The sequence below is a fragment of the Saccoglossus kowalevskii genome, chromosome 12, assembly GCF_978046115.1.
Source record: "Saccoglossus kowalevskii chromosome 12, keSacKowa6.1, whole genome shotgun sequence".
NCBI classification, from domain to species: domain Eukaryota; kingdom Metazoa; phylum Hemichordata; class Enteropneusta; family Harrimaniidae; genus Saccoglossus; species Saccoglossus kowalevskii.
Genome location: NC_140652.1, coordinates 22,636,770 through 22,780,948, shown reverse-complemented (window position 1 = coordinate 22,780,948; position 144,179 = coordinate 22,636,770). Strand labels below are relative to the sequence as shown.

Genomic DNA, 144,179 nt, shown 5'->3' with positions numbered 1-144,179 from the left:
CAGATTGTTCATGGTAAGTATAACTCTACACATAATAAATACATTGGTGGTAAACTTTAAAAACTTTTTTTATAAATTTCAAACATGCAGATGGTGTGTTAGAATTACACATCAATTTGTTCTCAAACACACAAAAACTGTATGATTAAAACTATATATATATAGTGTAGATTAATATATATCGAAAGTCGATTATTCCAAAACAAAAGTGCTAAATACAAAGTATATGTAGAGCGGATAAATACGGTAATAGAGAAATTAATACACAACTACATGAATATTGAAACTCGACAGCACTGTTTCGTAAGGTACAAGTTCCTCACTCATCAGGAGCTTTGTGTTTATATATATATGCACTAAAGAAAACAAAAATCTGCACATAATATTAACAAAGTTAGCACAAGAAATAATGAGCTAAGCTTGCCAGTCTGCCTAAAAAAAATCAAGGTCGAGCACAAGAAATTGTTACATACTTGACCTAAAGTATTCAATCCATCATTACCTCCACTCGGCATGAACCATGGCAGGTAATTGTTGTATGCTTCACAACAAAAGCATGTAATCGATTTGATATGTGTTCATTGCTAATCTCTAGCCCAATTGTTAGATATGTTATCACTATGACAAGTTTATTGTTATGTACTTCCAGGTCTTTTTAATCACTCTCTAAATATTGCCAGCATGTGTTTAAATCAAAGAAAAAGATATACAAATGTGAAATATAAACAAATAAAATATTGTTTGATTTTCTATGATGTTATACACTGCAATACAAAAGTTGCATATTGTTTTCATCTAATATATGTTTGTTTAAAGGCTGCTGAAATCTTGCGACTTGTGACAGTATATGCAGTGTTTCTTTGACCATTGTGGTATTCGGAACAGTGGATGCGATGACGAGAGAGAAAGGTACGCTGTTTGGGGTCAAAATCAAGTCACGTGGCTTTCATTCTCAATGAGATCGTGACAGCCATTTGCGAAAAATGAAGTGTATTATCATGTTTTCATTACACATGTATTTTTGATTAAGCTTAGAGAACGACAAAGTATGGAGACACATAGTGGTGAGAAATATAAACCGAGTTTAGGATTCAAGATGCATGTTTGAAACCCAATCATGTTGTACAAATCGTCATAACATTCGACAAACACAAAATAATTCATATCAAAAGTTAAATCTGTCAAAAGCTTAGCAAAAAACACATAGTGAAAACAACTTTTTGGGTGTCACGAAATATCACTCTATTCACAAAACACACAACTAATTTAAAAAAAATAATATTACACCATATCTCATGATGCATTTCCAGTTTTAAAATTTTAAATTCAGAGAACAATAAATGATGAGAATTCAACAGCTAATTACACAATTTGTACTAAACTAAATTTTGAAACACATCAATGCATATTCAACTGTTGGGAACACACACACCAGAATCAAGCTATAAATGAATAATTTGTTATCCTCTAACAACAGTGACAAAGTGAAATACAAGATTCACTTGACCAAAATATAGAAAAAAAAATTCTATTATCAAACATGTAGACAATTTGCACGAAATTGTAGGTATGTACTACAAATACATAAATTATCCACCAGTAATTATGTTTCAGATATGTTATGTACACAATTACTGATTGGTTTTAAATTACGAAAAATAGCTTATAAAAAAAATTGTGACTCTTTTGGTTCAAATATTCATTCCAACATTATTGGCTGGTCTTGAAAGTTGTATAAAATATTGAAGGTGTAGAAAATCATTACTATATATATAGATAGAAATCTTCAGCACTCCCTGTGAATCATTCAAACATAAGGTAAATTATATTGTTAGTTATCATGCTTAATGATTTTACTCAAACCAAGCTGAACACAATCTTTGAATTATCTTATGCAGAACAGTGTAGTGTAGTGTAGTGTTATACAGTTCTATTTTATGTCATTACATGTAGAATTTGTTTGCATGACACAAGTGCTTCTAAAACATAATCTAATCTAATTCACTGTAGGAGCTTGAAGTGGATGAACTGCTTGACTTGCGTCTTTTCGAATATTGAGTATCTCCTTTTTTCAAACTCTTTTCCATTATTGCATCACTCCCAGCAAGAGCTTTGTCAATGCTGCTTTGTTCAATTGATGAGCTTATTTGCAATTCTAGATTTACATCATCAGATACAATCGTACTATCTAAGTATTTAGCCTCCGTTTTCGGACCATGAACTTCAGTGACTGGATTAACTTCATGTTCAATGGACTTATTGTTTTTTTCACCAGCTACATCTTGTTCTTCAAGAGATTCTTTTTGCGCATTTGATTTTCCAGAATTCCTTTCACCATCTACTGATTCCACATCACTATTTGGTGAATTTGAACGGCAAGATTTAAAACTGTCTAAGGAACTGCTAGAAGAACTGTTTTTTCTGCAAAATCTTTCATTTGCTCTTTCCTCATCCATGCTTGTACCTGAGTCAGATTCTTTGCCCAAATGAGGTGTTGCAGCTAATATTATGTCGCTATCAACAACAATTACTTCTTCAGTTGATGTGGTTTCATCACCTCCACCAGTTTCTTGTTCTGGTGCTTCAGTAATAGTTTTTTCTTCAACAATTGTTTCTGTAGGTTCAGGTTCAACCACTTCAGCATTATCACTGGGATCATCTTCTTCCAGTTCTGGTTTCACTTCTTCAGTGTCACTGAGTTTACCTGAGACATCACCCTCACTTCCATCATCTGGTTTAACCTTATCTTCAGTTGTGTCACTGGTTTTATCATCTGGTTTAACCTCATCTTCAACGGACTCACTGGCGTTATCATCTGGTTTATCCTCATCTTCAACAGTCTCACTGGTCTTTTCATCAGCTACTTCTTGTTCTTCGGGTGTTTCCATTTCTTTAGTTGGTTTTCTTGAATCCTTATCATCATCTGTTGACTCCTCATCACTGCTTGATGAGCTGGAATGAGAAAATTTGGAACTTTTTAAAGATGAGCTTGATGAACTTTTTTTTCTGAAAAATCTTTTAAGAGGCGATTTTGACTCGCTGCCTTCTTCAGTTTCCTTTGCTTTTTCCTCATCACTGCTTGTACCAGAGTCACTTTTTGTGCTAAACTTTGGTGATGCAGATGAAATAATTTCCTTTTCAACAACAAATTCCTCTTCAGTTGGTGTGGTTTTATCACCTACTTCAATTACTTTTTCGGTTGGTGTTGTTTCATCACCTGCATCAGTTTTCTTATCTGGTGCTTCAGCGGTAGTTTGTTCGTCAACAATTGTGTCTGTAGGTTCAGGTACAACCACTTCAGCATTATCCATAGGCTGATCTTCTTCCGGTTCTGGTTTTACTTCTTCAGTGTCACTGATTTTACCTGAGATATCACTCTCACTTCCATCATCTGGTTTAACCTTATCTTCAATTGTGTCACGAGCTTTATCATCTGGCTTAACCTCATCTTCAACGGACTCACTGGTGTTATCATCTGGTTTAACCTCATCTTCAACAGTCTCACTGGGCTTTTCATCAGCTATATCTTGTTCTTCGGGCGTTTCTATTTGTTTAGTTGGTTTTCTTGAATCCTTATCATCATTTGTTGACTCCTCGTCACTGCTTGATGAGCTTGAATGAGAAGATTTAGAACTCTCTGAAGAAGAGCTTGATGAACTTTGTTTTCTGAAAAACCTTTTAACAGGCGATTTTGACTCGCTGTCTTCTTCACTTTCTTTTGCCTTTTCCTCACCACTGCTTGTACCAGAATCACTTTTTGTGCTAAATGTTGGTGATGCAGATGATATAATTTCCTTTTCAACAACAATTACCTCTTCAGTTGGTGTGGTTTTATCACCTGCATCAGTTTCTTTTTCTGGTGTTTCAGTAATAATTTGTTCTTCAACAATTGTTTCTGTAGGTTCAGGTACAACCACTTCAGCATTATCTATAGGCTGATCTTCTTCCAGTTCTGGTTTCACTTCTTCAGTGTCACTGATTTTACCTGAGACATCACCCTCACTTCCATCATCTGGTTTAATCTTATCTTCAATTGTGTCACTAGCTTTATCATCTGATTTAACCTCATCTTCAACAGTCTCACTAGTCTTTTCATAAGCTATTTCTTGTTCTTCGGGTGTTTCTGGTTCTTTAGTTGGTTTTCTTGAATCCTTATCATCATCTGTTGACTCCTCATCACTGCTTGATGAGCTGGAATGAGAAGATTTGGAACTTTTTGAAGACGAGCTTGATGAACTTTTTTTTCTGAAAAATCTTTTAAGAGGCGATTTTGACTCGCTGCCTTCTTCAGTTTTCTTTGTTTTTTCATCATCACTGCTTGTACTGGAGTCACTTTTTGTGCTAAATTTTGGTGATGCAGATGAAATAATTTCTTTTTCAACAACAATTACCTCTTCAGTTGGTGTGGTTTTCTCACCTGCTTCAATTACTTTTTCGGTTGGTGTGGTTTCATCACCTGCATCAGTTTCCTTGTCTGGTGCTTCAGTGATAATTTGTTCTTCAACTATTGTGTCTGTAAGTTCAGGTACAACCACTTCAGCATTAACAGTGGGCTTATCTTCTTCCAGTTCTGGTTTCACTTCTTCAGTGTCACTGATTTTACCTGAGACATCACCCTCACTTCCATCCTCTGGTTGAACCTTATCTTCAGTTGTGTCACTTTTTTTATCATCTGGTTTAACCTCATATTCAACTGACTCACTGGCGTTATCATCTGATTTAACCTCATCTTCAACAGTCTCACTAGTCTTTTCATAAGCTATTTCTTGTTCTTCGGGTGCTTCTGGTTCTTTAGTTGGTTTTCTTGAATCCTTATCATCATCTGTTGACTCCTCATCACTGCTTGATGAGCTGGAATGAGAAGATTTAGAACTCTCTGAAGAAGAGCTTGATGAACTTTTTTTTCTGAAAAACCTTTTAACAGGCGATTTTGACTCGCTGTCTTCTTCACTTTCTTTTGCCTTTTCCTCATCACTGCTTGTACCAGAATCACTTTTTGTGCTAAATGTTGGTGATGCAGATGAAATAATTTCCTTTTCAACAACAATTACCTCTTCAGTTGGTGTGGTTTTATCACCTGCATCAGTTTCTTTTTCTGGTGTTTCAGTAATAATTTGTTCTTCAACAATTGTTTCTGTAGGTTCAGGTACAACCACTTCAGCATTATTTATATGCTGATCTTCTTCCAGGTCTGGTTTCACTTCTTCAGTGTCACTGATTTTACCTGAGACATCACGCTCACTACCATCATCTGGTTTAACCTTATCTTCAATTGTGTCACTAGCTTTATCATCTGGTTTAACCTCATCTTCAACAGTCTCACTGGTCTTTTCATCAGCTACATCTTGTTCTTTGGGTGTTTCTATTTCTTTTGTCGGTTTTCTTGAATCCTTATCATCATCTGATAACTCCTCGTCACTGCTTGATGAGCTTGAATGAGAAGATTTTGAACTTTTTGAAGACGAGCTTGATGAACTTTTCTTTCTAAAAATCCTTTTAAGAGGCGATTTTGACTCGCTGCCTTTTTCGGTTTCCTTTGCTTTTTCCTCATCACTGCTTGTACCAGAGTCACTTTTTGTGCTAAATTTTGGTGATGCAGATGAAGTAATTTCCTTTTCAACAACAATTAATTCTTCAGTTGGTGTGGTTTTATCATCTGCATCAATTACTTTTTCGGTTGGTGTGGTTTCATCACCTGCATCAGTTTGCTTGTCTGGTGCTTCAGTGATAATTTGTTCTTCAACTATTGTGTCTGTAGGTTCAGGTACAACCACTTCAGCATTAACACTGGGCTTATATTCTTCCAGTTCTGGTTTCACTTCTTCAGTGTCACTGATTTTACCTGAGACATCACCCTCACTTCCATCACCTGGTTGAACCGTATCTTCAGTTGTGTCACTGGTTTTATCATCTGGTTTAACCTCATATTCAACTGACTCACTGGCGTTATCATCTGATTTAACCTCATCTTCAACAGTCTCACTAGTCTTTTCATAAGCTATTTCTTGTTCTTCGGGTGTTTCTGGTTCTTTAGTTGATTTCCTTGAATCCTTATCATCATCTGTTGACTCCTTATCACTGCTTGATGAGCTGGAATGAGAAGATTTGGAACTTTTTGAAGACGAGCTTGATGAACTTTTTTTTCTGAAAAATCTTTTAAGAGGCGATTTTGACTCGCTGCCCTCTTCAGTTTTCTTTGTTTTTTCATCATCACTGCTTGTACTGGAGTCACTTTCCGTGCCAAATTTTGGTGATGCAGATGAAATAATTTCCTTTTCAACAACAATTACTTCTTCAGTTAGTGTGGTTTTATCACCTGCATCAGTTTCTTTTTCTGGTGTTTGAGTAATAGTTTGTTCTTCAACAATTGTTTCTGTAGGTTCAGGTACAACCACTTCAGCATTATCTATATGCTGATCTTCTTCCAGGTCTGGTTTCACTTCTTCAGTGTCACTGATTTTACCTGAGACATCACCCTCACTACCATCATCTGGTTTAACCTTATCTTCAATTGTGTCACTAGCTTTATCATCTTGTTTAACCTCATCTTCAACAGTCTCACTGGTCTTTTCATCAGCTACATCTTGTTCTTTGGGTGTTTCTATTTCTTTTGTTGGTTTTCTTGAATCCTTATCATCATCTGTTGACTCCTCGTCACTGCTTGATGAGCTTGAATGAGAAGATTTTGAACTTTTTGAAGACGAGCTTGATGAACATTTCTTTCTAAAAATCCTTTTAAGAGGCGATTTTGACTCGCTGTCTTCTTCAGTTTCCTTTGCTTTTTCTTCATCACTGCTTGTTCCAGAGTCGCTTTTTGTGCTAAATTTTGGTGATGCAGATGAAGTAATTTCCTTTTCAACAACAATTAACTCTTCAGTTGGTGTGGTTTTATCACCTGCATCAATTACTTTTTCGGTTGGTGTGGTTTCATCACCTGCATCAGTTTGCTTGTCTGGTGCTTCAGTGATAATTTGTTCTTCAACTATTGTGTCTGTAGGTTCAGGTACAACCACTTCAGCATTGTCACCGGGCTTATCTTCTTCCAGTTCTGGTTTCACTTCTTCAGTGTCACTGATTTTACCTGAGACATCACCCTCACTTCCATCATCTGGTTGAACCTTATCTTCAGTTGTGTCACTGGTTTTTTCATCTGGTTTAACCTCATCTTCAACAGTCTCACTAGTCTTTTCATCAGCTATTTCTTGTTCTTCGGGTGTTTCTGGTTCTTTAGTTGGTTTTCTTGAATCCTTATCATCATCTGTTGACTCCTCGTCACTGCTTGATGAGCTTGAATGAGAAGATTTAGAACTCTCTGAAGAAGAGCTTGATGAACTTTTTTTTCTGAAAAACATTTTAACAGGCGATTTTGACTCGCTGTCTTCTTCACTTTCTTTTGCCTTTTCCTCATCACTGCTTGTACCATCCTTTTCAACAACAATTACCTCTTCAGTTGGTGTGGTTTTATCACCTGCATCAGTTTCTTTTTCTGGTGTTTCAGTAATAATTTGTTCTTCAACAATTGTTTCTGTAGGTTCAGGTACAACCACTTCAGATTTATCTATATGCTGATCTTCTTCCAGGTCTGGTTTCACTTCTTCAGTGTCACTGATTTTACCTGAGACATCACCCTCACTACCATCATCTGGTTTAACCTTATCTTCAATTGTGTCACTAGCTTTATCATCTGGTTTAACCTCATCTTCAACAGTCTCACTGGTCTTTTCATCAGCTACATCTTGTTCTTTGGGTGTTTCTATTTCTTTTGTCAGTTTTCTTGAATCCTTATCATCATCTGATAACTCCTCGTCACTGCTTGATGAGCTTGAATGAGAAGATTTTGAACTTTTTGAAGACAAGCTTGATGAACTTTTCTTTCTAAAAATCCTTTTAAGAGGCGATTTTGACTCGCTGCCTTTTTCGGTTTCCTTTGCTTTTTCCTCATCACTGCTTGTACCAGAGTCACTTTTTGTGCTAAATTTTGGTGATGCAGATGAAGTAATTTCCTTTTCAACAACAATTAATTCTTCAGTTGGTGTGGTTTTATCATCTGCATCAATTACTTTTTCGGTTGGTGAGGTTTCATCACCTGCATCAGTTTGCTTGTCTGGTGCTTCAGTGATAATTTGTTCTTCAACTATTGTGTCTGTAGGTTCAGGTACAACCACTTCAGCATTGTCACTGGGCTTATCTTCTTCCAGTTCTGGTTTCACTTCTTCAGTGTCACTGATTTTACCTGAGACATCACCCTCACTTCCATCATCTGGTTGAACCGTATCTTCAGTTGTGTCACTGGTTTTATCATCTGGTTTAACCTCATATTCAACTGACTCACTGGCGTTATCATCTGATTTAACCTCATCTTCAACAGTCTCACTAGTCTTTTCATAAGCTATTTCTTGTTCTTCGGGTGTTTCTGGTTCTTTAGTTGGTTTTCTTGAATCCTTATCATCATCTGTTGACTCCTTGTCACTGCTTGATGAGCTGGAATGAGAAGATTTGGAACTTTTTGAAGACGAGCTTGATGAACTTTTTTTTCTGAAAAATCTTTTAAGAGGCGATTTTGACTCGCTGCCCTCTTCAGTTTTCTTTGTTTTTTCATCATCACTGCTTGTACTGGAGTCACTTTTCGTGCTAAATTTTGGTGATGCAGATGAAATAATTTCCTTTTCAACAACAATTACTTCTTCAGTTAGTGTGGTTTTATCACCTGCATCAGTTTCTTTTTCTGGTGTTTGAGTAATAGTTTGTTCTTCAACAATTGTTTCTGTAGGTTCAGGTACAACCACTTCAGCATTATCTATATGCTGATCTTCTTCCAGGTCTGGTTTCACTTCTTCAGTGTCACTGATTTTACCTGAGACATCACCCTCACTACCATCATCTGGTTTAACCTTATCTTCAATTGTGTCACTAGCTTTATCATCTTGTTTAACCTCATCTTCAACAGTCTCACTGGACTTTTCATCAGCTACATCTTGTTCTTTGGGTGTTTCTATTTCTTTTGTTGGTTTTCTTGAATCCTTATCATCATCTGTTGACTCCTCGTCACTGCTTGATGAGCTTGAATGAGAAGATTTTGAACTTTTTGAAGACGAGCTTGATGAACATTTCTTTCTAAAAATCCTTTTAAGAGGCGATTTTGACTCGCTGTCTTCTTCAGTTTCCTTTGCTTTTTCTTCATCACTGCTTGTTCCAGAGTCGCTTTTTGTGCTAAATTTTGGTGATGCAGATGAAGTAATTTCCTTTTCAACAACAATTAACTCTTCAGTTGGTGTGGTTTTATCACCTGCATCAATTACTTTTTCGGTTGGTGTGGTTTCATCACCTGCATCAGTTTGCTTGTCTGGTGCTTCAGTGATAATTTGTTCTTCAACTATTGTGTCTGTAGGTTCAGGTACAACCACTTCAGCATTGTCACCGGGCTTATCTTCTTCCAGTTCTGGTTTCACTTCTTCAGTGTCACTGATTTTACCTGAGACATCACCCTCACTTCCATCATCTGGTTGAACCGTATCTTCAGTTGTGTCACTGGTTTTATCATCTGGTTTAACCTCATATTCAACTGACTCACTGGCGTTATCATCTGATTTAACCTCATCTTCAACAGTCTCACTAGTCTTTTCATAAGCTATTTCTTGTTCTTCGGGTGTTTCTGGTTCTTTAGTTGGTTTTCTTGAATCCTTATCATCATCTGTTGACTCCTTGTCACTGCTTGATGAGCTGGAATGAGAAGATTTGGAACTTTTTGAAGACGAGCTTGATGAACTTTTTTTTCTGAAAAATCTTTTAAGAGGCGATTTTGACTCGCTGCCCTCTTCAGTTTTCTTTGTTTTTTCATCATCACTGCTTGTACTGGAGTCACTTTTCGTGCTAAATTTTGGTGATGCAGATGAAATAATTTCCTTTTCAACAACAATTACTTCTTCAGTTAGTGTGGTTTTATCACCTGCATCAGTTTCTTTTTCTGGTGTTTGAGTAATAGTTTGTTCTTCAACAATTGTTTCTGTAGGTTCAGGTACAACCACTTCAGCATTATCTATATGCTGATCTTCTTCCAGGTCTGGTTTCACTTCTTCAGTGTCACTGATTTTACCTGAGACATCACCCTCACTACCATCATCTGGTTTAACCTTATCTTCAATTGTGTCACTAGCTTTATCATCTTGTTTAACCTCATCTTCAACAGTCTCACTGGTCTTTTCATCAGCTACATCTTGTTCTTTGGGTGTTTCTATTTCTTTTGTTGGTTTTCTTGAATCCTTATCATCATCTGTTGACTCCTCGTCACTGCTTGATGAGCTTGAATGAGAAGATTTTGAACTTTTTGAAGACGAGCTTGATGAACATTTCTTTCTAAAAATCCTTTTAAGAGGCGATTTTGACTCGCTGTCTTCTTCAGTTTCCTTTGCTTTTTCTTCATCACTGCTTGTTCCAGAGTCGCTTTTTGTGCTAAATTTTGGTGATGCAGATGAAGTAATTTCCTTTTCAACAACAATTAACTCTTCAGTTGGTGTGGTTTTATCACCTGCATCAATTACTTTTTCGGTTGGTGTGGTTTCATCACCTGCATCAGTTTGCTTGTCTGGTGCTTCAGTGATAATTTGTTCTTCAACTATTGTGTCTGTAGGTTCAGGTACAACCACTTCAGCATTGTCACCGGGCTTATCTTCTTCCAGTTCTGGTTTCACTTCTTCAGTGTCACTGATTTTACCTGAGACATCACCCTCACTTCCATCATCTGGTTGAACCTTATCTTCAGTTGTGTCACTGGTTTTTTCATCTGGTTTAACCTCATCTTCAACAGTCTCACTAGTCTTTTCATCAGCTATTTCTTGTTCTTCGGGTGTTTCTGGTTCTTTAGTTGGTTTTCTTGAATCCTTATCATCATCTGTTGACTCCTCGTCACTGCTTGATGAGCTTGAATGAGAAGATTTAGAACTCTCTGAAGAAGAGCTTGATGAACTTTTTTTTCTGAAAAAAATTTTAACAGGCGATTTTGACTCGCTGTCTTCTTCACTTTCTTTTGCCTTTTCCTCATCACTGCTTGTACCATCCTTTTCAACAACAATTACCTCTTCAGTTGGTGTGGTTTTATCACCTGCATCAGTTTCTTTTTCTGGTGTTTCAGTAATAATTTGTTCTTCAACAATTGTTTCTGTAGGTTCAGGTACAACCACTTCAGATTTATCTATATGCTGATCTTCTTCCAGGTCTGGTTTCACTTCTTCAGTGTCACTGATTTTACCTGAGACATCACCCTCACTACCATCATCTGGTTTAACCTTATCTTCAATTGTGTCACTAGCTTTATCATCTGGTTTAACCTCATCTTCAACAGTCTCACTGGTCTTTTCATCAGCTACATCTTGTTCTTTGGGTGTTTCTATTTCTTTTGTCAGTTTTCTTGAATCCTTATCATCATCTGATAACTCCTCGTCACTGCTTGATGAGCTTGAATGAGAAGATTTTGAACTTTTTGAAGACAAGCTTGATGAACTTTTCTTTCTAAAAATCCTTTTAAGAGGCGATTTTGACTCGCTGCCTTTTTCGGTTTCCTTTGCTTTTTCCTCATCACTGCTTGTACCAGAGTCACTTTTTGTGCTAAATTTTGGTGATGCAGATGAAGTAATTTCCTTTTCAACAACAATTAATTCTTCAGTTGGTGTGGTTTTATCATCTGCATCAATTACTTTTTCGGTTGGTGAGGTTTCATCACCTGCATCAGTTTGCTTGTCTGGTGCTTCAGTGATAATTTGTTCTTCAACTATTGTGTCTGTAGGTTCAGGTACAACCACTTCAGCATTGTCACTGGGCTTATCTTCTTCCAGTTCTGGTTTCACTTCTTCAGTGTCACTGATTTTACCTGAGACATCACCCTCACTTCCATCATCTGGTTGAACCGTATCTTCAGTTGTGTCACTGGTTTTATCATCTGGTTTAACCTCATATTCAACTGACTCACTGGCGTTATCATCTGATTTAACCTCATCTTCAACAGTCTCACTAGTCTTTTCATAAGCTATTTCTTGTTCTTCGGGTGTTTCTGGTTCTTTAGTTGGTTTTCTTGAATCCTTATCATCATCTGTTGACTCCTTGTCACTGCTTGATGAGCTGGAATGAGAAGATTTGGAACTTTTTGAAGACGAGCTTGATGAACTTTTTTTTCTGAAAAATCTTTTAAGAGGCGATTTTGACTCGCTGCCCTCTTCAGTTTTCTTTGTTTTTTCATCATCACTGCTTGTACTGGAGTCACTTTTCGTGCTAAATTTTGGTGATGCAGATGAAATAATTTCCTTTTCAACAACAATTACTTCTTCAGTTAGTGTGGTTTTATCACCTGCATCAGTTTCTTTTTCTGGTGTTTGAGTAATAGTTTGTTCTTCAACAATTGTTTCTGTAGGTTCAGGTACAACCACTTCAGCATTATCTATATGCTGATCTTCTTCCAGGTCTGGTTTCACTTCTTCAGTGTCACTGATTTTACCTGAGACATCACCCTCACTACCATCATCTGGTTTAACCTTATCTTCAATTGTGTCACTAGCTTTATCATCTGGTTTAACCTCATCTTCAACAGTCTCACTGGTCTTTTCATCAGCTACATCTTGTTCTTTGGGTGTTTCTATTTCTTTTGTTGGTTTTCTTGAATCCTTATCATCATCTGTTGACTCCTCGTCACTGCTTGATGAGCTTGAATGAGAAGATTTTGAACTTTTTGAAGACGAGCTTGATGAACATTTCTTTCTAAAAATCCTTTTAAGAGGCGATTTTGGCTCGCTGTCTTCTTCAGTTTCCTTTGCTTTTTCTTCATCACTGCTTGTTCCAGAGTCGCTTTTTGTGCTAAATTTTGGTGATGCAGATGAAGTAATTTCCTTTTCAACAACAATTAACTCTTCAGTTGGTGTGGTTTTATCACCTGCATCAATTACTTTTTCGGTTGGTGTGGTTTCATCACCTGCATCAGTTTGCTTGTCTGGTGCTTCAGTGATAATTTGTTCTTCAACTATTGTGTCTGTAGGTTCAGGTACAACCACTTCAGCATTGTCACCGGGCTTATCTTCTTCCAGTTCTGGTTTCACTTCTTCAGTGTCACTGATTTTACCTGAGACATCACCCTCACTTCCATCATCTGGTTGAACCTTATCTTCAGTTGTGTCACTGGTTTTTTCATCTGATTTAACCTCATCTTCAACAGTCTCACTAGTCTTTTCATCAGCTATTTCTTGTTCTTCGGGTGTTTCTGGTTCTTTAGTTGGTTTTCTTGAATCCTTATCATCATCTGTTGACTCCTCGTCACTGCTTGATGAGCTTGAATGAGAAGATTTAGAACTCTCTGAAGAAGAGCTTGATGAACTTTTTTTTCTGAAAAACCTTTTAACAGGCGATTTTGACTCGCTGTCTTCTTCACTTTCTTTTGCCTTTTCCTCATCACTGCTTGTACCAGAATCACTTTTTGTGCTAAATGTTGGTGATGCAGATGAAATAATTTCCTTTTCAACAACAATTACCTCTTCAGTTGGTGTGGTTTTATCACCTGCATCAGTTTCTTTTTCTGGTGTTTCAGTAATAATTTGTTCTTCAACAATTGTTTCTGTAGGTTCAGGTACAACCACTTCAGATTTATCTATATGCTGATCTTCTTCCAGGTCTGGTTTCACTTCTTCAGTGTCACTGATTTTACCTGAGACATCACCCTCACTACCATCATCTGGTTTAACCTTATCTTCAATTGTGTCACTAGCTTTATCATCTGGTTTAACCTCATCTTCAACAGTCTCACTGGTCTTTTCATCAGCTACATCTTGTTCTTTGGGTGTTTCTATTACTTTTGTCAGTTTTCTTGAATCCTTATCATCATCTGATAACTCCTCGTCACTGCTTGATGAGCTTGAATGAGAAGATTTTGAACTTTTTGAAGACGAGCTTGATGAACTTTTCTTTCTAAAAATCCTTTTAAGAGGCGATTTTGACTCGCTGCCTTTTTCGGTTTCCTTTGCTTTTTCCTCATCACTGCTTGTACCAGAGTCACTTTTTGTGCTAAATTTTGGTGATGCAGATGAAGTAATTTCCTTTTCAACAACAATTAATTCTTCAGTTGGTGTGGTTTTATCATCTGCATCAATTACTTTTTCGGTTGGTGAGGTTTCATCACCTGCATCAGTTTGCTTGTCTGGTGCTTCAGTGATAATTTGTTCTTCAACTATTGTGTCTGTAGGTTCAGGTACAACCACTTCAGCATTAACACTGGGCTTATATTCTTCCAGTTCTGGTTTCACTTCTTCAGTGTCACTGATTTTACCTGAGACATCACCCTCACTTCCATCATCTGGTTGAACCTTATCTTCAGTTGTGTCACTGGTTTTATCATCTGATTTAACCTCATCTTCAACAGTCTCACTAGTCTTTTCATCAGCTATTTCTTGTTCTTCGGGTGTTTCTGGTTCTTTAGTTGGTTTTCTTGAATCCTTATCATCATCTGTTGACTCCTCGTCACTGCTTGATGAGCTGGAATGAGAAGATTTGGAACTTTTTGAAGACGAGCTTGATGAACTTTTTTTTCTGAAAAATCTTTTAAGAGGCGATTTTGACTCGCTGCCTTCTTCAGTTTTCTTTGTTTTTACATCATCACTGCTTGTACTGGAGTCACTTTTTGTGCTAAATTTTGGTGTTGCAGATGAAATAATTTCCTTTTCAACAACAATTACTTCTTCAGTTGGTGTGGTTTTATCACCTGCATCAGTTTCTTTTTCTGGTGTTTGAGTAATAGTTTGTTCTTCAACAATTGTTTCTGTAGGTTCAGGTACATCCACTTCAGCATTATCTATATGCTGATCTTCTTCCAGGTCTGGTTTCACTTCTTCAGTGTCACTGATTTTACCTGAGACATCACCCTCACTACCATCATCTGGTTTAACCTTATCTTCAATTGTGTCCCTAGCTTTATCATCTGGTTTAACCTCATCTTCAACAGTCTCGCTGGTCTTTTCATCAGCTACATCTTGTTCTTTGGGTGTTTCTATTGCTTTTGTTGGTTTTCTTGAATCCTTATCATCATCTGTTGACTTCTCGTCACTGCTTGATGAGCTTGAATGAGAAGATTTTGAACTTTTTGAAGACGAGCTTGATGAACTTTTCTTTCTAAAAATCCTTTTAAGAGGCGATTTTGACTCGCTGCCTTCTTCAGTTTCCTTTGCTTTTTCTTCATCACTGCTTGTACCAGAGTCACTTTTTGTGCTAAATTTTGGTGATGCAGATGAAGTAATTTCCTTTTCAACAACAATTAACTCTTCAGTTGGTGTGGTTTTATCACCTGCATCAGTTTGCTTGTCTGGTGCTTCAGTGATAATTTGTTCTTCAACTATTGTGTCTGTAGGTTCAGGTACAACCACTTCAGCATTATCACTGGGCTTATCTTCTTCCAGTTCTGGTTTCACTTCTTCAGTGTCACTGATTTTACCTGAGACATCACCCTCACTTCCATCATCTGGTTGAACCGTATCTTCAGTTGTGTCACTGGTTTTATCATCTGGTTTAACCTCATATTCAACTGACTCACTGGCGTTATCATCTGATTTAACCTCATCTTCAACAGTCTCACTAGTCTTTTCATAAGCTATTTCTTGTTCTTCGGGTGTTTCTGGTTCTTTAGTTGGTTTTCTTGAATCCTTATCATCATCTGTTGACTCCTTGTCACTGCTTGATGAGCTGGAATGAGAAGATTTGGAACTTTTTGAAGACGAGCTTGATGAACTTTTTTTTCTGAAAAATCTTTTAAGAGGCGATTTTGACTCGCTGCCCTCTTCAGTTTTCTTTGTTTTTTCATCATCACTGCTTGTACTGGAGTCACTTTTCGTGCTAAATTTTGGTGATGCAGATGAAATAATTTCCTTTTCAACAACAATTACTTCTTCAGTTAGTGTGGTTTTATCACCTGCATCAGTTTCTTTTTCTGGTGTTTGAGTAATAGTTTGTTCTTCAACAATTGTTTCTGTAGGTTCAGGTACAACCACTTCAGCATTATCTATATGCTGATCTTCTTCCAGGTCTGGTTTCACTTCTTCAGTGTCACTGATTTTACCTGAGACATCACCCTCACTACCATCATCTGGTTTAACCTTATCTTCAATTGTGTCACTAGCTTTATCATCTGGTTTAACCTCATCTTCAACAGTCTCACTGGTCTTTTCATCAGCTACATCTTGTTCTTTGGGTGTTTCTATTTCTTTTGTTGGTTTTCTTGAATCCTTATCATCATCTGTTGACTCCTCGTCACTGCTTGATGAGTTTGAATGAGAAGATTTTGAACTTTTTGAAGACGAGCTTGATGAACTTTTCTTTCTAAAAATCCTTTTAAGAGGCGATTTTGACTCGCTGCCTTCTTCAGTTTCCTTTGCTTTTTCTTCATCACTGCTTGTACCAGAGTCACTTTTTGTGCTAAATTTTGGTGATGCAGATGAAGTAATTTCCTTTTCAACAACAATTAACTCTTCAGTTGGTGTGGTTTTATCACCTGCATCAATTACTTTTTCGGTTGGTGTGGTTTCATCACCTGCATCAGTTTGCTTGTCTGGTGCTTCAGTGATAATTTGTTCTTCAACTATTGTGTCTGTAGGTTCAGGTACAACCACTTCAGCATTATCACTGGGCTTATCTTCTTCCAGTTCTGGTTTCACTTCTTCAGTGTCACTGATTTTACCTGAGATATCACCCTCACTTCCATCATCTGATTGAACCTTATCTTCAGTTGTGTCACTGGTTTTATCATCTGGTTTAACCTCATATTCAACTGACTCACTGGCGTTATCATCTGATTTAACCTCATCTTCAACAGTCTCACTAGTCTTTTCATCAGCTATTTCTTGTTCTTCAGGTGTTTCTGGTTCTTTAGTCGGTTTTCTTGAATCCTTATCATCATCTGTTGACTCCTCGTCACTGCTTGATGAGCTGGAATGAGAAGATTTGGAACTTTTTGAAGACGAGCTTGATGAACTTTTTTTTCTGAAAATTTTTTTAAGAGGCGATTTTGACTCGCTGCCCTCTTCAGTTTTCTTTGTTTTTTCATCATCACTGCTTGTACTGGAGTCACTTTTTGTGCTAAATTTTGGTGTTGCAGATGAAATAATTTCCTTTTCAACAACAATTACTTCTTCAGTTGGTGTGGTTTTATCACCTGCATCAGTTTCTTTTTCTGGTGTTTGAGTAATAGTTTGTTCTTCAACAATTGTTTCTGTAGGTTCAGGTACATCCACTTCAGCATTATCTATATGCTGATCTTCTTCCAGGTCTGGTTTCACTTCTTCAGTGTCACTGATTTTACCTGAGACATCACCCTCACTACCATCATCTGGTTTAACCTTATCTTCAATTGTGTCCCTAGCTTTATCATCTTGTTTAACCTCATCTTCAACAGTCTCACTGGTCTTTTCATCAGCTACATCTTGTTCTTTGGGTGTTTCTATTTCTTTTGTTGGTTTTCTTGAATCCTTATCATCATCTGTTGACTCCTCGTCACTGCTTGATGAGTTTGAATGAGAAGATTTTGAACTTTTTGAAGACGAGCTTGATGAACTTTTCTTTCTAAAAATCCTTTTAAGAGGCGATTTTGAATCGCTGCCTTCTTCAGTTTCCTTTGCTTTTTCTTCATCACTGCTTGTACCAGAGTCACTTTTTGTGCTAAATTTTGGTGATGCAGATGAAGTAATTTCCTTTTCAACAACAATTAACTCTTCAGTTGGTGTGGTTTTATCACCTGCATCAGTTTGCTTGTCTGGTGCTTCAGTGATAATTTGTTCTTCAACTATTGTGTCTGTAGGTTCAGGTACAACCACTTCAGCATTATCACTGGGCTTATCTTCTTCCAGTTCTGGTTTCACTTCTTCAGTGTCACTGATTTTACCTGAGACATCACCCTCACTTCCATCATCTGGTTGAACCGTATCTTCAGTTGTGTCACTGGTTTTATCATCTGGTTTAACCTCATATTCAACTGACTCACTGGCGTTATCATCTGATTTAACCTCATCTTCAACAGTCTCACTAGTCTTTTCATAAGCTATTTCTTGTTCTTCGGGTGTTTCTGGTTCTTTAGTTGGTTTTCTTGAATCCTTATCATCATCTGTTGACTCCTTGTCACTGCTTGATGAGCTGGAATGAGAAGATTTGGAACTTTTTGAAGACGAGCTTGATGAACTTTTTTTTCTGAAAAATCTTTTAAGAGGCGATTTTGACTCGCTGCCCTCTTCAGTTTTCTTTGTTTTTTCATCATCACTGCTTGTACTGGAGTCACTTTTCGTGCTAAATTTTGGTGATGCAGATGAAATAATTTCCTTTTCAACAACAATTACTTCTTCAGTTAGTGTGGTTTTATCACCTGCATCAGTTTCTTTTTCTGGTGTTTGAGTAATAGTTTGTTCTTCAACAATTGTTTCTGTAGGTTCAGGTACAACCACTTCAGCATTATCTATATGCTGATCTTCTTCCAGGTCTGGTTTCACTTCTTCAGTGTCACTGATTTTACCTGAGACATCACCCTCACTACCATCATCTGGTTTAACCTTATCTTCAATTGTGTCACTAGCTTTATCATCTGGTTTAACCTCATCTTCAACAGTCTCACTGGTCTTTTCATCAGCTACATCTTGTTCTTTGGGTGTTTCTATTTCTTTTGTTGGTTTTCTTGAATCCTTATCATCATCTGTTGACTCCTCGTCACTGCTTGATGAGTTTGAATGAGAAGATTTTGAACTTTTTGAAGACGAGCTTGATGAACTTTTCTTTCTAAAAATCCTTTTAAGAGGCGATTTTGACTCGCTGCCTTCTTCAGTTTCCTTTGCTTTTTCTTCATCACTGCTTGTACCAGAGTCACTTTTTGTGCTAAATTTTGGTGATGCAGATGAAGTAATTTCCTTTTCAACAACAATTAACTCTTCAGTTGGTGTGGTTTTATCACCTGCATCAATTACTTTTTCGGTTGGTGTGGTTTCATCACCTGCATCAGTTTGCTTGTCTGGTGCTTCAGTGATAATTTGTTCTTCAACTATTGTGTCTGTAGGTTCAGGTACAACCACTTCAGCATTATCACTGGGCTTATCTTCTTCCAGTTCTGGTTTCACTTCTTCAGTGTCACTGATTTTACCTGAGATATCACCCTCACTTCCATCATCTGATTGAACCTTATCTTCAGTTGTGTCACTGGTTTTATCATCTGGTTTAACCTCATATTCAACTGACTCACTGGCGTTATCATCTGATTTAACCTCATCTTCAACAGTCTCACTAGTCTTTTCATCAGCTATTTCTTGTTCTTCAGGTGTTTCTGGTTCTTTAGTCGGTTTTCTTGAATCCTTATCATCATCTGTTGACTCCTCGTCACTGCTTGATGAGCTGGAATGAGAAGATTTGGAACTTTTTGAAGACGAGCTTGATGAACTTTTTTTTCTGAAAAATTTTTTAAGAGGCGATTTTGACTCGCTGCCCTCTTCAGTTTTCTTTGTTTTTTCATCATCACTGCTTGTACTGGAGTCACTTTTCGTGCTAAATTTTGGTGATGCAGATGAAATAATTTCCTTTTCAACAACAATTACTTCTTCAGTTGGTGTGGTTTTATCACCTGCATCAGTTTCTTTTTCTGGTGTTTGAGTAATAGTTTGTTCTTCAACAATTGTTTCTGTAGGTTCAGGTACAACCACTTCAGCATTATCTATATGCTGATCTTCTTCCAGGTCTGGTTTCACTTCTTCAGTGTCACTGATTTTACCTGAGACATCACCCTCACTACCATCATCTGGTTTAACCTTATCTTCAATTGTGTCCCTAGCTTTATCATCTTGTTTAACCTCATCTTCAACAGTCTCACTGGTCTTTTCATCAGCTACATCTTGTTCTTTGGGTGTTTCTATTTCTTTTGTTGGTTTTCTTGAATCCTTATCATCATCTGTTGACTCCTCGTCACTGCTTGATGAGTTTGAATGAGAAGATTTTGAACTTTTTGAAGACGAGCTTGATGAACTTTTCTTTCTAAAAATCCTTTTAAGAGGCGATTTTGACTCGCTGCCTTCTTCAGTTTCCTTTGCTTTTTCTTCATCACTGCTTGTACCAGAGTCACTTTTTGTGCTAAATTTTGGTGATGCAGATGAAGTAATTTCCTTTTCAACAACAATTAACTCTTCAGTTGGTGTGGTTTTATCACCTGCATCAATTACTTTTTCGGTTGGTGTGGTTTCATCACCTGCATCAGTTTGCTTGTCTGGTGCTTCAGTGATAATTTGTTCTTCAACTATTGTGTCTGTAGGTTCAGGTACAACCACTTCAGCATTATCACTGGGCTTATCTTCTTCCAGTTCTGGTTTCACTTCTTCAGTGTCACTGATTTTACCTGAGATATCACCCTCACTTCCATCATCTGATTGAACCTTATCTTCAGTTGTGTCACTGGTTTTATCATCTGGTTTAACCTCATATTCAACTGACTCACTGGCGTTATCATCTGATTTAACCTCATCTTCAACAGTCTCACTAGTCTTTTCATCAGCTATTTCTTGTTCTTCAGGTGTTTCTGGTTCTTTAGTTGGTTTTCTTGAATCCTTATCATCATCTGTTGACTCCTCGTCACTGCTTGATGAGCTGGAATGAGAAGATTTGGAACTTTTTGAAGACGAGCTTGATGAACTTTTTTTTCTGAAAAATCTTTTAAGAGGCGATTTTGACTCGCTGCCCTCTTCAGTTTTCTTTGTTTTTTCATCATCACTGCTTGTACTGGAGTCATTTTTCGTGCTAAATTTTGGTGATGCAGATGAAATAATTTCCTTTTCAACAACAATTACTTCTTCAGTTGGTGTGGTTTTATCACCTGCATCAGTTTCTTTTTCTGGTGTTTGAGTAATAGTTTGTTCTTCAACAATTGTTTCTGTAGGTTCAGGTACAACCACTTCAGCATTATCTATATGCTGATCTTCTTCCAGGTCTGTTTTCACTTCTTCAGTGTCACTGATTTTACCTGAGACATCACCCTCACTACCATCATCTGGTTTAACCTTATCTTCAATTGTGTCACTAGCTTTATCATCTTGTTTAACCTCATCTTCAACAGTCTCACTGGTCTTTTCATCAGCTACATCTTGTTCTTTGGGTGTTTCTATTTCTTTTGTTGGTTTTCTTGAATCCTTATCATCATCTGATAACTCCTCGTCACTGCTTGATGAGCTTGAATGAGAAGATTTTGAACTTTTTGAAGACGAGCTTGATGAACTTTTCTTTCTAAAAATCCTTTTAAGAGGCGATTTTGACTCACTGCGTTTTTCGGTTTCCTTTGCTTTTTCCTCATCACTGCTTGTGCCAGAGTCACTTTTTGTGCTAAATTTTGGTGATGCAGATGAAGTAATTTCCTTTTCAACAACAATTAATTCTTCAGTTGGTGTGGTTTTATCGCCTGCATCAATTACTTTTTCGGTTGGTGTGGTTTCATCACCTGCATGAGTTTGCTTGTCTGGTGCTTCAGTGATAATTTGTTCTTCAACTATTGTGTCTGTAGGTTCAGGTACAACCACTTCAGCATTATCACCGGGCTTATCTTCTTCCAGTTCTGGTTTCACTTCTTCAGTGTCACTGATTTTACCTGAGACATCACCCTCACTTCCATCATCTGATTTAACCTCATCTTCAACAGTCTCACTAGTCTTTTCATCAGCTATTTCTTGTTCTTCGGGTGTTTCTGGTTCTTTAGTTGGTTTTCTTGAATCCTTATCATCATCTGTTGACTCCTCGTCACTGCTTGATGAGCTGGAATGAGAAGATTTGGAACTTTTTGAAGACGAGCTTGATGAACTTTTTTTTCTGAAAAATCTTTTAAGAGGCGATTTTGACTCGCTGCCTTCTTCAGTTTTCTTTGTTTTTTCATCATCACTGCTTGTACTGGAGTCACTTTTTGTGCTAAATTTTGGTGATGCAGATGAAATAATTTCCTTTTCAACAACAATTACTTCTTCAGTTGGTGTGGTTTTATCACCTGCATCAGTTTCTTTTTCTGGTGTTTGAGTAATAGTTTGTTCTTCAACAATTGTTTCTGTAGGTTCAGGTACATCCACTTCAGCATTATCTATATGCTGATCTTCTTCCAGGTCTGGTTTCACTTCTTCAGTGTCACTGATTTTACCTGAGACATCACCCTCACTACCATCATCTGGTTTAACCTTATCTTCAATTGTGTCACTAGCTTTATCATCTTGTTTAACCTCATCTTCAACAGTCTCACTGGTCTTTTCATCAGCTACATCTTGTTCTTTGGGTGTTTCTATTTCTTTTGTTGGTTTTCTTGAATCCTTATCATCATCTGATAACTCCTCGTCACTGCTTGATGAGCTTGAATGAGAAGATTTTGAACTTTTTGAAGACGAGCTTGATGAACTTTTCTTTCTAAAAATCCTTTTAAGAGGCGATTTTGACTCACTGCGTTTTTCGGTTTCCTTTGCTTTTTCCTCATCACTGCTTGTGCCAGAGTCACTTTTTGTGCTAAATTTTGGTGATGCAGATGAAGTAATTTCCTTTTCAACAACAATTAATTCTTCAGTTGGTGTGGTTTTATCGCCTGCATCAATTACTTTTTCGGTTGGTGTGGTTTCATCACCTGCATGAGTTTGCTTGTCTGGTGCTTCAGTGATAATTTGTTCTTCAACTATTGTGTCTGTAGCTTCAGGTACAACCACTTCAGCATTATCACCGGGCTTATCTTCTTCCAGTTCTGGTTTCACTTCTTCAGTGTCACTGGTTTTACCTGAGATATCACCCTCACTTCCATCATCTGATTGAACCTTATCTTCAGTTGTGTCACTGGTTTTATCATCTGGTTTAACCTCATATTCAACTGACTCACTGGCGTTATCATCTGATTTAACCTCATCTTCAACAGTCTCACTAGTCTTTTCATCAGCTATTTCTTGTTCTTCAGGTGTTTCTGGTTCTTTAGTTGGTTTTCTTGAATCCTTATCACCATCTGTTGACTCCTCGTCACTGCTTGATGAGCTGGAATGAGAAGATTTGGAACTTTTTGAAGACGAGCTTGATGAACTTTTTTTTCTGAAAAATCTTTTAAGAGGCGATTTTGACTCGCTGCCCTCTTCAGTTTTCTTTGTTTTTTCATCATCACTGCTTGTACTGGAGTCACTTTTCGTGCTAAATTTTGGTGATGCAGATGAAATAATTTCCTTTTCAACAACAATTACTTCTTCAGTTGGTGTGGTTTTATCACCTGCATCAGTTTCTTTTTCTGGTGTTTGAGTAATAGTTTGTTCTTCAACAATTGTTTCTGTAGGTTCGGGTACAACCACTTCAGCATTATCTATATGCTGATCTTCTTCCAGGTCTGGTTTCACTTCTTCAGTGTCACTGATTTTACCTGAGACATCACCCTCACTACCATCATCTGGTTTAACCTTATCTTCAATTGCGTCCCTAGCTTTATCATTTGGTTTAACCTCATCTTCAACAGTCTCACTGGTCTTTTCATCAGCTACATCTTGTTCTTTGGGTGTTTCTATTTCTTTTGTTGGTTTTCTTGAATCCTTATCATCATCTGATAACTCCTCGTCACTGCTTGATGAGCTTGAATGAGAAGATTTTGAACTTTTTGAAGACGAGCTTGATGAACTTTTCTTTCTAAAAATCCTTTTAAGAGGCGATTTTGACTCACTGCGTTTTTCGGTTTCCTTTGCTTTTTCCTCATCACTGCTTGTGCCAGAGTCACTTTTTGTGCTAAATTTTGGTGATGCAGATGAAGTAATTTCCTTTTCAACAACAATTAATTCTTCAGTTGGTGTGGTTTTATCGCCTGCATCAATTACTTTTTCGGTTGGTGTGGTTTCATCACCTGCATGAGTTTGCTTGTCTGGTGCTTCAGTGATAATTTGTTCTTCAACTATTGTGTCTGTAGGTTCAGGTACAACCACTTCAGCATTATCACCGGGCTTATCTTCTTCCAGTTCTGGTTTCACTTCTTCAGTGTCACTGGTTTTACCTGAGATATCACCCTCACTTCCATCATCTGATTGAACCTTATCTTCAGTTGTGTCACTGGTTTTATCATCTGGTTTAACCTCATATTCAACTGACTCACTGGCGTTATCATCTGATTTAACCTCATCTTCAACAGTCTCACTAGTCTTTTCATCAGCTATTTCTTGTTCTTCAGGTGTTTCTGGTTCTTTAGTTGGTTTTCTTGAATCCTTATCACCATCTGTTGACTCCTCGTCACTGCTTGATGAGCTGGAATGAGAAGATTTGGAACTTTTTGAAGACGAGCTTGATGAACTTTTTTTTCTGAAAAATCTTTTAAGAGGCGATTTTGACTCGCTGCCCTCTTCAGTTTTCTTTGTTTTTTCATCATCACTGCTTGTACTGGAGTCACTTTTCGTGCTAAATTTTGGTGATGCAGATGAAATAATTTCCTTTTCAACAACAATTACTTCTTCAGTTGGTGTGGTTTTATCACCTGCATCAGTTTCTTTTTCTGGTGTTTGAGTAATAGTTTGTTCTTCAACAATTGTTTCTGTAGGTTCGGGTACAACCACTTCAGCATTATCTATATGCTGATCTTCTTCCAGGTCTGGTTTCACTTCTTCAGTGTCACTGATTTTACCTGAGACATCACCCTCACTACCATCATCTGGTTTAACCTTATCTTCAATTGCGTCCCTAGCTTTATCATTTGGTTTAACCTCATCTTCAACAGTCTCACTGGTCTTTTCATCAGCTACATCTTGTTCTTTGGGTGTTTCTATTTCTTTTGTTGGTTTTCTTGAATCCTTATCATCATCTGATAACTCCTCGTCACTGCTTGATGAGCTTGAATGAGAAGATTTTGAACTTTTTGAAGACGAGCTTGATGAACTTTTCTTTCTAAAAATCCTTTTAAGAGGCGATTTTGACTCACTGCCTTTTTCGGTTTCCTTTGCTTTTTCCTCATCACTGCTTGTGCCAGAGTCACTTTTTGTGCTAAATTTTGGTGATGCAGATGAAGTAATTTCCTTTTCAACAACAATTAATTCTTCAGTTGGTGTGGTTTTATCGCCTGCATCAATTACTTTTTCGGTTGGTGTGGTTTCATCACCTGCATGAGTTTCTTTTTCTGGTGTTTGAGTAATAGTTTGTTCTTCAACAATTGTTTCTGTAGGTTCAGGTACATCCACTTCAGCATTATCACTGGGCTTATCTTCTTCCAGTTCTGGTTTCACTTCTTCAGTGTCACTGATTTTACCTGAGACATCACCCTCACTTCCATCATCTGGTTGAACCGTATCTTCAGTTGTGTCACTGGTTTTATCATCTGGTTTAACCTCATATTCAACTGACTCACTGGCGTTATCATCTGATTTAACCTCATCTTCAACAGTCTCACTAGTCTTTTCATAAGCTATTTCTTGTTCTTCGGGTGTTTCTGGTTCTTTAGTTGGTTTTCTTGAATCCTTATCATCATCTGTTGACTCCTTGTCACTGCTTGATGAGCTGGAATGAGAAGATTTGGAACTTTTTGAAGACGAGCTTGATGAACTTTTTTTTCTGAAAAATCTTTTAAGAGGCGATTTTGACTCGCTGCCCTCTTCAGTTTTCTTTGTTTTTTCATCATCACTGCTTGTACTGGAGTCACTTTTCGTGATAAATTTTGGTGATGCTGATGAAATAATTTCCTTTTCAACAACAATTACTTCTTCAGTTGGTGTGGTTTTATCACCTGCATCAGTTTCTTTTTCTGGTGTTTGAGTAATAGTTTGTTCTTCAACAATTGTTTCTGTAGGTTCAGGTACAACCACTTCAGCATTATCTATATGCTGATCTTCTTCCAGGTCTGGTTTCACTTCTTCAGTGTCACTGATTTTACCTGAGACATCACCCTCACTACCATCATCTGGTTTAACCTTATCTTCAATTGCGTCCCGAGCTTTATCATCTGGTTTAACCTCATCTTCAACAGTCTCACTGGTCTTTTCATCAGCTACATCTTGTTCTTTGGGTGTTTCTATTTCTTTTGTTGGTTTTCTTGAATCCTTATCATCATCTGATAACTCCTCGTCACTGCTTGATGAGCTTGAATGAGAAGATTTTGAACTTTTTGAAGACGAGCTTGATGAACTTTTCTTTCTAAAAATCCTTTTAAGAGGCGATTTTGACTCACTGCCTTTTTCGGTTTCCTTTGCTTTTTCCTCATCACTGCTTGTGCCAGAGTCACTTTTTGTGCTAAATTTTGGTGATGCAGATGAAATAAGTTCCTTTTCAACAACAATTACCTCTGCAGTTGGTGTGGTTTTATCACCTGCATCAATTACTTTTTCGGTTGGTGTGGTTTCCTGTTCTGGTACTTCAGTGATAGTTTGTTCGTCAACAATTTTGTCTGTAGGTTCAGCTACAACCACTTCAGCATTATCACTGGGTTGATCTTCTTCAAGTTCTTGTTTCACTTCTTCAGTGTCACTGATTTTACCTGAGACATCACCATTGCTTCCATCGTCTGGTTGAACCTTATCTTCAGTTGTGTCACTGGTTTTATCATCTGGTTTAACCTCATCCTCCATGGACTCACTGGCGTTATTATCTGGTTTGACCTCATCTTCAACAGTCTCACTGGTCTTTTCATCAGCTACATCTTGTTCTTTGGGTGTTTCTGGTTCTTTAGTTGGTTTTCTTGAATCCTTATCATCGTCTGTTAACTCCTCATCACTGCTGGATAAGCCTGAATGAGAAGATTTAGTTTCTTCATTGGCAGCTGTTTTTGTAGGTTTAGCTACAACCACTTCAGCATCATCACTGGGCAGATCTTCTTCCAGATCTGGTTTCACTTCTTCCACATAACTGGTCTCACTTAAGACATCACTTTTACTTCCATCATCTGGTTTGTCCTTAGTATTAACACTAGACTGATCCTCTCCTAGTTCCGGTGTTACATTTGCTGGCTCGATGACTGGGATCTGTTTATTATTGTCCTGTGTTCCTTTGTCATCTTGTTCTGTTAATCGTTGGGGTGGGATGACATCCTCTGTCTCATCCACACTTGCTTTATCTGAAGACATAGATTTGGAGCCATCTGATGATCTGCTAGATGCACTTAGTTTTCTTTGTGATCTGTCACCAACTGCCCAAGGAGTTACTGTTGTTTCCTTGTCACCTTTCTGTTGTGCATTTTCTGCATATTTATTGCTAATGACTTCCCTGTCATTCACACCATTTACAGTGCCTTGAATATTCTTTGCCTCACCATTTTCGGATATTAATAATTGCTTGGCTTCAGTAGGAATATCGCCGTGTTCTTTAACAGGTATATTCGCATTTGTTGGTTTGTTGATTGCTTGATTATCCGCCCTTTGTTCATTGTCATTGTCAATGTTGATTTGGGTATCTACACTAGACTTTGAATCTGTGTGACTGCTTCCATTGTCAGTTGCATCACTTGATGAACTAGAGATACTTTCATTTGATCTTTTGTGTTTATCTCTATTCTGACTTACAGCATCCGTCTTTTCGTCTGCTGTTGAGACTAACTTGTTCTCACTTGTAAGGCGTTCACTTGATTTCTTTTTGTTTTTAGATCGTTTGAACTTAAGTTTTCTCTTTTTCTTGAAAGGTTTCTTAACTTCATTATCTTCATCACGTCTCTTGCGAGTTGACAAGCAGTTACCCATGGCACTATTTTATCAAGAAAAAATATATATACGTTAAAAGAATATATAATTTCACTTTTTGAGACATGTAAAGCCTTCTTATACATATTGGATCATGCATTTTAATTAATTAATTAATTAGTTTGTTTAGTTATGTGTTTCTTTTTATTCGGTTTTTATTGGACTCTCTAAAATAAAATAAAGTAGCCTTGAGTGATTACTACAATAACAGTTACATTTGAGTTGCTGATTACACACCATGATCCTTTTCAGTGTAGTGTTAGCTTCAGTTCTTCAGTATTTCTGGACTTGTTGCTATACAAACAGTTTTTATCATTGTTCATGAACATCGCAATAATTAAGAGTGTTCTAATACGAGGTAAAAATGCTACTTTATAGATTGAAGATATTTAGATCGACTGAAGCAGTGTTGTTCATATTTTTATAACCAGAAGATAAAAACGTGCTTGAATGAATGTGTATATTTGGGAAAAGACCGCGTGTGTGTATATTATGTTAACATAATTTGCTACAGTTCTATTTAAGACTGCTTACTACTACAATTATCATTGCATTTTGCTTCATAGGAAAAGACAGTTTTAAGAATAGGAATATTTATAATCTGACAAGTTTCAGTTTGAGGGGTATATATATAGTATAGGGTAAATGTGTGTACGAGTTTAAATGATTTTTCTTTATAATATCTTTGAATTGAAAGTAATAGTTTATGTAAAAGTCTAAGTTACCTAAAATGGTTGGTGGGTTGTAACCTATGCTGTACCCTATCTGTTAACTTATAATATAAAGTGTGTTAACTTTTAAAGTAGAAATCTACTTAAAGATAAAGATACAATTTCAGTCTATACAATAGGTACATGGTCATGGTGTGAGATATCATCAAGATAAGTTTGACACCTTCTGTATGTCGATTGATTTACTCAAACGTTGTGTTGTGATTGATTTACTTACGTAGCCATTCGACACTCAACATGGCAGAAATATGTGTGTGTGTGAATGAGATAATCCTACGCTGTACATAGGTTGAAGTTAAAAACAAACATACATAGGTCAAATCGCTCACATAGATTTAAATATGTAGACGCAGTATTTCTGCTGTGAAACTCGTGTGGAATGAATGCATAGTCTTTCATAGAGTACGAATTTTCGACTGTAAGACATCGGTATGTATGACCCAACCTTAACTATAAAGATAAGAAGACAACAATCTCGAGTTTACCATTAAACAAACAATATGACCGTAATTGACCCATATATATCATGAATGATCAGTAGGCCAACATACCCATCCCACATACACGTGATCAAAGTCTATCATTTACTAGTTCGAGTCGTACCATCTACCGCTTGTTTTTTTTAAATGTCGAAGTGATGACGTCATTGATTCCGTGCATTCAAGAACTGTTGTTATAATAGTTTTTTTCAAAGGTCAGACAGAGGTGTCTACGAAAGATGTTCGATTTAGCAGAAGATTTGACAAAAGTCAATATGCACATAAATGGGTTTATATTCTCGTAAAATAAAATATACGACCGTGTTTGATAATTTACGATGTATTGTCTGAATACGAGTGTGGCTACATTGTAATGCGTACAATGACACACCCTTTATTTTACGATTATAGTAGCTCAGTCGTTTGCATCAAGTTTTAGTACGTAATTCGACAGAAAACTAATTAGCAAGTTGTGAACTGGCGTGTTCTAAACGATTTAATTAGTATAAAGAATATTGTAGTAGTCATTGCAAGAAAAGAAATTTAACAAGTAAACTCACCTGCCTGTAATACCTGCCGCTCAGTATTGTCGTCTGCTCGTTTGGATGAAATTTACGTAAATGCACCAAAAAAAACCTCCTTGAGTTAGTATATCAGACGTTCTGTGGACGAATTTATCATTCTGACTATCCAATGCTGCAGGATCGAGACAGTCCACCGGTGTCTGGGTTAGCGAACGCAGGCGTATATGTGACTGGAATAAGCCGACAGTATCAAGTGTGTGGTGCACTTGTTGACGCCTGTTTGTTTGCGTCAGGTCATTCCCCGATGATGCGCCCACTACAGTTGTGACGTCAACGTGCGAGTTACGCTTCTCGTGTAGGGGAGAAGAGTAAATGGAATTGAGCAAATTTCTCGTAGCAAAATTTTGCAAATCATCAATATTTTGCTCCCCAAATCAAATAAGACATTCTTGTCGTAACTTTAAATTAAATGCGAGTGGGTGGGTGTGTGGGTAAGAAAATTGAGTTCTTTAAAATGTGATATTGGAATACATAAAAGATAAACAAAAACGTTCTGGATACGTACGGCTTAGTCTTTTCCACGAAACGAAATGAAACAAAATAAAACGAAACGAAACGAAACGAAACCCTAACCCTAACCTTAGATTTTGAACGACCTCAAACATCGTCACGTCCGTATTTCACAGTGTGAAATTTTCTCAGATATTATTGGGCCAATGAAAACAAAAATGCGAGTTAGGGTGAGGGTTAGGGTTAGGGTTTGGGTTTGGGTTTGGGTTTCGTTTCGTTTCGTTTCGTTTCGTTTCGTGGAAAAGACTAAGCCGATACGTACGTATAAATATGTCTCCACAATTCAAAATGGCCAACTCTTATTCTGTCCCAAGGGAATTTATTTCTCGCCGTTCACAGTCTGTAAGACAAGCATGCATCTCTTATCTGATCTTGTGAACAATATTTTGCTGACTTGCAAAATTTTGCTCACTGAATTGTGTTCATCCAAATTGTGTTCACGAAATTTTGCTTACCACTTAGGGAGGTGATCAAAATCAAATTAGCGATATGCAAATTTATTCATCAGCTGAAAATTCAGTGCGGCGCCTCGTTTTAGCCAGCAGACAAATTAAAAACCCATTGCTTAACGGGCGGTGGTCGTCGCGCAGCGTCCTGTTCGATATGGGACTCATAGCGAAGCATACAACGCGTGTGAAATAAATTGTTTATTTACATGAAAATCGACGACCACCGCCCTTTAACTCCAAAAAACATCAATTGCTGTATAAAAATATGACAACTTAAACGTAAACACATTTAAACGTTTGCAAATTTGCGGGACATTGTAGCTAGGTTTCTGTTGGCCTATTTCTTAGCGTCGTATAAATAGTCGTATAAATTGCTGGCCGTAAATATTTGGTGTATCACGTTGCTTTGGCGGTGTCACATAAGACGACTTGCGTTATATCTAGCACTGGTTTTAATATAAACAATTATTTCCAAATATTGAAAAATAATTATAGTAGACCGCACTGAAATAAAAACTCGTGCCTTGCCGACAAACTGGGTCTGAAATTCAAATACGTCACGGTCACAGCGACTTTCTCCAAGTTACGTAACAATACTGTCTCCATGCTAAAATGACGGGCCGTAAATATTTGCTGTATCGCGTTGCGTTGTTGACTTAACACGTCGGATGACTTGTGTCATAATGCAGTATCTTGCTCTGATTGAAATAAAAAAAAAATTCCAATAAAAACGAACTTTAGTGTATCGCACTGACAAAAAAACTCATACGCCGTAGTTCATAACATCGTGACAGTGCAACTTTAATAAAACGATGGACCGGCGATACACAGTTTCCAAAGTAAAATACCATTACGTCCGCATTCTACAAATATTAACAACTAGAATTTCAGTAACAATGGGATTATATAACGCCGTAATTCATAACTTCGTGACTACTCAACTTTGATAAACCTCAGTACAGAGTTTCTAAAGTAAAATACCATTCGTCAAACCACCAAGATCAAACTGCGCGAATACTATAATTGAGACGCTTTCCGGCGTTGACTTGGACGCACTGGCACTAAATACACATCTCTAACAGGACAGGAATAGATGATTTTCCGTACAATTGCGAGATCTCGCGAGATGCATGTAAGACGCGCGTCGAACGTCTGCCGCAAAAATCGAACGATTTGATTTTGAAATTCGAGTTTCTTTATTTCGTAGCTCACATCGACCAGCCGATCTTCGACAGAGGAATATTGCTTTCGAATACCCTTACTTAATCGAAATTGCCTATCATCAAATGTGTACAGCACATTACTAAGCATGGAAATGTCCCCAAAATATTTTCGCGTTTGTCGAATCCCACGCGATGTTTGACGACAGAACGACGCTATGACTTTTGTTTGTCCTGTTTATACGTTCGATTTCACGCATAACGCGTGATTCTCGCAGTGAACGGAAAATGGTCAATTTTGGCTCCCTGAACTTTGAACCAATATCCATTAATTCTTCAAACACCGGACAGCTACCCTTTTCACTTGACTAGTTAAACCTGTTCGTATTTGGACAGGAAAAAGCCCGTTTCTGGGTGACCTCATTAATTAGTGAAATCGGCGGGGCTCCCTGGAGCTTCGCCGAGCTCCTCGGAAGACATGGTAGTTACCCGGAGCTCCGCGTATACCGGGCCGGAAACCGCTTGTCTGACTGTGATCATCTCCCTTAATCAACTTCAAAATGGAGTGCCCTACGAATTGGAAAATTGGATTATTAGAAAATATCGTTTTGTGTACATAAGTTCATTGTTCTTATCACGGAGCGCGTGTTGGTGAACTCGCCTGAACTTTGTTTACAATTATTTTTTAAGTATGGGCCATTATTTATCTGCGATGGGATTAGCTTTCAATTGTTTACACGATGAATCTTCGCGACAAATATTGATAACAAATAATAAACGAGAAATAAAGGCGAAAATAAATCATTTTGTATTTACCCGTGATCAGAAATGTTTGTCGAAGAACAAGAGAGCGGTATAATTTGACATCCCCCACCCCATCCCTAGTGTTGTACTTGTATATGACATATCTCTGTTATAGAAACCAATGGTTTGCCAAAATGGCCGCTATACTCTAGAATACAAATAAAGTTCATGAAGCCTTTCTTCAGGGAGTTCTAAATCTTCTCATTCAAGCTCATCAACGGTCCGAAAACAAACTCTCAGAAAATCGTACTCTGTTGCATTAGGAGTTATATGTGTTGACCGGTTCTCTGCCACTATGTAAGAATTTGAACACAAACCCACAACTTTTGTACATTGTCAAGAACAAGTACTAAAACTTGGAATAATATACAATAAAATGAAAACCCCGTTTACCAAAAACACGATTAGGTGACTCAATGCAGGAAAATATACACCCTATTCTAGAGCAAATTACCAATCTTCGCCATGGAAGTCTGTATATCACGCCCCTTGGGAAACCCGTGGTGACACACTCTGGTGAAACACGAGTGGCTGTGTGGCAACGTTGTATTTTCATTTTTTTTTAATAATAAAGGCACAGATATTTCTTAAATGTGTAAAAGTTTATGAATGTTGTGGTCTGAAACTTGAATGCTTTCGAGGTGAATAATAATTATTACTTGTACTAACAAAATCGTTTAGTATAGCGCCACCAGTAGTCCAGTGTTTCCCTGCTTAGGTTTGGACTCGTCCATTCAATTTAGGAGGTAGACTATCAAATGCAGCAAATGTCAAACTTATAAGAACGGGTTTCCATTTTTATTATTTCATTCACATTCAATATTACAGCGTTAGTTGATTATTGTTTGTTATTTACAACAGGGAACACCGATTTCCGAGTTCATGAAAAACTGTTTGTATATCTGTCCAGTATCCCATGGCAACAGGACCATACGAGTAGGCAGGTCCGCCATATTGGATTTTTGTGTTTACAAGTACTGTAAGAGAGACTGGGTCGTTGCCGGGATTTCGCTGACATTATACGCTTTACGAAAAAACACAATCCGATCGGAGAGAGGATAATTACAGGTAATGTTTTCTACATGCTCTGGTGTATTTTTATGCTACATATGTCTAAATGTCGTGTGATTTTGTGAGTTCGTCTTCATCGTTGAGTTCCAGTGTACAGTGTAGTCGTTTTCCTGCCAGGTGTCTTATTACTTAAATTTGTCATGACACGTTCGTTTGATTAGCTCTTGTGTATGAATAACCCACCAATAGTTACTATTCGTAATGAAATGAACTTGGTGTATAGTTTCTTCTGTTTTAGAAGATCTGATTTGGTCCCATGTTGCACTTAGCCGTAACATGGTGTACGTTATTAGGCCAATCCACAACTGCATCAAGAACTACATGGTTCCACACAAGCTATCATGAAATGTTCTGACAATTGAAACAAATAAAATAACTAAAACACATATATCATTCCTCAAATTTACCCCGATGGTTTCTTGACAAAATCACAAGTGACAGTGAGAGTTAATAATAATAATATTATTGGTAGCTCAATTGTCTACATGGCCAATTTAGTCCAGCTGCTGATCCACCTTGAGATATACAGACATGAAAGCAGACGTAACCAGTATTTCCAAACATTTCTTCTCTTTGATTTTTGACTTATCAGACTGAAACTAAAAAGAAATCAAAAGACTCATAATTTTGTTTTCAAAAATGGCACGTGTACAATCCAGCAGTAACATGATTAATTGAGTTACAAACAATAGGGTATTGTTATATATACTGTCATTGTCTATGATTTGTCTGTCTGTCTGTCAGGTAAACTTATTTTTACAATTTTTAAGTCATAATAAATAGACCATGAAATAATTTTCCCATTGCTGGATCCATAGCATGATCTAATAGCAACTATGGCCACTAGAAAATGCTGAAGTGGTTAGGATTATGGTAAGGTGTGAATAGTCCCTTGTAACCCTTCTGCAGAGGGTATTTCACTCTTAAAGGCCCAATTAACTTGCCTCGGGCAAGTGTGAATTGAAGGTGTGACTATACTAATGAGTGTTGTTAATCACTTGCATAGCCTATGACGCATCCTGTTTCAGTGGTCCAACATCACGTGACTTTGATTGACAGTAGTTAATTATTCAAGATTAGTAGCGTGTCCCTTTCCCCGGTTCGAGTTTTTGACTTTTATCCGCCAAAATCTTAGCTCGTACACTATTTATTGTCATAAATACTACATACAGTCACTGCTGTGATATTCATAGTCACATGCATCCACTTTGGCATGACATAATCGACCAGTAAGTTTGAGAAAATGTGCTATTACCGGGGCTTGGCTGGAGCTGTTTACTACAGCGTGACAAGCAAGGAAATAATCCCTATTGTTTAGGACCGTATTTATAGTATACCTGGGCCTTTAACTTTGACCAACAAAAATGTTGTAAATGAAAGGACGCAGAAAACCACTAAATTTTGAAAATCATTTGGAAAGAAGGTAAATTTATCAATTGCAGTACATAATTTACCTTTGCTTGTTTCTGTGTACAAGTACTCTCATTATCGGTATATAAATCGAAGGAAATAGAAACCCCCCTCCCACACACACACACACTCTAAAATGCTGAACATGTACACGACCAGCAGGGTAGGATTAGTGTAATGATGGTGCATTTGATTTTTTTGTCAAAAAATTTTTCTATAAAAGCATCTTAAAATATATCATGACATCTAATAATCTTTTTTTTTTACTTAGTTCGAGAAAATGAATTCCAGGGTGTCTACCTCGGGTAGCAGACCACGTGGAAGCGCTGGTTGGCGTTTCTCATCAAACAGAACACCTGGAGGAACACCGAAACAAAATGGAGATGGTCCCCGCTATCCAGAAATCAGGCAACGAGGATATTACTCTGATATATTGGACAGAGATGCACAACGTGAACTTGGGGTGAGTTTTAATTACATGTTTGTCTGCACTTTTAGCTATGGTTACAATATCGCAAACATTAAATTTTTTTCAATGGAGCAGCAACAAATGACTAACCATAATAACTATTGCAATTGACTTGTATGAAATTGTAACATATTTTCTTTTGGTGAAATATTTACATCTACATGTAATGTTTTTAATCATTTTGCTCATCAGATCAGATAAAAATGAGTATGTCACAGATTTGTTTGTTTTATTTTAAGATTGAATTTTAGAAAAAGTCATAGAAAAAGTTTTATAATAATTTTATAATTGATATAAAATTATTTTCGAAAACATATTCAGTCATCTTCACACAAGCAGTGGAGAAATATCCTCTGCATTTGGGAGAATTATAAATGGCATGTTACAATTTGCAATTTTCGCTTTCATGTTTAATACACTGTGTATTAAACATGAAAGCGAAAATTGCAAATTGTCTAATCACCGAACAGCGTATGATATCATAGTCTGTGATATCACAATCTCTAATTGCGAGCAAGGACCAATCAGATTAGTCGATCAGGGGGTATTATTTTAAACAAATAGTTACCGAAGAGAATGTCAATCAGTATTCAGTTTTAAATGTAAGGGGTAATTATTGACGAAGGTTCAGTCTAGGTCAGTAATTTTCGAGGATAATTAAAACTGCATATTGACCGATACTGAGGTAACTATATGTTTTATTATATTGAATAAATTAGCGCAACATAAAAATCAAACGTTGGAGTTGCATGCATAAATAGCTGGGGATGCTCAAGGTCACTGAGTTTTCATTATTGACTCTGAGTGAATGATGAGTTTTATTGTGTCTCACATGAGATATACCGGTAATAAGACAAAATATGACATGGCTTTATATCACTCTGACTGCTAAAAAGATTTTAAATTATTAATAAATTATGTTTTGTCTGTCCTAACTTCTCAGAACGTTCTGGCCGGACCAGAAACTGAGCAAGACACATCCTGGGTAGTTGCCACTGAAGACCACACTCCGCTGGTCTCCACATTTCAAGTACCAGAAAATATACAAGACCACATGGAAGAACAAGTCTATGGTCCCACTTCAGAGATACTCACAAAATCAGTAAGTTATTATGTTCATTTTTTAATTTCCTCAAGTCAAACTTATTAGTCAACTTTCAATCAACTCAAATAACTTTGTTTTTCGGAACAAATATTACCAGTACATGTACATCAAATGTATAAGTTGGTGATCGATAAAAAAAAAAATCCACTTTCTATATAAAGACCATTTTAGAAGTTCCTTGTCATTGTACATAGGTTTGACTGCAACATTATAAAAAAAATAGAAATACAATGTTTTTTAAATTATTCCATCTAAAGGTGAGAGTGTATAATTATCTAATGAAACACTTTGTTTGTATTCCAGGATTTTCCACTCAAATCATACGAACCCAAAGTGCAGCTGCCCTTTTTTGTCCCACCTGGTCACACACCAAGAAAAATTGAAATAGAGCGACAAAAGAGACATTTTTCAAAACAAGATTTAGTGGATTTATTACGAAAAGAAGGAATTGAAATGGCTAATTTGATGCCGAAATCTGACGCTATACATCAGCAAGTACGTTTGAATTCGTCATCAGAGGATCCAGCACCGTTCCCGCCGTTTCTTCCTCTACACATTTTTGATGATGTGGAGTTTGATTGCAGAACTCCTGAGGAATGGGTTAAAATGGGACAGGATAATGGAGTGCGAAGACCTGTGCCGGGTAAAGCTTTACTACCGACATGGGATTCAACAGAACCTAGTAAGTAATATAGGTCATATACTGTAAAATACTTTATTTTAACTGAAATTAATTTCGCTGAAATACTTTAATGGGTGTTTTGTTTGGAATTTATTTTCTCTGATTTTCGACAAGTTGAATGCAAAATATAGGAAAAAAAGGTATATTCACTGGATCATTCCTCCAGTGAAAATAATGAATATAAATTCCAAGCGAAAATAAAGTATTTTACAGTAGTACACATGGTGTACCAATGTCTGATTGATATAATGTTGAAAGATCTTTGTCCTTATATGTGTAATTTCGTAGAAAATAGATTAAACATGTGCGAAGTTTGTTTTACATCAGATGGAACAAAATTTGCTGTGATATCAATTATCAATATATTGTCAAAGATTGTATGTCAATAAATACACTACACTTGTAATCTACATGTTAGAAAACAGCTATCCTTGGGGGCGGAGCTACGTCACAAGACGTTCCACGTTGCTAAGACGCGCACCACTGTACATGCATTTCTATGGGCTCTGTGCGCGCTGCTGTGGAACGCCGGTCAAAGAGCCGGTGAAAATTCGAGAAAACGACACAAACTCAACTTTGAAGTAATCCTGAACAACCAAATTTATATATGTTACACACGTAGGGCTAATCTTATTACATTGTTCAGGGGGATCTCAACAACCATCCCAAAGTATCGTTTTCTGCGAGTTTTTAGCCTTTGTTTTCACCGCGAGGGTTGCCAAGCGGTGAAAAACGCCCGGATGTCCGCCCCCGAGGATAGGCTAATTAGCCATTTACTATAATTGTTCTTATTGTTTCATACTACAATTAAACTCTCTATGACAATGAAAAAACTTAAAAGTAACTTAAATTTCAAAAAATGTGATTGAGTCATTTGTCTAACTTTTATAAACAAATAATAGTAAACATCATCATCACAGATGTTAATTCAACTACGCTGGTACTAGTATTGGTAATATTATCAAAGTTGATCCAGCTGACTGCTCTCTCAGTATATCATCTCAGACTAGCTAGGTATCGCTAAAATTCCACTCACAAACCAAACTGAAAGGCTTAGATATTCTGGTTTCATATTAAATCAAACCATTTGATATAAAAGTACTGTAATATGACTAATTTTCACTGGGTTTAAATTTTGCTGATTTACCATTTCAGGCATATTCAGTGAGTTTTAAATTCACTATTTTATCATTTAGATAATGTGTTCTATGCTCAATTTTACATATTCACTGGGTTTTAATTTAGCGCATTTTCTAGTAAGCGAAATAAGCAAAATTAAAACCCAGTGAATAATTAATTAACCCTTTTACAGTATGCTACTTTTTGTTATGAAAATGTTGTTTTCAAAATTTAGAGAATTACACCTTTTATATTTTAGTGTGGAACCTTATGACTTTTTCGTTACTTACTTTCCTATTGTGTGTATGTCTACTTCCATGGTTGAGCCATGGACAATTCTGTATACAACTCTATAATGTCACAATTTTCCACTTACTGTATAAAATAAGTACTGAGCATAGTATTTAAGCAGCTCTTTAACCTATCTACCTATCATTTTAGACAGGTACTCTACATCTTAGACTAGTACAAAATTCCCTTTGGCAGCCAAAATCTTTACAAACCTGTCCAATTTTCATTGTAAATTACCTTTAACAAAAAATAAACTATAACCTTATAGCTACAGATGAGCAACTGATATTTTTGGTGATAACATTTTTAGACAGCCACTTTTTTTATTTTCTGGTTATATAACCCTGGTTCTAACTGTGTTTGTATCTTTAGTGGATCCAAAAGACCCATCCATAGAGTATGAGTGGTTTGATGTCGGTATGTTGGATTACGATAAAGAAGAACAGTTGTTTCTAGTACAGAAAGTTGATATGGAAGGTAGAATTGTAGATCAGAACGGTGAACCTATCATCAATGGTGGACTCAATGAGAATGGTAAGTCACACATGCATTCATTACACAATCAGACTGACATACAGACAGATAGATCCATGACATTGGCTCCCTGTCAAGCATTGTTACTAGTGTGTTACTGTTGGTGCAACATCTCTGACTACCCCTATATTAGACATTCTGTCAGCAAATTTGCCTTGCTAGTTGGCAACATTGCTTTTTATGGCCATGTTATAGACTCACATGCACCAAACTATTCAGTGAAGTGCTGGCCATGTTGCAAACCAGCCAGACAATCAGCTGACTGCTTGGCTGATTAGGAGTACTCAGATTTATTGCACCCAGAGTAAATGTAACTTGATATAATATAATCATAATTATTTTATAATCATAATAAGGTGATACATGGGGAATAGAACATTACATATCTATTTTCTCATGTTATCATTAATATGGGTTTTATGCCACTGGTATACCATCTTCGTCAACCAACGTCTGTTTGCTAGGCCATCACCTCACCACTTTACCTTGGCACATTCTGTTCAGTGAGTGTGTATTCCAATACACCCTCTTTGGCAATTCAACATTCCATCAGTTCATGTTATATGCTAAAGCATGGTTGATTATATGCATGTTTTAGATGCACTTCCTATCAGATTTATGTGTCTTACCAAGGTCAAATACACATTCAACTTCTCACTAGAATCATACACATGTTTATATATTATATGTATGGGAGTATTTTAAATTACGGTCACAAAACAGAGTGATTTGGACAATGCTCTTCTTCTGTGGTGCTGGACAAGTTTCTCCTCTTGTCTTGTTTAGTGACATGAACTAAAAAAATGATAATGGTATTGATGTAATTCTAATATTGGTAAAAATGTTCAAAATACTGTAGTTTCCAACATAATGATATTTTATGGAATCTATGGAAATTGTTTTCCCTTAATTCATTGCACATATAATCAGTAATATACTCAGTAGTTGCAATAATTGAAAGAGTTACCATGCTCTTCAAATGGACATCCATTAATAAAATGAATTCTTTATTGTAGGAGAGAGAGTGATGCTAACAAGTCAGTACTGGATTCCACGTATACGCCTCATGTTCTCAGCTGAAGACCCAGCAAACCTTGCATGTCGAGTAGCCAAGGCATTCCGAGACAGAAAACACACCGAAGCATTGCTACGTTACAATCTGTATATAGATTGTATGCCGATGGAAGGAGTTGGAGAGCTTGACACAGAGTGTTTAAAGCGCATGTCAGACTGGGCAAAAGGTGCGCCTGCATTAGCAAAGGATAAAAGGTGGGTTTGATAGTCAATAATTCCATTTACAATCCTGTTCTTTCAAATGTCATGGATTCTATGTAATGTATATAACATGTGTATATAAATATATTGTTTGTTTATGAAATTTGAACCCATGATACATTGCAACTTATATTTCAAAGTAGTTGTACCTTTTATGACCATCTCAGTTTCAATATGAAAAATATTTTGCCATTGATGTTGTGAAAAGTCCAGAAAGTTCATACCAGAAATTTAGAGAGTGGCCCTCATCTCCAAAAAAGATACACAGGGTATATTGCAATTTAACTCTATATTTTCTTCAGGCAAGAAAATGAAATCCAATGAATTATGTATTTGAATATGTTTCCCACTCGGAACTTGGAGTACATGTAGTCGCAGATTGCTTTTCAGTTTACATGTTTTACTATGTTGGACATTTATTGAATGTCACTGGAATGTGACCATGAAAGACAGGTCTCTAGTTAGCACTTACTCACTGTGGGTTGTGGCTTTGTATATTTGTATGATCTGCAGTTAAATCATCACACAGCAGTTTGAATTTTAATGTATATTTACAAGTTTTGTATACTGAATTCGTACTGAATATGATGGACACATAACAACTACTGGTTTTTCTGATCATTTGCGATGCAAATTAATTTTCAAACAAATGTGGAATGTAGTAGATGAATGCCACATGCTTGAAATAATACTATATTACTGATGTGTTTTTTGTTTTTTCATCTATAGTTTGGATGACAATATTCATACCTTGGAGAAGGAGGTTAACACTGACTATTGCCGTGCTATGAATCGTATAACCTTTGACAAGACAGTGACTGAGAACCCCTCAACTTTTGCATATGTTACTATACCTGAACAGGCAGTGGAAGTAGTACCCGAAAGAGGTGAGATAACGTCTCAGATATTTTCACAACTTTAATAATTTTTTGCAAATTGGCTATTTAATGTCTGAAGATGACATAAAATGTATATCGATCACCAATTTGTGAAATAATACAGGACTGATCTAATTTCCCATAGTTTTGCGCTGTTTGGCTTAAATTTTTACAAAACTGTGGGAAGATTCTGTTCTTCCACATCTAACAATCGTTGGAATGACTTTAAGCTATCTGCCAATGAAATTTGACCACGTTTGCATATGCACACCTGATTGGGCACAGAACCTGGAACACTTTCTTGGAAATATAAAACTGATATCGTCATCCAACTCAGGAGCCAATCAGCGATGGCCTTAGAGTTGAATGATTATTTTGGTTTCAAATACCTCCAAACAAGTTTTGTATAAATCCAAGCACCAGGCGATGATTAATGCAACTCTAGTGGTAATCACAAGAAAATATTGTGGGATCATATAATTATTATAATATGCATATATTCAAAATCCAAAAAAGGGAAATGACAGAGTGCTGAAAGTGGAACTATTGGTGAAATGACACTAAATGTGTATTATATTATTGCACAGGGATAGTACATGTATGCTAATTTTATTGATGCAACGGTGTTCAATTACATGCGAATACACATCTAGTATATTTCCTATGACTCATTATTGTATTTTCTTCAAAGGCTATTACATGGATGTACCAGACTACCCATTTGATGAAATCTACGACAGTTTTGCCTTCAATTCATTGCTGACGAGAGAGGAAGCCATCGTGGCTATGATGAAAGTACGCACCGAGTGCAACAGAGTGTGTGGCATGTCATTATTCCATGTTCCTATGATGAAATACATGAGATTAGAGGAATTTGAACAGACGCAGAGTCAAGCAAGTTCACAGGTGAGTTACGGTACTCAGTGTATCCTGATTTTTAAATTTTGGTATTCTAAATTAAATTATGTATCAGTTTAGTGTTTTGTCATATGACTCATAAATTACACTCTGAAATGATGCAATTAGCCTTTAAAATATTGGTGGAACATTTTAAACACTTTAATATGTATTTTGCTGAAATTTATTAATTAAATTTGTAACAATTGGACCTCTTATCTCATTTGTTAAAGGTCTAATTGAAATTTAAAAAAATATAAAACAATTTAGTCTGCAGGTTTTTAAAAATTAAAAAACTTATCATATGTATCCAAAGAAGTTTTTAGCTTTACTACACTAGCAGTGTTTGAAGTGGAAGGGTCGTCACTTGAGTTAATTCCGAAGCAATGCACGCTAAAAACGCAAAACTCATAGGTAGATGCTCGTTTGTAAACAACGGCACGCTATGGCCATCTGTCGTATTCGGAAGTGACGACTCCCCAAGTTTAACTACATTTAAGTACTAGTAGACCAGCCTCTGGTTCCTTGATCTTTTGTATTTAAAACAGTGAACACATTAGCAGGAGATAATAAAACACTATTGGCTGTGTAAAAACAAGTGTTGTGTCTCTCTCTCAACAACATCTCGGCAGCTATTTGCATCTGAGGTTTAATGATAGAAATTTTATAAATTTTTTTTTTGCTGTTATTTACTTTTATTTTTATAGCATTTTGGCAGAAACTCGTAAAAAAAGTCATAAGTGTCCACTCACTCAATAAATAATTATAAATTGATTGCAGGTTCAGTTATTCTTAAAGGACAGTTGGATATCAACTCTACGTGCTGCAATCAGGACAAGTTTACGTGATGTAGGAAAAGGATGGTTCAATCTACATGAGACAAATTGGGAAGTCTATCAAATCTCCAAACTCAAGAAGTTTATGGAAATGGTCAAGTTCTCTATGCAGGTATTTAATCTTTTTCCATGTTCGTCACAAACAAAAACAATAACCTTTTCAGTCAAACAAATTTGCGAAGATTTGTTAAGATGAATATCCTGTCTTACTTTGATCAACCAATGAAACAAAATCAAAATAGCGCTGTTTATATTACCGACATGATGTCTGTTTTTTTTAAACTCTTAGAATATTCAAATTGCTTTCATATTCTTCCATATATTGTATTGACCTAATTTTTTCCTTTTGTTAATTTCCTAATTTTGCGGATAGCTGATTGCAGTAAATTAGTTAAAATTCAGTAATTATTCAAAGTTAACAATAGAATGTATTGTTTTCTTCACAAATCAATGAATTTAAACTCAGTGAATTTTTTTATTTCTAGAGTATATTATCTTTAGTACCGTACTTCCTTTATAGACCATATTAAAATTCAAAATTATAGTGAATTGTAGGATTTGACCGAATCAAACCATAGTCAAACGAAAGTCCACCAATCACAAATGCACCCTGACAAAACTATCCCACAATGCACTAAAATTTGAAATTGCGATGTAGTCTGATATACATGTATTGTGCAACTTATCTGATGACATCTATTTCTTTCTATAGGACTCCTTGAGATATCTGGTACAAGATTCTCTAGTTAATTTTACACAGATGATCCTGGACGCATGTCACATGATTCTCAATCTAGAGGAAGATATGCAGTGGGAAGGTGATGTCATGACAAGTCGATACAGGTAAACGCTTTTAACTCATCAGCAACACTCTATCAGATACTATTTTCTTCATCCATGCGATATTTACTGTTGTCTTTTTTATCATCAGTCTTCCCATTGGACAAACGGTTTTCATGTGGTTTGAGGCAATTTTTGATGTCTTCCTGATCTCGATGCCATTGCTGCTTCAAGTGAACACGTTATAATTTTAATATGTAAACAAATATGGCAGCCGCTGTCATTTCTGATTAAATTCTGCTCGATTTGACAAATTAGGCCGTACAGATGCCTAAAAAATTGTTGACAAGTGTGGTAAACATGAATGGCTGTAAATATCATGTGTTCGTTTCATGTTAAATGTAACTGGTAGGCTACATTATTCGTTTGTGAATTTATTGTCTACAGAACTGCACTGCAAGAGTTTTGACCAAGTTCACAGCATTGAAGAACGAAATGTAAAGCTGTTTACTAAGCAAACTACATTGCATAGCTAGTGTAATATTCTGAACCTTTTGAAGGAAACTATATGGACATTGGCACAACAAAATCTTTCTGCGGTTGCAATAATTGTTATTCAAAAGAATTATGACTTTCTCTTCTCTGAATATTGTGTTCATGTTTATTTTTGATCTACATTTGAGTTAAAGAGATGACAAAATAAATCTTAGCCGCAATCTTTGAGGACATCATTATTCGTCTTCCCAAGTTGCAATTATTCACCTCATCTATGCCTCAATGAATAATTGGCACATCAGGGGGACATATGTAAATTGTCTCAAAGATTGTCCCATCAGATGTGGCTAATACTTTTATAATAGTCTTCACAATGAGGTAAAAATACTGGTGAATCATTAGTCTTTGCAAAAAATTTGCTTTTTATGTCATTTAATAATAATCTTTCGGAGTTGCCAAAATGTTTGTGTCTCGAATGAAACGTTATAAAAATTGTAATGATCAATACCTGTATATAGATGGTCCCAGAATTAAACAAATACAAGATTCTAAACTTTGTTTTTGTATGTAAACAAGATTGATCTATAGTTTTTTTCTGAACTAAATGCATATTCAACTACCATGGGGTAATCCTCTATATCAAACACTATATTTTATATGCATTTTATACAGTACAGTTTGGCATCAGCTTCGCGTCATTGAAAATTGAAGCTGTGTTCGCCTCGCTTATTTTGTGGCATCTCCGTGGCCTCAGCATCGCAGTCTCATGGCATCACCTTCAAAGTATTGTGAAGTATTTTTGCACGGTCAAAAATAAAGCGGAAATTGTCCGATCAAATTCAACAAGCTGGCGCAAAAGCGAGCAATTGAAAAGTGGAAGCGAGCGAGAGGTTGGGCGAAATGAGTACTGTACTTCTTTGTTTGATGAAGCAATGCTGATGCCACACTGTCGCCATACTGAGGCCACAATGAAGCGAAGCTATAACCGCCGATTTTTTTAATGTCGCGACATTCATGCAACAATGCCATAATGATGCGATGCTGAAGCGAAGCTGACGCTAAAGTGAAGCCAAAGCTTTCGCGTGAACTGTACTGTACATTGCATGGGACCTGTTTCGAACAGAACACAGTGAGACTAATAGGGAACTTTAAACAAATGTTTCGCGGTAATTTTGTTTTGGGAAATCTATTTAATGTGATTATCTCCATTTTTCGCTTGCACTTTACAAATTATACAGCACTGGGATGACTGATTTGGTCTTTGATAAAAAGACCAAGAAAATGAGGTGACAATTATTACCTTCTTTGTGCCCCCTCCCCTCTTACCTTACTGCACCTCCATGATGGCACTTCCAGTTTGTCATCAATCACTACTGGTCCAAGTTTTACTTGCATTAATGTGTGGATTTTATCTAACTTATGATTATGCTTGCATTTGATCCCTCAATTTTCCCCCAAGACAGTTTTGTGCTGTGATTTGTTTATGCATATTTATGTGTTGTGTGGTGTGTTTTTTCTGTCTTGTTGAAATATGGCTGATGAAATAAAAAAATTTCCATCCCTAGCTTATTGTGAGTAAGATGTTGATCTTAAATATTATCTTTGAAAAGAACTCTCACATAAATTATAGACAACTAAGGTCATGGATTATTATTATGGACATTTATATAGCACACTAAACTGTAAAGCTGGTTAAAAATAATTAATATGTAAAGAGCAAAACATAGATTAAAAAAAAAAATCACTAACTTTGTTGTTAACTCATCAGGCAGTTTACAATATTAAGATTGAAACTTCAGTATTTTTGAGAAAAAAAAAGATACCTTTTTGACTTCTTGAATATTAACTAATTCTGGGGGAAATTACCATATTTCAAGAAATAAAATTAAAAATAGTTTTTTAAACAAATTCCAAGACTGATTGTATTGTTACAACCACTGTGACTACACTGCCCAAGGTGCACTGTCAGCCTAGTTTGTGAATCCTATTATAAAATTACAGTTATTATAGACTAGCCCATACAAGAATTGATTTTATTTCTTGTCACTCAACAAGAAACTAACATACAAGTAATATTTACAGTATTATTGATATGACATTGCAGTTGGAAGTTGTTAATTTCAATAAATCATGTTCATTTACTTATCTATCACAGGCCCAAGAAGAATCCATTATTCCTGGTAGATCTTGTTCTGGACATGGCCGGATCTCATTACAGTACAAATCTCAATAACTTTGAGACCATGCTGATCAACCTATTTGATAATGCTATTAGTAAAACACAAACTGTACCACAGCTTGAGAAGGTAAGCAATTATGGTCAATGGCTTCAGGCTAAACTGTGGTTATCGTATCCACCAAATGTCAGAAAGATTGTAGATTTGACTCTCATGGTCAGCTGTCAATTTTTTTGATTGTTAAATCTCATGCACATTGGATGATGGATGATGGATGATGATGATGACGACGACGACGACGGCAACGATGACGCCACTACGATGCTGTGACCTTTGTTTGTCCTGTAATTATGTTTGACTTGACGCATAACAATGGAATTTTCTTTGAGCAGAAAATGGTTTATTTTGCTCACCACTTTTAAAATACAATGTAATGCAGCAGAAGGAAACCCATAGTATTGTGTAATATATTGCTAAAAATATTTAGGAGTCACGTGACTTGAAATTAGCCAATCATAATACTCATATGATTTATGTGTCTTCTACTTTCCCAGTACGTATTAGAAGACATATTTTGGGCTGATACTCCACTACTAGAGTCAGTAGGGGAGCATGAGCCTCCTGTTGAAGATCTACGAGATGCCATACGTAACGCTATCAAGAAATCCATGAATCCCATGAAAGCTTATGCCAGAGCTTATGAGAAACATCTAGAACTCATGAACCTGGATGTCAATCAGTATACTAAGTAAGTATTTCAGAGCCTGCCAGATTTATAAGGTTAATTTGTTATTTGCTATTGGTTTGGAGATTATATGTCATCTTCCTCATATCTTTATTATCATGGGTTAATGATGACATCAAGATACTGCCAAAAACGATAGGGTCTCAATCGGCTGATTTTATGAGAAATAATACCCCGAAATGTCATGGAAATTGGTCTAAATATGCAGATTTTCACCCTAGTTTCTATAGTGAAAATATTTCTTTATGTTGGTATTTTGAAAATTTTGCTCAGCAGCATGGGATGGAAAAATTTTAGATGTTTTTAAAAGTCAGTAAAAAAATGGACTTTTAAATTTTTTACATTTTGTCATTATTTTATCATTATAAAAATATTTCAAAATTAATATATCAGAAATGGCGTCGATTAATTTACCTTTTTGTTTGGTGATATGTTTTCTTTTATATATTTGTCATTGTTTACACTGAACTACTTCCCTTGGTAACGTTATCTGCTTGCATGACTAAAGAACATTCCACTCCAACTGTGTTATTGAGTACATACTTAGGGGGTCAGTGATGTAGTTGTGATAATCAGATATTAGCTAGGGGGTCAGTGATCACAGGTTGAGTAAATCATACACCAGTGTTTGCTAAAGTAATCATAAGATCAAAGGCAAACTTACTTTTGAATATTTTACTGTATTGAATTTTAGCAGATTTGATTTTGCAGAGATATTCACTATAAGGTTTTAAATTAACTAAAAAGAACAGAATACATTGTATCAATAGTTGTTCATCATCCTTTTACCTTTTCACCACCAGACTTTCCTGCCCAATATTTCCATATTTCTGGAAATGAACCCTAATTTTTGAAACCAACAGACACAATTTGAGTAAAGTTTTTACTCAAAAAATTGGGTTATTCTTGTCCAAATCTTCTGGAGAAAAGCACAGGCAATAAACAGATCTAATCATAAAAATAAAACCCATTGAATTATTTGCAATTTATTTAACTTTGATTTAACTAGGAGGCCAAATAGAAAAAAAATAATTTCTAGCTCTTATATTTGTAGTAAATGCCTCTTAGATGATATACATGACTTCTCAAAAATAATCACTTACATTAACAAAAATCCAATAAAATTTTTAAGAGCACTTTTTTGTGTAGCAGCGATCTGTACAAGTGTCAATCCACACTTCATTGTGGTTGTTAAATACCAGTGATGTTCTTACTCCATGTACTGTGGAATACTTTATTTTCGCTTGGAATTTATTTTCGCTATTTTCGCTTGGAATTTATTTTCGCTATTTTCGCTGGAGGGATGATTCCGTGAAAATAAAATCCAGTGAATATACTTTTTTTCCTATATTTCACATTACACTCATCAAAAATCAGTGAAAATAAATTTCATACAAAACGCCCAAAAAGCCTTTTCAGCGAAAATTAATTCCAGCGAAAATAAATTATTCCACAGTATCAAATTTAATAAATATTATCACATGCCATATGACACATATTATAACATGCTGTACAACATATATTTTATTTACCTCTTCTACATAGGGATTACGATTCTAAAGAACACACTGCTGCCGAGGTCAAGAAGGAAATAGAGGACCACTTGTCAGCTAAAGAGAAACTAGAGAACAGTATACCGTCTAGTATCGTCATGGGACCATTTCACATAAACACGGAGAATGTTCGACAGGGACTCAGCAAAAAGCGTAAAAGCCTTGCTAATGCCCTCCTTGAACTACTCGCTAAGAAACTACGTAAACAGGCAGATGATGTGAGTCATCTCTCCAGCATCCGTGTTTCCCCCTGTATTCATCCATCATACAGAAATAATCCTTGCGGGGGTCGCAACCATATCTATCAACACAAAATACAGTTCACTTTAATACTCCCTAGTTATGGTAATCTTGCACTATCTGTTATTTTTTTTCCCAGCAAATTCAAATCTGTTAAAAAATTTATTTATTAACTTTCTCTTAGTTCAGATAAAAACAAGAGTAGTTTAGTGCATGGAAGTTTGAGGGCGCTCTCTGATAAACTACTAACAATGCACAGCATTTACTAGTATTTTCTTCAGTTCTTTTCAATTCAATGATAGTAATTTTATGAATCGCACAAAAGACGTAGTTGCACGGAATCAAGCATAAAGCTTTAGTAGATGCCAACACATTCACCTGATAGTTTGGTTGCAACCCCAACAAGGAACATTTCTGTATGATGGATTGTTTTTTTATCACTAACCTTATTAACCCTATTTGATCACTAACTATATTAATTTAATTTTATTCCAAACCATATTAATCCAATTTGAATACTAACCATATTGATTTCTTCACCATATTAATAAATGTACAATGTAAAATTATAGCAGTAATGCACGTAAATATTTTAAAATGTTTTAATATTTTAAAGTTTTGTCTGCAAAATTTTGTTCAAAGATCTTGATGTGTTAAGTAATAAATGTACTGTAATAATATCTATGGTATTCCGAAGACACGCTTAAAAAACTTCTTGCAAATCACGCGTCAACTAGCAAATTTGTGGATTCAGTTCTAATTTTTCAGCATCTTAGGGTGTCACCAAGTCACCTAAATTGAATGCAGGTGTTATCACTGTGTCTGAGCCTAAGGAATATTACATACTCCCTAGGTTGTGTATATTGCACAACCAAAGCAAAATTCAGACAGCAATGCATGATGGGATTGATTGTAGTAAAAACAAATAATAACTTGAACAGGGAATACCATCAGTGTAATTTGTGAATGCTGTAACTTTCAGATTTGATTTTTGGCCAAGTTACTTAACACTGAGAGACCTTTCAAATAAATTTTGCTGACAATGCAACTTTAAAACTTTCTCATCAACTATAAAAAAACTATTAAAAAATAACACTGATTTCTTTGATTTTACTACCAAGGAATAACAATATTATAAAAATTAATTTTGCTGATAATATTCAAATATGCTTTTCTATCTATTTTTAAATACTTTAAAGACTAAAATATAGTATAACTGTAACTAACTGTAAATTATCTTGATTCTATACATAAACATACGTATAGTCGCGCTCGCATTGTAACATTATCTAAAACATGTTATAAAACAGTAACCTCTGAATTGTAGATTTTTACTAACAAAGTAGCACTGCGTTGCAAACTTTTGTGTATCGAATCTAGGCATGTGAAGAATTCAAATCCATCTCTCGTCGCTTGTACGAGAAACCCAACTGTATTGAAGACCTTTCTGAGATGAAAACGTGGATGGAATCAATCCCGGACAGACTCAAGGAACATCAAGAAATCATTGATAAAGCCATGTCAGATTACGATCTGATTGAGGAGTTCTATTATAACTTATCCACTGATGACTTCAATTCCAAGTAAGCCTGTTATAAGTGTCTTGTCTGCAATTTTGAAAACCTGTTCAGTTTTACCATCTACTATAAAATGCTAGGCAACATGGATATTAAATTGATGAGGGTAACTATGGAAATCTTGTTTAATGATGGATGCAAGTTGCAAACTTTTTTTTTTTTTTTTTTTTTTGATGCAGGAATGAGCTGCACTTTTGTTACATTATTCTCTGGCTGTTTGAAAGCCTGGGTAACAAATTTAGGAAACTCAGATTATAGTATATTTTGAGACATGGATTTATTTTTAAATTTCTACCAAAGTTGGCTTTAAATCTTTTGGAGGAAATCACTGGAAGTCATTGTTTTCATGGAAACAATTTTACCTACCTACCCCCCCTCCACTACTTATTATTTTCTATTTGTAATTTTAGACTGAACTTTTTAAATATCAAGTTTTCTGAATTATTACTAGTTTGTTGCTTCAATCTTCAAGTTTGACTTGGCAACATGAATTAAAATATAAAAATAATGTTACAAATTAATTTAAATCAGTCTGTCTTGATTTATGTTTGCTTGACCATAGAACAATTGTGTTGTATGATCAGTTATTATCAGTAATGGCTATAAACATGTTACTATAATTTTTCACTTCTGGGAATCTTCACGATTTTTAATGATTTCATGACTCCAGAGAAATTTTCATAAAAATTCACCTCACAAAATTATACCGCTTTGTATTTGTGTATTTTCTTTGAGCTCATTATAAGAAAAAGACAGCAGATAACATTTTTACCAGTTATTAAAAAGTCTGAAGTATATTCGTTCTGTTCTTAAATTCTGCAATCTATTCTACTAACATTTCACTGTTTTACCCTGTCCTTATTTAGATGGACAGCAGTGGCATGGCCACACAAGATTGACATACAGATGGAACAAGTCAACAAACAGTTAGAAGAGGATCAAGAGCGCTTCCAAAAGATCCAAATAACGGATCAGAACAACTTCCAAGACCGTCTGGATACTTTACAGGTCCATGCAATGAAATCTCTTTTTTATATCGGCGATAATGCATCACATTTAGCACAACAAAAAAGCACATTTGTTTTTATCGTTGTTTTAATAATAAGTGTTTGTTTATTTCACCAATTGTTTGTAGAAGTGTTAATATCACAAAGTCTCACTCACAAATATGTATTGTTTTAATCAAAATGTCATCAAACTCCATGTACCATCAGTCGTGATATACTCCATCCTGTTAACTTAACTTGGCTGCATTTTGTCACGAAAATTTCACAGATCTAATAGATGCCAAAAGAAATAATGTCCCAAACAATTATTTAAAAGCAATGACTTTGTTTTAGACTACTGTGAAATACTTTATTTTCGCTGGAATTAATTTTCGCTGAAAAGGCTTTTTGATTGTTTTGTATGGAATTTATTTTTACTGAATTTTGATTAGTTTAATGTGAAATATAGGAAAAAAATATATTCACTGGATTTTATTTTCACGGAATCATCCCTTCAGCGAAAATAGCGAAAATAAATTCCAAGCGAAAATAAAGTATTCTACAGTAATACAACACTGTATATGAGGACTATCCTTACATTCAGTACAGTACTGCTTCAAATATAATCATAGTGCCTCGATTGTGGACCAATATTACACTGACTGTGCACTCAGATTTGGTGTATTCCTGTTATGCACTAAAACTATGCTGGCCAACAATGAGGAAACTGTGTAGTACTAAAATAAAACAAAAAAACAAGAGAATAAAACACACAGGAAAGCAAATATTAATTGACGTTGTCCTGTGAATCATCATCAGCCACTTATATCTGTGGTTTCATTGCATGGAGTTGTCTTAGAAGCATCCGTTCCTGGTTGCTATGTGTTGTGTTATTGGGATTATATCATTATCATAATCAAATCATTTCATAATCATTATCATTAATCTTTTTATCTCCATTCACATGATAATCGATAATTAAATGCACTTGATTTTTGTTATAACACTTCACATATAAGAAGCTGTTTCTGCTCTTGTTATCACTCCCTTCAATTTTATGTAATGGTTTAATGTGATGCCATGCTGGTTTAAGGTTATATGGGGAGGGGCTGCCAGCTTTTGTTGTAAAAACTCAATGTTTCAATTCTTTCCACGTTTGTACTTCAGCTAGTTGTTGTAGTTCCACTTGTACCTCTCTCAATGTTTGTTTGGACATATTTACATCCCAAATACCATTACAATTCCTCAAACAATTATGCAGCATTTAAAACGTTTATGATATGCAAATTACTTAATTAATATGCACATATTGTACATACTATTTTGTGAATTTGAGAAAAGTTTATTTTGGCATTAATTAAAGTTATTGATACAAAATTGTTTTTTTTTACAGTGGAATAAAATGCTACCAACTAAGTATAGAAAATTAAATGACCTGCTTACTGATTCCACTTCATCCCTTCCTAAAATCCGTGGAAAGTGTTTACAATCAATTGAGTTTTCAAAACAAAATTCTCTGCAGCTCATGACTCTTCTGTTTTATGATGCCTAAGGTATAGCATCATGCATGGTTATAATTTATTCATAAAATGTAGCATGCTGTAAATACATTGTATGCATGATAAATTTATAACTCACACCTGCCACCCCTTGGTATGTAATGGTAATGGTATCAACCCCCTTTTTTGATAATGGTATGAGCCATCTCATGGTTGCTATATTTGCTGTATTCAAAAAGCACTTCTTGTCATATATCAGTAAAATGACCGTTGACCTTCACATTTGACTTAATCTCCCTGCTATAATAATGGTATCACCCACTAGAAGTTGATCCTTCCCATCATTCCATGCATGTCGCAAATGCATCGTAAACTATTTTATTTTCGCTGGTAGAAATATTCTCAATTTGAAAATTTGTGCGTATATCTGTGAGGACGTAATTTCCCAGACCTCTGTTACTCTTTAAGACCCCAGTAAAATTTGCTGTCACTTTTTGTCATTAAGAACCACCAAAAGAATTGTTCACTGCTACAATATTTCGTTATTTTTCCAGACACTAGAAAGTCAAAAAATTTCAACTTTTGTAAAATCAAATCGATTCAACTTCTCTGACTAGCAAACATGAATGAGGGACTCGCATTTGGGGGCAGGGAGGATCCTATTTATATTGTGATACATGTATATAACTGTTCAAATTTTTGAAAATGTTTGCAGAGTATCATAATAAAATAATTATTTGAATCTACCAACACTGATAAAAAAATTGTACCTAAATTTGTGTTGCTCTGGTAACAGTGTGATAACTGCACACACTCTTTGCTACTATAGTAGAACATGACTTTAATTTTGGATCATGTTAATCTGATGACATCTATGTACCCGTATTTTTATAACGGCATGAACACCTCCCCTCCCCAATACAACTAATACATGACGTTGTTATAGATTTAAAGAAGGTCAATTGTGTAACGTTTGATGTCATTGTGCAACTAATATCCATGGTTCACACAAACTAAGATTTGGAATGTAGATTTATTCATTGAACTGTCTTTACCATCCTGTAATTTGTGTTATTATACTAACGTTATTACCACCAATACACACAGATGGTTGTCGCTGGTTTTGCTGCTCACACGGATATCAATAAAGCTCATGAAGTCGCGAATGAAGTACGTCGTGTTAATAAACAACTGAAGGAGTGTCAGACCTTGGCGAGTATGTACAACAACAGAGAGAGACTGTTTGACTTACCAATTACAAACGTAAGTATCCAATAAAAAAAATAAACACCACGCTGATGAGGAAAAATACGAATGCTAGAGTATCTATCACCAGGGAAAAATACTAACCTATTCAATATTATACTTTTGGTTTTCAGTATGATAAACTAGCTAGATTGGTCAAAGACTTTGAGCCATTCAAGAATCTCTGGTTGACCACCTCTGATTGGCTGAAATGGCATGAGAGTTGGATGAACGATCCGCTGACGTCAATTGATGCCGAGCAGTGTGAACGAACTGTTATGGATTCGTACAAAACAATGCATAAATGTGTCAAGTTCTTCAAGGACATTCCCGGTATGTTATCACAAACAAACCAGTTTTCAGTTTGATGTTGCTTCCATTCTGATTTTCATATATGACTTCATGCATTTCAAAATTAATTATAATTATGGCTTTTATTCTGGATGCATACTTTATGCCGTCGTGACAAGGTGCCCTTGAGTTGTTTTGCAGTCACAAATTAATTAAAGTTGAAATACTAATCATCGACTTTATTCCTAGGGAACACATTCATGTATTACTTTCTAACCAAATCTTTATTCTGAATTCTCTCTCTGCTATCTCTTTACACTAATCATGGATGCACCGTTTCACAAATCTTTGGGTTCTGATCTCATTTTTTTGCATTCCACCTTAACGTGGCATGGCTTTTGATTGGGTCTGTGCATTCTGTAATGATCTGTTACATTGTCACTTTCCTGATTTTTATTGATCCTGTGTGGTGTTGTTATGAATATTTTGTGGGTTTGCTTATTATCTCATTGTACCTGATTGTGTATTATCATTTTATCAAACTATATTTGTATGTTGTATCTCTTACTCCACTGTAAATTGAATATTGCCACCATAAATACTATATTCTTTTCTTTATACTGTCCTTACATTTCAATATTGCTCTTTTGTGGGTTGTTAATTTGATATTGTCCTTCAATACTATAATGCCCTCTGTTTTATTATTTTTTACCTATTGTGCTTTTTTTGATTGAAAATTGATTATGAAATTGTCATTTTTGATTGATTGCTACCTTATCATCTGATATTGCCCTACATGAATGCGTATTGCCCTTGGGATCAAATAATGCCCTGACATCATACTATAACAGCCAGTCATCCTGCCTATCCCTGTACAGGTGTTCAGAATGTAGCCACTGAAATCAAACAGTGGGTAGAAGACTTCAAACCGTACATCCCGCTCATCCAGGGTCTGCGTAACCCAGGTATGAGAGAGCGTCATTGGTTGACGTTGTCACAGGACTTGGGATTCACTGTGCGTCCCAAGCAGTCATTGACTTTCAGTAAATGTCTGGAGATGAAGTTACAGGATCATATCGATAAAATCGCTAAGGTGGCAGAGGTTGCTGGTAAAGAGTATTCCATAGAACAGGTTAGTGTAAATACGTTGTTATCGTAACATAGAACGTGCACTGTTTGTAGCGAAGTCATATGAGATAGTACTGTGTCTTGTTTCTTTCTGTCAGTCTTTGAATATTTTCTATTTTAATTATGTGTCATCGTAAAGAGCAATGCATAACAGAATTGTCCAGACCAAAATCACTGTAAATAGTCATTGAATGCCAATCAAGATATGACTTTCATAACCTGTGAATGCTAAAATTTCTGATTTTTATTCATGCCACAATTTTCTTCAAACATTAAAGACTTACATTTAATTTTAATTTCAATTCAACACTCATCATCATGGAACGTTGGTATACCTGATGGACTTACGCTTTTGGTCAAGTGATTTTCATATTTGCATATATTACAGAGTGGTAAAAAGACCTATACTTTGTTCCTTTCCAAATTTATATTCAAACTTATCATCTTGAAACTTGGTATGTGGGATAGTCTTACAGTTCTGCTGAAGACAAGATGCGTAAATTTCACGCTAATTTCCTAACCCTAACCCTACATGTGTACTTTTGTTAGCTACTGTAAAAGGATTAATTATTCACTGGGTTTTAATTTTGCTTATTTCGCTGACTGAAATATGCGCTAAATTAAAACCCAGTGAATATGTAAAATTTAGCATAGAACACATTTTCTAAATGATAAAACCATGAATTTAAAACCCACTGAATATGCCTGAAATGGTAAATCAGCGAAATTTAAACCCAGTGAAAATTAACCATTTTACAGTATATGCAGTTGCAGTTGCACCACAGTTCTCCAACAAAACAAATGATCTCTACTGACTCCTAGCAAAACAAGGCCAAGAAATCTGCCATGTCTGATGAATTTTTGTACAACTTATACTTACTATATCCATCTTTAATGTACAGGCTTTGGATAAGATGGAGAATGAATGGAAACCTGTGGTATTTGAAATTATGCCATATAAGGACACAGGTACATTTATCATGAAAGGCTCAGATGAGTGTACGCAACTTTTAGATGACCATATCGTCATGACGCAGAGCATGTCCTTCTCACCGTTTAAGAAACCATTCGAAGAGAGGATATCAACGTGGGAAGGAAAACTAAGAATGACTCAGGTTTGTAATAAGGACAGAATAGTGTGACCATTTCTTGTGCTGATTGAATGAACATGTACATGTATGTGTGTTATTTCCTGTACATGCTAACTGTAGGAGTGTATGTTAAGGATACAATATTGTTTTTTTTTTTCATTTGTTGTATACTATATTACCCGATACTTATTTTGACCATAGAGACATCTCAGTAATTTACATAAATGGGTGTGCTACTAATAGAGTGAATACAGTAACAGTGGTTGATGACTTGATTAGTAATTTCTATGAAGTGCATGGAATTAGAAAGCAATGCCACTAAAATGAGACATGGTGATACAAACATAATATGGAAACTGTACATGTAACCTGCAGCATACAGTACATACATTGAACACACATTTCTGTCCTTAATTTAGTCAGTATACAAATTACGTGTAATGAATTAAGTGTACACTCATTTGTTTCTGAATAGTACAATGTAAGTATTGTTGATGTGCAAACAATCATACAAATTATTGTCTATCGTTGTTTTGTTACTGTCAATACAAGTGATGTTACAAACCCATATCACATGTAAGATTTATAAGGCCATGGAAAAAAATAATTGTATTTTTTATAATCCTACATGAAATAATTTGCAATTTGGTCACATAAAATGATTTTTAATATTTATTTAGTTCCTTCGATGTAGTGGATTGGCAGAACATAATTCTCAGTAAATCCGCTATAATGACTAACAGCAATTGGTAGTTGTTCTTAAGTCTGTAGTGAATGCATGATTGTGATAGAAATAACTTGTTAAAGGTGGTCAAACAGGGAAAAAACATTTTTTTAGAAATCCTACCTGCCTATACAGTATCTTGTTAGAGAAAACACGTTTTTTGTTATTTCCTTGGCAATAGAGATTAGTTTCTTTCAAGTTTAGCTCCTTTTGAGTTTAAGTGAAATGTTTGCAATATTTGCTAGCAGTCTAAGACTACCGTAGAGGGTGCTGTTTAAAGCTTGGTTAATTTCTAGCTATGAGGAGAGATGTCTTAATATGGAGTGTTACATTATTCACATTTAAATATTGTTTTCAGGATGTATTGGATGAGTGGTTGAATTGTCAGCGTGCATGGCTTTATCTAGAACCCATCTTCAGCTCTGATGACATCAACAGACAACTCCCTGTAGAAAGTAAACGATACCAAACTATGGATAGAATGTGGCGAAGAATCATGAAAAATGCCAAAGAAAATCCACAGGTACGTGTAATACAGTCCGGTAAAGCTTGCTTATGATAATACTAGGATAGAAACCATAGTGTGTTGACAATATCTCATTGTCTGTATGCTCATTGGATCACAGCAAATGTAACATTGAACTGTATCTATGCATACTATTCTACAATTCACTACCTTTTCATTCTTTCTATATTAATAATAACGCTTTGAAGCACGTGGGAATATGATCCCTCATGGTAGCCATGGATTACTCTTTGATAACATCGCAAACAAATATTTCTTCCTCTACATTACTCCAAGATCTTCCGAAAAATTAACATTGAAACACAAATATTTCATCAAAGCCAGTAATGTTTGACCCTTTGACCTCTAACCTTTTTCATGCCAAACTTTTGTCACCTTTCACAGAACAAAACCGGGCAAATTTTTACCATTGTAAATACGTCTTTTAGAGATTTAGTAAAAATCAGTTGTCGCTTTGAATGAGATTGCTTTCCCGAATCTCCATATACAACACTTTGACATCACATTAGAAAAAGTCTGATTAGTAGTGATTTGTTCTCACTGAAATATATCGTTTTATACACAAGCAGAGTTTCTCACACCTGTCTTGCTTATACATTTCTCTTGTTATACTACGCTGCATACTCTCTGTACTTCTGATTTCACATACTAATAGTATTCTATATTTTATCTCTATATTTACACACAGCTTGTAAGTTAATACTGCTTTCCATGTGTAGTGTGTTTGTGTGCATTTCAAAGTCCTAATTTTTATTTATCAAATGTGTGATCACGCCATAGAAAAGGAATTCATATGTGATATTTGTTGTTACGATATCATTATTGGTTTTCAACTGATTTAAGTTTTCGAGTTTAATTCTTTCTTTGGTGGGTGTGTTTTCATATTTCTTTCCATATACTGTAAAAGGGTTAATTATTCACTGGGTTTTAATTTTGCTTATTTTGCTGACTGGGAAATGCACTAAATTAAAACCCAGCGAATATGTAAAATTTAGCATAGAACACATTATCTAAATGATAAAATTATGAATTTAAAACCCACTGAATATGCCAGAAATGGTAAATCAGCGAAATTTAAACCCAGTGAAAATTAGTCAATTTACAGTATGTCATAGTGCATACTATGCATGTGAAGCATTTCCAACCAATAATATGATGAGAAAATGTTTGAACGAGTACAGATACATTTTGAAATGAGTACAGCTTGTTACGAAACAGTTTATTGTCTATTGTTTTTTGGTGCTAGATGTGCAATGTATAATTTTTCATCATCACTAAACTTGACTGTATTTCCGGTTGTAGGTTATTTCCTTGTGTCCTGATGCTAGACTTTTAGATAACCTTAAAGAGTGTAATAAACTATTAGAACAAGTCCAGAAAGGTTTGAGTGAATACTTGGAGACAAAACGTGCAGCATTCCCCAGATTCTATTTCTTGTCTGACGATGAGTTGTTGGAGATCTTATCTCAGACTAAAGATCCTACCGCTGTACAGCCGCATTTGAGGAAATGCTTTGAGAATATTGCTAAGGTAAGCGTTTATTGTTGATGAGATACAAGATTACGACAGAATATAACACAATTTCTCATTTTTACTTACAGTCAAATCAGTGTACATGAGTCATTAACCGACAAGGGTATTCAAAGAAATTGGTTCTTATATGAAAAAATAAATGACAGGATTTTTTCTATTTAACCTTTTTACTACCAAACTTCCTTGTCCAAATTTTTCTGCACTTTTTTCTTAAAATTTTTCAATATTTCTGAAAATGAACCCTAATATTGGAGCAGGTAAGATTTGAGTCAATTTTCAGTTTTTACTAAACAGATGTGGATATTTTTGTCCCAATCTTCTGAAAGAAAGTGAAGGATATAAACGGGACTATTTTGTGAATTTGTGATGAAAAGAGAGAACAGGGGGTGAAAAGGTTAAGGGGAAATTTGTCAGCCAATCAAATTATAAATAGAAAAAAATATAAATCTGTTTGTCACAATTGCATTGAAAATCTCAGTGTTGAGACAAGTGAAAAACACTGATATGTAATTGTCTTCCAATATTTTCGGCTCTGGACATGTTCGTTTGATCAAAATGGTACCAAGAGTGAAGTTACAATTCATATTTGACAGGTTTTATATTTGACAGAACTTTCATACACAGGTCACCTAATACTCTATGGATAGATGGTGTTTATTACATTTGATTGTTGTACAAGAGTATTATTTTATAACTGATCGACTCATCTGATTTCAGTTAACATTTGAGCAAGACTTGAAGATAACTGAGATGTTCTCCGGGGAAGGTGAGAAAGTGGCGTTCAGTGAGACACTGTACCCTACAGGCAATGTAGAAGATTGGATGGGAGAGATTGAGAGAGTCATGAAGGAGAGTCTTAGAAGTATACTTGGTAATGCTGTCAAGAAATACACAGAAGTAAGCACAACATTATATAATAGATCTAGGCAGACACCCAACAATCACTGCATTATCATAGACCAATTTCCAGGATGACAAATATACAGCCTTTTGCATGTGCACGCATATTACTGTAAAATACTTTATTTTCACTTAGAATTAATTTTCGCTATTTTCGCTGAAGGAATGATTCAATGAAAATAAAATCCTGTGAATATACCGGTACCTTTTTTTCTATATTTTACATTCAACTCGTCAAAAATCAGTGAAAATAAATTCCATACAAAACACCCAAGAAGTCTTTTCAGTGAAAATTAATTCTAGCTAAAATAAAGTGTTTTACAGTATTTGGCCAGTGGCCGGTGGTAACATAAACTTGAACACATGATATTATGCTTCTGGGTGTACCAATCTGTGTCCCTTCTATCGACTGTCAACAAACTGACAAGTTTGTATTTTCTGCCATGAAAAGGCAGGAGTATGTCTGCACTCCAGTCACACTACTTCCTGGAAATTGGTCTATGCATGTTTCTTGGGTGGTGAGAAGCACTGTTAAGAACAGTGTGCCCTCTACGCTGATATAATGCGAAACTGACTCACAAGGATTCTTTGTTTGTTAACTACCGGTAGTTGTAGTTATGACACAACAGAAAATCGTACAGTGATCTTCAGAAACACCTTGCTATGGTTGGAAGTTTGGTGAAATTACAAACAAAAAATATGATTATTATGTACAAACAAAAGAAATCATGTTTCACAACAGTTTAATTTGTGCCTAAAGTTAACTACAGCAACATATAATCTAGATTTCTTCTTGAAGACAACTCACCCTAATACTGTGGAATACTTTACTTTCGCTGGAATTTATTGTCGCTGAAAAGGCTTTTTGGGCGTTTTGCTTGGAATTTTTTTTCACTGATTTTTGATGAGATTAATGTAAAATATAGGAAAAAATGTATATTCATCGGATTTTATTTTCACGGAATCATCCCTTCAGCGAAAATAGCGAAAATAAATTCCAAGCGAAAATAAAGTATTCTACAGTAGTCAACAAACTGACTCTACTTGATTTTAGGGACTCATCAGTTCTATTAGAGGATGCATTGTGTAACATTTGATGATCTGATTTAGAGTTTCCAATACACTATTAAACCACAGTGCCTAATATATACCCAGTACTAAGGCAGTCGTAAAAAAAAAATTGAATGCACGATACACAATGATTTTTGCCACTTTTATATTGGGTGGTTTTATTTTGGCATTTTGTATAAATGTTTTTACATTTAATTTCAGATGCCACGTACTGAATGGGTCTTACTGTGGCCAGGTCAGGTGGTCATTGCTGTATGTCAGGTCTTCTGGACTAAGATGGTAGAAGATGCATTGAAGGCTGATCAGTTGGCAGAGTTGTATGAAACACTCAAAGACCAGGTACACTGATTTATATTTTATAATTAATATTAACAATGTCCAATGTTTACTGCATGTTAGATGTATCGGTTGTTTTCCGCAGTTGTTCTAATCAATTTGTTTTTTCCATAGTTGCATGATCTGGTTGCGTTGGTACGTGGTAATCTCAGTAAGTTACACCGTATGATAATGTCGGCGTTGATCGTTGTTGAGGTCCACGCACGTGATGTGGTTGCCAATATGGTGAAAGAGAATGTGAAAAACATCAATGACTTTGAATGGATTAGTCAGTTGAGGTACGTAGAGCATGTGCTACCTCAGGTTTTTAAATTTAACAGACCTTCTGTCAAAAAACAACTCATCAATAATTATTTTGAAAATGCGAAATGATGTGCATAGATCTTTGTAAAAAATCTTTGTCTATGATTAAGGATATTTATTGAAATGCTGTTAATCTGCCTGGTGTTTTGAAAATGGCCTGAGACCTAAAAATGGTTCTTCTGAACAAAGTAAGACGAGTGATTAAGAGATAAAATCGCTTCAAAATTGTCTGAATTGAGACATTAATAATTAGCTTTCCGGGTCTTGATTTGTGATACTGGTAGGCGACATGTGGAGTGATCTCTCTTCTCAGATAGCATGCCCTGAATGATCTGTCTTTATCACTGACTGGTATTTTGGGATGCCATCATACACACACAAAATACTTTAAAAGTATTAATTATTCACTGGGTTTTATTTTTGCTTATTTCACTGACTGGAAAATGCGCTAAATTAAAACCCAGTGAATATGTAAAATTTAGCATAGAACACATTATCTAAATGATAAAACAGTGAATAACACTGAATATGCATGAAATGGTAAATCAGTGAAATTTAAACCCAGTGAAAATTAGTCATTTTACAGTGTTACATACTTTAAGGCAGATATTTTCATACCATTTTCCTGCAGGTATTATTGGGTCGATGATGGTCTATACATCCGTGCTGTAAACGCTGAGTTTCCATATGGGTATGAATACCTCGGTAACACAGGACGTCTTGTCATCACGCCGCTAACTGACAGATGTTATCTAACACTGACTGGTGCTTTGCATCTGAAATTTGGTGGCGCTCCCGCTGGTCCTGCTGGAACTGGAAAGACCGAAACTACTAAGGTGAGAATGATTTCCTCATCTGAATATTGGCAACATGATTACTGTCTTTGAATCTTGTCAGTATTGCCCTTTCAAAACATTTGCATGGCTAATAATAGAGATAAACCGAGCATTGATCCACTGTAGATTTATCTGACTGACCAAGGAAAGTGAATAAATTTTAGGCTAGAAACTATGGGATATTAGTTTTAATGATTGACCTGTAGCTTTGTGCTCCTCCTCTAACCATACTATTCACTTCCAGGATCTTGGTAAAGCCTTAGCCATCCAGACAGTGGTGTTCAATTGCTCTGATCAGTTGGATTTCATGGCTATGGGGAAATTCTTCAAAGGTTTGGCCAGTGCTGGTGCCTGGGCATGTTTTGATGAGTTCAACCGTATTGATATAGAAGTATTGTCTGTAGTGGCACAACAGATTACTACTATACAGAAAGCACAACAACAGAGGGTAAGTATGTAGAAGTTGATGATGTAATAATGATACACTGTATGTAGAAGTTGATGATGTAATAATGATACACTGTATGTAGAAGTTGATGATGTAATAATGATACACTGTATGTAGAAGTTGATGATGTAATAATGATACACTGTATGTAGAAGTTGATGATGTAATAATGATACACTGTATGTAGAAGTTGATGATGTAATAATGATACACTGTATGTAGAAGTTGATGATTTAATAATGATACACTGTATGTAGAAGTTGATGATGTAATAATGATACACTGTATGTAGAAGTTGATGATGTAATAATGATACACTGTATGTAGAAGTTGATGATGTAATAATGATACACTGTAGGTAGAAGTTGATGATGTAATAATGATACACTGTATGTAGAAGTTGATGATGTAATAATGATACACTGTATGTAGAAGTTGATGATGTAATAATGATACACTGTAGGTAGAAGTTGATGATGTAATAATGATACACTGTATGTAGACGTTGATGATGTAATAATGATACACTGTATGGCAAAATGTGACATTGCATTAGGTTTTGATGAAAAAATTTGAAATTTTCGCAACATTTTATGTGGGAAAAAAAGCAGATTATAAATGTAACTATTTTGTGGATGGTGCCTGAAGTTGACTTTGGGGCTCAAAGGTCGTATCCTATGGTAACCATGGTAATATATACAATTTATATGTTTTTCATTATAGGTTGACAGGTTTATGTTTGAAGGTGTTGAGATTGCACTGAAGGCAGCGTGTGCTGTGTTCATCACCATGAATCCTGGTTATGCTGGTAGAACTGAATTGCCTGATAATCTCAAGGTAAAATACTCTTCAATATTCTCTTTAGCAGCTGAAGTGTTTGTTTTACCTTGCCCATATCATAGAATAAAGTGAAAGGTGTATGAGAAGAAAAGTATGTTCTCGTTATTTTGTTGTTGTTGATGTTGTTCAGAATCAACATTCATCCATGTGTTCACAATAAGTAACAATATTATCATCATACTTCGGTATAAAATGTTGACAGATTTTGTACAAATATTCAATTATTTGTTATTGGACAATGTTATTCACAACAGGCAAGGTTGTAATAGTTGTGCTATGTTTGTTGTTTGGTTTTTTTTAATGTATATTTAAAAATACAGCATTTAAAAAGGTAACAGGTAATCATGAGTTTACAGAACTATTGGTGATGTTAATTCCCGGTCAAAATAGGGAAAGTATTTGTACCTCATCAACGTATGTCCAGAAGTTGATTTAAAAATCTGATGTGTAATCACAACTATTTTGTTTGCAGGCTTTATTCCGTCCAGTTGCTATGATGGTGCCCGACTACGCTATGATTGCCGAGATCTCACTGTACTCATTTGGGTTTGGTGATGCTAGGTCCCTGTCAAAGAAGATAGTGACAACATTCAAGCTGTCATCTGAACAGCTCAGCTCACAGGTAAACCATGTCATCAACTTTGAAATAAGTCTAGTTATGGCGTAATGTACAGATGCTTTATTCCCTGAAGCAAAAATGCTGCAAGTCATGCACATAATTCACTTGTTCAAAGACTGCTGTTGATGGAAGCTATTGGTTAACTGACTACATATCTTCATCATCTGTCATATTTAATAATGTTTTAAATTTAAACCGCATGATGTCAAATAGTACTTTGTACTTAAGACTCCGGATCCTGTCAAAACAATTCAGATTTGGAGCCAATAACTTGTAAACTGGAGTCATGGAAATATATTCCAAGTTACAGTTCTCACATAACTTGGTGTTCAGTATGTGTCCCAGGCAAAGAATATACAAAATTCAAACAAATGCAACTACTATTCGTTAAGTTTTCGAAAACTATTAGCCCATTTATTATCTACCTAATTGTCATTAATTTAACTCCTCTCTCAACTCACAATTAAACTTGCTTGGTCTCTCACCTAGTAGAGAAATCACCGCTTGTCTTATACTGTTGATATAAATGTGTTTTCATGTTGATTTTAGGACCATTATGATTTTGGTATGAGAGCTGTTAAGACCGTAATCTCAGCTGCTGGTAATCTGAAGAGAGAAAATCCTGATATGAATGAAGAACTGATTTGTTTGCGAGCTATCCGTGATGTCAATGTACCTAAGTTCTTACAGGATGATTTGAAACTATTCAACGGTATTGTGTCTGATTTATTCCCTAGAATAAAGTAAGTTGGAGAATTATTTTGTGATGCGAGCCCCAAAATGGGTGATATCTTTATATACTGTGAAATACTTTATTTTCGCTGGAATTAATTTTCGCTGAAAAAGCTTTTTGGGCGTTTTGTATGAAATTAATTTTCACTGATTTTTTATGAGTTTAATGTGAAATATAGGAAAAAAAGTATATTCGCTGGATTTTATTTTCACGGAATCATCCCTTCAGCGAAAATAAAGTATTCTACAGTAGTTTGAGATGTGGTGGGAAACAATTACAAAGTGAAGAAATTGCCTACAATAGAAAGAGACTAGTCCACACTATTGCCAGAATTAACCAGCAACCTGGTTAGAAAGGCACACTGTGTAAACATTTAATTGTCAGTGACAGTTTGAATTTCAACTAATCTAAGCCGGCCTGTCATTAGCATCAGCAAGAATTAATTATAAGAAATGTGGTGTAAATTTGTGGGAACCATCTTTTATTTCAATCCTTTTATGGGCTTTTTTCTATTCTTGAGAGTGGAGCTATATGTCACAGAACATTCTACATTGCTAAGCTCACACCACTGTACCATGTATTTCTATGGACTCTGCGCGAGCTGCTGTGGAACGTCGGTCGAAGAGCCGGTGAAGATAGCTAAAATCAAGAAAACGACACAAACTCAAATTTGGAGTAATCCTGAGCAACCAAATTTATATATGTTGGAAATATAGGGATAATCTTATTATGCAGTTCAGGAGAGTCTCAACAACCATGCCAAAGTACTGTTTTCGGCCTTTGTTTTCACCATGATGGTTGCAAGGAAGTGAAAATCTCTTGATGTCGGTTCTCGAGAAAAGACATCTCAGTAACATAACTTCTTCCTTTATGACATGGTACATGCGCCTGGACATAGTTGTTATCGTTACTTTCATCATTTCTATCTATCAAATGATTGTGCATTCATTCATACTTTTAATGATCAATAATAAATTATATGTGCTTCATCATCATTATTATTATCTGTTTCTCATCATGATTACACTGTCTTCTATCACTCATTATTTCTCATCTATCACTGGTACCAGAATGTAAGTTTCTTATCTGTCTCCCTGCAGACATCTCTACATTCCTCACTATGTCTTGCACATTTTAGTTTACATCTTCACATCACTCATCTGGTTTTGCATGCTAGTTGCAATTTTTTGAAATATTTCTAGGAATTTTTGCATGGTGTTTCCTTTTCTCATTTTGTTTTTACTTTCTGGATATATTTTTGTGTTATAATCTGAAAGTAATATAGCCACCAGTTTGGTGTTATGAATCACACTCATTACTTTCAAGATATAGTATAGTTTATAATAGAACGTATTGTATTGACCCACTGAAAGATATTAACCTGCTATTATCAACTGCGACTGCATAATGACCTGGAATAATCAGTATTAACCTAAATTACCTGATATTAACCTGTAACTGCATATTGACCTGCAATTATCAATATTGACCCACAACTGCATAATGACCTGGAATAATCAGTATTGACTTAAATTACCTGATATTGACCTGCAACTGCATATTGACCTGCAATTGTCAATATTGACTACAATATCTGATGATATTGATCTACAATACAGAATGATATAGACTTGCAACTGCATTATATTTACCTACAACTTCATGATATTTACCTACAACTGCATGATATTGACCTACAACTGCATGATATTGACCTGCCTTACTGTTGTATTTCACAGAGAGGAGCCAATAGACTATGGTGAGCTTGAATCTTCTATCAGAAAACAATGTAATAAACTGAGTCTAAAAGATGTTGACGGGTTCGTCACTAAATGCATTCAGTTGTATGAAACCACAGTTGTGAGGCATGGTCTTATGATGGTTGGACCAGCTGGCTCTGGCAAGACTAGGGTAAGTAACTCTGTTCCTATAATGTTATACAACATACATGTATGTACCGTACTCGACCGCGTTAGTGCCCAGGGGCCTCAACTCAGAAAATCACAATTCTTTAGGGCTGGGCGCTGACCTGAGCATCCTCCTCGAAAAAGACTGCAAATGAAAAATTTGATTCATCAAGTGACAGATTACGTCTTTGAGGGAACTCGAATTACGAAATTAGTTGAGTCGTCATTGATTTTCACAATGAAGAAACAGAAATGATCACAAAAAATATGCACATTTTATTAAAATATTAATTACGTACCACCAGAATTTACGAAATTAAAAACATTTGTGTCTGTTGGAACTCAGTCAAAGTCAAAATTGTCATATCTCCACTGACAAAGGTGTTGGATCGTACGCAAACTCTCGATGAAAATCACTTTCCGCCATGATGCATTTGCAGATTTCACCTGCAGCGGCGTCCTTTGACCTAATGGGTCAAGTTGGTTATTAACCAATCACAATTATGCTGTGTTGTACTGACGCAATTCTTCGGAAATTACCGACGACTTTCCGGTAACGCAATGCGGAAGTGAATTATCTATGTCGTAGTACGATTTGTTGGAATTGATTTCAGCGAATAAACGACATAGTTTTTTCAAAAAACTAGTAACTAGCCATTTTTGAGAAGTAAACTGTATATGGCATGAAATATGTACCGCATTTTACTTGTATTAACAGGTCATTGTCGAAGCGTAGTTTACGCACGGTTACCATGTTCTACGCATTCACAACATGTTCACAACAGTCGATATCCACGCTGTATCATATAAAAAACGATTACCAAGATTGGTTACGCAAGATCAAGTTTTAAATTAGTTGCATTTTGAAGGGGTGGGCGCTTTGCCTAATGTGACCCCAAATATAAAAATTGCGCAAAAGTGGGGGGTGGGCGCTCACCCGGGCATGGGCGCTAACACGGTCGAGTACGGTATATATCCAATATGTGTATCCATTTAGCTGTGTGTCAATGACAATGATAGAAACTGATCATTTGTTCATTCAATATAACTAGTACAAGTTTCACATGTATATTTCAGTACTCCATATGCTCTATTATAAAATGCTTCTCCAATAAAAATGCACACAAAACCAAAATAGCATTCATTGTATACTTGATCATACAAATATAACTTTAAAGGATGGTAGTCGTCACGCCACGCATGCGCGAAATACATGGGTCTCATATAAACAAAGATTGCGACTTTGACTGTTGCGCAGATCAACGAGTACAAACTGAGACGTTACCAAGCTTTAATTAGGTATTTTATTAGGTGTTTAGAAGGTATCGAAGAAGTCATGAGCAGTAATTAGTGCTAGTCGCACAAAGGTCGAACCTCATACAATTTCCATTAGAAGAGCGCATTGGATTATGGGAAAATCCATGTTTATCAACACAAATGTCGCACATGTGCAGTGCGACGACTACCGCCCTTTAATATTTTGATCATAGCCACACCTCTGTCATTTACAGAATGTCAGATATTTGCTAATATTGTAAAATAATTGTTTTGATTTTTGAATACTGATAGATTTGTAGCTAGATATGATCCGATGTGTTAGAAAATTAATCTATAAACTTGTTATATTTTTCTCTATTTTAGTGTAAACCATAGAAAATATATGTATTACCATTTCCATTGTTCAGTGCCTTATTTATTGTCTATATTGATTTCTTTTTCAGAGTTATGAGGTCTTAAAGAAGGCATTATCTGCATTGAAAGGTAGACCCGCTGTAGGCGGTGGTACGTACGAAACTGTTCATACGTACGTACTCAATCCCAAGTCTATCACTATGGGACAGTTGTACGGTGAATTTGATTTGCTCACTCATGAATGGTAAGTTCCTTATTAATTCTTATCTCTAAATAAGACAACTTTTGTTTCTTTATTTTATAATTTGTTGCTGTATTGTGTTGGTGTGAAGAATACACAGCCACGAATGGATGCATCACAAGTTGTAGGTGATGGTGCCTCATGTAGTGTTTCAAAGAAAACTTTTGTTTATCTGCATCAGTTTGTTTAGTGCTCATGGCAACTGTATAATTACTTGACATCACTTGTGTTAATATTTCTACATAACTGTAGATGAAATGCCACCAATTTGTTATGAAGTTGTAGTCCTAAAACTTTACCAGACTCACCAACACCAACATCTAGGTGAAATATAAAATATATAATAATGTAAAATACTGTAAAATCTGTATTAGAAACCACGACTTCTAATAAAATGGTACAATGCAACAGAGGGGATGTGGCTTCTATTAGAGCATCTACACATATGAGAAATGGTGAATTTTTAGGTCTCAATTGTTCAAAAAGAATGGGTGCAGCTTCTATTAGGAATGCGGCTTCTAATACAGATTTTACGGTACTTTGCTGAAATGATATTTTGGGTGTTTTGTATGAAATTTATTTTCACTGATTTTCGGCAAGATGAATGTAAAACATTATTTTATTTTCACTGAATCATCCCTTCATTCCTAACAAAAATAAAATATTTTAAAGTATTAACATATACCGTATATATATTGTTTCTTTACTTGGCAGAAAATATAGAATCTATAAGATCTGAAATTCACAAATAAATTTATAAACTAGATTTCATTAGTAACTGAATATATTTGTCTTTGCTATAAACTAAAACTGTCTACTAGACCCAATCTTAGGCTGTTCATCCACCATTTTTCCATTGTTCTATGATATTGTTATTTAGACATCTTGGTTAGCTAACATTAATAATATAATAATATCTTATCTTGTCACATTGCAGGACCGACGGTATCCTGTCATCGTTGATTCGTGTTGGCGCGTCTTCCCAGGATGAAGACAGTCGTTGGTATATATTTGATGGCCCAGTGGACGCTGTCTGGATTGAAAACATGAACACAGTACTGGACGACAATAAGAAACTGTGTTTGAGTAGCGGAGAAATTATCAAACTGACTGACGTATGTATACAAATGTATATATATATATATATATATATATAGTTATCTATGGAAATATAAAAGCATTAAAAAATGTTGATATTTCATTTACTGAACGGAGGGGGTCCAAACTCGTTTGACAATGACTTCATAACTTCTTCATTTTGTTAAATTGGGAAAAATACATAATTCAAAAACTAGTTTTCTTTCAATAGTTTTGGAAATTCATGTGTATAGTCATATTTCTATGTATCTAAAAAATGTGCATGACTTCATTTTTTTTTTTTATCAGACCAGTTTCTATCAGAAAACATGATATGAATAAGATCTTTTTGATCTTATACAACACCAGATATCCTCTATGAGTGTACTTTAAGTTTAATTAATACACACAGCCATGGCTAATCGCAGTTGATTTCACATGACTGTATGAAATATGATTAGCCATACAGAAGAATAAAATCAATCCCCATTGCAGAGTGGCAGACTTCTATAGAAGAATGATTATTCTTTTCTTCCATATTGATAATAAATAACTAAATAATAAATTTTATATAAAACATAATGTTGATTGTTTTTTGTACACAGTGGATGCGAATGATGTTTGAGGTAGCTGATTTAGCAGTGGCGTCTCCCGCCACTGTTAGTCGATGTGGTATGGTTTACTTAGAGCCGAGTATTCTGGGACTACATCCATTTGTTGAATGCTGGCTTAAGAAGTTACCTGACAATATCTACCCACATAAAGACGCACTCAAGGATCTTTTTGATAGATATATGGAGGTAAGTACTCATAGATACCCTAAAGGTAGTGTTCAATACCACTGTGCCCTCTAAGTCGATATGACGCACCATTGACACACAAAGATTTTCTGTGGTGTAACTAGTTGTGATAATTTACTGTCAGATGTTGTGATGCGTTTTTGTGTGAAATCGCAAAATTACATATTTATGTCAGTCAAGCTATAGTGTGATATAAGATGGCATAGTCTATTGATTCAGATTTGAAATTGATGGAATTTGTCATTCCAGCTCATTGAATCATTCAATTTAACTGAGTTTGTTTTGTGTTCTCATAGGATTCAATCAATTATGTCCGAGGTAGTCTGAAAGAAATTGTTCCGACGATGGACAGTCAGTTGTGTCTGAGTTTACTCAAACTGCTGGATTGTTTCTTTACACCATTCATTCCCAGAGAGGTAAACACTTTATTTTTATATAATACATGTCATCTCTTTTACGAAAGTTTGATTACCTCTATGCCACTTAATACAGCAAGCAGGCAGTGATTCAACAAGGTGGCAATTGACCTTTGACACTGATTTTCTCTTTCAGAGTTTGCATTTCTGCATATCAAAATCTTGGCACAACAATTTTCTAGGAATTTTTCCAAATGCAATATCACTTTTTTTGAACCATGGTCAGAAGACATTGATTACAAATTTTGAGAACAAAAAATTTTAACAGGATTATTTTGTGCAGGGTTGCAGAAATCAACAATGTCGGTAAAAGGGCTAACTCATTTGCATATTATGTAAATCAAATTTTGAACAGGATTATTTTGTGCAGGGTTGCAGAAATCAACAATGTCGGTAAAAGGGCTAACTCATTTGCATATTTTGTAAATCAAATTGTTAACAGGATTATTTTGCACAAGGTTACAGAAATACATAATGGTGGTAAAAGGGCTAACTCTGTTGCATATTTTGTAAATCAAATTGTTAACAGGATTATTTTGCACAAGGTTACAGAAATACATAATGGTGGTAAAAGGGCTAACTCATTTGCATATTTTGTAAATCAAATTTTGAACAGGATTATTTTGCGCAGAGTTACAGAAATCAACAATGGTGGTAAAAGGGCTAACTCATTTGCATATTATGTAAATCAAATTGTTAACAGGATTAGTTTGCACAAGGTTACAGAAATACATAATGGTGGTAAAAGGGCTAACTCATTTGCATATTTTGTAAATCAAATTGTTAACAGGATTATTTTGCACAAGGTTACAGAAATACATAATGGTGGTAAAAGGGCTAACTCATTTGCATATTTTGTAAATCAAATTGTTAACAGGATTATTTTGCACAAGGTTACAGAAATACATAATGATGGTAAAAGGGCTAACTCTGTTGCATATTTTGTAAATCAAATTGTTAACAGGATTATTTTGCACAAGGTTACAGAAATACATAATGGTGGTAAAAGGGCTAACTCATTTGCATATTTTGTAAATCAAATTGTCAACAGGATTATTTTGCACAAGGTTACAGAAATACATAATGGTGGTAAAAGGGCTAATTCATTTGCATATTTTGTAAATCAAATTGTTAACAGGATTATTTTGCACAAGGTTACAGAAATACATAATGGTGGTAAAAGGGCTAACTCATTTGCATATTTTGTAAATCAAATTGTTAACAGGATTATTTTGCACAAGGTTACAGAAATACATAATGATGGTAAAAGGGCTAACTCTGTTGCATATTTTGTAAATCAAATTGTTAACAGGATTATTTTGCACAAGGTTACAGAAATACATAATGGTGGTAAAAGGGCTAACTCATTTGCATATTTTGTAAATCAAATTGTCAACAGGATTATTTTGCACAAGGTTACAGAAATACATAATGGTGGTAAAAGGGCTAATTCATTTGCATATTTTGTAAATCAAATTGTTAACAGGATTATTTTGCACAAGGTTACAGAAATACATAATGATGGTAAAAGGGCTAACTCTGTTGCATATTATGTAAATCAAATTTTGAACAGGATTATTTTGCGCAGGGTTACAGAAATACACAATGGTGGTTAGAAGATTGATTGTCTCATATGCATATTATGTAAATCATGCTTATTGTGTCTATGTTCTGTTTTTTTTTTTGTGTCGCATTGTAAGGATTTTAGTATGATCAAATTTGCCCCAAAATCTAAATCTCCTATCCCATCCACAACTGAGGAGATAAAAAACATTGATGATATTGATGATGATAATGATGTAAGTTGAAATGTGCCCCACTTGTGATATGCTGATCTTCCTCCACCCTGGAATGGAACCATCCTAGAGTGTATATTGTTTATGGAAAACGTGTGGATTGTGCGATAATTTTTAGGGGTGTTTTTTCAACATGTGAGGATGCACAAAACAAACCCCCTCACTATTTATGCATGTGTATTGGCATGTGTTGCTTCTGCTTTTTGAGTTCAAGTTCATATGGTTTCGAATTTGACTAATTTATGCATACCTTGTTTTGACATTCATTGTATCAATTTGTGACATTTTTACTATACAAACTTTTATATTGTAATTTATTTATATGCTGTAATGTTTGTTTTTTTGTATATTCCTTTTTTTTATTTATTTTTATTTGATTTATCACACTCACTGCAGTCCATTGGGGGTACCTTGCCTGTAAGTCACAACAACCTCCTACTACTGCCCCTCCCCCTTCAAATAAACTTCAACTCTCATTCACCCTCAATCTCATATTTGCTGTGATATAAGTTTCAGTTTTGTTGTTTTCTGAGTTACAATCAGTGTTTCCTGTAGAGCCTTGTTTTCAAACAAATTTTTCAGTGAAATAGAACAAGCTTAGAAATCGCAATACATGTATTCATCAGGTTACAGGGAACACTGGTTACAACTACTGTAAAGGGATTAATTATTCACTGGGTTTTAATTTTGCTTAATTCGCTGACTGGAAAATTCGCTAAATTAAAACCCAGTGAATATGTGAAAATTGGCATAGAAAACATTATCTAAATGATAAAACTGTGAATTTAAAATCCGCTGAATATGCCTGAAATGCTAGATCTGCGAAATTCAAACCCAGTGAAAATTAGTCATTTTACAGTATGATCTATTGTAGCTGCATGAACCCAGAATGGAGTGGTCCACTAATTCCCACTGATTAGAATTAAAAAAACAGTGTTATTTCCAATTGTTATATTCACATATTTGATTTGAAATTCCCAGTGTTGATGCCACGTAAAGACATGTCCAATACCGCACTACTAACATTACCTTAATCCCACATTCTTTCTTTATCCCATCATGCACCATTATCAGGCTGTATCTAGGGTAAGATACTGTATGTCCGTCATTCACTGAGTACATTTGTAGTCATTGTCAGTGTCAGTGTTCTCCCGAGGAGGGTTCACAGGGAGGGGTAAATTTAACAAACATTACAAATTTTAGAAATAGCTAGTACTCAGAAAGTAAAAAAATCCTGTTTTTGTACAAATTTATTTCATTTCTAAACATTGAGTTGTGTGGTTTCAAAAAGAAAAGAAAAAACAATATGTAACATGAGGGCGCTGTTTCCAGTTGAGGGAGAACACTGAGTCTATTTATAGTAACAATAGAAATACATTGCACCCCATTGACATTCTATGTAAAGGTGAATATAGCCAACTTAAAATAATATAAAAACAGATTTAAGAATGAAAAATAAAAATATTACTGATATGTATAGATATAATAAATGTCAAACAAATTGAATTGGGATCTAATCCTGATATTTTAAATTATATTTAAATTAAAATGTCTATCCGGATAGAAACGTAAATCATAAAGTAACGTACATTATCATTATATCATAGAAAATCTGTCATATTTAATTGAAAACATTTTAATTAAAATTTTAAATTAATAACATCTGTAGTTACTAGTAGATCTTTCATTGCTTTTCTATCTTGGAATTCATATTCTACATGTTTTTGTTGCCAGGGTGACAAGCCAATATCTGAAGAGAAGCTGGGACGTATCGAAGAACTGATAGAACCGTGGTTCTTCTTTTGCTTGGTGTGGAGCGTTGGTGCGACTGTCGATATTGACGGCCGGATTAAGTTTAGTGAGTGGCTACGTGGAAGAATGCAGAAAGAAGGGGTGAGTGAATAGATGAGATGGGTTTAGAACCAATGTACGTGACAACTCTACCTATCTTGCAGTGAGTGTTTCATTGTATCATCTCAACTACTTGATGTCTGTTCTCATAGCCAGATCTATAAGACCTGCTTTAATACAGATTTGATGAGTAAAATGGATTTGATATTGACTAATGCTATTCAAAAAAAAAAATTGTTGGTCAAAATGTCCATGATTTTCGTATCAGTCACAGTACTGTGTTTCATAATATTCACTGCAACTCCCTATTTAAAGAACTCCAGTGAAATTCTCAGCACTATAAGATGTACAGGGTTTTCCTGTCTCTTACAAATGAAAATATGTTATACCCGGTAGTATCTCTTAATTCAAATGTTAATCACAGGAATGAACCTATTAAATTATCGAAAATACAGATTATAACATGCTAGCAACATATTTCACAGCACACTAGACTGGAATTATGTTTCTATTCACAGGTAAAGTTGGCCTTCCCAGCACACGGGACTGTATATGACTACGTACTAGATGATGCAGGTATAAGCCAGACCAGAAACAAAGAAGACGATGATGAAGATGAGGGCTCCAAGAAGGAGGTATAATGAATTAATTAAGTATACATGACACCACTGCAGTTAATTTTTAAATTTTAGTAAACATGGTAAAATTGAACACTATCTAATCTGTGAATATTTAGCAGTCCTTGCTTCATAGACTTGCTTGTAAAAATAGCTATATTAACAAACATGTACATATATGTTATACGAGTGTGTGCTGTGACTGGTTGGGATCAAACAGTTATTCAGATTCTACAACATGCATGCATGCAACTCAACTTTGCGCTTTGTCTGTGAATCCAGGAAACAGACTAGTTGTACGCATTACAAGAAAAAATGACAATGTTGTTTGCTGCTGTTGTTAAGATTCTATATATGTGTTCCTGTTAATAAAACAGTTTATGGGCAGTGGCTGTCATAGTTGATTGTGAGATAGTTCTGATCAGTGAGCAATATTTGTTATAAGATGTTTACATACTGGTTAGTAAAAAAATTAAATAAATTAGCTCACAATGTGATGACCCATAAATTACAGATTTTAGTTTCAGGACAGGTTTCACTGTATATAGGAAGACATATTCACCGCGACCACGATATGTGATGATATGCAAATCTACAGATTTCAAGCATTGAGAATATATTCCACTTTAGTAGTGCGATATTAATAAACATATTATCATTTCTTAGATTGTACCAGAAGAGTCAGGCAGTGATCCAGCAGTAGCCAAGAAAAAGCTAGGCAAGGTAGCGAACACAGTAGATAGGGAAATAATGATTGTAGTTATTACAGGGTCAGATAGGTATATGCATGTAAAGTTTTGTAGCACCATTTCTGTGTAAAAGTAGTCTCCAGATTCATTCACACATATCTAGGTAAAGTATTATTGGTTTTTATCTGTAAGACTGAATAAATTGTACACACCAGAATTTTATCATCTGAGAGTAGTGATTTAGTGTTAAACACTACCTATTGGCTGGTTTCAATGAGTGAACTTTGACACTATCAACGACTTAGTGTTAAATACTATTTATTCACTGTTGCAGGTGAAATGGTCAGGATGGATGACTGGTAAACCTGAATTTAAAATCACACCGGAGATGAAATTCTCTGATATCATTGTACCCACGGCTGACACAGTAAGGTCTGCGTACATGTTGGAAACACTACTCACTAACAAAAAAACGGTAAGTATGGTTTAAGATTGATCAATGCGATTCACAAACATAGATGGGTTTGATGTGATCGCACAGAATTTTTTGAATGAGAGCATGTTCTATTGCCCATGTATTAGCATAGGACAAACTATTTTCATGTATCTGTATGTATCCCCCATTTTATTTTATTTAATTATAGTTCCAGATATAAATATTATTTTAATAAATTCTCGTTATGATACAGTTACAGTATTGAACTGCATTCGAAATAGTTTCAGAACTTTTAGTAAGAAAAAACTAAACTGTGAGAGCCTCATGTCATTCTAAACTTTTTTTTTATTTATAATATTTTTTTTATTTTCCACACAATATTAACATAATAATTTACAGAAACAAAAGCGTACACACACACAGAAAAACTGTCATTCTTGTCTTGATCTACCGCTACACGACATGTGCTCAGTGTAATAACCATGTATGTATGTTATCTGTTACTAGGTACTTTGCGTTGGTAACACTGGTACTGGTAAGACTCTCACAATTGCTGACAAACTGCTGAGAAATATGCCCAAGGAATATGTACCAAACTTTATGTCATTCTCAGCACGTACCAGTGCTAATCAGACTCAAGATCTAATTGATGGAAAACTAGATAAACGGTACGTGTACATGTAACATTTTTATACAAATTTGGGTATGAAATTTAATACCTTCAAGTTCAAGATCTGGATTATGACTTTGATATTGTGTTAATGCAGTGGAGTCAAATTCAAATTCTGTTCTACTGAGCGTGTTACTGCACATATCTGCAATGCATTATGGGAGAGAACCTCCTATTGTATATAATGGAAAACTATTATCACAAAATTATATGTAAATTTTTTGAAATTCACAGTATTAGAATTCATATCAATAATAATATATAAGTTCCTCATGCCATGTCAAGCAAAAGTTTGAGATTTGACTAAATAATCTCACCAAAGAAACCAATGTAAACATTTTTACCATTTTCCTTGATATTTAAGACTTGTATCTAGAAAAATTCCCTGGTGACCCCATATTTTGTTTTCATTTTCGTTATCCTGATGGTATGATCTCATAACGATGAAAGTGTAGCAAACATGACATACATTTGTATAATCTTTAATTCGGCCCAAACCTCCATATTGATACATATTGATTTCTCATTCATTTTCGTCATATATCGAAGCTTTCAGCGGGCAATGCGTTAACCATAAAATTAGTGTTTCCTATTATATTGCAGTCGGAAAGGCGTATTTGGTCCTCCTCTTGGGAAATACTTTGTCTTCTTTGTGGACGACTTAAACATGCCGGCATTAGAAGTGTACGGAGCACAGCCGCCAATCGAGCTGGTCAGACAATGGGTGGACCATAAGGGATGGTATGATAGAAAGCAGATTGGTAAGTAATTAGCATTGTTAACATTTTTCCAATATGTTATTTTTATTTTAAATTGGGTAGCGAAAACAATAGAATTCATTTGTATGCATACGTTTGAAAATGTTATAAATGCGTATGAATGCATTATGGACGTCTTTCATTTGGAAAATGTGTCAAACTGACGTCACACTTAAACTCTTTTCATTGTTTACATTGGATGCAACAACTGTGTATGTGATAGAAATGGAATATAAACGGCCGTGCAGGAACAAACCTCGTAAAATACTTCCCAGTCTGTAATGATTTACCACAAATAGTAATAAAATATATAATAATACACAAATGTACAATTATCATAAGAATTCTGAAAATTCTGCGCTCAGCAAGTATCTCTGCTATGCTTTGGTTGATCTGATCACCGCACAACTTCTCTTCGTACTACATGGTATTTTCATTATAGCCTTGTGCCACCAGTATCATGATTATGGTGGTAAAACTGTTGTTGTTGTTGTCGTCTTCAGTGTTAGCATATTATCCATTGTTCACAAAACATAGCGAAACTGTAGACACCTTGTCTATGTCTTCACACTGTAACTTGTTTCATTGTAGGTGCCTTCCGTGAGTTGGTGGATATTAATTTCCTCTGCGCCATGGGTCCACCTGGTGGTGGTAGGAATCCACTGACAGCTCGGTTAGCCAGACATTTCAATTTCCTATCATTCTGCGAGATGGAAGACTCCAGTAAATTCACTATCTTCTCCACTATTCTCAGTAGCTGGCTAGGTAAGAATATCAGATGTTGCACAATTTGTTTTTTGTAATAAGTAACACATGTTCTTTGTTTTACATTCAAGCAAAAAATATGGTACAGTGATAACCATTTTTATGAGCTATTATTATGCAATTGTCTGATGAATAGATTCCAAACAGTACTATGTAATTAACATTATAAAAGAATCTAAAGGTCATACATCCTGGTACTATTGGGGGAATATATCTTTCACATACCCCCAAATGCAAGCAGCTGTCAATGAATTTCAAAAATAGTTCATTATGCCAAAAATTATGGTGTAATATTAGAAAGTATTGGCACTGTAGAACTAGAAAAAAGCCCCTCAGAAAAAAACAGGATATGTGATCTTAGGCCTATTATCATCACAACTCTTTTACCTCCAGTTCTAATACTACAATTATTTTATTATTGTGTAAAACTACCAAGTTAAACCTTTAACATTTGGTCTTTGATCTATAACCTTTGACCCAGGGCTTTTTATTTTAGATTTATATGTATCTTACTGTTAAAATTAATATAGTAGTTATTGTTCCATTTTTTTATTTATTTGTAATTGTTATTATTATTTTTTAAATGTTACTGCTCTTTTTTCCTTCCTACAGTGCAGCATTTCGGTCCAACGTTGGCGATCTCAACAAGTGACAAAGGTTACTTGATTTAAGTCTGATTCCTATTGTGTGTGTGTCAAACCACATCATTTAAATCATGTTATAAATATAAAATCTATAATTGGACTCTTCCAAGCCTAAGTGGGTTGCATGGCATCCTAACAAATCTGGGCCTGCAAGGAATATATGTCACCAAACTCCCTCCTATATTGTCAAAATCTGCATGTCAATTTTATTTTCACTTTTCCCTATTCCGTTCATTAAGTATAGTCGTTAACAGGAATTCATCATTCTTTTGATTTCACGAATGGGTGTCTAAAGTTGTGTTAAAGGTTGCATGACTTGAGCAATCATGGGGTCTTTCATGCGTATAGGCTAGATTGACCTTAAGGTCATACATCCTGGTATTTTAATCAGTGCATGTGATATGAATTATTGGAATTACTCTTTTTTTTTTAAAGAGAGCATGTTTAACTTATTAAGATTATTGATGGTTAAAATACCAGGATGCAGGATGTGTGATCTTCACAAGGTCATGGAGGTAGCCTCATCTATTGCGTTTCGTCATTCCTTGCTGTGTGGTAATTCCTACCTACAACTGTCTATGTAAAACCTTCTTTCTGTTCCTTTCCCTGCATAATACATCATAACGGGCATGTCAAATCAAAGGGTCAATTAATTTTCTCATTCTGTGCATTTTAGGCATGTGCAGCAATTAGGGGGAAATTACTAGGCTAATGGGTATTACATCACATTTGTATTGTGCCACATTTGTTAGGCTAGGGGGTACCATGCCACATTTGTTAAGCTAGGGAGTATCGTGCCACATTTTTTGTTCGATCTATACACTAAGTTACTTGTTTTTCATTGATACTAAAAAAAAGAATATTTTTAAAAAGTTGAGGACATTGATGACATACATTATTTAATAGTTAAGTTTCCTAAATCTGAAAATAAAAGACCTGGGGAGCATTATGTTTCTTAGTTCAGTGATCTAGACTATGCCTAGTAAGTTGTCCCCACTGTGTTAAATTCAATTTTCTTTGCTAACTTTTAATTTGCGTTTCTTTATTTAGAATCTTCGGCATCTGTTAAGGAGTTTGGAGAAAAAATGGTGAATGCCTCAATATTAGTGTACAACACAATTACAACACAGCTATTACCGACCCCAGCTAAAAGTCATTACACTTTCAATCTAAGGTTTGTTTTATTTCACTTTCCATGAATTGGGGTTACTATGGTAATACTTGCAAATGAACATGATTAATTCTTAATATGTGTGACGACCAATAAACAACAGGCAAAAATAGCTGTCTTTCGTGATCGTTCGTAAATTAAAGCGAGAGGGTCATCACCTGCGCATACGCGGGAATTAAGTCCCAAGTGACGATAACAACACACGCTAAAAATGCAAAGGGTAGACACTTATTTTTTAAACAATGACACGCTATGGCCATTTGACACATGTGCAGGTGACGACTCCCTCGCTTTAAATTTATGAAAAAGTGGCATAAGTTTACAAGGTTCCTAGGGAACTTGTTTGGGGCGTGGACAATTTTCTAAGAGACATAGGGAGTATTTGTACTATCTGGTATTTATTTTCAAATTGTTCTACTGCCCTAGACTATTTTGATACATCTTTTGAATGCCAACTTTTTTAACTTTAAGTAAAACAAGCAAATATTTTCCTAATTTTTGATCAAGATTTGTAGTCTATAGGAAATTATGTTCATTCTGTCTATAATTTTCCACAAAACAAAACATAACCAAAAAATACATTAAAATTGGCAAAATACTGTGCTAAAATTATGGTGAAAAAATAACAGCTCCCAACCAAATACTTGTAGATCTAAACTTTTTCGTGTTTACATAACAAGGCCTCTAGCATGAGTTGTTTCACATACAATGTCTACAAGGCTATGCCTCCATAACAATGGCTGCAGTATCTAAGCAACAGTATTCAAAATTAAGGCTGTCCCATTTATTACTTTTCAGGGATCTCTCCAAAGTATTCCAGGGTATGCTGATGGCAGATGCTAGTAAACTGGAATCAATAAATCAGTTACTACGATTATGGTACCACGAGAGTGCCCGTGTTTTCTGTGATCGTCTCATCAATAACGAAGACAGACAGTGGTTTGAAGAGCTCTTGACACAGAGAATGAGTGATGACTTCAATACAAAATTTGAAGATGTAGTCGTGCGAAGTCCGTTACTGTACGGTGATTTTATGGTTCCAAACTCAGAAAATAAAAACTACCAAGAAATTGATGACATTCCTAAGGTAAGAGAAAAGCTGTTGTATTTTTCATTTTTTTGGGTCACACAGTACTCGTTCAAATTTCTGATGTTGATGCTTAGTCAAGCAATCAAATGAAAATTTTTGTATTGCCAATGGGAGGCAATTTCCTCCATAATTTTTTTCTGCATGATTTGACCTACAATAATGTCTTTTGATCTGAAAGGTCTGTGGTCAATGATTTTGATGAAAAAGCATCAAGATTTTATTTTTAAAAAATCAGTGAAGGAAGAAGTATTTAACATCTTTTACGGTTGTCAACAGGTCATGTCAAAACATAGTTTACCCATTCATGTCTTTATCTTATTTAAGTTAGTCATAATTGACACTAATTATTCGAAAAAGTAAAACAATGTTCAATAACTGGGTTTCATATTTTCACACTCCAATTTGGGGTGTTTCAGGGGAGGGAGGGTGTTAAGTTGATCTTGATAAAAATTCCTCATGCTGACTAAGCTGGGCAGTACCGTAAAATCTGTATTAGAAGCCGCATCTCTAATAGAAGTCGCACCCAATCTTTTTGAATAATTGAGAATCAAAAATTCATTATTTCTCATAAGTGTAGATGCTCTAATAGAAGCCGCATCCTCTCTGTTGCATTCTACCATTGTAATAGAAGTCGCGGCTTCTAATACAGATTTTACAGTACTGTAAAATACTTTATTTTCACTTGCAATTAATTTTCGCTATTTTCTCTGAAGGAATGATTTAGTGAAAATAAAATACCTTTTTCTTATATTTTACATTAAATTCATCAAAAATCAGTGAAAATAAATTCCGTACAAAACACTGAAAAAGTCTTTTCAGCGAAAATTAATTCCAGCTAAAATAAAGGATTTTACAGTAGTCTGTTGAGTACAGTAAATACATGTACATACACATTTTCTTAATACTTGATCCAGTATGGCCATTTTAGTGCCCAAAATGTGTTATTCGAATGTATCATGAAATGTTTATTATACATTTTGTTTGAAAATACAATACATCCTTGTAATATTGTTCCATCATTTGATTATAAATGGCTGACGAGTGACCATCTTGTTTTAAATATTACATCATAATGTTATTTGTATTTCATAGATGACAAGAATCTTAGAAGAATACTTAGAAGACTACAACCAGATCACAACAGCTCCGATGAAACTGGTATTATTCGAAGACGCTACCAGACATGTGACTCGTATTTCTAGAATTATTCGGCAGCCGCTAGGAAATGCCTTACTGCTAGGTGTAGGAGGTAGTGGAAGGCAGAGTTTAACCAGACTGGCTACTCATATGTAAGTTTAACATTGTACCGAGATATATGACCAGTCTTACTGATAGTCTATGCAAGGTTTTAAAGTCTTGCCTCTTGACTTGGCTGATATTATAATAATAATTGTTTTTCTCATACCAGGGCTGAGTACGATTGTTTCCAAATTGAACTGTCAAAGAATTATGGAGTGCCTGAATGGAGAGAAGATCTGAAGAATATTATGTTGAAAGCTGGCTTAGAAAACAAACAGATTGTTTTCCTTTTCTGTGACACTCAGGTGAGTACAGTACATTCAGGATGCATGCAAATGAGCTCATTAGTATGCATCATATTCAAACTGAATTCCCACAGCTATATCAGATGAAGAGTTTTTTTAGCGACTAATATATGAACTGTGAATAACACTCTATTGGTCATTACGCTTTATGCAAGCACAGTGATTGGTTGGTGAGAACCAGTTCTTAGCACACTTAGGGGTGATCTCATATTCAAACATGCGGGTCAAACCTATGAAAACCCAAACCGCCCTAAATCGCCCGAACAAAACCCAGTTTTTCGGTTTGGAAGTTTAAACAATAGACAGTGCGGTTCAGGACGACCGCACGAATTTGCATAAAACTGCGGTTCGAACCGATCTCATTCACACCTCATTCAAGCTGTTGTTTATTTTTAGGATTGTCAGAGTTTACATTGCTTTTTGAAGACTAGATAGTTGTCTCTAAAATGTGTCGATTTATTGGTGTACAGTAGTCATTTTACCGTGTGTCTTGCCTAAAAAAAACATGCTTTCATACATCAGTGAACAGCGTGCTGAATAAATTGTTTTGTTTTGATAAACTGTTATGCTCGAGTCGCAAATTGAGCAGAGGATGTGAATCAGACTTTTCATTGGGCTGGACTTTTGATATGTGTTTCTGACAGCTAATAAGTATCAGAAGACGAACATTTGTTGATACAAAGTTGCACTTGAGACTTACGCTACAGCCTTTGCTACTGTTGCGCGTTAAATTTTCAAACAATTCTTTCAGGAGTGCGTCATCGCAAAATCCGGAAAAATAAATGCAGCGTACGCCATGAAAATTTATTTTGATTTGCTGCATATCGGTTATTTGCAGTTTTTCTTATTCAATTGCCAGTGACACGAAGTATCAAAACAGAAAATTAAATTAAATGGACTCACGCTGATTATTTAAGGCTATTCATCTGCAGACGAGACTGCTTATAAAAAACGAACTCTGACCTCTGAAAATACCTTATTCATAGAGTGCCTTGTACCTAAGACCGTCGCCCAGGGCGACACAGTGCACGTTGCAATATCGCAATCGATGCATGCTGGGTGACAAGGAGAAATTCTGATTGAGGTAACCAAGATGGCTGCGTTGAGTGCGTGATTTTCTGCGGTGAATTTAAAAACAACACCTCGCTGCCTACTTCGCCCACAGTCCCTCAAAGCACTGTACTTCGATGTATTTTCTAAAATAATCGTTTATTTTTAATTAACCGGGGGTTCGAAATGTGTGCATTTTGTCACAGAAAAGTAAGATATCGACAGCGGTAAATACCTGTAATTTCCCCGCAATGCCGTCAGCTGACAATGTTACAGTGGTCGTAGCGCCGGAGTCGTAGCGTTAGCCCCGACTTTAGTTTTCACACAGTGATAGAGGGACTGTGGTTTTCAGATGCCTTCGTAAAAAACAATGTTGCCATTATCGATTTAATATCATATCATCATATTTTGATAACTCGCAGTCTCACAGACTTTACAAACTTAACCAAAAAATGTGTTCTATGAATATATGAACTGACATGGGCACAAAACTGACCGTACTTATTGCGGACAAAATGTACCAGTTCACTTAATGGATAAACATATTTTACTGACTATGCCAAATATATATAACGTAAGTAATTTATCCTAAGAAGCTGCTCATTAAAATTCTAGTGCATTTTTTCCCTGTTCTGTTTCAAACATTAATTCACGATATATATCACAATAGAGAGGGTCTATGGTATCACTTGATTCACATTCAATGACAAAATATAACAAACCATCACGTCTGTAATTAATTCCAGATAAATTGAATAACAATTGTATTTGGTACAAACCAAAATGTAAGTTGTGGGAAACTGATTATTATTACCAATCACAGAAATAAATAAATATACTTTTCATCACACTTATAAATGACATGATGTAAATAGATTTGTGAAACAAATGCAAGTTTGTTATTATTAGCATTTACATGTACAAGACTTGCAAAGAAAAAAAATCGCTGCTGTAATTCTTAACACTTCAAAATATAACACTCAGTATGAACATGGAAGTCCATAGTATACATCTTATTTTTTTCCCAACTGAAACCAGGCTGAAACAGTATTGTAAGAAAAACGTACGTTTCCCTGCTTTCAGCGGGGGAGTTAATGGGCAGTTAATCCGGAGGTTAGGTTCAAACCTACTACTAATTTGCATATTGTAGGTCTAGTAGGTCTGATTAGGGCTAGCAAGGGCAGACTGGGTTAACCCAAGTTTGACCCAGGTGTTTGAATATGAGATCACCCCTTATACATTTGTCACCGTAACGCCATAAGTTACAGTGTGCCGTAATCTGCAGTATTTTACAAGGTGTTTTCATCCTACCATATAAGGAAATGCAAATTCCAAATATAGAATGTTTACGTGCATAAGCGTCCTCTAATAATAAAAACACACTCAGACAGTATGCCACGCATTGACCTCCACTGTGCGTCAGTCTTTACTCCTGCTGTTTTCATGCATACTTTGAGGTATTCTCATAATAACCTCACATTATGGGCAACCATGTCCACAGCAGATCACGAGCTAGTGCTGATCAGTGAAGAATATTCATTATCAGATATTCACACACTGGTTGGCGAAAATGTAAATAAACGACGTCACATTGCGACATTCTATGGAGCATACCTGTGGAATCATCTTTATTTAATGGTTGTATTTTGCGCAGTTTACGCGTATGACAAACAAAACATTGCTTAAGGTAGAAGCCTAGTCATAATTTTTGACAAAATTGGACATAAATCACATGACAATGTTTATTAGTTTATTATGTACAATCATGAAGCTAATGTCTCATGGTACAATGAAATAGCATTATTTTGTGTGTTACAGTTAATCTTTTTGAGAAATATGTCTTAAAATATCTTGAAAATTGCTATTTTTAGAACATTTCCATAAAACACAACTTTAAAGAAAAATTGCATTTTTTAACACTTTTTAAAACCCAGATTTTTTAAATAATTCAGAACAACAAAAAGTACTCCATCATTAACAATATATGATGTCACCAGGTTAGATTTTGAGATATTGCATGATATCTCTGCCATAGAAACCTGTGGTAAAAGTGTTATAATAGTGTCAAAATGGCTACTTTCTACTAAAATACAACCATCAGTTTCTCGACAAAAAGGCTGGTGTGACCCAACATTCTTATGTAGCCTTGGAGTACAGTTTATTGCAAAATGAATAAATTCTAGGTGTTTTAATTCATGAGTAGGCTTCTATCTTAACTTCGATTTGGTTGAATTAGCAGTGATCATACATTTTCATCAGTATACAATTTCAATATTTTTACATTTTTTTTTTCAGATCAAAGCTGAATCTTTCCTGGAAGACATCAACAATATATTGAACGCTGGTGATGTTCCTAATATTTATAGTTTTGATGAGTTAGATCAGATTTATAACGGTATGAAACCAGTGGTAGTTGACGCTGGTCAACAACCGACCAAAGCTAACCTCTACTCAGCATACACCAAGAGAGTCAAAATGAACATCCATACTGTGCTATGTATGAGGTAAGTGATCAATAACTATTACTGTAAATTGACAAGTTTGGGAAATTTAATTTTCTTTCATATTCTTTTTATTTTATGTTTTTTTGGCAAGTACTACGTCACTTCTATTACTGTGGGTCCTTTATGTATGGTAGAAATGTGAAAAAAAGATAAAAAAAGACTACAGTCAAACCTGTGCATAGTATGGATGGTCTTTTTATGGAGATTTGATTTTTTTTTTATGGATTGCCTTTAACATAATTTTTGTCCGGAAAATAATGAAATGGTACTGCTGCAACAAAAAACACATTTATTTGAGTTGACCAAAAACGAATTAATTTGACTTGAGAAGATTTTATAGAATTCTAATTGTGGTCAAAATTGAATCTGATAACATTATACAAGGTTGCTCATACATATTTCATCAGGTTCAGTTTGACAAAGGTGTGGGTTCTGTCCATGTGTCTGTCTATTTTTTATGGGTACTCATTACTAGCTTGATTTTCTCTGCATGACAATTAGTGTGCTATCGTAAGTTGAATTTATTATAATTATGGATACTGTGGTCATGTTGCAAGAAACTCAGCCCGAAGAGAATTATAATGTTAATCTTCATAACATCAGAGATATAATTTTTCTCTTTTCTTATTTCTAGTCCAATTGGTGAGATATTCCGTGCCCGTCTACGTCAGTTTCCGTCTCTTGTTAATTGTTGCACCATTGATTGGTTCAGTGAGTGGCCGGATGAGGCATTGCAATCCGTGGCTAAGACATTCCTCTCTGAGATTGTGGACTTGGAACAAGGTGATGATGATGAAGCTACAGCTAAGCTGATAAATGGATTGGTGAGTACAGTGTACCTTAGTTGTCTTTCCTTAGTATGATGTGATGAACCCACAAAAAATGCAAAAAAAAAAACATTTACTGTATTAACCCGTTGGGTACCAAATTAAAGTCAACTTTTGCCATCTTTCACATAATAAAACCCAATTTTTGATCAAAAATTGTAAACAATAGGAAATTATCTCCGTTTGGTCCAAAATTATCAAAATAATAGATATCAAGCGGCAAAATATTTCACCAAAATTTGAGACAACTGAATTATGACTTGCAGGAGAAAATTTTCATAAATTTCACAAACCTTGGTGTTTAGTATCGTTTTAGTGAAGATTTTATCGGAATATATATATCTTTTTCAGCATTAGACTTTCTCGCGCAAATTTTTCTGCACTTTTTTCTTATATTCTTCAATTGTTCTGGAAATGAACCGAAGTTTTGGAGCTAACAGACAAAATTTGAGTCAATATTCAGTTTTTACTCAAAAGATTTGGGCTATTTTTGTCCCAATCTTCTGAAGGAAAGTGGAGACTATAAACAGAGCTATTTTGTGAATTTGTAATGAAAAGAGGGAACTGGTGGTGAAGAGGTTAAGAGAGAGAGTTGCAGTCACAACATTTTGACCCCCCAATGATGTTGACAACCCATCATATCATGAAAAAATTAAACAAGATTACATTGTTATTAAAATCAACCTACAGTGGAACACTTGCAATTCATTTTTGCTGTTTTCATTGAAGAAATAAATCAGTGCAAATAAAATAAATGAAGATGTGTTGTTCCATATTTTTTGTATGCAATACAATGAGAGTACCGGTATGTGAAAATAAACGCCACTCAACACATGTTAATAGTTTGTTGTATTTCATTACAGGTACACATGTGTGTAGAGGTTCATCAATCCGTGACAAAGAAAGCGAAACTATTCCTCGCTGAGTTATCCCGTCATGTGTACATCACACCAACTGCTTATTTAGAACTACTCGGGATCTTCTCGAAGCTGATCGGTATGAAGAAGACTGAGCTGAAAACTGCTAAGAACAGAATGAAGACTGGTCTGGACAAGGTACGTTTTCATTTCTATGGTTTTCAGTTTCTACCTTCTTGGAGATTTTTGAAAGCTGGATATAGAATTAGATATCTGTAATGCAGTAGAATATCTTCAAGCTCGCTATTCATCAACAGCCAATCTGAAAACAGATGTATGCATGAAACTGGGAAAGAATTTGTAAGGCATTCTCTGATTGGCTGAGGCTTATCTATTTAATACTGTCTCAGTTTAGACTGACTTTTACATTTAAATATTAATAGTTTTTTGGGGTGCTTTTATGATTCGATCAAATTCATGCTGAATCATCTGAAAACTATTAGTTCAACTCAACTTGATTATTTGTATTTTGTTTGTGTAGTTGTTAAATACAGCTGAGGAAGTTGACAAACTTCAAAAAGAACTGGAGACTATGAAACCTATGTTAGAAGAGGCTGCTAGAGAGACTGAACTCACCATAGAAAAGATTGCTAAGGACACAGTAAGTATGAATATTCACTAACCTAAAGGTTCCATACAACTTTTTGAGTATGATAGGGATTCCGCTATGATTTAGGCTCACTTAGGCTGCTCAGTGAGTGGACAGCTGCCACAGACAGTGACACAAATAACTGATTATACTGTAAAACCATTCATTTTCACTGGGGTTCAAGTTTTTGCCAGAGAAACAATGCTTTCTATTGTAATTTGACATGTTCGTAAGAATTCAACTTAGCGAAATTAAAACCCAGTGAATAATTAATGCATTTACAGTATTTTACTACATTAAAGCACTAAGTATCGCTTCACTATATAAAATGAACGTCTATCACCTTTGTAAATCTTAATAATTTAGGCTTTTTATATTAAAATGGTGTAAACATTTGAACATGATGGAAGTCTGAATACAGAGAATAAATTTATTACTACTGCATAGCCATGAAAAGTTGATAGAAAGTTTGCAAGGACCGTTTGAGATGATAATTGTTCTTAGCCTTGGTGTGTATAGTTTTGATGTATTATTAACATCATTACAATATTTTACAAAAAACAATGTATCAAATACGATCTGGTCCAATGTATCATCATGGTACCCCAGTCACCGTCTTTCTGTTGAAGTTGAAATTGAGAAATTTCATCACAACTTTTACCTATGTCAATATGGCGTATTAACGTGCATGTTTCATAAAAATTAATAAGCTACGGGGTTACAATTTATAATATCAAGGTGGTGAGAATGCGAATTTGATGTAATTACTGAATGTCATAATTTCAAAATTCAAATTTAAAATCAAACAACTACAGAAAGACAAGATGTGGGTCATCATTTTGAAAATATGATATATAAAATTGTGAAATAATGAACAACAACTTGTGCTGTCATTGTAGATTGTGGCTGAGGAAACAAAGAACGTTGTCGAGAAAGAAGAACACGAAGCAGCTGGTAAAGCCAGAGAAACCAAAGCCATTGCTGATGATGCACAGAGGGATTTGGATGAAGCACTTCCAGCACTGGATGCTGCATTGGCCAGTCTCAAGTCATTGAATAAGAATGATGTTATTGAGGTAAGTCATTGAATGAATTGCCTGTACTAGGTGATACATTGATCAGTCATGATCAGTCATTGAAAACGAATTATCTCACTTAAGTCATTGAATGAATTGCCTGTACTAGGTGATACATTGATCAGTCATGATCAGTCATTGAAAACGAATTATCTCACTTAAGTCATTGAATGAATTGCCTGTACTAGGTGATACATTGATCAGTCATGATCAGTCATTGAAAACGAATTATCTCACTTAAGTCATTGAATGAATTGCCTGTACTAGGTGATACATTGATCAGTCATGATCAGTCATTGAAAACGAATTATCTCACTTAAGTCATTGAATGAAAAAGATGTCCCATTACTATTTGATATGTTTTCTTTCTTATGTCATTGAATAAGAATGTCATTGAGGTAAACCATTGAATGAAATACCTAATACTGGCTGGCTTCACTTGCCAGTCCTGATTAGTCATTGAATAATTTTGTAAGTCAATAAATGAAACAGCTGTTATGCTAACTATCTGTATGTTGCCAGCTCATTGATGTAAGTCATTGAATGAACATGCAATTACATTACAAGTCAATGAATAATATGATTTGATTATGACATTGGTTCCATCAGATACATGTATATAAAATTCAAGTTGGTTGGGTTTGTTAATTGGTACCTCGTGTACAAAACTGGAAATACATTTACAAAATTAACTACAGTAGTAGAAGTATTTGTGGGACACTTAATTTCAAGACCATTATATCAATGCAGCAAACTGCTTTGTAAAATATGAGTTGCTTGGTTATTAATTTTGAAGTGGAATTGATAGTATGTCTACTGTTAATGTAGCATTCTACCATGCATTACAATTGTACTATACATTTATCTTGTTGCATGTGTATAGGTACGTGCCATGCAGAGGCCACCCAACGGTGTACGTATGGTCATAGAAGCTGTCTGTATCATGAAAGGTGTCAAACCAAAAAGAGTACCTGGAGACAAGCCTGGTGAAAAGAAAGATGATTATTGGGATCCTGGTAAAAGTTTGCTACAAGATCCAGGAAAATTCTTGGAAAGTTTGTTCAAATATGATAAGGTATGTGTTTGTTTCTTACAATTGGAGTTATTGCTGTTATTGCACTGACAGCATTGCTGACTGTAATACCAGAAAGACCAGTTACGTGGATTAGTTACATTAAAACAAATTTCAATCAATGCCTACATACCAGTAATCAGATTTCCTCCAAATGCCGACTAATCAAATGCCTACCTGACTTGCTGGCATATTTGTTGCACTTATGTAAATGACAGCTGTGTGTCTAATTGTCAAAATAAGTTTTAAAGACAATTCAAATTCCTGACAAATGCCCACTACTCAAATTTTCCCCATATGCTTACTATTCAAATTTCCAACAAATTACTAGCAGTAATTAAAGTTCCACCAAATGCCTACTACCTGTAATCAAGTTTCCACAAAATACATATTACCAGTAATCAAATTGCCACCTTATGTCTACTACCTGTAATCAAATTTCTAACATATACCTACTACCTGTAATCAAATTTCTACCATATACCTACCACCTGTAATCAAATTTCTACCATATACCTACCACCTGTAATCAAATTTCTACCATATACCTACCACCTGTAATCAAATTTCTACCATATACCTACCACCTGTAATCAAATTTCTACCATATACCTACTACCTGTAATCAAATTTCTACCATATACCTAGGCTACTACCTGTAATCAAATTTCTACCATATACCTACTGCCTGTAATCAAGTTTCTACCATATACCTACCACCTGTAATCAAATTTCTACTATATACCTACTACCTGTAATCAAATTTCTACCATATACCTACTACCTGTAATCAAATTTCTACCATATACCTACCACCTGTAATCAAATTTCTACTATATACCTACCACCTGTAATCAAATTTCTACCATATACCTACCACCTGTAATCAAATTTCTACCATATACCTACCACCTGTAATCAAATTTCTACCATATACCTACTACCTGTAATCAAGTTTCTACCATATACCTACCACCTGTAATCAAATTTCTACCATATACCTACCACCTGTAATCAAATTTCTACCATATACCTACTACCTGTAATCAAATTTCTACCATATACCTACCACCTGTAATCAAATTTCTACCATATACCTACTACCAGTAATCAAATTTCTACCATATACCTACTACCTGTAATCAAATTTCTACCATATACCTACTACCTGTAATCAAATTTCTACCATATACCTACTACCTGTAATCAAATTTCTACCATATACCTACCAGCTGTAATCAAATTTCTACCATATACCTACCAGCTGTAATCAAATTTCTACTATATACCTACCACCTGTAATCAAATTTCTACCATATACCTACCACCTGTAATCAAATTTCTACCATATACCTACCACCTGTAATCAAATTTCTACTATATACCTACCACCTGTAATCAAATTTCTACCATATACCTACCACCTGTAATCAAATTTCTACCATATACCTACTACCTGTAATCAAATTTCTACTATATACCTACCAGCTGTAATCAAATTTCTACCATATACCTACCACCTGTAATCAAATTTCTACCATATACCTACCACCTGTAATCAAATTTCTACCATATACCTACCACCTGTAATCAAATTTCTACTATATACCTGCTACCAGTAATACAATTGCCACTAAATTTCCACCAAAAACATATTACAAGTAATCAAATTGCCACCTTATGCCTACTACCTGTAATCAAATTTCCACAAAATAACTAATACCAGAAATCATATTTCCACCATGTACTGAACAAAATTGTATATCTGATATCTGACTTTGTTAACTCCTTTTCTCCGACAGGACAACATCCCTGATTCTAACATTGCCAAGATTCAACCGTACATTGACAGTGAAGATTTCCAACCTGCAGCTATTGCCAAAGTATCCAAGGCTTGTACCTCCATCTGTCAGTGGGTCAGAGCTATGCACAAATATCACTTTGTTGCCAAAGGTGTGGCTCCCAAAAGGGTAAGTTTTCACTGGGAATCTTTCAGGACATTTCCAAGTGTTTGTAGAATGCTGACTTTGTAGTGTTGCGCCCTCTGTGGTAGAAATGAGAATCATCAAAGGGGAGCACTTTACATGAACACTTGGAAAAGCTATGAAGGTTTAATTGTTTGTGGTTTTGAAAACTGTTTTGGATTGTATGCATTCATTCAAAGCTAATCATTTCTCAGACAATCCCGAACTTATGTTGATGACATAATAGTGTACATGTTACTTTTTAGTTTAATCAGTTTTTACTCACTGGATATTATTTCCTTCATTTTGTTAGGAGAAACTTAGGATCGCTCAAGAAGAGTTGGCTGAGACTCAGAAGATTCTTGCTGAGGCCAAGGCTCGCCTCCAGGAAGTACAGGACGGTATCGCAACCTTACAAGCCAAGTACGAAGATTGTGTTGCCAAGAAACAAGAACTAGAAGCCAAGTGTGAAGAGTGTGAACAGAGACTAGTCCGTGCAGATAAGGTAGGTTGGGATAATGTCAAAATAAAATATTTATCATTTATGATCATTTACCGGTAGTCATCATAAAATAGATGGCTATTCAGTTCTTTCCCATAATAAGGTGATCAATAAACTTTCTGCTATCTGAGTGTATCACTAATTAATTATTCATTTTGGCTTAACAGTTGATTGGAGGACTGGCAGACGAGAAAGACCGCTGGGCTGAGTCCGTCAAGGAGCTGACGTTCATCATTGACAATATTGTTGGTAATGTTATCGTAGCTGCATCGTACGTCGCTTACCTTGGACCTTTCACAGTGAGTAGATTATGAAGTTTGATGGTTCAAATCGGCGCAGTTGTCAAGAATATTCAAATTGTGGTGAACCATATGTTAATCTGTCACATGTATCCTTTCTGATTTTAACTGGATGCAAAACATTTACTGAAATGTACTCTTTTTCACTATTTTTGCTGAAGGGATGAATCATAAAATCATACCTTTTTTCCTATATTTTACATTCAACACATTAAAAAATTAAACTTCATACAAAACAGCCAAAAAGTCTTTTCAGCAAAATTAGTTCCTGCTAAAATAAATTTGTTTCAGCTAACTTATTATTTTCTACTCTACAGGGTGAATATAGAGCTTCATTATTGGAAGAGTGGTCAGACAAGTTTGAATCATTCAACGTACCGCACACTAAAGATAACAGTCTGGTGTCCACCTTGGGAAACCCTGTTAAGATTCGTAGTTGGCAGATTGCTGGTCTGCCGAGAGACACACTCTCTGTGGAGAACAGCGTAATAGTACAGTATTCGCAAAGATGGCCACTGTTTATAGATCCACAAGGACAGGCCAACAGATGGATTAAAACTATGGTACGTGGTAATATTATTATTATTAATATAAATATTATTATTATTATTTAATTTACAGCTCGTATTGAAATAATTCATTACAAAAAGAATACTGTAAAACATGCGTTTTTTGCAAGCATGTCTTTTTAGCGAGAGAACTGATTCGCTAATTCAAGATGTCGCTAATGACTATTATAAATTCAAAATGGCCAAGGCTTGGTGATTTGTATGCAGTAATCCAGGACATAAAAATCTGTGGCACTTCCTAATCACACTTTGTTTTTATGAAGGTGATAACTGCACATTTGTTTTGACACGTGACAGACAAGTATTGTGAAAACAGGAAATCAACAATGACAAGAGAGATTCGCTAAATCAACATTTCGCTATTACGTCATTTTACCACAATTTACTAAAATTGTATGTCGCTTTTTCAACATGTTTTACAGTATGTAGAACTACTAAAAACCATTTTTTTGAGTTGTATGGACAGTCCATGGAAGCAACAATTTGCTTATAGAGTATGGGTTATACATAGATCAATTTGACTGGAATAAAAAATGATGTAGCTATGGCTGGATGGAAGAAAGGGAGGAAAATAATATTAAATTACACAACTGAGGAAAATTCATTAAAATGAAGATTATAAAGTACAACATTGGTCAGTGATTCACACTGTCAATATAATTTATTAATTCAATAGGAAATTGTTTTAAATGCATTTAATTTTTAAATAAAAACAAATATATACAATTACAAACTCTTAATATTCAGTGAGTTCTGTCTACAGAGTGATTTAGTTTGTAGAGAAAGCTATGAGAATATCTATGAAAGAAGAACCAGTCATATTGTAGACTGACTTTACTGTATTTATTGTTATTAAAATAAAACAGTTAATGATAGTAAATATTTCTAATGCAAAAATGTTTATGTTAACTTCAATCACTAAATATAAATCTGTATAATATTTAATTTTTTTTATTCTCCTATGGTTTGGTTTTCAGGAGAAAGACAATGGTCTTGATATTATCAAGTTAACTGACCGTGATTTCCTGAGGAGTCTCGAGAATGCTGTGAGATTTGGAAAACCATGTTTGTTGGAGAATGTAGCCGAGGAGTTAGATCCAGCATTGGAACCTATTCTTTTGAGACAGGTAAAGTCAACAACCACACATTGTTTTATAAATCTTTATTTTCCCATAGTGTCTATGTTTATTTTGGGATGTTTATAAAAATAAATCAGACCTATTAAAAGTCAAGTTCACTGATGGTTTAGTTGTACTACTGATTGTTATGCATATCAGCACTGAGTTTATACCAGTCATATTAAAGTGGGGGAGTCGTCACCTGTGTTTGCATCAGATGGCCATAGCGTGTCATTGTTTATAAACAAGTGTCTACTTTTTGCATTTTTAGCGCATGTTGTTATTGTTGCAGGGACTCAATTCCCGCACATGCACAGGTGACAACCCTCTCGCTTAAATGCTAAGTTTCTGCATACATATATACCGGTATAACCATGCTCATTTGTATGTAGTTGAATTGTCATCGTTGTTGTTGTCGTCATCGTTGTTGTTGTTAATTTATCTTGTGGTCACAAAAACCCAAACATGTCATTGTTCTTTGTCCTTTCATTCAGCTTCTCATTTGTTTTATTTTTTTTTTAGATGATTTTGAACTTTAATCTTATAATTTGAATGTTGATAATTAGGACTATCGCATATATTCTGAAACTTATATAAATATTTGTTATTGTTCACAGACATTTAAACAGCAAGGTAGTTTAGTGATAAAACTTGGAGATGCAGTCATCCCGTATCACGATGATTTCAAGTTTTATATCACAACCAAACTACCCAATCCTCACTACACGCCAGAAGTATCTACTAAAGTCACTGTCGTCAATTTTACACTCTCTCCAAGGTAAGTATATAGAGCTATGAAGTAACAGCCATCAATTCAAGATAACTTTTTTTTAGCTCCACTGTCATCTGGCAGAAAACAACAGCCATACTAAGTAACCCTCCATCATTAGTTGGGCCACACCCATGATAAATCCTATCTGGCTTTGACCTCCTTCTCTGGGTGACTGTGCCACAGACTCAATAGGGAATCCAAAGCCACAGACTAAGACTCATTCAGTAACAGGTACGACATTGGTGAAACGTTAATGTAATGTCTGTGGAGATGATTGTATTTGACCGATTAACACCAGGATAGCACATTAAATCAACATAATGCCATTATGATAGGAAGATGGTTACAAAGCTGTGTCATGTATCAGTATCAACATGAAATATGGTTTCTGCAGAAAAACGCTGATGTTTGTTGTTGTTTAATATTTCAGTGGCCTGGAAGATCAGGTGTTGTCCCGTGTTGTTGCTGAAGAGAGACCGGATTTGGAAGAAGCCAAGAACCAGTTGATCATCAGTAACGCCAAGATGAAGCAAGAGTTAAAAGAGATCGAGGACAAGATTTTAGAACGTTTGAGTTCATCAGAAGGAAGTCCAGTAGATGATGTGGATCTCATCGCTACATTAGAAGCTTCTAAAATCAAATCACTGGAGATTAAGGTGAGCTGGCCTATTTTGATCTCATCTTCATCCTCTCTTTTCATGTAACCATGGAGATAAAATGTCACACTTGTCTGTATGTTTTTCAAGGATTATGCTCAGTATTTTGGGACAATAGATAATGTAGATTGATTTTTATATTGTCCGACATTGACGTTTTTTAAATGTGTGTTTAGTGTGATTACATCATTTGTATCATTCAGTTAACCTTTGAATATGTCATTTCTATCTTTCGTAAATCATAACATTCATCGTTCTTTTGATCATGTCATTTCTATTTTCGTAAATCATAAAACAATTGTAACAAACGCTAAAATTAATGTATTTGTTGTGATAGGCTAAAGTGGCAGTAGCTGAAGAGACAGAGAAGGAAATTGACGTCACCCGTAGTCTGTACATCCCAGTGGCTGTGCGAACATCTCTGCTGTTCTTCTGTACAACTGACTTAGCTAATGTAGACCCTATGTATCAGTATTCATTGGAGTGGTTCACGGGATTGTTTATGGCTGGTATTGCAAACTCTGAGAGGGCTGGTAAGATGATTCAACTATCCTCATTGTGAACGCCAGTATAAACAATAGTAACAGTAACGGTTCTGATGTCTTTGTAGTTTTAGGAGTTGAGATCGTTCAATTCAATTTGTTTTGTCCTCAGTAAAATTTATAGTATGATTATGCGTCAGCATAGCCTGCGTTAATGCTCGGCAACGACGCCTCAGTTTTAATCCCTAACACATGACTTACGCAACACACGCCAGTCGTAATCCCCCTGCACATGACATCAACGTGTGCCCCTATTCATAGGCACGCGACCTTCCATCTCAGGCATGCCTCGCCCGTGCTATTTCCATTCACACGCATATTGTAAGCTCATACTTTCGTGACGGTCATTTGCCTAATCCTACTTGCCATACAATTGTCAAGCTTTCCTGTATCCCGCTTCGCCTTAGCATAGTCATTCTACATTCAGCAAGCGACCTGAACCCGTCTCCAAACTACCCCACCCATCCACTACCTCATAATTTAAGCATTCAACTCCTGCATCAACCTGTATTATTTCTACATTGTTTCAATAAAGTTAAGGGGGGTTGTCATCGCAGTGCATGCGGACACCACTCGATTAACACGCTGCCATTCTTCGTGAATAGAGTCAAACATGCGACTCTGTGCACGGAAATGGTATCTGCAACAACGGTCGGGTTTTGATCCCTGCGTTGACTGGCCTCGATCAAGTACTATGCTAATCTCTCCGTGATGTAAATCAAATCTGCAACTCACATCACGAAACAGGTTTCGGCGACGACGCTTGGCCGTGGCTCACACCCCTTCTGCTCTCAGCCAAGACTTGGTCTCTAGTGTCGTTTCTTAGCATTAATTTCCTGTGTTTTTTTTTCTGATTGCAGAGAAAGTGTCGGAGCGTATTATACACATCAATGACTACTTCACGTTCAGTCTTTATAGTAATGTATGCAGGAGTTTATTTGAGAAGCATAAACTGATGTTCTCGTTCTTGGTGGCGATACGAATACTGATGAATGAAGGCAAAATTAACATGGTGAGTCAATGCATTGTTATCTTACCGAGGTCAATATCCCAGCTAACTAGTAAAAAAATATATAAAAAAAAAAACATTAAAACACTGCTTATTTATAATATTTTACTGAGCAAAATGTTATCTAAAATATAAGAAGAGGAGATATCCAAACTTTTTTCCACGAAAACCATGCTTGTGATTTTTCCAAAATGTTAAGTTGTCCTCAGTCAAAGTACATACAAGTATAAGATAAAGCTAAGTCCTGATTTAGAGATAAATCTCCAATTGGGGAAAAAGGGAAAATTTCTTGCTGTTATTTCTACTATATATGTAATATTTAACCTGCTGTGTATATTTATGCAGGATGAATGGAGATTTCTATTGGGCGGAGGTACCAGTACACCTGAAGAATTACCCAATCCTGCATCAGATTGGTTATCAGAAAGATCTTGGATTGACATTCTTATTATGTCTGGCCTGGTATGTGACCACTCTCATTTACTTTATATGTTTGTGATTTGATAGTTATATTATGAACTTGAACAATAATAACAGTGACTGTGATCTGAGGTCAAAATTGCTTGTTTCTTATTTGAATGACGTACCAAAGCCAGGTTTATAAGATTAAGTTCCAGCCATATATCATAAAAATTGTGATTAAGTATTCAACACTGTACCTGGCACTATGAGCTACAATAAAAACTGCTGAATGTCTGCTGTGTGTATGTTGCTTCATACACACATGCATACATATTTATTCCTGATAGAACTGGTAGAAATATTTCCTAAGATGCAATACAATGTTACTACCGTACTACTATTACACAAGCAGAAACAAAAGTATGTGTATATCACATACAGAGATGAACTGTGAATCCCACATAGAGCGATGAACCACCAATTGTTTCTAACCAAACATATTTCTTGCAGCTTTGACATAGCAGCTGAGCATAGATTCATGGGAGATATCTCCTGTGAAAATGATGGGTTTTATTTAATTAGTTACTTGTGTGTATTTGTTTGTCATTTTTGTTTACTTACCTTTTACCAGCGAGAGCCTTTGAAGAAAGGTCATGAAGCACAAGAACCAAAAATAGTGAGTTTTACGGCATGGCTAACAAATCACTTATCATCCTGCACAGTCAGTGAGTGGATATGGTTTGTGAGTTGTATTGAGTTCATGTCAAGTAATGAGTACATATGTCATTCATACATTGAGTTGGTAGTGAGCATTAAAGGGAGTACATTTGTCATTGAGCTGGCAACCAGTTAACACTGAGTTAGTAGTGAGTGCATAAATATTAGAGACCACATATGTCATTGATTCATTGAGCTGGTAGTAAGTGTAGAGAGTGTAGAGATATAAGAGAGTACACATGTCATTGATTCATTGACTTGATGTTGAGGGCATAAATGTGAAAGTGCATGTGTCATTGATTCATTGAGCTGGTAGTGAGTGTAGAGATATAAAAGAGTACACATGTCATTGATTCATTGACTTGATGGTGAGGCCATAAATGTGAGAGTGCACATGTCATTGATTCATTGAGCTGGTAGTGAGTGTAGAGATATAAGAGATTACACATGTCAATGATTCATTGACTTGATGTTGAGGCCATAAATGTGAGAGTGCATATGTCATTGATTCAGTGGGTTGGTTGTGTGTTTATACATGTGAGGGAGAGTAAGTGAGTGAGTGTGTAAAGATGAGAGAGCTGGCAGTGAGCTGAAAACACGTGAATGGCCAATGATTCATTGATTTGGTAGTGAGTGTAAATGTGAGAGTGAATCTACCATTTATTCATCTATCATTGAGTTGGCAGTGAGTGTGGAGACATGAGTACATATGTTATTGATTCATTGAGTTGGTAGTGATTGTAAATGTGAGAGTGAATCTACCATTTATTCATCTATCATTGAGTTGGCAGTGAGTGTGGAGACATGAGTACATATGTTATTGATTCATTGAGTTGGTAGTGAGTGTAAATGTGAGAGTGAATCTACCATTTATTCATCTATCATTGAGTTGGCAGTGAGTGTGGAGACATGAGTACATATGTTATTGATTCATTGAGTTGGTAGTGATTGTAAATGTGAGAGTGAAGCTACCATTTATTCATCTATCATTGAGTTGGCATTGAGTGTGGAGACATGAGTACATATGTTATTGATTCATTGAGTTGGTAGTGAGTGTAAATGTGAGAGTGAAGCTACCATTTATTCATCTATCATTGAGTTGGCAGTGAGTGTGGAGACATGAGTACATATGTTATTGATTCATTGAGTTGGTAGTGAGTGTAAATGTGAGAGTGAAGCTACCATTTATTCATCTATCATTGAGTTGGCAGTGAGTGTGGAGACATGAGTACATATGTTATTGATTCATTGAGTTGGTAGTGAGTGTTTGAGTAATGAGTAATATTGAATAATGATTGAGTGTGTTAATGAGTAAATGAAGTGACATGTAGTACACTGATGAATTTTGTCATAAATAATGAGTATGTGAGTGTTAAAGTGGGAGAAACGACTCATCACTTTCAGTTTAAAATAATAATAATATGCACAATTATCCAGATAAAAATACATTGCACTATTTTAACATTCATTCTCTTCTCCATTTAGCATGGTTAACTCTTCATGCACAAGAATATGATTTAACTTAACATCATTCATTCATTCAACTTTTGTTTCAGAAACACATCAAACCATTGTAAATCATAAATATAACTTCTGCACCACATCAGTAACGTGTCCCTCTCTGTCAACAAGTCTCCCAATGGTTCCTGGTTTCTCTCTGCAAGTTAGAATCTAGCCCTCTCTAGTGGTAATGAATCCTCCTCTACAGTTGAGGAACCCTCTACTTTGGTCACATTTCACAAAATTAGTCTTTATAATTTTGTCTCTGTTTTTTTTCATAATTTTGATCAAGGTCTTTGGCCAATGGAAAATTATTTCCATATGCTCTAAAATTAACACAAAATTTACAGAAATATATGTAAAAATGTGGGACCAATATTTTGGCGGGAAAAATTATGGTGTTCAGAGGCCGACAGTTGAGATACTCAATTTAACACTATGGCGCCCTCTGGTGTTTTATAATCTCCCTCTACAGTTGAGAAACTCAATTTAACTCTACAGCGCTCTCTGGTGTTTTATAATCTCTCTCTACAGTTGAGAAACTCAATTTAACTATACAGCGCCTTCTGGTGTTTTATAATCTCCTTCTACAATTGAGAAACTCAATTTTACCACAGACTATAGAGAGAAAATCCACGAATCAGACTTGTTCATTTACAACTATAAACTTCATTTCCATCCATCACTATACTGATCTGTCATCTTCATTAACATAACCCAGTAACCAACGGTAACTACTAAAGGTATAAGGTAGTTCTTGATTACAGAACATTGGTATTACAATAAAACTATTTAATGATTCCCACCTTGTCCACTTTATCCTCCCTTTCCGTAAAAGTACCCTTCTCATATCCTTAAATAATGTAAGTATTTCCTTTTCAGCCATCTGTGTAATAAATGTCTCACAATGGATCCGTATATGCTCCATAATGATGGGTAGCACCCATACATTGCTTATTTGCTTATTATCGCTGATGCATTTATGACCAACTACCAATTATTTAATTGTCTTTAATCACAACAGACATTGCTCTAAACTAATTTTAGAAAATGCATTGATATTCAAAAAGTTATTATCTATTACAACATTTGTATGGGCCAAAAGTAGTCAGTTAACATTTTCACCACCAGTTCTTTCTTTTCTTCACAAATTCACAAAATAGTCCCTTTTATAGTCTGCACTTTTCTTCGGAAGATCAGGACAAAAACAGCCAAATTTTTTAGTAAAAACTGGAAATCGATTCAAATTCGGTCTGTTGGCTCCAAAATTAGGTTCATTTTAAGAAATATTGAAGAATATAAAAAAATGTGCAAACAAATTTGGGCAAGAAAGTCTTGTGATGAAAGTCATATATGTATTCGGGCACATTTTTGCAGTAAATATAACTGCCAAATTTGTTGACAGAAAATGATGAAAAAAAGAATCGGCAAAAATTTACTTCTATATACTGCTGTATATCAATACTGTGTACTTTCAAAGACAAATTAATACTGTAGGTTATTATAATGATTTTAATGGCGGTGATTGTTGTCCTATTTAACACATATTGAAGTCGCCTCCAATATAACGATCATCGTCTTTTATATGACTGTTTCTAAACTGATTTTCGGTAATTTCTGTAAACCGTTTTAATTTTACGAGAGATAATTTTAAGATTGTGATCGGTCACAAATGGATCAACGAGTCGCTGCTTGCATCCTTTCTTACCCGATTCACTGTACATGCTCGTAATATATCAATAATTCCAACCCATGCTAGCGCACATTGTTTAAACAAACCATGCTTAATAAGTCAAACAATTGAAATTGTTGTACATGTCTATGACTCAGAGATGACATCACAGATTGGGTGAGAGTGGTGGCATTTTTGAATCATGGACACAACAGAACAAATGGTGGATGTCTTTGAGAGAAAAAATGTGAGAAAGCGTCAAAATTTATTCACGCTTGCAATCTGGAAAGTTTCAGTTTTGTCATTTCCAGCCAACTCTGTCATATGATGTGATCTGGTTGTTGTAGATATTCTTTTCCTGAAATTAAAAGTTAAAATAATCTCTCACTTGTTCCCCCACATTTGTTCTGGTGTTTGCGGCTTGCCTTCACAACTCACTGTGTTTGTATTTAACATTTGCAGCAAAGACTTCATAATTTTGCGAGAGAGTTTGGAGATCACTTGGACTCTTTCAAGCATTACTTTGATAGCATCGATCCTCACCGTGAAGAATTACCAGGTCACTGGAATGAAGATCTAGATGATTTTCAGAAGATAGTCGTACTGAGGTGTATACGAGCTGACAAAGTCACCAACGCAATGCAGGTGAGTATCGCACACCATGTGGTCTCGAACATAGCGTATAGTTTATGTGGACATTCCATGAAGGGTAGTTTGTGCTTTGAATTTGCACACCAGTTTAAGTCGGGAGAGACAGTAGTAGCATTAGGTAGCTGAGCATTATCACCTTTATATACAAACATTCAGGCATTTTAACTGCCTAGTTAGTAAAAACAATGGTCGAAAACCTTTAGAGCCGTACATCGGGCTACATATATCAATTTTGTTATCCAGGATTGCCTAAAATTGAGTTAATGCTGTTTTCACCGGTTCTTTGACCATCCTTCCATGGCAGGTTGCACAGAGCCCATAGAAATACATGGTATAGTAATGCACGTTTAAGCAACATAGAACGTATCGTGAAGTAGCTCTGCCCCAAGAATATACAACGATCGCAATGTGTCTGCTTTAGCCTTATCATCGCTTTTACATTCGTAACCTTTCACAAAGTTTTATTCAATGCATAAGAAAAATTGATGAAACTTTCAAAACAACCACAGTAATTTCAACTCCTCTTTATTTGGGCCTATGCCCATGGTAACTAAAATGTTTCATAAAAGTTTGCTGTGTGTCTCATAGTGTGAGAGTTGTGCAACTATAAAGCTGCTCGCGGGTCTAAAATGTAATACCCACTTTGAATATAAGTGGAGTAGCAATGTCATTGTAGTCTTGGGTGATATTGAAGACAATTTTGCAAAATTATGAATATGATTGCACAAACTGTCAGTAGAAAAACATCTTGCTATGCAAACATTGTGTCATTGAGAAATGATCATGGAACAGTGCATCAACTTTTTTAATTGCTTCCTATTTGCATTTCTTGTGTACCTTGTAATCTTAATGCCATTTGTTCCTTTTTACTCAGGACTATGTAGCTAAACATCTTGGCCAGCGGTTTATTGAACCACAGACTGCAGACTTGTCCATTGCATTCAAAGATTCCAATGCTACAACACCCTTGATTTTTGTCTTGTCTACGGGTACTGATCCGGCCGCGGATCTTTACAAGTTTGCTGAAGAGATGAGGTTTGCAAAGAAACTCAATATCATTTCTCTTGGTCAAGGACAGGTGAGTCAGTTAAAAAGTCTTTGATTTTTAATTCATCATTTTGTCCAGGAATCAATTGCATTAACTATCAAGTTTCGTAAGTCATTGAAAACTACAAAACATTGTCGCTTTCACTAACACCCACCCTCATCCCTACATTGTATTTTTCTACGTCATATCTTAGTGGCAAAAATATGACCTTATAATAAAAGCAGTGATGCACAAAAAAGTAAAACAAAATGACAAGTTTGTGTCAATGATACCACAGTCGTCACCTGAGGGAATCTCCTCTATTCTGAAAATCAATTAGTTGTGATCTAGTTTTATTATGGTTATATTCCCACTGTAGCCTTCAATTATCTGACTGTAATGCATAATTATAGTAACTTAATTTATGTGTGTTTGTGATATACAGGGTCCCCGTGCTGAGGCTATGATGCGTAGTGCTATGGATCGTGGTAAATGGGTGTTCTTTCAGAACTGTCACTTAGCGCCTAGTTTCATGCCAGCATTGGAGAGACTTATTGAAAACATTGATCCTGACAAGGTAAGAAACTCTTGTTGTAACTTGAAGCCATAGTCTTGAAGAAAGTACATAGGTAGTAATAATATTTTTTTAGGTATTGAGACTGAGATGGGGCATGACTTTTCTGTATGAACTAGGGAACGAGATGGTGTAATGACAACAATAATCCTGCTATTATGAAATTGCATACTTAATGACGTAAACATAACACATTCCAAACTTCACCAAGGAGATGTGGTCTTGCCATTATGGCATTGCAACTCAAACTTGACATCACAGACTTGACCCTGAATATGGAAATTAAGTATAAGTCTTGTTCATGTTTGTATTAATTATTCTTTTATCGTTTGCCAGGTACATCGTGATTTCCGCTTATGGCTGACCAGTATGCCGAGTCCTAAGTTCCCGGTACCAGTGTTACAGAATGGTGCCAAGATGACTATGGAACCACCTAAAGGAATAAAAGCAAATTTATTGCAGTCCTATACCAGCTATAATGATGAACTACTCGCTTCATGTGGTGAAAAGGTAAAAAACCTTGAACAACTTAATGTCATTGATGAAACTCTTGACCATAGAATCTGTCTAAAAGTATTACTGTAATATGACTAATTTTCACCGGGTTTAAATGTCGCTGATTACCATTTCAGGCATATTCAGTGGGTTTTAAGTTCACGGTTTTATCATTTAGATAATGTGTTCTATGCTAAATTTAACATATTCACTGGGTTTTAATTTAGTGCATTTTCTAGTCGTCGAAATAAACAAAATTAAAACCCAGTGAATATTAAACCTTTTTACAGTATATTGATTATTGGATTGTCAGATTGTATTGTGTCCAATCTGACACAAAAAAAGGATTGACTTCCCTTACTCACAGACTTAATGAGAATGCAAAAATTACTGAATTATTCACTTGTGGATGTGGCTTTAGGGGGAACCCTGGTTGAGGTCTGCAGGTGTTTGTGTTTGACTTGGCCTGGTTGATGCCAGGACAGTAAGTTGAATAGGTGATTTTCCGTTCAACAGCGAGGTCTCACGAGTTGCGTGAAAGATGTGAGCCGAACTTGAATTTCATGGCTCACAGCAAAAGGCCGATTACATCTGAATACCCTTACTTCATCAAAACTGACCCTCATCAAATGTGCACATTATTAAGCATGGAAATATACTTTTGTGTTTGCAGAATCCCACGTGATGTTTGTCGCCACTAAGACGCTTTGACCTTTGTTTGTCCAGCTTTTACGTTCGATTTCTCACATAACACTGAATCTCACAGAAAACAGAAAATGATCTATTGCTTTTCAATAGAGAGTTGGTCGTGCAGCCTCCTTGTAGACTATAAACATAAATATGGTTTTTAGGGCAAATTTCATTTCACTGTCTGAAAACTGTTGCCTTACACACTATAATATACTGTTATTAACATGTTATGGTATAATTTTGGGGTCAGAACAAATTTGTATGTTAATTTCCATCAATTTCTCTTACCTAGACACATGAGTTCAAATCATTGCTGCTATCATTGGCGTTATTCCATGCAGTAACTGTAGAGCGAAAGAAGTTTGGACCTCTCGGTTTTAACATTCCGTACGAATTCACAACAGGCGATCTACGTATCTGTGTCAGTCAACTCAAAATGTTTCTAATTGAATATGACGAGACTCCTTATAAGGTAAGATGATTTAAAAGTTGTATATGTCAATCAAACTTCCGCAAACTGCCGATTTTTACAGAGTTTGATGATGTTATAGTACTTACGAACAAATTATGCGAAAGCCACTGACACTTCACGTTGTAGGCTCCCAGAGAAAATTGATCACTGCTAGAAAATTTACTGTTTTTCACCGACTCACAAAATTCAAGAAAATTTATCTCATGAAATTAAGCAGTGTAGAGTAAATAATTAAATGTTAAAGCGTGGTGGTCGTCGCGGAGCGCGTGTTCGAATTTCATGTAAATAAACAATGTATTTTACACGCCTTGTATGCTATGAGTCCCATATCGAACAGAATGTGGCACGACGACTGCCGCCCTTTAAATAAACCACATGTGAGCCAATAAAAATTTTGTAGTAATGAAAATCTCTCTCTGGGGGGGGGGGGGGTCATGTGACACTGCGTTAGTGACTTTCTTGAAACTTTATTTTCACTAGTGCTGGTAAAAATCTTCAATTCGCAAACATTTTTAGCAGAGAGAATTGACAAAATAACCCAAAAAAATGGCGAACATCCATTTTAGCACACCCATTTTTATCAAAAGAATCATTACAAAAAGATAAATAGACCATTAAAGAATCTTCCTTTGGAATTCCTGTTTTTTTGTTTTGTTTTTCAAAATAAGAAAGTTCAAATTATTTTAAAGTCATCACAAATTGTGATTAACTGTGTGGTTGATTTCAGGTGTTAACTTATACAGCGGGTCATATCAACTACGGTGGACGTGTGACGGATGACCATGACAGAAGAACTATCATGAATATATTGGCTGATTTCTACAACCCTGCTGTCTTAGAAGAGGAACATTCATACTCTGCATCTGGTATCTACAGGCAGATTCCAACAATCATGGATCACAATGTAAGTGTCGCCCTCTTGTGTTGCATTTATGAAATGTTTCGAGTTTGGCTTGTATAAATTCAATAACAGCATGTATGAAACAGCACCCTCTAGAGGTGTTGAGCTCAATCTATAGCGACATTTGTTTTTATCTTCAGAGTGTGACTACTGCATTCTGTCAGAATTTTTAAGACTGCCCTCTAGTGGTAAAGTGTTTCTAAAGTCTGTTTTTGCTGGTTCCTGGCGGCCGTTTTTGCAGGAACCAGCAAAATAAAGATCCTTGCTTCCCTTTTGTGTTCACCTCTAACATGAGATTTACATAAAAGATACTGTCCTACAGTGGGTGAATACTTTTTTCTCTTGTCTATACCTCTGTTACTTATATCATGTGATGTAAAAGGGTAGCAACAAATAAATAAAAAAATTATTGATACTACCCCCCTCTAATAAGTGTCAGCGCCCTCTAGTGTCATCTACAAAGAAACTTGAAAAAAATTGTACTATTGTTTACAGGGTTACATGGCTTACATTCGAAGCTTACCACTGAATGATACACCGGAAATATTTGGTCTCCATGACAATGCCAACATCACGTTTGCCCAGAATGAAACCTTTGGGTTGCTAGAATCTTTGGTTCAGTTACAACCAAAGACTGGTGGTGGCGGTGGTGGAGCTTCCACTGAAGAGGTATGTACTATTCTGATTCACTCTACCCTATGTAGTACAATCTCTCCCAGGACCCTGAGATGAATACAGTATCCAGAAACATTTGTTAGTCTATCTTATTAGCCATGCAATATTATAGGCTCGCATTATTGGTACAAAAAAAGAAGAGTGCTTCCATTTCACTGGTTTGTTTATCTTATTAGCCATGCAAATGTATTCAAATTCACATATTATGGGCTGGCATCATTGGTACAAAAAAAGAAGAGTACTCCCCATTTCATTGGTCGATTTATCTTATTAGCCATGCAGTAAATACAGTAGTGTAAAATACTTTATTTTAGCTGGAATTAATTTTTGCTGAATAAACTGTTTGGGTGTTTTATACAGAATTTATTTTCACTGATTTTTGATGAGTTGAATGTAAAATATAGGAAAAAAAGGTATAATCGCTGGATTTGATTTTCACTTAATCATTCCTTCAGCGAGAATAGCAAAAATTAATTCCGAGCGAAAATTAAGTATTTTACAGTATATGAAACAGCCTAGCTTTACTAATAGTGCTTTGCTATACAGAAAGGCACAGGCATCAGGATTCCAATTTTGTATGAATAAATGTGTTTTACATTGTACATGTCGCATGGGACCCATATTGACCATGGCGCAGATCATCAACTTTTGTAGTTTAATAAATTTGTTATTCATATCAGGTCATTGAAGAAACCTCCAAGGGTATTTTAGAGAAAGCACCGAAACCGATCGATTTGAATATGGTAATGCAGAAATACCCAGTCAGATATGAAGAATCTATGAATACCGTGTTGATACAAGAAGTTATCAGGTATGTATCGCTGGCTCCTATTGGTTCATTGCAAGAGTGTCTGACATAAATGTCCAATCATGTCATATGTTGTGAATTGTGATCAAACCTTGTTGTACACCATAAAATCCTGTGTACATCTAAAAAAATGTTGGTCCAGAAATCTAAAACCAACTGTCTTTTCCAATCCTTTTTCTATAAACATGCCTAATAAAAGACATCCCCTTGTGAAGAAATTAATAAATTCATTTATAAATTTACAGATTTCACTGTGTTATAATTGCATACCCAACTGTTTATATGCAGAGTACTTCTCATTGATTATTGTGATCACCATAAAAAAATGATAAAATCAGTTGCTATGGTGACAAATCCTGAAATACTGGAGCACTGTAGCTAGCCTAAACTGAAGGTCATGGTTACCAGTATGAAACAGAATTTATATTGTTGTAACCACTTAAGATCACTTTAGTTTATGATGCTTACAGGGGTCAGTGAGAGTTTTTCCACAAATCTTACAAGTAACACTACGCAATGTTTTCAATTTTCTTTTCAAAATTTTGATCAAGAGCTATAGCCAAAAGGAAATTATATCCATTTGATACAATAATAACAAAGATATTATAAGAAAATACATGAAAATGTACAAAGTTTTCAAAATTGAATTATCTAGAACATTTTATCCAGATATAAATTTGAATAAAGTCTGAAAAAAAGGAATTTGATGGGATACTAGATTTCAAACAATATAAATTTTCAAAAATATCTTATTGAACTAAATTGAAAACGAAATGTTTAATTTACTTTATACTCCTATATATCTTCCTATCCCAGCCCTGTTAGTCCGATATGTGAAAACCGTTTAGCACAGGTTCCCAGTGGCATTTGTTTACGCATACATCATAGTAGATGACATCGACAACCAAATACTCTCAAAAGCCACTATAAATTATCACTTCCGTAACATGCTATGTTTGTTTTCAGATATAACCAGTTATTGAATGTCATTCATTGATCATTGCTTATTATATTGAAAACTCTGTGGCATTTGTTTTTGCATACATCATATTAGGTGACATCGACAACCCAATACTCTCGAAAGCTACTATAAATTACCACCACTGTAACATGCCAAATTTTTTTTTTTAGAAATAATCGGTTATTGAAAGTCATTCATCAACATTTATTGAAAACCCTGTGGCATTTGTTTTCTCATTCATCATAGTAGGTGACATCAACATCCCAATACTCTCTAAAATCACTATAAATTATCACTTCCGTAACATGCTTGCTATGTTTGTTTTCAGATATAACCGGTTATTGAATGTCATTCATCGATCATTGCAAGATTTATTGAAAGCGTTGAAAGGTTTGGTTGTGTTATCCCAAGAGTTGGAAACGATGTCAAATAGTTTATACATCAACAAAGTGCCTGATATGTGGGCTAATAAGGTGAGCACCAAATATACTATGATTCCATTAAATACCGGTAAGATGGTTCTATCAGATATACTATGCTTCCATCAAATATACTGTGATTGAATCAAATATACTATGATTCCATCAAAGATACTACATTTGTATGATTGTATCAAATATACTATGATTCCAGCAAATATACTATGATTGAGTCAAATATACTATGATTCCATCAAAGATACTACATTTGTATGATCATATCAAATATACTATGATTCCATCAAATATACTATGATTCCATCAGATGATTATATCAGATATACTATGATTCCATCAAATATACTATGATTGAATCAAATATACTATGATTCCATCAAAGATACTACATTTGTATGATCGTATTAAATATACTATGATTCCAGCAAATATTCTATGATTCCATCAGATGATTATATCAGATATACTATGATTCCATCAAATATACTATGATTGAATCAAATATACTATGATTCCAAAGATAACATGATTGCATCAAAGATACTACATTTGCATGATCCTATCAGATATACCATAATTGTCACAGTACAGACCTGAGCTAGTGCTGTTGAGCATTTACAAATGAGTACACACAATTCACCCTTGGTGATTTTTTGTCTCTTCTATTTTCTGAATTAGCAGAAGTGCATATAAACTGCAAATTGCATTTATTGTATAATAGATATGATGTTATTTGATCAATCACTGATAATAGAGTATGATATCAGTAATTATAATGTGTTTCTCGTTTCATGGAAATTTTAAAATGAGGCAATTTTTTTTTTCTTTTTTTTTTTTTTTACTGAGCTGAAATGGGAGAAATTTGAGACAAGTACAAGTGCATTTTGGAATGCTTTAGAAGAAAAAAAAAAACGTCTGAGGCGCATAGTTCAAAATGATGTGCGCGGAAACGAGAAACATATTTATTTTTTTCTCAGCCTTACTTACTAATATTTTTTTTATTACTCAGGCATATCCATCATTAAAACCACTTGCATCATGGGTAAATGACTTGGTAGAAAGAATGGAATTTATCCAGACGTGGATAGAGAATGGTATTCCCAGCGTATTCTGGATCTCCGGGTTCTTCTTTCCACAAGCTTTCCTGACTGGAACATTGCAGAACTATGCAAGACAAGCTGTGATATCAATTGATACTATTTCATTTGATTTTAAGGTAAGAAATGTTTTTATCGCGCTGCTGTCAGCATTCGTGTTTGTGTACAACTATAGAGGGCAGTATTCTGAAGAGGTCTCATTACTTAGAACATATGCTGTACATATGTATGCAAAGAGCTGTATTTGTCTGCTCTACAATTAAATCCAAAATGTTGTACTGGGTAATTCTACTACACAGTCAAACCTGTGTATAGCAACTACACAAAAGACTTCATGCAAATGGTCTTCATAGACAGGTGGTCTTTATGTGGAAGTTATTTTTTTATGGATTGCCAACTCATACATATGACATAAGATTGGTCCAGAAAATAATGAGATGGCATTGTTGCAACAAAAACACATTTATTTGAGTTGAACAAAAACGAATTAATTTGACTTGAGAAAATTAAAAATGTCTTTATAAATGCAATTATTATTTTAGTCTTTAAACAAAGGAGCATCCGCAAAAATAATACTGAAAGGGTGGTCACATAAGATGGGTAGTCTTTATACACAGGATGCTCATACATTGTGTCTTGGGACTGCCTAAAAATGGTCACTAAAGGCAGGTGGTCATTACATAGAGGTGTTCACTAACACAAGTTTGACTGTATAACTATTATATGGTGATACCGACATTCACTGTCATGTTTATTCCATATGAACCATATTCAACGTATATATCGCATGTAAAATACAATCTGTCTATGTGAAATTCAAACATGTGTTGCACGACAGCCCCGCTTTTTAAAAACAATATTTCTCATATGTGCAACGCTTTTATAATTGTTATTTCAGTTTTGATTTAATTGATTATCGTCAAAACAGCAAAACAGCTGCAAAATATCGAACACCACAGAATGCACAAAGTGACAAATATTTGGTTAATTGAATACAAATATTTAAACAAGTACAGTGGTCTGTCAAAGCACCATGACTATTGTAAACAGATTTTGTTTTAATATTTACAACAAATGTGCCAGAAAGTTTTGTGATATCCGCTGCAATCGAAAGCTTCCTATACATTTAACAATCCTAGACTACCTACACTGGTTGAAATTATCCCAATGTCACATCACCAGTCTACCTAGACTGGTTGAAATTATCACAATGTCACATTACCAGACTACCTAGACTGGTTGAAATTATCCCAATGTCAAATCACCAGACTACCTAGACTGGTTGAAATTATCACAATGTCACATTACCAGACTACCTAGACTGGTTGAAATTATCACAATGTCACATCACCAGACTACCTAGACTGTTTGAAATAATCACAAAATACAGCAAAAAAAAAAATGATTTCGTCCAGATCAATGTAAGACTCTTCAGAACACACCTGTGCATTAAAAAATAGGACTAATTACTTCTGAATAGTTGGGGGGATGATACATAACTACCCATTTATCATACGTTTTATATTAAAATACAATTTTACCTTGGCTATGTTTTGCAAGGGTATACATAGCTCAGTAGTTTTATCTTGATTACTGCAGTGCATTTTGCTAAAACACAAAAAAAATCAACTAACCATGCTGCATGCTAACTAGGGACACAGAGTGCTTTGTCGTCATGGAAACTAGAGCATGAAACCATTTTGAATTTACAACATGTATAACAGATTTAGAAAATGATGTGAAGTACTCTGTGTGAAATATTATTAGTGTTTATGTTTTTGTGTGTGTAATATTAACAGTGTGCCATTACTGTAAACTGACAGGGATTCTGTTACTGCCAATGCCATGTTTAATATAGATCTTGCAATCTGGCTCAATATTTGCGCTATCAGAGATTTGTTTTCGTATACCTTACTTGCAAAGGGAATAATTCTGCTTTCGTTCTCAGAAAAAAATTAAAAACGTACAGTTTACAGTAAAACAATACATTGCTATTAACCCCAACTTATGTTTTTTTTTTTTTATTTTTCGTTCTATTTGTGGTGCGTTATGCTTTATCTCTTCTTTACACATGTGTGTGCTACTGACATTGTGTTTTAATTGCATATACCCAGATACGAGAGGTAGGTCAAATCGCTGTGCGTGTACTAACATCTCACTCTATCTACTGCCCTCTATGTCATAGTCTCTTTTGAGCCTTATCTGGTCCAGCCAATTTGAAAGAGGATGAGGCTGGAAGGATAAAGGTTAAAAGGTCATATGCCACAACGTTTTGTGTATATCTACATCGTATAAATCTAGTATCGTGTTTACATTTTGATTTAGCATAAATTGCTCATTAATTATGCAAATTTATGCCGATTTTGTGTTGTTGTTGTCGACAATGATTTTTTGATGTTTACCTAAAAATATTTCCTGTTGCGGGAGTTGCTGCTGCTGGCTCATTGGCTACACCCGCATGGATTAAAATCTCAGCAACTAAGTAATCGTGTTTCAGCATGTAAAATAACACAATCAAAGAAACATTTTAATGACAAAATTAATCTCATGTTCTGGCATCTGACCCTTGAAACTGATAAAGTTCATCTGAGCAGTAGAGATGGCATCGCACCATCATGACTTTCACAATCTGTCATCAAGGAATGGCCTTCAATGTAACGTTAACAGCATCTATATAAACTCCATCATTTGCTCAGATTTCATCTCATATAGTATAATCTGCATCTTGAAGTGTGTCATTATCATGTATTGTAATTTCTTATTTTAATATAATACTCTGTAATGATAGCATACATTATCAATTTCATCTCACGAATGCTATATATGCAACAATATTTATCGCATGACATGTAGTGTGTCTCATGCTACGTAACCAGCGTGGTAATTATTTGCTTGTTTGGTGTTTATAAATTGTTATTATTTGGAAATATTCTCACTGCCAACTGTAAGCTGATTAATTTTTGCCACTAGAAAATTTCACGATTGGAGGATTTTACAGCAAAAAAAGTCACACCATGTCATAGTACAGCAAGGAAATTTGTACTGCTAAAAAATGTCACGATTTTTACTGACTTGTGAAATTAAAGCAATAATTATACCTAATTTATATGCAAAAGTTAAACTCTATGATTCATGTATTTAGTTTAATCCTTTGAGTGTCAGATATTTTTTCTTTAGTACATATGTTTTCATATTTTGCAAAAATTTTCATTGAATTCCATCATAATTTTGGACCATACAGACAGTTTCAGATATTGCTTTTACTTTTTGATCAAAATTGTTGTCAATTTTTATCAACATTTCATGTGGTAAAGGAGTAGATTGTACAAAATTATTTTGTTGATGGTGCCAAAAGTTTGTATGCTGTCAAATCTGTACTGTGAAATACTTTATTCTCGCTTGGAATTAATTTTCGCTATTTTCGCTGAAGGAATGATTCAGTGAAAATCAAATTAAACTCATCAGAAATCAGTGAAAATTAATTCCATACAAAACACCCAAAAACACTTTTCAGAGAAAATTAATTCCAGCTAAAATGATGTCTTTTATTGCTAAATTAAAACTTAGTGCATAGAATGCATTGTGTTCTTCATAAACCAGTGATTTTGAATAACTATATAACATCAAATCTGCTGAAATTAAACCCAATGAAAATGTGTAATTGACAATTGATTGTATTGTTTCTTTCACGAACCAATGAATTTAAAACCTGTAGTCAACATAGGCAATATTAGTACCTCAAAACTTTCTACGGTTCTGTAACAACCAAATAAATGCTCATTTATTTACTTTTCTCCAATTTTTTTTATTTCCAGGTGAGAAAGGAAGAATCAAAAGAACTGAGTGAACGACCAAAGAATGGTTGTTATATCCGTGGTCTGTTTATAGAAGGCGCTAGATGGGACTATGATAACCACCAACTTGGAGAGTCGCGTCCTAAAGAACTGTACACGGATTTCCCAGTGATGCAATTGATACCAGAGTCTAACAGAGTACAGCCAGAGAGTGGTATCTATTACTGTCCTGTGTATAAAACACTTACTAGAGCTGGTAAGAATATTTGAAATTTAGTTTTTTGGGGGAACTTGATCTGAAATATCCATTGACATGTTTGTTCGTATGTTTTTGAACGGGCTTAGGGACAACATCAAAAGTTCAATGTAGGATAAAAAACTTAATTCCTTTAGTTTTCTTCCAAACTAACCCCCATCCCAACCGAAACTAAATTGATAATTATTGATCATGGCGTCAGACTACATTCACCTTTAAATACAAATTGATAATCGGACAGTACTATGGCATAGCAGTTGGTTGTCGGGTGGGTGTAAAAAACCCTGAAATTGACCTCATTTGACGCACATATTTACACTCGAACCAAACCATTTTCTCGTCTTGGATGTTTGTTTTTTTCATTTTCTGTTATTTTTGTCCATGATTGGATAGAAAAAAAACGAACTACAAATACTCCAAGATTTGTTTGACTTCATTAAAAAATAAAATCGTTTTTGTAGAATGGAAACTTTTTGAGGTCAAACCCCCTCCCCAACTAAAGCAAATAAGTTTTTTATCCGACATCGATCTTTTGACTTTGTCCCTTACTCAGCTATGTATTATTTCACGTATTGACTTTTGTACAAAAAACAATCACACAGAAAAATAGCTTGGATACTGTTTTTTCAAGTAATGAACAGTGGTTGTCACGTAGTGATGTAACAGGTTTGAAGAAAACTTGGCTAGGCCACTTATCAATATATGTGTCTTCTACCTGCCTTATCCTTGCTCTGTGTTATTCAGATTTAGGTGGTAATAACATAGTTCTCTCCAGAGCATTATAGAGTAAAGGCCCCTCACTCTGTATTTTCGGATAAATAAATAATATAGCTCACTTAGCATAGCAATGATACAATATAGGTTATTAGCATATTGTATTGTTATGCAAATTAACCATAAAGCTACGCTGTTTTCATACGGAGAACACTGGTAATATGCTCAATAATAATTGCACATCAGTATCATATTGTGTATTCATACTGTATATTCAACAGCGCTGTCAACTGTGACTGTCATTTCTCTATAGCATCAACTCATCATCCAGTATGGTGCCATGCATTTATGGTTCACTTATTAATGTTGAGTAACGGCACCCACATCTCGCTACTTAATCCATGTGAACTAGATCATATTGCCTTCTACATGAACTCATTATTCTATTGCCAACTAGCTGTAAACAGAAGTTCAATTATTAGTGCACGATAATACTCTAGTATCAATTCATATACATGTATACTTGATGATGTGTACAAAATGGTGGATGTGTCAAGTTGAAATTGTGAATAAGTACTGAGAAATAATTTTAAACTCATAGTTGCTGTCGACATAGGAAGTAAAGTAAGCAAATAACACCGAATAAACGGCAAGGTAAAGACTATGTCTAATTATAGTAAACACGTACTGCGTGCGTGATTGAAATTGTGTTTGATGACATTCCTGTTTAATATACACATGCAGTAGATGTGAGAATGGCCACCAGTCAGCCATTTCTGATTTTCATTGATACAGCTTGTAGTACATATTTCTTCCATAAAATGATCAGCAGTTATTTTTTTTTTGAATCAGATCTCAATTTTTTTTTTTTGTAAATTGGAACTGGTATGTTTTGTTAATGTGTGAATTTAGTGTGAAACACATAGCTTAATGAAAAAAAACAGCAAAATTATATATATGAATTAACATTGCTAGAACTTAAATAGAGGTAAAAGAATAACACAGGGGGGGGGGGGTTGCTTCCCCTCATGCAGATATTCTAGTGGCCAACCCTAGGGTATGGCACTAAGGGAAGTCCTATAGCCTAGAATGAATAACATTGCGATTGAGGCAACTGAATAGTGATACACATGGGATATTAAATATAAAGGCAACACGAATTTTGGAAAAGTGAAATTAAAAGTTAACGCCAAACCCTGGATATCTTCTTTTTTACACAACAGCATTTAACGACTGGGGCAGCAAAAAATACTGTGTGATTCCATCCAGCTTAAGCTGTATTCAACCCTTAGGATTGAGTTCTGTTAGATTTTAGTTTAGACCCAATTGCCTAAATGCATGAGTGATTAAAAAAAAAAGTAGTTCATTGTAACTCCTCTTCCCTGACTTTAATCGCTCTAACCAACCTGGTACACTTCCTCATAAAGACAGCCACTAGTGTTGTGTTTCTCCACATCAATATATGTCATGTCAGCTGTTCTTTTGTTTTCCTGCAATGAGGTATACATATTTACCACAAAGCTGCTTCTATGCATGCTGTCAGCACATGTATATACAGTTTGTTTTAAAACAAAACAGTGGTTTTGTTGCTCTCTTACAGAGATTTTTCTTAAAACTAAGGCAGGGTTCAAGAATCACTAAGGTGTGGACTCCCACTAACCTCAATCTCAACCTGTATCTGACTACTTTGGAAGTTGTCAGGGTAACAAATTAATGTCAACAAATCTAATCCAAAACAAATCTGTCCAAATCTGTATTAGAAGCTGCATCCCATTCATTTTGAACAATTGAGAACCACAAAATTCACAATTTCTCTTTTGTGTATATGTTCTAATAGAAACCGCATCGCATTTTACCATTTTAATAGAAACCACAGCTTCTAATACAGATTTTACAGTAATTGGGTGACATCTGGATAGGAAAAAACACTGAGCTCTGATGTCAATGTTTAAACTGCTGCAGTCGTCACACAGTGTCATTTCAACATAATTTACATTACATCGCATAGAACCAATATCAAAATTACCGACTCATATCGCCTGTAATGTTTTGATTTGAGGCTCGATAGCATAAACTTTTACACACTTTTTCAAAATTAGAGGCTGATGCACGTGCAGCGCCATTTTTTTTACACACATTTTACTCATTGCTATGAGACCTATTTTGAAAACGGCGTGACCACCATGGCCCTTCAATGAAAATTTGTCAGTAAAGTACAAAAAAAATGTGTCACCCTGCTTTCCCCTGAATTCTGCTGAAAGAGGTCACCCATGCCAACAATAGGTGTTACAAAATATTTATTGAAATAAAATTAAGCTTGGTAGTTAAGTGCTATAATTCTCTTTTACATGTATTTTAATAATTATTAATTGCAGCATATCAATCAATTTTTCATGTAATTTTGCTGTTATTGAAAGAGAGATCTTTAAATAATATAATACTATTGTAGATATTGGGAGTGATTAATTAATATTACCTGATGGATGTAGATTTCTATCTCATTTTATTTTTTTTTTCATTTTTTTGTCAGGTACTTTGTCAACTACAGGCCACTCCACAAATTACGTTGTTTCAGTCGAAGTGCCATCAAATGAGAAACAGTTCCATTGGATCAAACGTGGAGTTGCGCTTATCTGTGCCTTGGACTACTAATGCAAGACCACTCATTGGTGCTGCAATTCTCAGCCAACATTTTGAATCCTGCTGCGTATATTTACTTTTAACCAGCAGTGAAATGTATTCTTTCTGTGTTCGTTGCATTTCCAATTATGTAAATAGTTCTGTTTGATATGCAATTTTGTATGATGATATTTGTATTTGTTTAGTGTATATATAATTAATATACAGTTGTACATTATTTAACCATGCTCCTGATCTACTTTTATATATTCTGTTCAAGAGAATCCCTCCGTCCACATCCTCTATAAAATTGTTGATGCTCTGATGTTGTATATTACACTGTTTCACTCCACTGGAGTCAGGTTATAATTCTCTTCATTTCATTCCAAAAATGAATTAAATTATTTTCATTGTAACAGCGTTGTTGTGACAGAGAGTAACAGCATGTTTAAATAGGGTTAATCCATGAAAGCAAAAACAGGATTATATTGCGTTTTAAACATTTTATAAAAACAGTTTTGACAATGTGATATTGTCTATGTTTTTTATTGTGGAAATCAGTGTCTGTATTTTTTCAACTACACTTATTCTGACATGTGTGATCCACGGTTGTCCATTTAAACTTTACAGTTTGACATGCCGTCCAATATTTTGAAATGTGTTATTTCATTGTGAATATCAATGAACGATTATATATAGGTTTTGAGATTTATAAAATAAATTTCATATTATCAACATTTTTTTTGTTTTGTGTCTGTGTGTTTTGAATGGTTAAAATTAGCCATTAGCAGTAATGGGTTGTTTACCAATTACCCAAAATGCAATTTGTTTTTCAGCAATCCCCCAGAATTCTTCGGTGTATCACCCATAAATAATTGATTTATTCACTAACCACCCAAAATTCAATTTGTTTTCTGAAATTCATTAATCACCCAGAATTCAATTTGTTTTTCACCAATCACCCAAAATTCAATTTGTTTATTTACCAGAATTTCATTTGTTTTTCACCTAGAATTCATTGGTTCATTCACCAATCACCCAGAATTCATTAGTCTATTCACCAATCACCCAGAATTCATTGGTCTATTCACCAATCACCCAGAATTCATTAGTCTATTCACCAATCACCCAGAATTCATTGGTCTATTCACCAATCACCCAGAATTCATTGATTTATTTATCAGTAATTTATTCAGGAATCAATAACAAAAATGTACGGCTTAAGGAGGTTTAAACTGGTTTCTATGGTCAGATTATTTTTTTATATCTAAAAATGTTGCTCAGTGACATGGGATGAAAAAGTAATGAATACAAATATATTTCAAAGAAATTACATGTAATTTAGTTTACCATTGCATGCAAGGAGAAGCTCTCACCCATAATGCATTGCATATATGTGCAGTAACATGCTCAGTAGAGACAAATTTGAATTCAGCTAAAAGCGCATATTTGCCATAGGCTATTTTGAACAATATTTAAATTTATCATCAATATTTCGTCAGGTTTTGGTAAATTTTAAGGTCACAATTAATTAGGTTTCACAGTCAAAAGTTTGGGCTAATTAATGCTGATTAGTCATAAAGTTTTCTCGCCACATGTTTATGCAATATTTTGACCATTTTTATGGGTTTTTATGATTTTCTTGTATTTTTTGGACATAACAAATCTTAATCAACTTTTTGGGAAATAGTATGTACAAATCATGTGGATTTATTCTGTGAAACGTGAGTTTGGCGTTGGACTGGATACCTGTTGCATATCATCATCTCCCAAAGTTGCCACTAGTTGGCGCAATGGGATATGAAGGAACTCATCAGGCCTGCGGACAATCATGGAACAATTAAGGAACTAGTCACCGCAAATAGGTTCTACACTGCTTTCTACGAGCATTGCGAGTATTTTCCCGCAAATAGATTTCTACGTTTTGTTTATATTGCAACTCTGACATTAACACTTGACAATTTGTTTAACTACTAAACGCTGTCCATCGCCATTTGCGTCATGGTGGCAGCCCATAGTACAGTTGACGTCACGTGACTGTGATTAACAAGTGCTACTCCGGATACTCCTTACCGTAATAGAGATTTATTCCATGTAGTGTGTTCGTCAATATCTGTCGAGAAACCATGGTTAACGAATATTATAAACACCCGCTCTCCAATAACTTCCTGTATTTTTGGTAGCATGTTTTCTAGCTGATTTAACAGTGGTATATCTCAAAATGAGGTATTTGACACTTTAGCTAAACTGAGATTCTGTTAATTCATGCATTGAGTCAAAAATGCATGTAACACAATCTACGTGTTTAACTGTATGCGACAATTTGACGCCTTGAAGTAATCACTGAATGGTTGTCCATTGAACCCATTCAATGTGATGCAAAGTACAACGTGATTGGTATATTTTCAGTCAATTATGTCCAGTGTGTATATAAACAACGCAATATCGAACACCAATAAAACAAACAAGTTTTAATTTTCACCCGGGAACTATAAACTGTATGCCTAGCCTTTATATCGGCTGATAGACAGACATATAAATATGCCAGCCGATAACTTCCTATCACCCTTCCTACCCAGCATACTGGATGTGCGCACAGTCATAATTCATTAGTTTCATGTGGCGTAGTGGTTATTTCAAAATTAAAGGTCAGATAAACTCTTGCAGCACTCTATACTAATCCTAAGAGACGACAGTTGGGAGTACACTGGTCGGATATGACGTCATCTCAGTCAAACAGGTGGCCATTTAATACCAGACAGCTTGGACGGGGTATGCATTCAATGTGTGAAGAACTACTTTAAAATACGTCAACTGTTGTCCTTTATAGTTAGTAACCATGGATACTGGATGTATTTTATTCGTTTGGCGCCCTGTCGTCATCGTCTCATTGAAACATGTCCTGGGCTCCAAACAAATTGATCACGGGGGAAAGTTCATTTAAAAAAGGCACAATCAAGAAAAAAATGCACAGTTCTAACGATTTGTTTTTGATAGCGGTCAACGCGTTGTGTTTGGTAGGGGACCACAGGACGTATACTACATAGTTACAAATGCTTTGATACAGTGTGGAGAACAGCACTGCAATATAAACTGCTGAAAAATAACATCAACGGTCAAGTATATAACATTATGAAAATGATGTACAGAAATATGAACTTTGTTATAAAATTAGGAGATGTTATAACACCACATTTCAAGCTAGATAATGGTGTTAAACAGGGCTGCCCTTTAAGCCCAACATTGTTTAACATCTTCATGAAGGACTTTATTGAAGGACTGTCAAATATTGAAATGCCAGCACCAGACTTAGATGGTAAACATATTAACTGTCTACAATATGCAGATGACATTGCATTATTGTCTACTACAAAGGTAGGGCTACAAAATGCACTAAATTACCTTCATACATATACAGTTAGTTGGGGGCTACAAGTCAACACATCAAAAACAAAAATTGTCATATTCAGAAAAAACTGGTGTAAAATATTATCACAAAAATTCACCTATGGAAAAGAAGAAATAGAAGTCAAAGAACAATACACATACCTAGGAGTAATTTTTAAATCAAATAGTAATATTGTAACTACAGCTGATAGACTAGCAGATAAGGCATACAAAGCACAATGAATACAATCATGACTATATTTGAATAATACAAATAATATCAATATTAAATTAAAGATGTTAAATATGACCCAATTACCAATCTTAACATATGTGTATCCTTCTCAAACCGACTACATTGGAAAAAACAGAAACTGAAAAGTATCACAACCGTTTCTGCAGACAAATTTTAAATTTAAATAATAAGACAAACAAAATAGCCTGTAGGATGGAAATGGGACGGGTACTCCTTGTCTGCCAAGCAGTTAAGTATTATAAACACCTAATAACTCTTGACTGCAACAACTTGGCATACTATGCACTGAAAGAAATGAAGAAAAATAATTACCCGGGGTCATGGTTGAAGTCACTAGAAAACAACTTAGAAATATACACTAAATGTAATATAGATAATATAACAATACAAGAACTGGTAATTTCAATCAGAGAATATTACACTAACGCATGGAACAATGACAATACAAGAGACGACGCAAAACTGCGCACTTACAGTACATACACAACCACACTAGACATGTAACATTACATAAAACACATAGATAACAGACATTACATCAAAATACTAGCACAATTTAGAACAAGTAGTCACAAACTAGCTATAGAAACAGGAAGGTACACAAAACCAAAAACACTGATAAAAGACAGATTATGCACCCACTGTAAAGAAATAGAGGATGAATTACATCATTTACTAGAATGTAAACTGCACACAGAACACAGAGATGACATATATAATATCCTTAAAGAAATTAACATTGATTACCAAAACATTACAAAAAAGAACAATTTAAACTTGTACTACAATCACCAAATACAAACCATCTTATCACTCTCTGCAAATATTTAGTTAAATAATTCTTGTATTTATGTCATGTTCTTTTATATTCTATACATATTCTGTGATGCATACAGGTATACTTACATATCACACTATTTTAATATTTCTTATATTATTAATAATAGTCTGTAGTATTTTTGTCGTTCATCAATTTTGAGTTCCTTTTTAAACCAATTTTTACATTTCATGTACTTTTATTATTTACTTTATTAATCTGAAAACCTAAAAAGAAGTGTTAACTCTTTCTTTACGGTATTAATAAAGCATTATTCTATTCTATTCTATTCAATGTAAGGGTAATACATTGCTCGTTTACATCGCCCTTAAGATGCATTGAAAACACGTGCCCGGAAAAGGGAAAGATATCTATGCATTTTCAACCTTATTTCACTGAGCAAATTATTAAGATATTTCTTTCTTATATCTTAATCCTTTACTGGATATTGTACAATTCGTGTTTAAACATGTCACATATATAAAAGTTCAATAAAATCGGTTTGACTACCCTCCCAGGGGCATACTTAACCTTATTTCGTAGGCAAATACGGGCAATAGAAAGTCCAGGTGGCCTGGCACGTCATATGTAAAGAAACAACAAGTCTAGACGGATATTAAAATACGAATTCACGTTTTGCGTCATAACATATATCTATAACTATGGTTACACCAGACAAATTATTCTTCGTTATAACATCCGGTCTACTTTGAAACTGACACGAATCACGGATGTACTGAAGTTGTCATGTGTGTCTCATTTCGAGTAAACCAACCTTTCACCGTAAACACATTTGCTTTAGTATTATGTTTCTTTCCTAGCCTATAATCTAACAGCGCCCAACTTGTTACACGCCACCCCATCAACGCCTTGATCCGACGCCAGTAATATCTCATTATCTATTCAGATTTATGCAAACATCACCCACTATGTGATGTCATAGGCATATATGTGGCATTCCACTCACTATATGCCTAGGTATGATGCTAGTAATATCTCATTAACTATTCAGATTTATGTAAACATCACCCACTATGGAATGTCATAGGCATATATGTGGCATTCCACTCACTAGATGCCTAGGTATGATGCTAGTAATATCTCATTACCTATTTAGATTTATGCAAACATCCCACACTATGTAATGTCATAGGCATATATGTGACATTCCACTCACTAGATGCCTAGGTATGATGCTAGTAATATCTCATTACCTATTCAGATTTATGCAAACATCCCACACTATGTAATGTGATAGGCATATATGTGACATTCCACTCAATAGATGCCTAGGTATTATGCTAGCAATATCTCATTACCTATTCAGATTTATGCAAACATCACCCACTATGGGATGTCATAGGCATATATGTGGCATTCCACTCACTATATGCCTAGGTATGATGCTAGTAATATCTCATTAACTATTCAGATTTATGTAAACATCACCCACTATGGAATGTCATAGGCATATATGTGGCATTCCACTCACTATATGCCTAGGTATGATGCTAGTAATATCTCATTACCTATTCAGATTTATGCAAACATCCCACACTATGTAATGTCATAGGCATATATGTGGCATTCCACTCACTATATGCCTAGGTATGATGCTAGTAATATCTCATTACCTATTCAGATTTATGCAAACATCCCACACTATGTAATGTCATAGGCATATATGTGACATTCCACTCACTAGATGCCTAGGTATGATGCTAGTAATATCTCATTACCTATTCAGATTTATGCAAACATCCCACACTATGTAATGTCATAGGCATATATGTGACATTCCACTCACTAGATGCCTAGGTATGATGCTAGTAATATCTCATTACCTATTCAGATTTATGCAAACATCCCACACTATGTAATGTCATAGGCATATATGTGACATTCCACTCACTAGATGCCTAGGTATGATGCTAGTAATATCTCATTACCTATTCAGATTTATGCAAACATCACACACTATGTAATGTCATAGGCATATATGTGACATTCCACTCACTAGATGCCTAGGTATGATGCTAGTAATATCTCATTACCTATTCAGATTTATGCAAACATCCCACACTATGTAATGTCATAGGCATATATGTGACATTCCACTCACTAGATGCCTAGGTATGATGCTAGTAATATCTCATTACCTATTCAGATTTATGCAAACATCACACACTATGTAATGTCATAGGCATATATGTGACATTCCACTCACTATATGCCTAGGTATGATGCTAGTAATATCTCATTACCTATTCAGATTTATGCAAACATCCCACACTATGGAATATCATAGGCATATATGTGGCATTCCACTCACTATATGCCTAGGTATGATGCTAGTAATATCTCATTACCTATTCAGATTTATGCAAACATCACACACTATGTAATGTCATAGGCATATATGTGACATTCCACTCATTATATGCCTAGGTATGATGCTAGTAATATCTCATTACCTATTCAGATTTATGCAAACATCACCCACTATGGAATGTCATGGGCATATATGTGGCATTCCACTCACTATATGCCTAGGTATGATGCTAGTAATATCTCATTACCTATTCAGATTTATGCAAACATCACACACTATGTAATGTCATAGGCATATATGTGACATTCCACTCACTATATGCCTAGGTATGATGCTAGTAATATCTCATTACCTATTCAGATTTATGCAAACATCCCACACTATGGAATATCATAGGCATATATGTGGCATTCCACTCACTATATGCCTAGGTATGATGCTAGTAATATCTCATTACCTATTCAGATTTATGCAAACACCACACACTATGTAATGTCATAGGCATATATGTGACATTCCACTCACTAGATGCCTAGGTATGATGCTAGTAATATCTCATTACCTATTCAGATTTATGCAAACATCCCACACTATGGAATATCATAGGCATATATGTGGCATTCCACTCACTATATGCCTAGGTATGATGCTAGTAATATCTCATTACCCATTCAGATTTATGCAAACATCCCACACTATGTAATGTCATGGGCATATATGTGACATTCCACTCACTAGATGCCTAGGTATGATGCTAGTAATATCTCATTACCTATTCAGATTTATGCAAACATCCCACACTATGTAATGTGATAGGCATATATGTGACATTCCACTCAATAGATGCCTAGGTATGATGCTAGTAATATCTCATTACCTATTCAGATTTATGCAAACATCACCCACTATGGAATGTCATAGACATATATGTGACATTCCACTCACTATATGCCTAGGTATGATGCTAGTAATATCTCATTACCTATTCAGATTTATGCAAACATCACCCACTATGGAATGTCATGGGCATATATGTGGCATTCCACTCACTATATGCCTAGGTATGATGCTAGTAATATCTCATTACCTATTCAGATTTATGCAAACATCACACACTATGTAATGTCATAGGCATATATGTGACATTCCACTCACTAGATGCCTAGGTATGATTCTAGTAATATCTCATTACCTATTCAGATTTATGCAAACATCCCACACTATGTAATGTCATAGGCATATATATGACATTCCACTCACTAGATGCCTAGGTATGATGCTAGTAATATCTCATTACCTATTCAGATTTATGCAAACATCACACACTATGTAATGTCATAGGCATATATGTGACATTCCACTCATTATATGCCTAGGTATGATGCTAGTAATATCTCATTACCTATTCAGATTTATGCAAACATCCCACACTATGTAATGTCATAGGCATATATGTGACATTCCACTCACTAGATGCCTAGGTATGATTCTAGTAATATCTCATTACCTATTCAGATTTATGCAAACATCCCACACTATGTAATGTCATAGGCATATATGTGACATTCCACTCACTAGATGCCTAGGTATGATGCTAGTAATATCTCATTACCTATTCAGATTTATGCAAACATCACACACTATGTAATGTCATAGGCATATATGTGACATTCCACTCATTATATGCCTAGGTATGATGCTAGTAATATCTCATTACCTATTCAGATTTATGCAAACATCACCCACTATGGAATGTCATGGGCATATATGTGGCATTCCACTCACTATATGCCTAGGTATGATGCTAGTAATATCTCATTACCTATTCAGATTTATGCAAACATCACACACTATGTAATGTCATAGGCATATATGTGACATTCCACTCACTATATGCCTAGGTATGATGCTAGTAATATCTCATTACCTATTCAGATTTATGCAAACATCCCACACTATGGAATATCATAGGCATATATGTGGCATTCCACTCACTATATGCCTAGGTATGATGCTAGTAATATCTCATTACCTATTCAGATTTATGCAAACATCCCACACTATGTAATGTCATGGGCATATATGTGACATTCCACTCACTAGATGCCTAGGTATGATGCTAGTAATATCTCATTACCTATTCAGATTTATGCAAACATCCCACACTATGTAATGTGATAGGCATATATGTGACATTCCACTCAATAGATGCCTAGGTATGATGCTAGTAATATCTCATTACCTATTCAGATTTATGCAAACATCACCCACTATGGAATGTCATAGACATATATGTGATATTCCACTCACTATATGCCTAGGTATGATGCTAGTAATATCTCATTACCTATTCAGATTTATGCAAACATCACCCACTATGGAATGTCATGGGCATATATGTGGCATTCCACTCACTATATGCCTAGGTATGATGCTAGTAATATCTCATTACCTATTCAGATTTATGCAAACATCACACACTATGTAATGTCATAGGCATATATGTGACATTCCACTCACTAGATGCCTAGGTATGATGCTAGTAATATCTCATTACCTATTCAGATTTATGCAAACATCACACACTATGTAATGTCATAGGCATATATGTGACATTCCACTCATTATATGCCTAGGTATGATGCTAGTAATATCTCATTACCTATTCAGATTTATGCAAACATCACACACTATGTAATGTCATAGGCATATATGTGACATTCCACTCACTAGATGCCTAGGTATGATGCTAGTAATATCTCATTACCTATTCAGATTTATGCAAACATCACACACTATGTAATGTCATAGGCATATATGTGACATTCCACTCATTATATGCCTAGGTATGATGCTAGTAATTTCTCATTACCTATTCAGATTTATGCAAACATCACACACTATGTAATGTCATAGGCATATATGTGACATTCCACTCATTATATGCCTAGGTATGATGCTAGTAATATCTCATTACCTATTCAGATTTATGCAAACATCACCCACTATGGAATGTCATGGGCATATATGTGGCATTCCACTCACTATATGCCTAGGTATGATGCTAGTAATATCTCATTACCTATTCAGATTTATGCAAACATCACCCACTATGGAATGTCATAGACATATATGTGACATTCCACTCAATAGATGCCTAGGTATGATGCTAGTAATATCTCATTACGTATTCAGATTTATGCAAACATCACCCACTATGGAATGTCATAGACATATATGTGGCATTCCACTCACTATATGCCTAGGTATGATGCTAGTAATATCTCATTAACCATACACTACTTGTGCCATAAGCGTCTTATATGTATTACTTTGTGTAATGAGAAATTTTTCCATAATCACGTGATCCCAGATTCAACCAATCAGACCTACGGTTAATTGCTGACCGTGATAAGAGATTAATAGCGTCGCACCTAGGCGTAATATAGCGTGTAAATGAGGCATAGATCCTAGGCTATTCCACTCTTTGTCGGTGATTTTTAAATTACTAACGTAATTTTATAAGAACAAAATAACATGCAGCCAGCCTTAATATATGTGAATAGAAGCTATCAACAACCTCGAAATATAAATTGAATTCCCCGTGAACTGGTATTATCCTGGGGCTTTTTTATTCAACGATTCTAATAAATACGCCCAATGTGACGCAGTACAGTATAACTAGATCTTATCGTATGGACTTCCCAACCTTTATATCATAACTGACGGCGTACACTTTGTTGTTTCGAATTATTTGTTAAAATCGGGTTCTTGAATATAAATAACATACTGTTCACTGTTCAATACAGTGGAATTCGTGCAGGCATGATTGTTTTTTGTTTATATAAAATATTCATAAATTCCAGATACTGATGAAAACAACTGGACCCATCACAGCACGTTACTTAGTTGCATGATTGAATAACTCGCATAATGTTTGAAAGTAAACCGCAAAGGTATTCTTTGGATCAGACGATTAGACGTAGACGATTATTTGTAAACAATGACACGCTATGGTCATATGACGCATGCGCAGGTGACGACTCCCATGCTTTAAATAAATCGCGAGGGTTCTCCAGAGTAGATATTTTCTAATATATTCCCATAAAAAAACGTTCATGCCTCATGAAGTACTCTACTGTCGTTTTTGTTTATTGACTTTCCTGAGAACTATGACTAGACCCGTGCTGCTTATTATTTGGGTTCGCCAGAATAAAACTGTCCGACCTGTTTAAAATGCCGAAAATCAATATGTCCGTCTGCTCACCGACTATATTGTCATTGACAGTGTGTGGGAACTGAACGATGTTTGTTTTGTGAATTCATAATAATTTTGTTTCCATACTGGCCCAGACTGAATGAGCATTATTGGGAAGCGATCAATACGCTGATGGGGGCGTATAGTTTCTATGACAACACTGTCGTTATTAGATTGCGTGAGTCTGTTCATCAGGTAACAGTCCCGTAGTTTTCACACTGTCATTGATGTCACGGTGCATAGTTAATATTTACACAGATTTATTGCCTCATTCAAATGTATTGGACAATGATTACATCGACGTCATAGATGACGTCACACCAGGGATTGGCCAACATCGCTATCGCATATATTTGAATACACATTAGGAGACCTCTCACGCTGCGCCAATCATGGCAAATCACGGCCTCGGTAAATCGTCGAAATTTGAGCTGTAATTTAGAGTTTCAGTGGAAAATTGGCCATTTGTGGGTCACGTGACTGTATACCTCCCGTACTCTCAGTGCAGGCAGTATTCCTATGTATTTGCATATTTGCTTCGATCCAGACTATTACCCAAAGAAATGGGCATTCAAATTGTGTTTGTGTGTTTGTTTTTTCTTACCCGTTATATACGTCACGCGGTGTGGCAAATATGACGCTTTAGTTCACGCGCTGTATTGTTATACACAAATAAAAATGACATTGATTTTGTGAAAAAAAATGCTCTTCAGAAATAATGATCCAAATACATACCAGACTATACATAAATTAAATAAATGAACTGTAGGCACTGTATGCTTTCGTACAGTGTTGAATGAGTGTTGAGTTGATTGTTGAGTCCTAAAAGCATTTTAGATCCAATCTGAGTGACTGTTTAGTTCAACGGACCAGGCATCTGACAATAAACTATTGGAACGATGCTCAATAATATACAATATGTTCAGATAAGGTACTGCCCGATGTAATTTCAATAATTCAATAATTAATTTTTTTCAATAATACCAAAAAAAGTGGTCAGTATCGATGGCGACTACCTACCAGTAATCCCACGAGTTCCGTATTCTATAAAACAAGTGGCGGCGGCACAGAAAGGGGCAGAGGAGGCGGTCGCCCCTCGAAAAAAATGTTGGGTCGGGGGCGTCGCCTTCCAAAATCGAGCTGAAACCCTTTGCGTCAGCAAAATCTGACCCTCAAAATGCAGGAAAAGGCGTTTCAGAGGGTCTAGATCTAACATTTTTAAGGGGGCATGCCCCGGACCCCCTAGTAAGGTCGCGCCTTGGGTGCGAGGTTGTTAAGCAGACCTCTCCCCTCCATTTAAAATTGTGTGCCGCCGCCTCTGAAAACTGTCCAATGTCAACCGTTTCTCGTCAAATGAAAACTTCTGAGGGAGTTTCAATCGGTTTGTAATTCGATTGTTGTTGACGTACTGGTATTTTTTGCAGGTAACATACTACTATTAGGCTTCTAGTAGTCAACTTGAACTTGAAAATGTTCACGGTCGTGTAATACACATGTTGACAAAGTTTTCTATTTTTTAGTCAACACTCATTTGAAAATCTGGTGTTAACTGCTCTAAAATATACGATTCCGTTATTTTGGCATTACATTTAATAAAACATGCAATAATTACTTGGTTGCCATGGCTATGGAGAGTAAACACACACCGTCCCTAGTTAGCAAATATCATCACTGGCCTCATGATGATTATAGTATACGGTGCCTTCCTTCACATGCCGCCCATTGTCTCTAAGATCTCTTACAAAGTACGCGATGTTTGTATAACGTGATTTTATTTGGATGTCAAGTTCATCTCACGATGATTACACCATTCGTTATTTCTTTTTCCACATTTTTGTGTCACGCGGCTTCGTGCTGTGATCCCGGGGATGGGTAGGCACCTCTTTAAAGCCATCAATGGCGAAATGCACATTTTATCCGCGCGTTAAACATACTAGTACCTATGTTGTGATTTATTGTTTTGTTCTGAACTTAGAATCACGGTATTATCTATTGATTGTTGCTTGTTATATACAAGTTATCAAATCATATCTGAATGTGAGGGTCACCTTGAAGAAAGCTGGGTCGTAACCTGGTCGAAATCTTTCCCCCGTGTAAAGGTCACTTCGCATGCCCTGTAAACAAAAAAATCAGAGCGATCTCAAGAGATACAATGTATTTATTTTAAGTGCTTATAGTAAATATAAGTATCTACGATTATTGTGTACCATGAGTAAGTGGTAGGAATGTATGCTTAATGTACCGATTGTAAAGTCAAGTGCGCGTATATATTGTCATGGTTTTAGTTCCTCTGCTGCCATGGAGATTAGCTGACAGTCGTCGCGCACCTCAGCAAACACAGTGTTTTACATGCGTTCTGTACGTAACATGGCGTCCGTTGAACACAACGCGAAGCGACAATTAGAATGTTTTAACCTGGACAGGGCGTGGCTTTGTTATCAAGCTGACACTTCACTTCGCACTTCAAGTGACCAGCTGCAATTTATTACGTTCTAACTTTCTCAAGCAGTTTAACTATTGTTTTGATATTTTAGCAATTAGACCAAACATTTCAATGTATTGTTTATTTTTTTTATGAGCTTAGATCGTCCACTTTTTGGTCTACGTGAGTTGCATCGATTTCGAAATGTTACGCAATGACAGGTTTTTATCATGTAATTTCACCAAATAATGCACGTGTGTAAACATGGTTTACGATGTTCAATAATAAAGGTTTTGACGGATTAGGTTTAGAGTGCATGGTGTTCGATTCGTTTACTTCAGTAACTTGTAGGTTCATTCGAAGCGTGCATGGAGCGCACTATCACCAACACGTGCATACCAAACTTGCAAGCATTTGCCAGGATATTGGGGCTGCGGTATTTGGCATCAAGCGTGTACCTGGCATGTCGTGGTTTGATTGTGACACGGCTAGATCTATTAGAACCAGGATGACATAATAGCAGCTTTGGTGATGTAGTCCGACATATAAAATGGCAACAATGATAACATACTCGACCAAACAAAATGGCGGATTTAGTGACGTACTCGGACAAACAAAATGGTGGATTTAGTGACGTACTCGGACAAACAAAATGGTGGATTTAGTGACGTAATCGGACAAAACAAATGGCGGGCTTAGTGACGTACTCGGACAAACACAAAATGGCGGATTTGATGATGTATTCGAATAACACCCGAAATTACTAAGAGAAAAATATCAGATGAATATTTATATAACTTGTTTTTTCATGTATGTTTACAACATATTGGCTCACCATACAAAAAAATCAGAATGGTTGAGGTTACTTCTAAATTGACTTGGGTATTTTTTATCAATGACTCATTGTTCGTATAGAGGATCACTGATGTATAAATAATAACGTGTTTTTTTGCCGGTGAAAGCAATCTTTAAGTGAATTTTCCCGTATTCTGATGACACTGCTGAATAGCAGATAGGACGATTAAACCCCGAAGGTGAAAATGTGTGTTTTTAATGCGAGTATGGAATTACAGTTTCCTCGAAAAATAAGACAAACCAGTTACTGTATAATCCGATGGGATTAGCGCATTTCACGACACGCTGTTCCATGAAACGAACATCACAAGCTCAGCCACTGGCTTTTTACCATCATAATAGCGGCATACAAACGAAAAAATTATTTCGGTTGAAAAATGACGCAACCTGAAATGCTTTGTACATGCTGGTGTCTCATACAATAGTTAGCAGCGTCCATGTAACGATTGTGTCGTAATTTGGTGATTCAATGGCGTTTGTGAGGACATTTCGCGAAAGTCATTGTGGTTCTACCCTTCGAACGCCGCCAAATCAACTTTTGTGACTTGTCAGAAAATAAAACATAAAATTTCTCATCAAAAATATTTTTTTTTCAAATTATGTGCATTTGGTACAAATTAATGAAGAAATCGTGGAAAAAAAATACATGAAAGTGTGTTAAATATTGCATCAAAATGTTGGCAGGAAAAATGTACGCAAGTGGCTTTCTTTTTCTGACTGGGAAATCGCAAAAAATGGCTCTTGCAAAATTAAAGCGGCCATTTTATTGATGAATACACAACAAGTTATCTCTCGAGGCGTGACTCTATCGTGACAGTGGCACGCTATGTCCTGAGGTATAAACCGAATTTTATATTAAAACAAATAATAAGAATGTTTATATGTTTATATACAAAGCAATATCAAATGTATCATTTATATACGTTAATCTTTCGTTTTAGAGAAAAAATATTTTTTGTAAAATATTCATACATGAATAGACCATTTTCCGCTCACTGCGAGAATCACGCGTTATGCGTGAAATCGAACGTAAAAACAGGACAAACAAAGGTCATAGCGTCGTAGTGGCGTCAAACATCGCGTGGGATTCGATAAACGCGAAAATATTTTGGGGGCATTTCCATGCTTAATAATGTGCTGTATACATTTGATGATAGACAATTTCGATTAAATGAGGGTATTCGAAAGCAATATTCCTCTGTCGAAGATCGGCCGGTCGATGTGAGCTACGAAATAAAGAAATTCGAGTTGAAAATCAAATCGTTCGATTTTTACAGCAGACGTTCGACGCGCGTCTTTCATGCATCTCGCGAGATCTCGCAATTGTACGGAAAATCACTTATTGTTGAGCACACCACATATTCAATAATTTCATTTAACTCAAGACAAATGAAATGCACAAATGTCGAGAATATGCTTGTGTAATCGGTAATTATGAATTATTCGTTGTACATTATAAATTATTACTATTTAATTTGAATTTTCTTGTCAAAATCAGTTCAGTTCCCCCCCCCTCCCAAAAAACGAAAAGCATTTCACAATGCCGAAAAACAACAGTTTTAATTGTAGTTTTATGACACGGGAGTTTGAATTGACCATTTACGAGTAATGAGTCATATGCAACACATATATGAGTGTGCTACGAGCACTAATAGCACATTCTACATACAAGTTGTTATTTATTTATTTTTATATTATATTTTTATTTATTTTTATTTATTTATTCATTTATTTATTTACTCCCATATTTATTGGCATGAATTGTGAACAAAGCCGGTAAATCTACTATATTGGAGTATTCAAACACCTCAATTCAATGATTTCGATGTTAACAGTAATAACAATAATTGGTTTCAGCATACATGTAAACTGAACAACCTTTACGAACTTGATAAATAGTACCACCACCGACGGACTCCGGTCTTTGTCCGCGAGGATTTTCTGGAGCTTACCGTTGATTCGTGACTACAGCTCGATTGAATGCTGTTCGTGGAAATACTTTACCCATAGAAGTATAATCGGTTTACGATGATTTGCCGTGATTAATTTCGTGACAGTTAAATTGAAGTGTCTTTGGGCATTATTAATATTTTAGAGCGATATCAACATCTATTTAATTGCGTTCACAATGGATTCAGTAGTTTACGAGAGAATCGCACGTACATGCATTTAGGTTTCCGGTTAACTTTTTCACAACCAGTCCTTGTTTTCATCACAAATTCACAAAATAACCCTGTTTATAGTCTGCACTTTCCTTCAGATGATTGGGGCTAAAATAGCGAAATGTTGAGAGTAAAACTGAAAATTGACTCAAATGTTGTTCTTTGGCTCTAAACTAAGGGTTCGTTTTCAGAAATATTGAAGAATTATAAGAAAAGAGTGCAGAAAATCGGGTGAGAAAATCGGGTGGTGAAAAAGTTAAGAATTGGCGATCGATTGGCTGGATAATTTGCTAATGATATTGTTGTTGCTTGTAAAATAATGATTTGATATCAATGATAGCGATATATACATACAGCGCATGTGAGCGTGAGTACAATTTTCTGATCATTGCACAATTACCTCACCTATATTAAGTGTTTACCAATGTCGAAGCTAAAGGAATAATCATCAATTTCATTGATGTTTGCCCCGTGTCTTGTGCGAAACGAATTCTGCCCTCCTTCTATTTTTATTAGAGTTTTGTCATAGACCTTGAAAGACTTTTAAGGTCTATGGTTTTATGAACAACAAGCATAACAAAACACACTACTGTGAAAGTCAGTTAATCGGATCATATCTTTTAAATGGCGTAGCCGTAATATGACCACGCCCGTTATTATTAGCTCGAAGAGTGTCGATAAAATTCCCCTACATACCTAAAGCTTGCATATTCTGATATCATATAAAAACAGTTTGAAATAAAACAATGCTCTCAATTGCAAACTATAGTTTTCAAGATAAACAGACTTAGGCCGTGATGATACAATTTCTAACTAAGGTGTGTGAGACGTATACTTCCCGTGGGTACCATGTCGAAAACGACATGACACGAACAAATCTGTACAGTGCACGTAATATCAGCGAAGCATGTTTGGTTGAATTTCGAGTGAGATGATAAATCACGCTTCAAAACCAAAATAAACATACGGTTTCACGTTAAAGCGGGGTAGTCGTCACCTACGCATGCGTCAGGTTGCCATATCGTGTCATTGTTCACAAACAAGCGTCTGCGTTCTTAGCGTGTATTTTTATCATCGCTTGAGACTCAATTCCCGCGCGTGCGCAGGTGACGACCCCCAGCTTTAATTTACGAACGATCACGGAAGACAGTTAATTTTGCCTGTTGTTTATCTGTTGTCATACCTCCTGGTCACACCTGACAAGCCGACGAGGTGGCGAGCATGATGCTGATGGTATGGTATTTATAACGCATGAGCTGCGAGTATGCTGCAAACAGTATTTGTATCATGTTGCCATAGTAACGACTGTCGCTAAGGACCATAATTCGGTAAAAAATTGTATCAAAGAACTGATGATGGTGTCTGTGATATGAACTTATTACTCATTGTTTGTGGCATAAATTTTGTTCATATCTGGCCGTGACTGTACGTCACAGTGTATTATGAGTTAGGGTTATACACGAATCAACGAATAATAGTAGCGAGGCGTAGGTCGGGCGTAAAATAGGCTTGCGATAGTTTAACGCAAGGCTTGTTGTGATGTTGGAAGCACTGCAAAAATAATGATAATTATAAAAATACATTAAAAATGGCAGCTTTGCATTCCCCGTGTTTACGCGTTTCCTGTTTTCCTGGAAATAAGTTCGTTATTTCTTGGTAACCATTACACTAGTTTTAGATAATTGTAATTCATTGATTATGAGACAATACGTACTGGGTGTGTTTCTTGTCGCACGTGGTGAATAATTCTTTACGCGACTCGAGTGACAATCCGATTATACAATTGTCCATTGCTAGACTAATACCAGTCGTGCTCATTCACACAAAAGGCGCGCGTCTCACAAAGGAAACAACTGAAATCAACAAATGACAATAAGAGAATATCCGGTACATAGGGGCATACGAGCCGGACATGCCAGGCGGAGGTTCACTGCGAGACCAATATAACAGGAGTGTCAAGATTTGTGTAGTCAGTTATTTTTACCTATATGAATATGAAAATATTGTTAGAAATATACGCAATAACCCAACGTGACTAGGTTATGTCACCGGGAGGAGGGGGCTGAAATAACGTATGTGAATTTGTAATAAAGAACTTAAAAAATATCTTCTATCCCCTTGTAATTTTACTCATTGATCGTTATACAATGTAGTTTGTGTACAGGTAAATGTACGCTTGGAGTGGGCATGAACGTAATACGTACACCGTAGTGGGTTTATAATTACACACAGCATTGTTACCAACTTATACCCCCCCCCCAAAAAAAAAACGGATAAACCTTTTCAATAGTCCAGGAAGTAAACAACTATTTCCTTCTCAACTCCAGACGTTGCACCTTTGGCTATATGTTACAATGGCACAATTCAGCCAAGTCAGGATATGCCACAATTCGCCAACTTGAAATTCGGAGACACACAGCGCAATTCGCAAGAGTCGGGGACAAGGCACAATTCGTTGCATTTTTTGTATAATGCTGGTAGTCCATAGATCAGTGTGAATATATTTTGATACATGTTTAAAAAAATGTTCAGTGTTTGATTTCTTGTCTAAATATGAAAAATATAGAACAATTTAGTATGAAGTTTGCATTCCCATTTTACAAATCTGGGAGGTGCCATCCAGTGATCAACGTACACATAAATGTAGAAATTATGGGTAGGTAATGAAACATTAACTACATAAACGATGGGCTTTTTAAACATTGGACACTAATGCCTAATTACCTTGTGGTCCTTGTAAATTAATGCCATCCAACAATTTATAAAAGAAAAAGAATGACCCTAACCCCCCTACACACACACACTGACAACCCCCACCCTGAATTGTCTTTTTCTCTTTCCCTCGTCTCTTTTCTGTTATTACTTCTTTATAGTGGAGTCAATTTTCGTTTTTACATTCTTTTTGACATGTAAGATTATTTTAGAATAATGTATTTTTTAAATATTATATGAATAACAAAAATTATGGAAGAAGACAAAAATTAGGATGCTTTGTTCGTCATTGAAGGTCAGCTATATTGTAAATATGTGTGTCTAAGAGTTATTACCCTCTAGTACTCCCCAAAGTGGGAAAGTGAGAACATTATGTACTTTTAATATATTACATTTTCAGCTTGTTCTTGGAGTGATGTTTCACATATTTGCAAAAAGCGGCATTTTATTTTACTGAATGGAATAATGAAAAGTTTAATTCAAGTTAGTGAACACTTAAAATTACCCCTACGTATAGGTAATTTGAGGCACACGCGCATTTTGTTCTTCATTTAGTCGAACCGTTTCTGAGAAAACAGACGTGTTTATGTTGCGATAAATCATTCCCAACTGCTCTTATTTTCAATTAACAATGCCAAAAGAAAAACGAATCTATAGATACAATGTGAAAAGTATATCAGACCCCTCACGATTGTATTGTTCCATTAACAGTTAAATTTAAAATAGCTATGTTTTCGAGTCGACTAGGGTTACATTTTCACCTATAACAGGATTAAAATATGGCGATAATCTATGGGAATTTTAAAATAGCCCTGCTTTTCAAGTTTATATATTGTCGTCTCGTATCGGGATTTGTTTTTATTCGTTGTAATATAATATGCACTATATAAATTATGGGTATTGTGACTCAATATATTGTAGAACGCGTTGAAATGGCTGTATGCAATTTTAGCGGATTTGACTCTTGGCATGAATTAACTTAAATCTTAATTTAGCTAAAGTATCGACTATCTCCCTGTGAGAATATACTTTCTGTTAAATTAGGTACATATTGAATTAGCTAAATTACAGATTATCTAAAATAGCTAAAATAACATGCTAGCTAAAAAGACATGTTTTACAGCATTTAATTGCATTGCTTGAGGTTACGATCAGAGAAGTGACGTCATTCTGAACGTGTAACATGCTCATCTGATCATTGACAAAATCATCACTTGTGAGCCATTTGTCACGTGATGACATCGGTATGCCGGCGGTGTCTAAATTGCTTTCAGGTTTGAACAACTATAGTATGCGAGCAAACAATGACGCCATGTTGGTGAAAGCTGTGCCTCTAGATGGCCAGGTACGTGAAGAGTTACTAACATTAACGAAAGTGTTAAATTTGCCAGTGAGTTATTGCCATCTTAGAAGAGTTGTGATTGGTCTAAAGTATATAGAAGCACAGATAATGATAATCTGATTGGATGGTTCAAATTTAGAGAAGCAATACTAGTATACCCAGATTTGCACCGTTCTCTATCTGAAATAAAGTGAAAGCCTCTCGTTGGAGTCTCGTTGGTAGGGTTGCCGTGAAACTACATCACCTGCCAGCCCGGAGGTCACTTGTAAACTGAATAACGGCAGACCACATCGGGAGACCAAATTTCCTTCTTGAACTAATTTTTACAAGAAAACCCCATTCCTTATCACATATTATACTCTAGTTCAAAATCAGGATAATATCACAGTCTCCTTTGTTGTCACGGTTGTTTTTATACATTACTCAATGTTTTTTTTTGGTACGTTCCAAATAAAGATCTATCTATTACACACTATATCAACACATCACAAACACGGTACGATTCCTGAAAATGTCAAAAAAGGACCCCATGCTAAATTTGAAATATGATTTATAAACCCATTGGGTGCCGTTGATAAGTTTTTACTATTGACCCCCGGTACTGACAGAGAACATCGTCCGATTCCCATGTTAGCGTTGAAGCCGGCTATCCTTGGTGAGGACTGAATTAATGAGCCTTGGCTGCCGAAGGTGGTAAGAAAGTGGAACGTAAAACTGAATCGATCTGGTGCGTGTAGTTGTTGCTGAATGGACGACCGATCCCGATTCCCTCGTAAATTAATAATGCCCATGACGCATGGAGGGAGAAATATCCTTTGTATCCAGCATGATGCGGTGGCGTAAAAATATATTTATTACAATAGTTTTGCCCTGTAGACGACATTAAATTATCTTTGCTTTTGGAATTTGTCTATAAAAAATAACATTACGATAAATAATTCCCGTTTTTGTTATTCATTGTGAATTCCCTTCTGAAAACAACATATTTTGACAAGTGAATTCGGAAATAAATTAAGAATGTTTCATAACGAAATGTATTCCAAATGCACACATATAATAATCATTTTCATAACTACCGATATTTTTGCATTTCATTTGAAGTTTTGAATTATGACTGAAAGAAGCTGAATTGAATTACAAACTATGTAGCGTGTTCATCAGCCCATGTATGAACAATAATTTTAATAAATATAATTTTACTTAATATTGTATTTCTCTCTCTATATATAAATGAAAGAATTTCACAATTGTCAAAAACGGAAAGTCTTTACCGTAGTGCTGAATACATTAGGCGCGAATTACGGTTGCTAGCCCGTTCATGTTTTTACATGGTCTCTCGTTTAGTTCACAAGTTCACCCGAGCACCGTGATTCTGACATTTTACATACAGGTTGGGCACACCCCGTGATTCATTCTGGCTTTAGCAAACTTGCTTGGGTCATTCATTGAGAAACAGTCTTTTCACAAACGTGCAAACAATCGCTATTCAAAGTTGAACCCCCATCAAATAACGTTGGTATTTCAACAAATCACAGAATACACAGTACGAACATGTAATTTGTAAATGTTTTGCCAGGTTATGACATGTACCCCTGTTTCTCAGTGTGTATGCTCTAACGCGACCGTGACACTTTGTGATATTCAGGGTGCCGCCAAGTGAGTGTCAATTGCCTACACTGTGATACGCATAAAGTAGAAAACATTTACTCATATTTTGCCCAAAAGTGCAAATTACATGAAATTACGACAATGTTTGTTCTCACGTGTAATACTTCAAAAATACATTCAAATTAAAAGTGACAAATATCAATTATTAATGAATAACAGACACAACCTCAATTGATAATTTCGCACAATTTATATTCATGGCATTCCAACAACGCACAAAAAACACATGATTTTAACTTATTATATTTTATTTAAAATTCTTCTTACTAACTTGTTATATTTTATTTGTATTGATTAATATTTATATTGCTATATACTGAAAGAAATGTGTATTTTCTAAACAAATATTATCATAGAAACTCCGGGATGGTGGTATATTTCGTGAAAAAAAAACACTCAGAAAAAATTATAGAAAAAACACACCAATTTATTAGTAAAACGCATACATTTAGCCGGGGGGGGGAAACAAAAATCGTTACGCAGCAACATAATCCTCCTTGCTCACAATTAGGTGAAACAACAGTTTTTACCCCCCCCCCCCCTGTTGCTCCTTAGTTGCCAAGTGTTATCAAATGCGACGGCACGAAATTTTGCATAAGGGGACAAGATCTGCTCACCCACCCTTTGTAATCTACACCCTCTGAAACGCTATTTCCTGCATTGTGAGGTTTCAGCTCGATTTTGTAGGGGGGGGGGACGCCCCCAAACATTTTTTAGAGGGCGACGGTGGGATACACAAATTTTGATTTTATAACACGAACTATGTCAAGACAAGTAATTGTCACATGATTTGTTATTCACCATGACGACGCGCCTCATTGTTATATTCACACAATAGCTTGTTGATTTTCCTAAAATAGACGAATCACCTATAAATATGTCAGGGCGTGTTAACGATATCTATAGTACGTTTATCGAGCGTAGTCATTTGCTATTATAAGATGCTTCTTACATATTGTGCCCGTCTAATGAATACGTGGTATATAAATAATAATAGTTGGTTGCTAGCGTGATGACGTAATGTATTCCGTCCTCTACTGCACGTATCTTCTATTCCCATAATGCGTCACGTCGCCAGGTTGCTATGGTGATTTTTATTTTTGTTTGGTAAAGTTTTGAAAGTTACCATGCCGCATTGACCCACGCCATGATACTGAGCATTTAGTTGAACTAATAACCGTTGTGTCCCACTGTGACGTCACGCGGCGGAGTATCCCTTTCCTCGATTGATATGCAAATCAGGCAGCTTACGTCATGGTAACATATGGGCCCAGGGACTTTTCATGGCACAGGTTGGCCGAGCCATCCATGCGTAACGAGCGTGTTAATCGGGACAGTTGAGGAGTTATTGTCCTACATTATCACTGGTCACATGACAAGCATGGTCTACACTTATCAGCTTTCGTACGCGTGATTTAAAAAAAAATATAAAAAAGTCTTCAATCAAATAATAACAAACTACCTTATAGCAGTGCTACTGTCATTCACGCCCCGGGCCGTTTTTATTATCGCCGTGTAAAATAATAAAACAGATACTGTTTCAGTGTTTTGTTTGTTGGGACGAAAGTATGGCGTGCGGTAATGTAGGATAAATTTAATTCAGTTTTAAAATATTTTTGTATTGGTACCAAAATACCGAGTCATGCCTCAGCCCTTCTTTCAGTGGTTTGTGGTCATAACCAATGAGTTCTCATTTTTAGTGGGACTCTCATGGCCACATGAAACTACACTGGTCACGCCTACTCCAACCAAGCTAGTTTCACCAAGTTATTGGAACCTATTGTTTTATTTTGCAAATTGATAATTTAAGGTTCACAAAAAAAGAAATAACAGTTCTTTTAAATAAATTCCTTTCAAATCCATGTGGAATACTAGGCTTGTTATGGAGCCGTACTGCTTTTTGTCAACCGCCCGGTGATTGGTAGTTATGTGCTAATTTTTGTGTACGCAGTCTGTTTCTTGGTTTTCAACCAAATAACGCGACTTAACAATGACAGTCGTTATTTATTCTGTTAAAATTACAATGTTAATAAGTGGAGCATATGTACGTGAACTTCATTCGAACCCAACGTTCGTGTCACATCACGGGCAATACAGTGAAAAAAGAGAAACTCAGTAACCGTGGTCACAAAAATAAAAGCACTAAACAATGTTATCGCCTCTCCCAGCCATACCCTACAAAACAAAACAAAAACTGTAAAATACTTTATTTTCGCTGAAGAAATGATTCAGTGAAAATTAAATCCAGCGAATGTACCTTTTTTCCCTATATTTTACTTCAATTTATCAAAAACCAGTGAAAATAAATTCCATA

The 144,179-nt window shown here is 35.4% G+C and overlaps 2 protein-coding genes across 2 annotated transcripts; one reads left to right on the top strand and one right to left on the bottom strand.

The window, feature by feature from the left end:
• Window positions 1–1,976: 1,976 nt before the first annotated feature.
• LOC102801614 (uncharacterized) lies at window positions 1,977–27,662 on the bottom strand. The gene is made up of 2 exons (XM_085505969.1): window positions 5,922–27,662; window positions 1,977–5,303 (listed from the first exon to the last, which is right to left on the bottom strand). The coding sequence occupies exons 1-2, from the start codon at window positions 27,660–27,662 to the stop codon at window positions 1,992–1,994; spliced, it is 25,053 nt and encodes an 8,350-aa protein (XP_085362095.1). The 3' UTR covers window positions 1,977–1,991.
• A 5,643-nt stretch (window positions 27,663–33,305) lies between these two features.
• Window positions 33,306–120,391, top strand: LOC100377990 (dynein axonemal heavy chain 1-like). The gene is made up of 72 exons (XM_085506509.1): window positions 33,306–33,447; window positions 35,132–35,323; window positions 36,273–36,431; window positions 36,738–37,116; window positions 38,899–39,060; window positions 40,077–40,329; window positions 41,065–41,222; window positions 41,905–42,119; window positions 42,891–43,058; window positions 43,659–43,789; window positions 46,377–46,527; window positions 46,953–47,146; window positions 48,689–48,914; window positions 50,317–50,519; window positions 51,380–51,521; window positions 54,106–54,261; window positions 54,378–54,576; window positions 55,413–55,666; window positions 56,565–56,777; window positions 57,836–58,000; window positions 59,306–59,533; window positions 60,254–60,433; window positions 61,709–61,846; window positions 61,958–62,121; window positions 62,778–62,982; window positions 63,227–63,430; window positions 64,154–64,267; window positions 64,743–64,892; window positions 65,439–65,632; window positions 67,362–67,533; window positions 69,251–69,405; window positions 70,340–70,517; window positions 71,085–71,279; window positions 71,576–71,695; window positions 75,226–75,384; window positions 75,861–75,977; window positions 76,983–77,123; window positions 77,592–77,752; window positions 78,358–78,515; window positions 79,104–79,277; window positions 80,972–81,095; window positions 81,891–82,179; window positions 83,275–83,471; window positions 83,591–83,726; window positions 87,072–87,280; window positions 87,915–88,104; window positions 88,971–89,162; window positions 89,506–89,625; window positions 90,513–90,689; window positions 91,573–91,764; window positions 93,564–93,731; window positions 94,039–94,230; window positions 94,395–94,526; window positions 94,844–95,089; window positions 96,073–96,222; window positions 96,831–96,991; window positions 97,416–97,641; window positions 97,979–98,174; window positions 99,044–99,195; window positions 99,538–99,654; window positions 103,946–104,128; window positions 105,009–105,212; window positions 105,607–105,738; window positions 106,072–106,245; window positions 107,213–107,392; window positions 108,120–108,296; window positions 108,789–108,962; window positions 109,649–109,779; window positions 111,066–111,210; window positions 112,184–112,390; window positions 116,087–116,321; window positions 119,566–120,391. The coding sequence occupies exons 2-72, from the start codon at window positions 35,141–35,143 to the stop codon at window positions 119,685–119,687; spliced, it is 12,648 nt and encodes a 4,215-aa protein (XP_085362635.1). The 5' UTR covers window positions 33,306–33,447; window positions 35,132–35,140; the 3' UTR covers window positions 119,688–120,391.
• Window positions 120,392–144,179: the final 23,788 nt, after the last annotated feature.

Coding starts and splice junctions, on each gene's coding strand:
- LOC100377990 (XM_085506509.1), top strand. CDS start 35,141: ATGAATTCCAGGGTGTCTACCTCGGGTAGCAGACCACGTGGAAGCGCT. Junction 48,915..50,316: donor TACGTAAACAGGCAGATGAT/GTGAGTCATCTC, acceptor TATCGAATCTAG/GCATGTGAAGAATTCAAATC. Junction 70,518..71,084: donor AAATTATCAAACTGACTGAC/GTATGTATACAA, acceptor TTTTGTACACAG/TGGATGCGAATGATGTTTGA.
- LOC102801614 (XM_085505969.1), bottom strand. CDS start 27,662: ATGGGTAACTGCTTGTCAACTCGCAAGAGACGTGATGAAGATAATGAA. Junction 5,304..5,921: donor GTGAGTCAGTTGAATATGAG/GTTAAACCAGAT, acceptor GTTGAAGATGAG/GTTAAACCAGATGATAAAGC.